This window comes from Ixodes scapularis, unplaced genomic scaffold (assembly GCF_016920785.2).
Source record: "Ixodes scapularis isolate PalLabHiFi unplaced genomic scaffold, ASM1692078v2 PGA_scaffold0__279_contigs__length_252992795, whole genome shotgun sequence".
In the NCBI taxonomy this organism is placed as follows: Eukaryota; Metazoa; Arthropoda; class Arachnida; order Ixodida; family Ixodidae; genus Ixodes; species Ixodes scapularis.
The window spans coordinates 131214056-131358234 of NW_024609835.1; the positions used below are offsets into that span (position 1 = coordinate 131214056).

Genomic DNA, 144179 nt, shown 5'->3' on the forward strand with positions numbered 1-144179 from the left:
ATTGTGAGGATCCCAAATGACTGATGCATATTCGAGTTTTGACCTGATGAACGTATTGTATGCGAGGAGCTTAACACTACTGGGAACGTGTTTGAGCTTTCGCCTTAGGAAACACAGTTTAGCGAAAGCTTTAGAGCAAATATTTGAGATGTATGTAGACCTAATTAAACGATTAGTAATGGTAACACCTAGATATTTATAGCTAGTGACCTCAGGAATGGCAATGTTGTGGAGCTGATACTGAAATGAGCTTATATGTTTTTTTTCGTGTAATTTTTAGAAGCACAGTTTTTTCAATATTCAAGTCCATATCCCAAGCTTCACACCAGTGCTCTATCTCGATAATAGATTCTTGAAGCGCAAGATGGTCGTCAGCAGTGTTAATGTCTTTAAAAACAATACAGTCTTCCGCAAACAATCTCATGGAAACAGACGAAGAAACCACTTCGGTTAGATCATTTATATAAATAAGAAATAGTAACGGTCCCAACACACTTCCTTGGGGCACGCCGGAAGTGACAGATAGAACGTTTGAAACATGCCCGTTAACATCAACGAATTGGGATCGATTTCTTAAGTAGGCACTTATCCAAAGAATAATGTAAGAGGGAAGTCCTATGCGTTCGAGTTTATAAAGCAGTTTGGCATGCGGCACCTTATCGAACGCCTTACAGAAGTCTAAAAAAAGAACATCGCATTGCCCTGAATCATCGAGTATCGCGAGAAATTCATGAACAGACGTAACGAGTTGCGTGACGGTGGACATTCTCTTCCTGAATCCATGCTGCTTAGGCGATAAGATACCCTTTTCAGATAAGAAGCTTTTAATATAACCGGCCACGACGTGTTCCAATAACTTGCAGCAACTACAAGTAATTGAAATCGGCCTATAATTAGACACCAATAACTTATCCCCTTTCTTGTGAATCGGTACAACCCGAGCTCTATTCCAGTCATCTGGCACTACTCCGGTAAGTAAGGAAACTTAAAAAATCTTGGTCAAAAATTCAGCTAATTGCAGTGCATAACGTTTTAAAAAGGCATTGGGTAGACCGTCTGGACCAGAACTCTTTTTTACTTTCAGTTTACGCAACATTGACAAGACACCTTCGACTGAAATTACAGGAACCTCGAGAGAATTTATAGGAGAGGCTGGTGACCCGTTGTCATCTTTTGGAATAAATACACTTTGAAAATATTGGTTAAAATTGTCGCCATTTCCTTACCCTCGGTCACAAGGTTCCCATCCACTTTAATTTTTGTTAACACTTGTTTATTTGATCCCAGATGACGCCAAAATTTCTGTGGGTCGCTTTTAATGAACTCAGGAAGCGTAATACTAAAATAACGTGTTTTTGCTAAATTTACCATAGCCACGAGTTGTTTTTTAAGTTCCTCAAAGTACTCTGATGCAGTGTTATGTTGTCTTCTACGACGCTTTAATTTACGCTTAATCTGAATAATTTCTCGGCTAATCCAGGGGTTTTGACGTTGATTTCGTACTTTCCTCGAAGGGACAAAGTGTTCGACGGAAAACTTTATAGCTTCCTGAAAATCTTTCCACAAGCCCGAAACGCTTTGCTCGGAGTTAATATTTAACTTATCAGGGTAATCGATTATGTCGATATCGTTAGGTCGTTCACAGTCTTTAACATTCACAACAGAACGATTCCGTGTGCTTCCCACGTGTCTAGCAGTCCAACAAAAAGACAACAAACGATGATCAGAGATACCAGGTTCAACACTAAGCACTCCAGTGAGAAACATTTGACTAACAAAAAAAAAAGACCCAAAAGAGCATTTTCACGAGTGTGCTCACAAACAATTTGATCAAGGTTTAAAGCCAGCATAATGTCTAAGATTCTATCACTGCAATTGGACATTCCATAGGCCAGTTGATTCCAATCAATAGTGGACAAATTAAAATCGCCTGTTACAATAACATTTTGTGCATGCTGGGCTAGAAGATGATCGCATAAGTTATCAAGGAACAAGTCGGTCGCATTTGGGGGCCTATAAACAGCACAAAGTGAAACAGTGAAACCCCACAGTGATATATTCAAAAACAAACTTTCATGGTCGTCAATCTGATCAAGTAAGGTTACATTGATATGGGACTTTGCGATAACTGCTACGCCTCCACCGCGCGAACCACGATCACGCCTAAGTAGTTGATAACCCGGTGGAATTATTTCATCGTCACGGATTCCCTCGTGGAGCCAAGTTTCTGTTAAAACAACTAAATGGGGGTCATATGAAAGAAGCAACAGTTCAAGACTATCAGTTTTATTTACAATGCTTCTGGCATTCAATGAAAGCACACGTAACTGTTGCATATATTCGGATAACTTTGACTTCTAGTTGCATATATTCGGATAACTTTGACTTCTATGCTATGTGTCCATTCAATTACTTCTTCATCATTATTTTTTAATTAAGAGTCTTATGAGAGCAGCACAGGTGACTGGACGTTTCTTTCCGACTCGCTGTCCACCGAGGACTCCACATTCTTTTGACGGCGGGATGGACGCCGGATTCGGCATCAGACCTTCTCAGAACTTCTTGAGTAAACCAGGGAAGTCTGAAATTCCTTGGGAGCGATGGATTCCGCTCTTCCAATGTTTCATGGGGGCATGGGGTGCTCACGCACTGCTCTCGAAATGCCGTCACTACCTGCTCCGCCACTGCCTGGGAGTGGAGGGTCAACGGGTCGTCGACAGGCAGCTTTCCTGCAGGGGCGAATTCAGAACTCCGTTTTTTTTTTTTTTGGGGGGGGGGGGGGGGGGGCGGAAAATTTTGTAAGGATTTCCTTCTCCCATTCGACGGAGTGGCTCTACAAGTTCAGAGTACCAGTGTGCCTGCTAGTGTGCTGCGACCTAGCCTATTTTGAACCCTCGTCCTTGAGTACCGAGCCTTCTACCAGCTGGCAGGCCGGTAATCGGGTTTATCTGGGTGGGGGGGGGGGGGTTTGGGGGTCGGGGGGGGGGGGGGTTTGGGGGTCGGGGGTCTGCCCATGTCAAATTGCCCTCCGAGAAGGGGGGGGGGGGCGGCCGCCCCCGTCGCCCCCTCCCCTCCCTTGGATCCGCCCCTGCCTTGCTCCCTCGCTGTCGCTGTGCCGTCGCCAGCAACGACGTCAGCGGCAGCCGCTTCTAGAACTCCGACGAGAGACGTCTATCAATACAGGGTGATACAAGGAGACGCGAGGCTCTTTAAATCGACCGGAAAATTCGGTTTCTTAACCTATCGCGCTACGGCTTTGTGCAGCGTTGCCCACAGATGGTGCATCTTTTTTCTTTTGTAAAATTTGCAAAGAGCGAACTTACCTGAGGAAAAAGTAAAGAAAGAAAAAGGCTTAGCTCCCATGGAAACGCAGCGACGCCACCGGTCTGCAAACAACATGACGCCGTTTCGCACGCGAGACAAGAGATGGTGCAAGCGGTTGCGACGCCAACTGCCGCCAACGAACGAGCAGACGACGCCGAGAGCCGGCCCTTTAGCAGACAAGGAACTGCAGTTCCTTGCTGTTACCGCGCCTGTCTTTTTTGTTTCTGCGACTGTCGCCGCCTGCGGAGCGCTCGCCGCTTTTGATTCGAAAAGATCGTCTGCTAAAAAGGCCTGCTCTCGGCGCCGTGTGCTCGTCCGTTGGTGGCGTTTGTTGCGACATCTCTTGTCTCCCGTGCGAAACGGCGCCGTGTTGTTTGCAGACCGGTGGCGTCGCTGCGTTTCCATAGGAGCTAAGCCTTTTTCTCTCTTTACTTTTTCCTCAGGTAAATTCGCTCTTTGCAAATTTCACACACAAAAAAAGCACCATCTGTGGGCAACGCTGCACAAAGTCGTAGCGCGATGGGTTAAGAAACCGAATTTTCCGGTCGATTTAAAGTGCCTGACGTCTCCTTGTATCACCCGGCATAAGAAGCTGTCGACACCCTCGGCCTCAGCGCACTTCAAAAAGTCGTGCCACGTCTACCTGGAGCGTCACCGGTTCCGCCAGCGTTTTCAATCGGTTCCGCAAGCGTTACACGGACTCAACTGCAGAATAAAGGTAAGAGAAACTAACATCTGCCTTTGCTTTTGTGCATCTATATGACAATGTATTGTTTGCAAGTGGTACCACTAGCAAGTGGTACCACTAGCAAGTGGCACCACTAGCAAGTGGTACGTACCACTTGCTATACTTCGTTTCAGCTTCCGTCCGAGCGCATCCAAAGCTACGTGTGGCCGGAGCCAATCAGACGCCGGCAATAGGTCACGCAATCTCGCCTGCACCTTTGTATCACTCCGCCGCGCCGCTGGTCGTCCGCGCCACCCGCGCTCACCGAGTATTTCGTCTGCTGCGGTATCGTCTGCTACAGGTTTAAAAAATGTCCTTTCACGTTCTGAAATTTAGTCACAGGGGATGTCAGGATGTAGGCTGGCCGCTACCGTCTGTGTCCGAGCTTTTCACCTGTTCGGCATAGTTTCGAGATGCAAGTACAGGTTGCAAGGTGCCCGATTACCCGGCCGTTGATGTTTCCTTGTATTGTCTAGATATACTAGGGCTCGAGGCGCAGTCCTTTCCACCAGCTTCTCGGCGTTCACTGTGATCGGCAGGTAAAGGGGTGCCCTGAGTTCGCCGCGTATCAGTGAATTGGAGTGGCCCGGACGCTTTTCTTGTTTACAACGCATTCGCGGTACGATGCGGCCGGAGTCTCCTGCCGAATTTGAAAGCAGACATTCATCACGACCTCTAGCGCCTGACGCCCAAACGTGCCTTCGCGAAAAGACGTATTGAAGCGACTCGGTGAGGAAAGGAGCGAAGCACATTATTCGGCCATTACGGGAACGAAATCACAGAAAAACTGAGCGCAGCAGCCGTGTGGCCAGCGGATGTACGTGCTTTCACCAAACCACATAGATTTACATATATTAATAAAACCATAAACTTCAGATATTTAATTCCTTTAGTTGCAAATAATTCTCAGCAGTAGATATCTGGAATATTGTGCAATGTTTACACACAAAAGAGGTATTTAGAAAAAAAATTTCTTGCGGACTACTTTGTGGTGCGTATCAATGCTCTTCTCGAAGTTGCGAACCGTCCCTCAGCCTTTGGCTGCGCTCGGACGGAAGCTGAAACGAAGTATAGTGGTGCCTGTTCAATAAACCACTTGCAAGCGGTACCACTTGCAAAAATGTTCACTTGGGAAGTTACAATACCCAAAACAGGCAATCGTTACAGCGCTGACGTTCCACGTTGAATACTATCGTTTTCAGGAGAGTAACGGTCGGTAGAAAACAATGCATTTACTTTATAGTTGAGGGTACATAACGAAGCGCAGCAGGCGTGGAATCGGTAGTCTGGGCGCGGGCCACAGTTTCTAGCTGCGATGACTGATAAGTGAAACGCACCAGCACCACGCTCCCTGCTATCCGCAGCCATCAACCACGCGACGGTCACGTGGAGTGGTCACGTTGGCCCGATAAGTGAGGAGGGTAAGGAGAAAAATGAGAAAGAGGCGAGGCGTCAAGGGAGCATGGCTTGTGGAGGCTACCCGGCCGACGTCATGCCCCCTCCTAACTTTATAATCTCCTTGGCCTTGACATATGTGGGGAGTGCGCCGAATCAAAGACACATTTAATGGAAGGGACGGCAGGGTGCGCTCTGCAGGCCTTTGTTACCCGAGGGTGCTCAACTGAAGCGACCCGTACAGTTGTACCCCCTTGAAGTCGGTAATGATGAACACCAGGTAGGTCATCCGGGGGAGATTGTTGTATTTTGTTGATTTCTTGTGTGTTTGTACAATTGGCTTAGTATAGAAGAAGATGAAGTGTTATTTATGTTTCCAACCGAAATGAACTCTTGCTGGTCTGCGACGAGATGTTTCGGTGCCTCCTTGTTCCTCTCTGTGACGTCACGACTAGGCCTATCTATGGCCAGCGTCAATTTCAATGGTGTGCAAAAAGCACAGTGAAAGCTTGTCGTCACCGCTTCCTAAACCAACGCCGTCAAGGGTGATGATCTCGTGTTCTTATTTCCATTAAGGAAAGTAGAATTGCTCCTACTGAAGGCGTCTTGGCGAGCGCTTGGCTGACCAGTGAAGGGCCGACCAAAGCGACGCTCTTGGTCGCGCACGTCGCCAGTATTACTATGCCGAAAGTAGCTGACTCGTCAAGAAGCGCGTCACAAATTAATCCGATGACAACCGATATCTCCCACCATCGCTTAGCAAATGTGCCTCACTTCTATAAAGAAATGTCATTGTTACTGACTTATCCAGTTGAATTCGCAATACTTTTATCAGTTTTCATTTCTTTAAACAAAAAGTAACTAACGCTATGCTTCGTTTCATACTTGGCGTACAACACTGTCAAATCTGCTGCCATGAGCGTTTCGCTTGATCAAGCGGTTCGTTTGCATGCTAGGCGTGCGCAAAGGAGACGCTGGATAATGTTAAGCGCACGTGTCAAAAGCATTGTACACAAAGTATGAATCACAGCATATTCAGCGGATATTGCTACAAAAAGTGTGAATAATCTAAGGGCTAGAGGCCGGAAACTTAAGTGCGACGTGGCTAAGTCATGCTGTTGCGATCCCGACAATGACCCCGAGAACAATGGTCAGCAGAATCGCCGTTTGCGCTGCGCTTTGCAGCGTACTTTGAACCTTCCACAAAAGTGTTTACTCAGATTCGTTCGCGAAACAATTTATGCTGTTATTTGTAAGAATTTTAAAGCAATAGAAGGTGGTAGCAAGATGCAGGTAATTTGAACTTGTTATAATGTCACTGTTTGGACTGGAAGTGAAATCAGAACGGTCACACAACTATTATTTGCAGAAGATCAAACACAAGCTAAGAAATAAAAAGGTGTGATGATGTTTGTTAGCATGCCATTTGTGACACAGTAAAACACCCAATCAATAATAAACAAATAACGGAAGTATGTATTTTTACCAATTCATAAACAAAAATAACCTACAGGTTGTCAATAAAGCTTTTCAGATTTGATTTAAGAAATCAATAGAAGGTGCACTAATGCGGTCTGTGTAGGTGAGTTGTAAGGTCAGGGAAGACCGTACAACTCACTTACACATAAGAGGTTAATCGTCACAATAAGCCGCTAAGCTAACTACAATTTGTTCATTTACTCTTCAACTATTCAAGATAGAGACATGCTTCCAATGAGGAACACGCCGTGCTTCGTATAAAACCCTAAAATAAGTAAATTTTATAAATGGCTGGGGGCGTGTGGAAAGCACGGTGGTCTGCTATAGTTACCACTCGCGCAACAAACGCAAGACTAAAGGTTATAAGTTTAAAAAGAGTTATATACGTAAAGACAGGTGATGGGACAACACATGTGTTGTCCCGTCCCGTCTTTACGTATATAACTCTTTCTAAACTTACATCATTACTGTAGAAGAGTAGTAAGTTGGGCGAGTTGGTAAACGTTGAACATGGTTAAAATCGCGCACAAAGAGGCGAGGACAAACGAGGAAGGAACACAGAACACAGACAGGCGCGCACTCACAACTCTAGTATATTAAGTGAAGAAGAGAAAGATGAAGCACTATTTTTTACAGGGACAACGTCACCAGGGGGAAACAGATCATCCGCAGTCAAATGATCGCAAGAAGGCAACTTCTTTTTCACTCACAGCAACCGACGGCTGGCTAACGCAGCGATCGCTCAGGCTCAAGATGGTGAACGCCTCGAGCACCTCGCGCGTTTGTTTTTCCTTGAAGCGGCCAATGATTGATGTTTTTTCTAAAGATGGTATGCACATACAGGTTTCGGTGCACTGTAAAACCGGTATGTGCACACCATCTTTAGAAAAAACATCAATCATTGGCCGCTTCAAGGAAAAACAAACGCGCGAGGTGCTCGAGGCGTTCACCATCTTGAGCCTGAGCGATCGCTGCGTTAGCCAGCCGTCGGTTGCTTTGAGTGAAAAAGAAGTTGCCTTCTTGCGATCATTTGACTGCGGATGATCTGTTCCCCCCTGGTGACGTTGTCCCCTGTAAAAAATAGTGCTTCATCTTTCTCTTCTTCACTTAATATACTAGAGTTGTGAGTGCGCGCCTGTCTGTGTTCTGTGTTCCTTCCTCGTTTGTCCTCGTCTCTTTGTGCGCGATTTTAACCATGTTACATCATTACCAACGCGCTCACTAACAAACTAAAGGCTAGAGACAAGACCGGTTTTGAAGCCTCTTACGACGGCGTAGGACCTGCTCCGTAGCAGCGAACCCGGTCCTCCGCCGTCACAACAGGCTTAAAACCGGTCTTGTCTCCTTCGGTCTTGCTTTCGGTAACGATCCGCAAGCTTCTAATTGAAATCATATATTTATTTTCACAAACTAAAAAAGTTAATTAACATATTTGTGTTTGTTGTCTTGCATATTGTGACGACGAGCCCGTCATATTATGTCCCTCTGACCGTTTACATCACCTGCATAAACATTAGTGTACCTTTCACGGCTTTTGAAAAATAAATATGTAGAGCCTAAAAAAATCAACTTAAAAAGTATTTCTAAGTAATATAAAAATTCTCTTAAATTTTGCTAGTGGTCAACAATTAAACAACGAAACAACTTTTTAGATTAATGATCGATGGGGGATACCGAGGAAATAATCTGGCAGCTTGATCACTTTTCATTACCCTATAAAGCAAAAAGCAACTCGCTAGATTTTAAAAAATAAGAGTAGCAAGAAACAAATTCTACAGGTGATGTACGCTTTTATACAATAATAACTATGTAAGTTTGTTAAGTGAAAGGACATCAATTTCTAGGGATGCAAGATGATTAACCAACTCAGGCAGGGTAAATAGATTCCTCGACGTTCAAAGCCAGTACGTGATTGGGGAATATGCAGACCTGTGCCCGTTACTTGAAAAATGTAATGGATTACAATTACAAATCACCCAGCCTCAAATGTAATAAATTACCGTTACAACTTACTTTTGCTGAAAAGTAACGGATGGCTTTACTCGTTACATTACAAATTATTCTCACGTTACTTTTCCCCGTACACTTATAAAAAAAAAAGAAAAATAGAAACAATTTTGATGTTTTCGAAAATGTTCTGCAACACTACATTCTAATTCAACCACCATTGCATTGCAATAGTCCTTTTAAAAATAAAATATTGTATTTCAAAGAAAGAGAGTAGGTTTAATCCGTCCACCTGTAAGCTGACAAGGCACCGAAAGCTGCAACCACACCCGCCATCCCGCTAGCTTACGGCCTCTGGAAATGATCCCTGGAATTGTGCAGACAAGGCTAGCGTTGCGCAGGCTCAGCAGCACTGTCTACCTTCGCTAGGAGATCAAGAAGACAATTCTTGCTCGGCGTAGTCTTCCTAAGGGTTGTTTTTTGCATATTTATATATTCATTAAACTTTTTCTAGTGATTCTAGTAAACGGACATACAAAAAATCGTGTTTTCACTTCGGGTATTCTCCCCTTTCTAATGTTTCCTATTTTATTGAACTTGCAATTTTTATGCTCCTGAATTTCCTGCTCATATCGCTCCAGTTTCTGTATGATGTAAATATAAAAAAAGTAACGATTAATTAAATAATTCCTTACCAATGTTTCTAGCGAAATTACATTACAAATTACTTCCCCAAAAACGTAACGTTGTAAGTACAAAATTACTATAAAAACTGACGGATTACTTTCCAAGACTGGGAATATGCCATGGTTGCATCTGACGAGCTTTTGGACTGAATTCTGCAAACGAATATTGTCAGCTGGGTTTACATGCAAACGTTTCGAATTTACCTTTTTAAACAAACACTGTCTAGCGCGTCCTGTTGTAAAATATACGGAACTAAAAAAAAGCTTTACTGTGTAATGTAGCGTATACATTGAAATCGTATTAGTTAAGACGGAAATAGCGTAACATTGTTTTCTTTTAAATGACAAAGCAAATGTTGAAATAACGGGGCTATTCTTGCGGTGTTTTGTAGTTTGTTTTTGATCCGGAAAATCGAAGATGACGATTTGAAGGCCGCTCCTGGTGCAACCAAAGCACTGGTCAGAGCAAAGAGCTCGTGCCCAGACCGTGCTAGGCGAGGTTAAAATTCTTTGTTATGCTCTGCTAGTAAACACCGGTCTGTGGGAAAAACAAGGTCGATAAAAGTGTTCGATCTTCTGCCCAAGTGCCGAATTACCCAAGCATCAAAGAGAATACCGGCATCCAGACTTGCAGGCGTTACTGAAAAGAAGTAACCGATTACGATTACAATTACTTCACTGTAAAAAGTAACCAATTACAGTTACAAGTGCTACGTAAAAATAATCGAAAAATTACTCTAAAGTAATCGATTACTTCTGGCGTTACTTTTCATTCAACTTTTTTTATTATTACGGTAGCATTGGCCTTGGGGTCTCGCGCTGAGTTGTTCAAAAAAAAAAAAAAAAAGAAAGCCATGACTGTATTTCCTGAGAGCTGAGTGAGTGACGCAAACACACATCCCTTTTCTGAAAAAAAAAAAGAAATAAAATAAAAAAAGCGCTGTTTAAATACATTACTTACAAGAGGCTGGATAATGTCTTTTTTTCATACCCAGACGTAGTCCCCGGTCTACCAAAAAAAAAAGTGAAAGCTGCTTACAACTCCCTGTAACGCCGAATTAAGGCCTGTTCACACATGCAGCGGAGCGCTACAAGCATAGCGCTGACCTCGCGCTAACCGCGTGCTGACGGGAGCGTTCACCAGCTTTGCATCGCACCGTCGAAACTGTTGCTCATGGCACACGATAAGTAGTTGACGGCACGTGAGGAGCGCTACATGAGCGCTTCGCTGCATGTGAGAACCGGCCTTTAGAGCGCAGCTCTTGAGGAGGAGGAGGGAAGGGCACTGGGGGGGGTTAAACTAACCAGGGGGTGGTCACGTGACCTTGTGGGTCACGTGACCCCCAATGCCGATGATGTCATCACTGAGGTCACTGATGACGTCATCATTGACGATCACGATGCGGGTACCGATGACGTCATTAGTGACGTCACTGATGACTTCACCAGTGATGATGACGATGACGATGCGAATGTCGGTGACGTCATCAGTGACGTCGCTGATGACGTCATCAGTGATGATGACGATGCGGATGTCGGTAACGTCATCAGTGATGATGACGATGACGATGCGGATGCCGGTGACGTCATCAGTGATGATGACGATGACGATGCGGATGCCGGTGACGTCATCAGTGACGATGATGATGACGATGTGGATGCCGGTGACGACATCAGTGACGTCACTGATGACGTCATCAGTGATGATGACGATGACGATGCGGATGTCGGTAACGTCATCAGTGATGATGATGACGATACGGATGCCGGTGACGTCATCAGTGATGATGACGATGTGGATGCCGGTGACGTCATCAGTGATGATGACGATGACGATGTGGATGCCGGTGACGTCATCAGTGATGATGACGTCATCAGTGATGATGACGATGACGATGTGGATGCCGGTGACGTCATCAGTGACGATGACGTCATTGGGGGTCACGCGACATCGGCGGGGGTCACGTGACCTCAGGGGAGTCACGTGACTTCGGGGGGTCACGTGACCTCGGGAGGGGGTCACGTGCCCCCCACGAGATCACGTGACCCCGGTGGGGGCTCGCGCGGTGCATTATGGGACATTTCCCATGATGCACCGGGGTCACGTGACCTCGGGGGGTCACGTGCCCCCACGAGGTCACGTGACCCCGGTGGGGGGCTCGCGCGGTGCATTATGGGACATTTCCCATGATGCACCGCGCGGTTACGCCGACGGCGACGCCGACGCCGCTCAAGCCGGAAACGGGCCCCTAAGAGCTGCGCTCTAAAAATAAGTACACAGGAAACAAATTATAGCAACGTTACTAGAACCCCTCAGTTGGGAAACTGCCGTGGAGCCTGCTTTACAAAAGGGGATCCGATCCGTACTCGAGAACCGAGCTAATGGCGATCGCAACGCCGCCATTTCTCCCGCAGCGTCCACTCCGGGAACTGCACGGCTGCACATCGAGTCGGGGCCATCTCGCAGTAGCTATGTAAAGCAGCTTTCATGATTCAACTCCTCGCTAAAAGGTGATGCTGTTATCGTACTTAGTTCGGTCTCGGTGGACGCCAGCGGGCCAGGTTTCATGGGTGAGTTTCTCAACGGAGTGTTCTAGGAACGATGAAGTATAGTAAAGTGGCCTACTAATGCTCAAGATCCCGCGCTCAGTGGATTCGAATATACATACATATATCTATATATATATATATTGACCGGTGACCAGAGCTGAGTGACTCCGGCTTATCTAACACCCCCCCTTTAAAAAAAAAGAACCTGAGAAAAATTGTAATGGGTATCTTTACAATCAATTACAGCAAAAAAGTAATTCAATAACAAGGATCGAAGGGTTGCTAAATTACAGTAAAATTTAATCGATTACAAGTTATCCATTACTTGTAACGCGTTCCGTATCAGTCTGCCGGTAACGTAGGCACACGCACTGCTCAGGCTGGCGTCTGGAGCAGTAAGAGTTAGAAAGCAAAATTCTGAAACAAATGGCACTTTTCAAATGCGTTCCTCAACGACCTATTTTTGTTATCTACTTCGGATATTTTATACAAGGAAGGCAAGCACGTGCAGCACCTGTACCGTCGCTCCCAACATTCTCTTTGGTGCTTCGGTAGTTTAACAAAGTATGGATCTTTGCGATGCCTGAGTAGTCTGATGATGTATGTATATATATGACGTGTGTTCCATGCGGCGTCATTTGCATAAAAAAGTAATCAGAAGCCGTGCTGGGCTGCAAAACAAATATATGCTTAATTTTGTTTTGTGATCTTGACTTGTTATCACAAACACCAAATTCCGGAAATTAACTGGTCATACAGGCGCTCAAAAATAGAACCAAAGTACAGTGCTCGTATGTGGCACGCGGTGACTCCGTGACTGTATAGCACGCACCGTACTCGCAAGGAACCCACCCAGCGTACCCCCAACGCCTTTCTCGAATGACTGAGTTCCAGAGGACAAAGACAGTGAAGGGCTGTCTAATAATGATTAAAATAAAAACGGATATAAAAGAAAACGGGCAACACACTTCTCTTAATAAACGCAACAAAAATTATCCAAGCAGTGTCTGGTACTTTAGGCTGCTCTGGGCGATGGGCGTCCTGGCGACTGCCGCCAGTGGCTGTCGCGGCTTCGGCTCTTGGCGCCTCCAGGTTTTGTTACCGCAGTGCAAACACACCGAAAGCCATCGAATATTTGTTTTTATTTATGATGTTTATCTTTGCTTTTTTTTTACTCGATAAATATTGCTTAGCAGCAAGAAAAGAAACACACGCAAACTCTTTAACCTCTTGCCATAATCAAATATACTCCCATTTTACTTTACGATGCTCCACTATGGACGCTACGAGTTACACGCGCCAATCCATAGTTCGTAACTTGTCACGTGACTTCGGGCTCCTCGAGTCTCATCCCCCAAACGGAAGGGCACGTTACACCTTCCGAGCAATGGATAGTTCCAGTGGCTCGTAGCGTCCTTAATGGTCCATCGTAAAGTGAAACCAAGTGCAGAAGAGTACGCCACCACGTTGACTCGTCGCCACCACGTTGACTCGTCGACGCCAAGTCGTGCTGCCCATAGAAGTGAAACATTTTTGCTTGTTTAAATATTATTCAGCTGGACTCGCGTAATTGCCATTTGTTTAGTCAAAATTGCGCGGCTGACGCTTTCGTCGCTAATATTTAATTGGCTTTGCGCTGCCCCTCGCAAGGAGGCGCGGCTCACATTTTATTACACCCAGGGTGTCGAACCGGAACCGAACCGAACCGAAAACCGGAACCGAACCGGTATTCTTTCCGGAACTGAACCCGAACCCGAACCGCTATATTGTTATCGCGATGAACCCGAACCGGAACTGAACCGGAAAAAAATAACGGTTACCGGCTCATGTCAAAATGGTTCGGCCACGCGCTATTGACAATGAATGTGCTATCAATGCCATTTGTTCTTTAAGTGCCGTCAACTGACACACACCTCGCTTACATATTTTTCTTCTCCACTCAGTCTTAGGAATATAAACGCTGCATCCATGAATCTTGACAAACGCTGCATCCATGAATCTTGACATAGGAACCAGTATTGCGCTGGTCGCGGCTTGCACGGGAAAAAAAAAATTAAAAAGCTGTGCAAAAAAAAAAAAAAAAAAAAAATCGCGTCACGGGATTTCATTTTCCTACAATCTCGTAAATCCTAAATGCTGCTGTGTGCTCATTTCATAACACGTTTCTAGAACGCGCGAGTTCTTGAAGCTTGCTTTCATCGGAATGAGAAAAGAAAAGGCTGTGGAGTTTGATAATAATGCATCCGGTTTCGTATAGGCACTTAGAAGCTAACACATTTGTGAGACAGCGAACTCTTCTATTTTAATATTTATCCTATTACGTCCTTCTGGCGTTGCGTTCGGTGAAGTGTTTTTCATATTCCGTATCTTGTTTAATGAAAACTTCTTTAAGGGTCTAATTTGAGTTACCGAAGGCTAGTTCAAATAAAGAAAGCTGCATTTTCTCCCCACTGTTCCTTCAATCGCTTACACGCCGAGGTGGCGGGATAGTTAGCGAGTTCTACTTGTAAGTAGGTTTGTAAGGAGGTCGCGGATTTTACAGCTACTGCGTCGGACCCAATTAGATGAAGTCCGAATGCGTAAACGTCGGTGAGGTAACCTTTGAGTGCACATAAAGAAACCATTCCTGGTAGAAATCCCTGAGCCTTCCACTACGATGTATCCCGTTTCGTATGTGCTGATTTCAGATGTTTTATTTGTAATTTATTTTGATGTTGCGATTTGTCATTTATAATTTCAGAACCGGTTCGCGAACCGGTTCAGCGCCCCGAACCGGTTCGCGAACCGGTTCGCGAACCGGTTCGCGGATCGAATTAATCGAACCGGAACTGAACCGGAACAAAATAAATTTACCTGAACCTGAACCGTAACCGAACCCGTATTTTTTTCGGTTCGACACACTGATTACACCGAACCGTTTTCCAATGAACCGCTAACCGCCACATGAGGGAACGGTTCCGTTCTGGTTCGAGTTCAAAACTAGGGAGTTTTAACAAACCACTACCACGGCAACTCGATCCACCCTGTTGGTGCGGCCTGCCGATGTTCTTCCGAAAACAAGAGAGCGCGCGTGAGAGGAGAACTTCTCCCATTTTCCGTGGGGGCGCTGCACATCGGTGAGCGGTAGAGTGCCTTCATACACAGGCGCGCTTTTGCTTGAGTGGTGATATCTCAGCCATTTTTCCGCCCAATCGTTTTTTTATGCATATTGAAGTACGCGCAATCCGGTGTCACTCAGCTCGAGCGCGTAGCTATGGCTAATGCATAGACGCCATTTTACCGCCCAAGTCACGCACCGAGTGCGCCAGAGCGTCACGCGCTGGCACATTCGGGGCAACAATGGATGTCTTCACCCTGAGACAGACAGACATGTAGGCACCCTAGTGAGCGGTCTTGTAAGCTGTTTCACCTTATGTTGTACCGCAGGAAAGGCTGCAAGCGCGAGCTCCTTGCTCTGGGGCAGATCTCAGCGGCACAAGCTCTCGTGCAGTAAGGGCAGCTGTCAACGCTATGAGCTCGCGCTTCCAGCCTTCGCTGCGGTACAACATCAGGTGAAACAGCGTATAGAGAAGGCGCCCAACGCGTTCTTGCTCCGCTACCCAGATAAAATATCTGCCTGTCATTCTGTGCTTGGCGAAAATATCGTAGTGTCACTCTGCGCTCGCGTGTGTGGTTTGTGTTGGCATTTTGGAAGCTGCCGGAAATGTAAATGCGCGTTCTAGTTTTGAGTGCCAGACGGCGATGAAATGTGCCAACTCCACTCGTGAAACAGGAAATCCTGCAGTTGATGAAGTACAATGAAGTCTCTTCCGAACTTGAGTTCGCACCGCTGACTTACATGGCTGGCTACTTGGCCTTCGTTTGCGAACAAAAGGTGACCATTTTTATTTGTAGAAATTGTTGTAATTTCAAAGTAACTAGCTGAAACTTTCAACCTAGCAAAGCAATAAAAACTTCTCAGTGAAAGCAAGGAAGGCTAATGTGTAGAACCCGCTAAACTTTGCAGGTGACGTGTCCTGAATGCAAGCGCAACTTAAGGGAAATGCATCACATGACGGAGCATATGAGTTCATGTTTAGCCTTGACCAAGGAGGACTCAGCTATATCCACGACCTGAAGCTGTCTGGCTGTGCAAGCTCGTTTGCACCTTTGTCGAGAGAGCTCTACAGTCGGCAAAGACTCGTGGTTGTGGAAGGATTTGCAAGGTCCTCTGCAGCGCTGTGCTTCCACACCTTATGGACTGCCCACTGATGTGGTGCGTTAACTGCCGAGACGCCTACCACAGCGAAGAGCTCAGCGAGCTCTTTCTCAGAAAACTCTTCAGACCTTTTTTTGTCAAACTGGGCTGGTGACCTAAACAGCCCACTAGAGAATATATTGAGGCTTTCGCGAAAGCCTCTTTCCCGAAAGGTACTCCGCTTGTGAACTATATGACTCTCTTGGTCTGTTTTTTTGTGAACAATGAAGTTTATATTGCTGAAGTTATGCACGCGGAATCCGATTTTATATTGTCCTTCACAGATGAATAAATGGCACAGCTCGCGCGTGGGTTAAAACCGGAAATCATACGGCCTAGCTCTATCCAACTATAACTCCTATATTACAGTGGTAATAGAAACGGGGCAACAGTTACGGTAACAAGAAAACGAGAATTCGCGCATACTGCCAGCAGAATGGAGCTTTAACGCGCAGCCTGCAGCTAAGTGAGCTTTTTGCAGAAAGAATCATGTGCTTTTATTCTACACAAATTTGTCACATCATTCATGCAATCTGGCACTCGTTTCAATTGAGACTTGCGGCTTCACGAAAAAAAAAAAAATCTAAATAGCCACACCGGGCTGGGCCGGGCGTACCGCTCCTCTCTCACTATATTTCGTCTTACCTTAGCATGGAGTAACCGCGAACACGGTGCTAGCGGGAGCGGCTAACCTTTAATGCCTTGACTGGAGCACTCGCTGCACGAGCGCTCATGCAGCCGCCGAGGCTTCCTTCGAAGCAACTATCTCGCGCTTTTAGCACGCGCGGCTAACAAGTACATACTCGATATGCTCCCCCGAAAGGAACTCTATCTCTCACCGATAACGAGCACCACGGATGGCGCTGCGGGGTAAAGTAGAACTATCGCTCTCACCGGCGGAGTGAGACATACGGCAGGCCGCTCCCAAGGGGAGTCCTAATCGAGTGGCCGTGCCACTACCTTGTTCCGCGTAGCGCACAACTGGAGCCTTTGAAGAATGCATTTATGCGCGCGCCAAGAGTGATACCGTGACCGAGGGGTGCGCGATTAAAACCATGCTTCAAAGGCTCTATACTTCGTCTCACCCCAGCATGGACTAAACGCGAAAGCTGTGCTAGCGCGAGCGGCCAGCCTTGACTGCCTTGACAAGAGCACTTGCTGCACGAGCACTCGTGCAGCCGCCGCGGCTTCATTCAAAGCGTCTAGCTCGCGCTGTAAGCACGCGCGGCTAACAATAGTCCATACTAAGGTGAGACGAAGTATAGTAGTGCGTTACGTGAAACACGATAACAGTTTGCTAGAAGTCCTAATTAAATGCTTGATTTAGGTTACGGTTTTGCTCTGGTTCGGTAAAAACAAAAATAACGTTTTTGCTCTGTTTTCCGGTTTGGGTTCGGGTTCGGTTCGAGACCCTGGATAAAACACTTCAGTTTCACTAAACCAATACCATTAGGGAACAAGTGCTTGATGTACCGTAGTAAAAATACATCGCTCGAAGAACGGGACGAGATTTGAATATATACACAAGCCACACTTGCATTGCCACGTTTTGGGCATTCTTGCGATTCAGTACTAATCAACCGGGTGTTCTGTTTTGTGATAGTGATAGCGACAGTCTTTAGTGGACTTAGTTTACAGCGCCACTAGGTGAGCAGGATAACAGGGAAAACCATTGCGCCGGTACGTGACAAGTGCCCCTGGCACCAACCGGGTAGCGTTTGTGCTTGAATTAGTTCAGGGTGAATGAATCGATGCAAGTTATTCTGTACTAAATTGCAGGGCACAATTAGTTTAGTATAAAATGAAAGTTGTCTCCTATTTCCTTAACGAACACGTTTGTTAAAATTAACTCAACTCCACTACCTATGTGACATTCTGCATTAGAAAGGCATCGGTGAATAATAGCTTAAATACCATTTTCGATTGTTCTTTATTGATATGAATAACTCCCCCGCCGTAGGCGCCTATGTGCGCTACGGAAGATAACAAGAACCACCATATTCCGCTATAAAACTGCTTAAGAAACGAAGGGCATGGTAAGTGTAGAGCATGTTATCATAGCTCAGCAGCCAATCAGATACCTGCATTAGTAGGGATAGGAGGGGAAAGAGGAGTACCAAAAAAAAAGAAGGAGAGAACGACGTTTCGACCAAACGGTTTGGTCGAAACGTCGTTCCCCTCCTTTGTCACTTCTCTTTCCCCTCATATTCCTACTAATACAGTATAACAGTGCCCGGTAGAACCCCACATCTTCAGATTGCTGCATTAGCCGATAGGTACAATAAAGAAAGAGTCACGAGGCAAGAAGCGTAAAAATAATATGCCACACCCTGAGTTTCTAAGGTGTCGGGGACCACGACGTGCCAAGGCCCGTTTTAAAATGCCCTTCGACCGAGCTCCTAGCCTTCCTTTAAAATAAAACATATGCGCAAAAATGAGTCAGTTTGCCAGTTAGATTTTTGTAACATTTAATAATGAAATTTATTAAACGTGTTATTTCCAGCTGTAGCGAATGCAGTAGGTCACTTTTTTTGTTTTAATATAGAATACGATGCCCGCAAGTGGCAAATTCAAGCCCTAATATTTCCTTGCTTTCTGCCTCTTCTCAATACGATAATATTCGACGGTTGTCAGTGAGGATAGTTCTAAAAAAAAATCAAGTTGCGTAGCGAAGAGGTCCCTTGCCTGTAGATGTTCACGAAACGGAAAATTACCACAATGGTTACTCGCAAAGGGCACTCGCAAAAATGTACAAAGCATTTTGCTTTGTTTTTACTTCTACGATTGTTGTTTTAATAAACAAAGATTCTCTTACGGTTTATTCACCTCATGCAAAAAAAAAAGTTTGAAAATAACAAAGAATACATTCAAAGGTACTATTGTGTTGCATCTTTTGACCTGTCTTAACTCCAGTTCAAAGCTGACAGGTTGCAAAAAAAAAAAAAAAAAAAAAACGCATTCCCAAGAATACGAATTTTTTTTTTTTTTTTGTGGAATGTTTATAATCGCCAAAAAGTCGAGTTGGGGTTGAAAGAAGGACCATCTGTTGATGATGGTGTGCCTCGCCACATTTTATTTTTGATTTCAAGTTTAGCTTAACAATACAATACTAAGGACAAAAAGAATAAAAATAAAGATGCCAGCATGGCTTTGACAAATTTGTCAAAACTACACAAAAAATAATCGCGGGTATATGAGCGGCTGGACAAAAATTGTTAAAACCTAAAACTTTCTTGGTCTCGGATAGCAACAGAAACCGCGAGTAGCATCTCTCTCATTGGATCTACAAATAGGCGTGCATAGATAGTGGATATAAGGCATCGTACATTTTCCGTTCTACAAAATTCTCAAGAACATGGGCATTTCGATGAAGAATCGATTTCAGAACATCTTCGTGTCCTTGCTGCTTATTCTTGGTAAGTGCGCGAGGAGCAATTTCGATACATTTTGATGCCTATTCTAGGCAAAGGATTTCTCTTCGACAGAAATAAGAGGAGTGGAAGAACTTTAATTTTGGTGGTGTTGGCTGGGTTGGTTCGAAGCGCGATGATTTCTATCTTCCACCTTGCTCATTACAAACACCATCGGGCGCCACCAAAACTCCTCGTCGCTAATAGGAAGTATTCATTGGCGGCCATAACTGTGTGCGCGACTGCTGAGCGCGTACTGACGGTGAGCTTCTACAGTTCTTCTGCAACGTGCGTTCCGCGCCATTAAGATTGCCGGTCTTAACAGCCTATTAATGTGAGTTCGTTCTGTGCATGCGCTCTAAACATCATCCTCAAAAATGCATAAGCTGGCAGTGCGTCAAAACTACAGGCACGAGAGCTTTGAGACGTAGCATTTACGCTTGAAAGGCCCGTTACAGAAAGGAGCTTTCGTAGATCGGGTCCTTACCTCCAAATCTCCTAGCGGAGGTAGACGCTGCTACTGAGCGTTCGCACCACTAGCTTTGTCTGCAGGATTCCGGGAATTTTTTTACAGTCGCCGTTAGCTAGCGAGATGGCAGGTATGCTTGCAGCTTTCGCTGCCTCGTCAGCTTACAGGTGAATGGAGTGCACCTACATTCTTTCTCTCAAATACGATATTTTATTTTTACAAGGACTATGGCAATGCAATGGTGTAAAAATTAGAATGTAGTGTTGCAGAACATTTTTGAAAACATCAAAATTGTTTCAATTGTTTTCTTGATAAATGTACGAAGAAAGTAACGTGAAAGTCATTTGTAACGTAACGAGTAATGCGTTACTTTTCAGCGAAAGTAATTTGTAACGGTCATCCATTACATTTGAGGCTTGGTAATTTGTAACTGTAATCCATTACATTTTTCAAGTAACGGGCAGAAGTCTGTTTAGTATTTACTCATATTAATATATTGAATAGAACCTACAGGCCGAAGCGCCGCTCACAAACAAGTCCTCGTTTGCCCACACCAGGTGGGGGCACTGCGCGCTCGCAGAAACCAAATTGTCGGGAGGGTTGAAGAGTCTGCACGCACGCCGTGCCGACATTAACGCCACTGAAGTGGAGAAACGTCAGAGCCGTATGTCGGTCTATATGAAGGGCCGACAGCACATGAAACGTCAGAACGAATTGGTTAGAGGAGGATCCAATTAGGATATCATGCGCCTATCCTAAATTACTACTGCATGTGAAGTGTGGGCGTGGTGAATACACATAACGATCAAATTGATAGGATGCTGGGGCTGCGAGGATGAAGAATATGAGTTAGTAATGAAGTAGCAAGGCAGGGAAGTAGAGTGTTATTATACTTTATTTATGGTCGACTAACAAGATGGACTGATCCGCGGACGGATCGATCACCTGACGACATGGCCGCGGTTCGTCCGTCTCCCAAGCATATCCACACGAGCGAGACGACGATTAGACGCGAGCGAGGACGGACCGAACCTGTTCGCCTTCCCACAGTGCCGCGGAACTCCAGAATCGCACCGTTGTGTAAGAGAGAAATCGATGTTTGCTACTATGATAAAGAATCATGCGCCGCTGTTACGTGCAGATCGAGACAGAACACCGTGATAGGCTTCGCGCGAACCGCCACTAGCTTTACTAACCCAAGGCATGACAGAGACACTGGCATGGTCCTGCTCGAGAAGGGTTCGGCGTAGAAGCGACGGAGTTCTGGGCACGCGGAGGGGGTTTGGAGATGCCTGCACAGCACTCCGCGCTCGTGCACTATAAACTCAAGCACACCACAGCCACAAGAAAGTTCGTGCTCGGTGAAAGCCTGATAGTACGCGCAAGAATGATTGCGGCGTTCTAGCCAGGTTATGACGGAAGCTTTTTGACACGCATTCGGAGGAGTTGCGGAACCTGCGCCGCGTCAGCCGGACAAAATGTCTGCAGTTTCTTTCACGCGTGGAACCAAGAATCGAGCGACAAAATGAAGCAGCGAATGCACAAAATACAACGTTGGGCCATTTTTGTTTTAACCGTCGGAAAAACAACAATAAAAACTAAAAGAGAACGTTATACCGTTTCCAGACTAAACGTTCTCCAAGTCAACGTCCAACCAAAGTTCCCCTAGTGAAAAGGCGCTAAGTTTTATCAGTCCGCGCGTCCGCGGACGAGGCACAGATCGCAGGAGTCGATGACGTGACGGTCACGTACTACACGGTCTGCGGACGAAAAGTGCAATTAGGTTCGTCGTGTGAATCGGCTATTAGCGAGAGTAATCACAATGTATGTTTTAGAGCGATAGCTTTAAGGAGGTCGTGTCGCGCCGGCCTCGGTGGCGTGCCAAAATAAAATTGCAGTGGCTTAGCTCGGCTATGCCAGGATATACGTAGCGTGAGCTTAGGTTCAGCTGGTTATTCTTAGCTTTCCTGGTTGTCTAGAATTAGCTTGATTATCATGCTTACTGCTGCTTCAATGACACACACACGGTATACGCATTATGTGACACATACAACGAGCCTGGCCCAAGCATATCTGGTGGAAAGACAGCTCTTCAGCATGGGTATCATACAAGATACTGACTGGTCTCTTGCCCTCCCCCGGTGCCATGGTTAAGACCGCGTCTTAATCGTACACCAAACTATGCTGGTCCAATGTCAAAGCTGTGGCCATATTCATCGGATCATCTAAATCGGCGAGATCCGGACAAGCCTCCACGTTAACATCTTCGTGCGCGACGGCTTCCCGATACAGCCTCTCTAAACGTCCGTCGTCAATGTTTATGCCGTAGTGTTTATACAGCGGCGAGTCTCTCAGTACCTCAACCCATGGTCCAAGCACATCGCGAGAAACCATGTTCGACAGCCTTGGCAAACATTCTCCTCTTTAGGTTGACCACAATGCACTTATCATCTTCCAAGCTGCGAGGCAAATACTTTAGCATCTCGTCCGTGTCTACCGGCACGTTCACCACGGGTCCCTTAATGCCAAACAGACAATTTCTCCAGTTCATTAGACGACCAATCTGAACGAAAGGAATCCGTGGCGAAAGTAAACGTTCGGCCACATCGTTTAGAGCCGGTAAACCTGGTGCCATGGGCGGGTAACGATACCCATTGGTAACGCTAAAGAGTGGAATTTTCTGCTTAACGAGAAAGTTCTTGCACGTTGTACAATCCCGCGCCACGGTTTCACCCGACTCAGGCGGTGCCGCTAAACTCAACGTTTCACGCATGGCACTACTTACCTGCGTCAAGTCTTTCATGTGCCACAGTCTTTCACACAGGTCACACACATATCCAAACGGATTGTTTATGAAGTCCGTCTCAAAGGTCCGAGTCGCACTGGTGCATTCGCTAAGTTTAACCGTATAGTCAGTCAATCGGCGAGCCTTGCCGTCAACGACGGCGTCTTGCTGTTGTTGCTGTTTTGATTGTCGGGCACGTCGCTCAGCCTCCTGGCGACGCCGCTTTGCTAGACGTTCCTCCCATTGCTCCGGTGTCTCCGCAGCACGTTCAGCCTTATTCTGTTCGTTCTTCCTGCGCTCAACCGCTAATTGCCAGGCAACTACTTCGGGATCCGATGAGTTAAGCTTCTCCGCTCTTCTGCGCAGCTGAGCAGCAATTTCCCTTTCCTTCTCCATGGCTATACCACACTGGAAAACGCCCCGCTATATGTATACCCCCACTGATACCTCTGCACATGCGCACAAAATGAGAGGCGCTATCAAGCGGCTCCGGTGGAGCGTCAGACATGGCTACTGCGCAACGGAGGCGCACAGCTGGGCGCGCGGCGGCGCCAGTGCGTCTGCCGCGGCTATGGGGTCACTCCTCTGGAATTCGCAGACCGGCGAGGCGCGCGTGGCGGCGGCTCCGGCGCGCCAGCTGTGCGCCGTGTGACGTCACTGCTCCTCGCGCATGCGCAGCACGTTCTCCAGGAGCCACGCGAAACTGCTCAACCTCGGCCAATGTAGTTCACGCTACAAACGCCGGCGTGCCAGAAAAGCCGGTGGCGTCCCTGGAAAGCCGCGAAAATCCTGATTGGTCGAGAGGGTCATGTCGTCACAGTAAAGTGTACTCAACTGTTAAATATAACGCGGGAGCGGTGGCCGGAGAGACTGCATGCGTCATCTACCGGCTCACTCTGGCAGGTTATGCCGGTGCCGGTGTTTTCTGGAGTTACACTCCCAACTCCGAATCAATCACCAATGCGTGACTCGGCGGAAGAAAAAGTCCCCCTTCGATTTTGTTCTTTATTGTTTAAAGAAGGTGACCTTTATCAGAGAAACTGCAAGATCACCGAGATATCGTGGCCCCGCATGGTAAATGCGTAGGTGTGACTAAAATAAAAATAACAAAACAAACAAGTGGAAATTTAAAGCGTGGGTGATAAAGAACGAAACGAGGAGGTTATGCGATAATTGTATCGGGGAATGGCGACGCGACAATCCCAAGAAGAGCCACCTCTTCTGTGCCGCATCATTGATTTAATCGCTATACAGCTCTGGTATCAGTTTCGGCCACCGCTCCCGCGCTATAGTCAACAGTTGAGCATACTGTACTATCGGGGAAAAATGAAATGCGAACAGAGGAGCGCGTGGCTGGCCGTACAGGCTGCGCCGTCTGGAAGTGAGCCTAGGGGCGAGGGTGCATGGCCTACTCAGATGAATTCAAGCCCCTCGCTCTGCGCTTCCCAAACTTCGGCAGTGTGCCTCTCAGTGCGCTGAAAGCTGACACCGCTATCTTTGGCTGCTCGGCGCGTGCGGCAAGGTTCTTCACACCGCACACGCTGAGCCAGCAAAGATAGCCGTGATAGCTTTCAGCGCACTAAGAGGCGCACTGCTGAAGCTCGGGGAGCGCAGAGCGAAGGGCGTATAGAGATCGGAGTAGGCCACGCACCCTCGCCCCTAGGCTCACTTCCAGGCGGCGCAGCCTGTACCGCCAGCCGCGCGCTCCTCTGTTCGCATTTCATTTTTCCCCGATAGTACATGACCTCGCGCGGGATTTTCGAACAACCCACGACGCTCATGTGAAACGCGAAGTCACTCGTGGAAGGAAAGTGATTAAATCATCACAGTAATGTGAATTAAAGGTCGCCACTTTTCTTAAATGATTTCCTGACGGTTGAATCAATCAAGAATTCGAAATAAATCACGCACATAATAAAAAACTTGTCGAGTAAAGACAATTACTGACAAATACACTCACATAGCGCTGTGACAAAACTGACACTCCACTTCCACCCAAGTCGAATCTTGGCATATTCGGCTTTGGACATACTGAGAGGACTTTACTACAGAAGGTATCTACCGCCAAGAAGACAGTCATATTTTAACAGAAAAAAAATTAAATAAAAAAGACTTCCAACACAAAAATAACCAACCAGAGCGTCTCTTACGGTCTATTAGAATAAAAAGCACTTACAAATATAGCGCTGTACAGGGCCTTTCGGGCCGATCGCTGTGGACTCTTGGGAGCTTCCTGACCCAGAGTTCAACACTGTCCAGACTCATTCGATCATGGCAATACGTACATTGCGTAGTATGGACACCCGTCCCCGACGGTCAAGAGGTCCCCTCTTGTCACTCACAGGGAAGAGAAGGCGGTCCGTCGTGTCACGGCCACTCGATCCCCCCTGTTGTCGTGTCTTCGGTCCGTCGAAGCTAGTGGTCACATGTAAAGTAGGCCCAAACAAAGGAAGATCACCGGTGTGTAGGCGCTGCCGGCAGAATATCCATGGTCTTGGTAATCCGTATGTTGAAGATCCCACTTGGTATTAAGACGAAATACGCTGCTGGTCATTGGAAGTCTAGAAAAACTGTTTTTACCGGTTATAGTTGGGGTAGCGTTGATGGCGGAGATGCCGAGCCGCTTCGCCCGATAAAAACAGTCCGCTAAGCAAAAAAATGCAATCAAACAACTGAAGAGCTGACACCACGGTGTCATCATATGCGCATGTTGATCTTGGCATTTTTTTCTGTGGAAAGCAGAGCTATTTCCGCCGAAAACAAAGATGCATAAATTGCGAAGCGTATCTGCCGATTTGCAGTTCGCGGATGCGCGTGCTGGAAATTGAGGAGACCGTTCCGACCGCAGTGAAATCATAACCAATGGTCCTACCCAAGGCCACTTCCGGTAATCGCGCATACACAACGCTCCTCAATCCGGATGGCGACAACTGAAGGTGCAAAACAAAAACAAACAAAAGAACAGGGTTAAAAAGAATTGCAATAAACTAAATTGAGTGCGGTAATGTTAATATTTTTAGGAAACATAATAAGCTAGGTTGTAATGATAAACCAACATGGAAAGACAAAATCGAGCGGTGATCGTTAGCTTTCAAAGTTCACTGCCCTCCGAAGCCATGTTTTTAAACTTCGCCGGTCGCATTGTCGGCGTTGTCGGTATTTACGTTCTGCGAATTTCTCTTTCCTAGTATATTTCCCTTACGGTTGGACCCTCGCTTGGCGTTTTAATGTCACGTGAGTTACCGAATCACGCTATGAATCTTTTCAAAATGAGGCTGCTCAGGCAAAAAGCCAAAAAGCCGGGGACTCACATCGCCGTTCGATATTCCGGGATTTCGCTTCAAGTTCGTTGCTGGTGAGTGCAAACATTTCATAATGTGCTCGTGCTGGTCCTTCGCATCAGGCATGGCACAATCCTCTTTTCTCCAACGCAGCGTATGTGACTCGGTTAATTTATGAGGTGTATGTACGTCGGACGTGACTTCTATAACGGTGGAACGTAATGAATTGCTTGTTCACGCTTAATGATTTCGCAGCCTCCACGTATCGATACTTTCACACCACTTTACTGGAAAAATATAAATATCGTGGCGAATGGCGCGAATCAGGACAGATACAAGGATTTTCTAACCTGTAAAATCATAACAGAGAAATTAACATCATAGTATAACGTAAAAAAACTCGCAACATTATAAAAAGTGAATTTACCAGTTGTTATATATTTGCAAACAGGCTAAGCAAGTTGACTGGGTACATTGAATATAATTCTGAATTGACTAGTCAGATGGATGTACCTCGAAAATAATTAACGGGAAGGCACCTCTAAAAAATGCGTTGCTCAAACTTGCCAGTCTCTTGGACTCACACCTGCCTTCTCTCTCTGCTCAGGGTACCCTGTGGGTATTGCAGCATCTGGCACTTGTCGTTCAGCATGCGTCGAGACCCCCCCCCCCCCCCCCCCCCTCCCTTTAAAGCTCCAGACATAATTTATCTCCGTTTGGCATGTCATGCAGTAAGACCCACAGTACTTCTAATTTAGAAGTATAAGGTGTGTCTCACTTTGTCCATTCACTGTATGCTCTTGCTATCTTGTTCCAGTACCATGGTTCCGCGGAGAATTATAGAGAATACCACGAAGAAGACAGACGTGTGGAGCCAAGCTGCAAGGGCCGGACAGTCGAGACAAGGACCATCAGTAACCAGGGGGATAAAGTGAGGAAACTCAAGAGACAACTCATCATCTGGGCCACAAAAAGAAAATCGGAGACCGTATGCTGGGATATTTGTCTACCTTCATCCTTGGGTGGCATGAGCATTTTCTAGTCATATTCCTACATGAGGTGAATTGTTACTGGAACTAGGTCGACTCATTTTCCTGCAGCTTACAGGACGTTACCAATGCTACGGCACCAGCTAGACAACCGGAACGTTCGGCTGAGGGACGTGACAACATATTGTGGGAGCATACTCCTACAGAGAGCTCTCACAAAACTTGCTTCATTGCTCTGATTAGCTCGAAAGGGCGGCCGCGTTTTTTCTTTTGTAAAATTAGGCTGAAACATATTGTAGCTGTGGTGTGGCCACCGAAATTGACATTGCGGCATAACATTCCTCATGAGGGTTCTGGCATCTATCCTATGATCTCTTATGCAATTAGGAATTTCGCAGCCACAAGTGATTCCTTGACAATAATCTGCAACTCGTCATATGACAAACTGCGTAATAGGTTGGGTAAGTGCAGTAGCGGCAGTTCTGCATATATGGGAAAAAACAGTGGCTGGGAGGGCTCTCTTTCTCTTCACCATCTGTCTCAGGGAGGGCTGTCTTGAAAACCCCTTTCAACTCATTAGTCTGAAAGGAAGTTTCTAAGATACCGCTGACACATACTAATTTCCGGCATCTATGAGACACGTGAGAAGGAAAACCTTATGCAGTTGAAACCTGCGAACCAGGTTGCAAACTGTGGGGACGACTTAGATCAAGTCCTGCTTTGCACTAGTGGTCTCAGCATTTGGCATGCAAGCTGTGGAACAGTTTTGCCGATTGGAACTTCAAGCTCCTGAATAATGGAACTGTTCCCATCAGCACGACAACCACAGCTGGTTGTCGTGCCAGTAGACCTCGTTCTGAAGTCACTGGAAGAAAACAACAATAACCACTCGCTGCCCTCATGTTGTGTCAGCCAGTGGTCAAGAACAAGACTTTTTCTCCCTTGAGCTTGGACAAAGTGTTTTTTATTTAGTTTTCTCAAAACCCGTTGACACGCAATGGCACACATAACCTAGCTCAGAGAACACCCTACCTGTAAGTAGCGTTTTCAGTCTGTGCTAAATCACGAAAATAGCCCTTGCAGAATAAGGTAGTGATGTGAAAAACTAAAGTTTTAGTTCCTCACACCGGAGATTCCCATCCGTTGAAGTTTGGATAGGAGCAGGCTGTGGTCTGCGCTGTTAAAAGCCTTTCTGAAGTCTAACTGGACGATTTCGCACGGAGTTCGGTTGTTGAGGCTGGCGCTGAGTGCATGGGTGAACGCTGCAAGGGCCAATTCGGCATTTGATCTGCCAAGACGGGCGGATCAAATGCACCTCCAAACACAGCTTTATTCTTAACCACATTAGCCTGTAGTTTCTGTTAAAGCAACTGGTTTGTAATCACACTCGTTATGTAAAGCAATGTAGCGTCTGTGCATTTTTTTGCGTGGTTTATGAATAGCTGTTTTAAAATGCCTTTACCGCTACTTTACCTCTACCTGTTTAGACTATGTTTATTGATCTTCGGTTTATATTTTTTTCTGAACATAGCTTGAAGGCTAACATTCAAGCTTGAAGGATAACATTCAAACTGTTTTGTACTACCGTCAAAAGCCGCATCATTGCATGTGCTGTTCGTAACATTTTTGTATCAATTGTACTAGGTAGAGCGAAAATAAACAGTTGCCTGCTTGAAATAATCCTTGTGTGAATAAATTACCTGTGATTGTCGTCCAGTGGTGCGCACGTCACAATAAAGCGAAAACGCAACAGAAGCGGACGCGAGAGGCCGGTAAACAAAAGGCCATGGGGGCCACCATTTTGAAAGCAAAACAATAAAAACAAAATATAAAAAAGTGGTTAGTTACCCCATCCGTGGTGAGAGGGCGCTTTTACGAGTTTAAATAATTGTTCGAGGAACTTTCGCTCGTTTTAAATTATTTGGTTATCAATATAATTTATATTGTGTGCATAATATAATATGAGTTTTGTTCTACAATGTACTTTTATTCACACAAGGCCCTCGATCACGTGGTTTGCGATTACCACAGGCTTATTCTACAGTGGGCGAACTGTGTATGATAAACTGTGGTCCCCACCGTTTCCGAGTCCCTACCTTATCTTGAGGCGTTGGCTCACGCGACCCCACTTTCTGTGCGTGTGTGTGCGTGTATGTGTGTGTGTCTATCTTTAATAACGTGATGACGCTTTCTCCCGTAACCACGTGTAGAGGCAGGTGGGGGAGGGGGCAGGTGGCAGGTAGGGAGGGGGCAGGTGGTGACTTGCTCGGCGGGCGCATCGCTCCCCATGTACTGTCAGCTTAGGAACGAAGGGAGTCCTCCTCGCTCAGGAACGACGAGTCCTCTTCGCTTATAAAGAAGACATTTGGAAGGATTAGTGATAGCGTGTGGGGAATACGGGAAACGAACTGCTTTCCTATCACCCTCTCTAGCTCTTTCAGCGACCTTCGTAAGCAAACCGTTCCGAGGCCGTCGGCGATCCCATCTCCTAAACACTTCCCTCTCTCGAATTCTTCCTTTTGTCTCCGCTGGTATTTGCTATCCGGGTGGCCAAATCCTATGTGGTAGAAATTGCTTAGACATAAATCTAGAGCAAGAGGAAGGGACTGACAGACACGAAGCTCCGAACTCAGCTTGGAGTCGAATGTCAAAATTAAGAAGAGAGAATAATATTTCAAATGTCTCCCAGCTTAAAAAAAGGGCGATACAAATTTTAGGGAAATCGTCGGCAACTTTGGCGTTCCTCAGAGCACCATTGAAGCTAACTATACTCTGTTTCGCCTTGTGTTGTACCGCAGGAAAGGTTACAAGCGCAAACTCCTTGCACTAAGGCACATTTCGGCGGCACAAGCTCTCGTGCACCAAGGGCAGCTGACAACGCTGTGAGCTCGCGCTTCTAGCCTTCGCTGCGGTACAGCATAAGTTGAAACGGAGTATAGCTATCCTTCAAACTAAACAAAACAAAAGAGCATGCGCACAAAACACTTGCATACAAACATGTGCAATGCGCCGCATCGGTAGTCTAAAATACCAACGACATGTGGGCGGTCGCAAGGGTGCAGTATGATAGCCCCACGTGCAGAATCCCTGTGCACGCTTCAGCCGGCATTGTTCCATTTTTAACCTAATATGTTAAGGTGAAACCCCGTGGAGCCATGGTTAGTGTGATTCTGAACCTACAGATGGCGTTGAGGTCGCCTTCCAGGCCTGTGCATCAATGCTAGAAATCGTGTGTGGTGGCGCTTCGATAGAGTGGGGTATTTTTCTATAACCTAATTTGACATCCATGGTCCTTTGCTTGTTTCTTTCTGCCCGAGCTTTCTTCGGAACGCGCACGGCTGCGCCAGTTTTCGTGCAAGGGGGCCAGTGGCTTACACTCCGAGCTCACCGTCTCCAGCAAATCTGGGCAAAACAAAACGAGAAAATCGTCCTGAGCCCAATGGCGAGACACGTGCACAACAAAACCACCGACGCGTTGAAGAATATAAAATTATCTGTACGCCATTATTGGAGATTTCAGAGGTCAATTACACATATTTTAATAGGATAAGATTTATATTGTCACGAATGAAGGTGACGAGAGGACGATCAGTGAACTGAGAAATAAAGGTAACTTGTGCCAAAGAAACAAAAAAAAAAGTAAAGAAAGAGCGTCGAGGCAGCAGAAAAGCAGGCGGCGATTCGGCAGCGTAACAGAGAGCGAGAGCGAGACTGACTCGACAAGCTCGCGGGCAGGTGCTTATCTACAGTGCGTCACTATCTCGAAAGTTCGGCAAATAAGTTTTGAGCGTCGCGCGCTTGGGGCGTGGATGAACTGGCACAGAGCGAAAGATTCGTCCGGTGCAAGAATGAACGCGAATCTTCTAGAAGTCCGTGACCGAGCGATGCTTTCTCGGCTCTGCGGGCGGCAATATGACGGGCCGGTTTTTTTTGTCGTGCATGTGTTTGGCTCTTTGTGGATTTTCAGGAAAACGTGATGACGTGATAGACTTGGGTTTCCGAAATTCTAGCTTGAGGAAATATCTACATAAAAAATTTAAACAAAGGAACTATTTTTTGGGCGTTCAGATGTCCCATTTAGGTAGCTGGGTGTTTATTTTGACAAAAACCACGAGACTGGAAAACACAAAAAATGACACTCAGGTTTCGATGTTTAGTTTGGTAAACTCAAAGTAGGACTGGTGCGGGAGCCGCAGTAAGAAAATGCCGAGGTTAAAAATTAACTCACAGCAATAAATGATAAGAATTAATTTTAATACGAATCCAGTGATAAATGCAATGACTGGCCATGCAAAGATTCTGGGTCTGTGGATAGCTTTTGCACATAGTTATAACAATGTACAGGGTGTCACAAACAAACAAAATATATGTTTTTTTTTTTACCGCAAGAATAAACTAGGCATCGCCAAACGCTCATTCTCCGCCCAAAGGTAGCGCTAGAGGTCACAACCAGATGTCAAAGTTTCATTCTGATCCGATTCCTTACTCAAAAGTTAAAAGTGATTTTCCGAAAGGTTGATGGGTAAATGGCGGCCGATGGAGTTTTCAAATAAATGGGGCTTTATGGCACCAGAAACCGATAACGGGCAAAAATGGGTTCCATTTTTTCATTGAAATTTTCAGAAAATCACTTTTAACTTTTGAATAAGGTGTCCGTTCGGGATGAAACTTTGGCATCTTGTTGTGATCTAGCGCTTCCTTTGGGCGGAGAATGAGCGTTCGGCGATGCGTAGTTTATTCTTCCGGTAAAACATTTTTTTGTGACATCTTGTACCAGTCTTAATTTGGTGATTTATGTGTGCATAAATGAAAAAGATGCAAAAGGGTAGAGTTTAACGTTGTATAAAATATAGTGCAAGCACGCACATGGTACGCTGATTAAGACTGAAACAGCTCTACATTTTACTCTATCGTTGAGCGTATCGAAAATTAAGGGTGCATCTAAAGCTAAAGCTTGCACACATATACTGCTCAGGCCGTTATGTTTGAATGCTCATAGTACTTTATGACCCTCAGATTTGGTGTAAGTTGTCTCCTGATTGCTTACAACAGAAAGACAAAAATATCCTAACTCTGGGTTGATAGAAAAATTCCACCTGCTGACAGCTACCAATCTCGGCGCCAATTATGAGTATTCACTGCATGCCAACGGTCGCGTGTTTAGAACGAGTTTTTCCCACGTGATTTCACACAGTCGCGACAGTTCTTGACAAACAACAATATTTACTCAGGCAAGCGGTCACATAAGAAGCCTGAATATTTTATATTCATTTTGGCGCACGTAACAAGTTGCATAGTTTTTTTGTTATAATTTGCTAAATAGAATATTCCTGAGTTACCTAGGTCTCTAGCATGTAGCACGCAAAAGAGCATGAAATGAATCGCTGTGGGAAACGAGAACAATAATGACAAACAAGTGTGTAATCACGTAAAAACTGAGGGCACTGCAGATATACAGGGGCGTGTGTGTTTGTTTCACCAAATAAATTCCCAGTAAAGTATTTGGTTTTATCGTGCGAGCGAAGTGGAACATACAAGTGCGAGCATACTGCCCTGAACTACTCTTCCAGTGAACAAGCGCACCATCCAAAGCATCGAGCTCGCTTTTCTAGCTTTTGGTGCGCTCAAACATTTGAAGACACAATTATAATGAATTTTATTATATCAATTATTTTTATTAAGCGCGTCTATGTTTTTTTTTTGTCTTTTGCGTTTGCGCGCTATTTTTTTAGTTATATAATATTTTTTTCAGAAGTCCGACCACCATAGTCTGTTTCACCATAAGTAAGAGCCCGATAAAGAAAGATGTAGAAAAAAAAAAAAGAACGCGAACACGCGATTACACATTAAAAATGCAATGCAACGGCGCATTCAAAATTAGTCGTTTCGTTAGAGAGCAACAGTTTCGTAGGGCGACATTGTTACCCGTTGAAGATTATAAAAAGTGCAGTACAACTGCTAGGGGGGGAGGGGGGGGGGGGTGGTCTTTGATGTGCATGCACGACGTTACGATGTAGATGGGCGACTGGACCCAGGGTCCCTGATAAAGCCCCTTGATAAAAGCGTTTTTTTACAAGTACCGCCAACCATTGTTGCGGAAACTCGCGAGGCACGTGCCACGAGCGGGTGCTCCGTCGCCATTCGCTTTCAAGGACCAGTCATTTTAGAGCTGCGCCGCCATTTGCCTCCAAGGGCCGCTCGAGAGACAGGTCTCGTGCACTGGGACATTTGAGGTTACAAGAAAGACCAACGTGAACACATCGAGGGAATAGACCGATCCCACTAAGCGTTCGGAGCATGCGTGACGCCGCCATAACTTTAGTTCACAGGAGGCAAACGGCCGTGCACGCGGGGGCTCGTGCTCCACTCGCGCAGAGCTCCAGCGAGGTCGTCGCACGTGCAGAAAGACTAAACTTCCCTCGATGCATCGCGGCAGCGGTGGCGTAGTCAAACGGGCTGGTGAGATCGGTCTGTTTAGTCCCTACAGGTTCTGCAGCTTGAGCTCCGTGCTTTGAACGGAGCTCGCGCTTGAGCATTTCTCCATGTGCTCTGATCTGCGGTTCCACAACACACTCGGCCAACGATCCCCCACCGCACCTAGTTTAGCTGGTTTAGCTTGCCAGCTAAACCAAATGAGCTACGCTTAACGTATTGGCACTTTTTCCATTGATATTGTTATGGGCGCCGCCATCTTGATGGTTAGTAACAAATCAAACGCAACTGCCGATCGTCGTGATTCAAAAGTGCGACTTCTTCAACGTTAGTTTCGGTGTCAGGAAGCTCACGTAATATTACTTTGCTTTGTCGCGAACTGTTTAAACATTTGTGGATGACAGAAAAGCGTTCCCTGTGACTTCAGATAACTGACAACCATCATTTTAAGCACCGAGATGTGTATGAAGCGTAGCTCATTTAGTGGATCTAGTTTAGCCCGACCGCACAGGCACATAAAGAGAACGAACAGCTTGACCTCGCGCTCTTGGCGCGGCTTCAGTGGCTTCATCAGCCCGTAGCTACAGTCCGTAGCGTTGGCTGCGCTCCGAACAAAGGTAAAACAGAAAAAATGTTCAGATATTAGGGTTTCACAAGCCAAACCAACAAAAATCAATGAACACGCCCACATAAAAAACGGGTTTATTTCGACCAACTGGAGATCATTTGACGTGCAACCGAAGTTTCAGATTGGCCTCCGTCTGATTGCGGGCACCTCGGCCGATATTTAAAACCGACAAATGTGGATTCATGGGCCAGCGCGTTGGCTCAGAGACGCCGAGGCGATTTGATGTTTTGAGTTTTGCTTTAATATGATTGTCACTTAAGAGCCACGATGTGGTTTTTGAAACAAAATATAGTCAAGCATAGTTTGATTGCGAAAATGATTTTTGCATGTGATAAAAACTTTAAAGTGTTTTCTCATACGTGGCGGAACCTGAAATTACAGAATGCATTTCATGCCTCCCATTTCATTTGGATCGCGTTGGGCATGTGTACCGACGCACAGTAGAACGCGCGCAAAAGTAGCTGTGGTGCACCCGCAGCCTCGCGCTTGTTGTTCTGACATCTCTGGCTCGCTCACCGCTCATTCACACTGGAAGCGGATCCGCGTTCGCAAAGCGGTTGCGAACGCGGTTGTATAAAGATCCAGTACAATTGCACGCGCACTCCATCATATCAAGAGCGCGTGCAATTGTACTGGATCTTTACACAACCGCGTTCGAAACCGCTTTGCGAACGCGAATCCGCTTCCGGTGTGAATGAGTGGTCACTGCGGGCATTTAGGCATCTGGCACGCTGACATCTGGCGCTTTTGCTCTCTTTCACGTGGCGTTCCAATCGGCACAGGACGGAAAATACACATCTAGCTGTTTTTGAACACGTGTCGCCATCTGTATTTTATATTAAGAAAATACAATTTGCCGTAACTGAATTGGGAAAGTTTGAGGTCTTATAACATTCTTAACGTGTAATGTACGAATATAGAATTTCTGGAAAATGTAATATCGAAGGATGCTTCATAATTTAATGTCTCGTTATTTTGATTAGTTGACGTGATTCCGTTTTTATAGCGCCATAAGATGTATTTTAAACTTTATTTTTATTTTAAAACATACACTATCTCTACAATTCGTTGCTTACTTTTTTAATTTATTACATCCAACCGAACGCTCACGTAAAATATCGTGGACGATGGGACGTTATAATTCGAGAAATAATTTTTTCAATATTACGGACTGCGGTCTATTAAAAGTTGAATAATTAACTAACTACTGAAAATAATCCTGATATCGAGACATTAAAATATCGTTGAAAAACAGCTCTTTAACTTGACGTTAACTTTATAATTGTAAAATGCATAGAAAGAAAGTTATGAGCCATCAAAACAGCACAAAAACGTCATGCACGGTGGGGTTGCACCTTAAGGCTTTACAAATGACGGCATGATTACTTTACACGCGCTCTCGTGCACACTTACTGTCTCTTAATTAAAAGCAGAATGATCTGCCCGCACGGTGAAAACTAGACCACATGATCTGGGGGCTCGCGTCATGGACTTCTGAAAAAACTGGCCTTTTGAAGGCGGGGCAAAAGTGCGGAGTGTCAGTCGTGGGCATTTGACAAGGGGCTATTGAACTCGGGTGCTTTCGTGCGGGACGCGATCGTACAAGGGGCAACAACTTTCTGTAAAGCGGACTCTTTTGGGGAACTTGGCTGTCCACTGTGATAAGTGTTCGTGTGATCCTTTGATGATAAAACACAGATTCCGGGCAAAGTAGGAACCGAAAACAGAAGAGAAAATTTTCGAGGCGTGGAAAATTAGTGTAAAGAAGGACGACGGTTGCATCAGTGCGTCGTCACTTGTTTCGTTAAATAAGGAATCCCGATTCATGCGGGGTGAGGTATAATGAAGTGTGGATATATGTTCGTGTTCTTCAAAGAAAATGCAGTTACCAATAGCTCTTTGAGTGTGCACTCTGTACTTCTTTGTGCTCATTTATTTTTGCGCTTTTAAGCATAGGCGTTTTGCACGTGATGTCACTCACGGCTAGATTCTAAATCAAATGTAACATTTTCGTGTACTGTCAGCGCCTTGGTGCTATGTTGGAGGCATTGGTCGTCTTATTACGGCTGCAGTAGTGCCGTAGAGTCATAAACCCGTCATTGTATAACCACATTTCAGAATATTTTATTGTCCTAATCGATCGCAAAGAGGCTCTTCACATGACACGAATTGCAGTCCACAAACCCGCAGTACGATGCTTTTCTGTCGAGATCATAGAGTCAGCATAATATTCTAGAGCGGAAGGACCCATATGCATTTGGCCGCGACGGAACGCCGAGGCATTGACGTGGACATCGTCGCCCTAGTTGGCGGTCCCGATGAGCACATATGGCTGGCGACGCCGTAATATGCACAAAGAAGCAGCAAAACTTCACCTATTAGCTTTGTACCTTGTTAGATTTTATTTTTCGCCCGTTGAAAAAATTAAATAAGGTTGACAAACGGTCGAGAAGCTTTAAAGGGGCGGTGCAACGATATTCAATTGCAATGTTTTTCACTTTACACGAGCTTACAGGCACTAGTGGAACTCAAGGATACTCGCACGAAACACCTCTGACCAAGAAACTCCTTTGTTGCGCTGTAATTTTGAGGACAAAACCGAGCGTTTACATTCAATCTCTCCTTCGCAAAACCTGATGACGTAGCTGGGCGGTAGCAGTACCGCCCAGTGACGATATTTGAATGCGGCTCATAGATTGGACCCGAGCATTGCGTAAGCACTCGATTTGGGCTCGTGATAATCGATAGCTCGAGAAGCATTCGGGTAGTGTCCTGTGTCCAATCGCTGCAATGTTGTCAACAACCGACCCATAACAATGTCTACAACTCAGCGCGTCTCCTGTGCCTTGCCAACCCCAGCGCGAGGCTATGATAAACATTGGCGGCATATAATCGGCTCCAGATCACGTGGCCGCTTGTTCTGGCTGCGAGTTGAGGGGGTAAACTCAGCTCGGTTTTAATTAATTTTTTTCTGAGACTTCGATTGCGTGTGGTAAGAAACGAACGGGTATTTCACAGGTCATTAACGTCAGGGATCCGTTCTAAGCGGTATTTGCGCAAAATACAAAAATCGTTGCATCACCCCTTTAAGTTCAGAGGCAAAACGAACACGCCTATATCAGCGCATTCCAACATGCTTCCAATATTAAGCCAGCGGTATTGTCAGAATAACACTGACCATTATATGCCGTTGTGTTTTTACAATGTTGATGAGCCAATGGTACTAACAGGCCACCATTGAACATTATAAGCTCGTGTTTATTCAACGTTGGCAACCCAGTGATATACAGAGAAGCCAACAGTGTCCATTTTATTCCAGTCCCCATCGAATATTGGAATGCCGATGGCACGGACAGGCCAACGTTGACCATTTTATTCCAGTGTTCATACAATGTTAGCAAGCCAAGGGTACTCAAAGGCCAATATTGCCCGGTTTATGCCAGTATTCATCCAATATTCGCGAGCCAATGGAACTGATAAGCCAAATTGCCTATTTTATGCCAGTGTTCATCCAATATTCGCAAGCCAATGGAACAGACAGGCCAACATTGCCCATTTTATGCCAGTGTTCATCCGATATTTGCACGCCAATGGAACTGACAGGCCAACATTGCCCATCTTTTGCCAGTCTTAATCCAGTATTCGCATGAAAAGGGAACTAAAAGGCCATGATTGCCATTTTATGCCAATGTGCTTCCAATACTGGTTGGTCATTGGATAAGCTGGGCCATCACTGAAAATTTTATATAATGGCATAACCAATATTGGGAGAAGGTCGACTAAAGTGGACCATCATTGGACCTTTTTTCGCCAATGCTGTTCCAATATCGGCCGAACGCTGCGTGCTGCCTGGGGGTAAGTAAACGCGCAAGCATTTCTTAGAGTGTTGGTTTCAAGGAGTAAATCTTTCGTCTGAATCTCAGATTGCTTAGCTGAATACTTGAAAATTTTAAATGTGACGAGAACTATCTGCTGAATATTTGTAAACACTTTAGGATACTTGAATGGAGCCATCACACTAAAGAAACATTTGTGAAGAACAGAACATCTTCTTAATATCTCTAAAACCAAAATAATTTAGCAGAATGACTAGTACGTACTAATATTAATATCATAAAACTTATATTTCAACGCGCTGTTTACGAACAAGTGCTCGTTTACTCACATCAGGTGTAGGCACTGCCATTGTGCAGAAATCAGGTTCTCGTGAAGTGAAGCATCTGCCCTAGTGCCGTTCCGACAGAAGCACCACTGCAGCAGCGTGACGTCAGAGACACCTGTTGGTTGATACAGCTGCCGTCGGCGCACACGATTTGAGAACATACGCTTTCGAGAAAGATCCAATTAGGATATTACGCGTCTATTCAAGGTTGTTATTGCATGGTAAGTGTTAATGTGCTGAGTGAACATATTATTTAAATTGGTACGAAACTGTAGCTGCGAGGATGCACAACATAGGGTTTAAAGAAAGAACATAAGACTAATGTGTAGAAATGGCTCTTTAACTCGAGCATTTAGAGTGTAAATTGTTTATTGACTGTTTCTAAAGCTGTTAATAAAAAAAAAAACGCCACTAAGAATTATGCAAGAGTGCCGAGTGAAATTGAATGAATTCTCTGTCATGGATATGATAGCATGAAAAACGGATTCACTACCAATTACGGGGAAAAAGTACCCTTCCACAAATACCGATATAAATATTCCTCTTAGACATATAAAACTATTTTTTTTTACAAATTTTTGGAGATACATATCATATATACTGTACCGGTTCGTAGCTAAAATTAAACATTTATGTTTTTAGGTACAAAGGAAGCAGTCATCAAGTCCTAATATGATATGACATACGATTGACAGCACCCTTTAACCAACCGGAGGATGCCGTGTTACACGCCTAGTCAAAAATGAATACTAAAAAAAGTTTATTTTATCTCTTGCGTTTTAATAAGGCAAGATCAACTCTGTTAAGACTGCTCCTTGCGTTCTTTCCTTTTGATGCACATATCTGTGGGTGTCCATTTTAGCCAAAGCCCTATCAGATTCCGCCTCGACCACCCCGTATCAGATCACATATGATCAACGCAACATTATTTATGTTGCCTTGAGCAGTGTGTAATGGTGAATTCCGCTCGCAGATATCGAGCGCTCCAAAAGCGCTCCATTTGGAGCGCGCATATTCCGCTCGCAGATCTGGCTCGAGCTGGTCATCTTCCTTTCGCAGATCTCTGGCAGCGCCCGCTCCATGGAGCGCCCCAAACCCCGCCGAACTTGCTCTGCGGGATTTCACGGATCTCTCCGGAAATTGGCAGAGCGGCCCACGTGATTTCCGTCTAAATCGGCAGTGCGCATGCGCGCCGCGCGGCGAGGTTGGAGTGGTCGGCGGGTCGGTCGGGCCGTCGAGGTGGATCTGTGCGGGTGGGTCGGTTGTTTACGCGGGATTATGACGGCTCGAACGCTTCTACCTCGCGTAGATCAGGGATGCAAAGCCGGGACTGTGGAGCGTGGTAAATCGTAAGCGCTGACATCTGTGATCGTGAGAGGAAGAACAACAGAAAAGCCGGATGCAGACGCAAGGTTAGGCCTGTTCATTCTGCAGCCTATGATTGTTTACCTTTTTACACTGCATTCCGCCGGCGTTTTCCCGTGAAATAAAGCAAGAAGTGATAGGCAACGACCGCGCAAGTGATGGTTTGTTACCTCTGTGTTTATTTAAGTCGTACCAGAAATCTGAACTCCACCGCTGGCAACCGCTGTCCGTGCCCCGCCGCTTCGAGGCGGCCGAAAGGTATGTGACGGTGCCGAACGCGGACGTATTCGTGATTTGTGACATGGGCGCTGTGGTGCGTATAATTTCGCCCGGCCAGTGTCGCGTGTTATTTCTGCAACTAAGCAGTGACAGTCGTCACTGGTCGTCGGAAAGATCAGTCGGCTGAGGCGTTGGTGGGCTTGGCAAGTTCGAGCAGCGGCCATTTTGAACGGCGGCGGGGGAAGCGGTGGGGAGGGGTATGGGGGAGGTCGCTCCAAAAATGCAAGTTTATCTTCCCCTCGTCGATTCGGAGCGGGTCCCACGGAGCGGAATTTTGCCTCCCTCGCGGATTTTGGGAAGCGCTCCGGATCTACGAGTGGAATTCACCATAAGGCGTTTTGTCACAATCGAATGCGGCACTTTTTGCATGAAATCCAGCTCATGAAAGCATTCTTTTAAAACTGACCTCTTCTGGACAATTAGGCACAGAGAGGAATTTACTGTCACGGGGAATTTACTGTCTCACAGTTGGACAGCCTCTAGGCAGTGCCTTGTCCTTTGACCTTTCCGTAACCGGCCATCTTCGAGCCAGCCGTCCGAGCTCTGCTCCGTGCCTTCTTTGTCTTCTCCCTTGGCTCCCGCAGGCTTTCGTGCAGCCCCCTCGCGACCGCGATCCCAACAAATTTAAAGCATGCTTATATCACTATGAAAATGTCGTGCATTGGGGTCTTTGTTAGAGGCACTAGGGAAACAAAGAAGAATTTTCAGACAAAGTTTATCTTACGGCTATGAGGAATGTTCAGTTCAGTATGCTTGCCATGAAAATTAATTGGGAAATAGGCTAGCGTTTTGCGATGCGATGGTTACTCTGAGGGACTCGACGAGCTTGTTTTTGCAGCTTGTTCAAGAAGACGGCTTGCAAATAGACTAATATATATTGGCATTTTTCTTGATTGAATATTTTCGGTGAAATATATTCAATAAAGATAAGAAGAGGTAAATAATGCCCTCCCGTGTACCATGCGAAAGGGGCACACCGAAGGGGCAATAGGCGAACGAACGCTGTCGCTTTGTATTGTCCAGTGGCGCACAATAGCTATGTCTCCTGAAACACCGCTTATATCCGGCGCTGAGATCAGTGCTCTTTCTCAGTGATATGATACTTTTATATTTCGGGAGGTTTTTCCTCCAGAAATACATCCGGTTTATTCGCACTTCCCGGAAAGCTGCGATAGAATAGGGGCGGTATCAGAAAATCAGCTGTGTCCCAGTAAAGAGATTTCTTTTTAAATTTCGGCAGGTACTCGGCAAAAGAGCGGGCTCGGAAAGATTCCTTCGCCGCTGCTATTTCATTGTAGAACTTCTGAACACGTTCCCGGAAGTCCCCAGTGTCTCCATCGAGCCACGGCCCCAAAAAGCTTCCTCCCAGCTCTTTAAACGCAGAAATCACGAGAGGATTGCCTTGATCGCGGAAAAAGAGAAAACGCTGTACTTTCAGCTTAAGTTGTACGTTTACAAGACCCAAGCCTCCTTTATTCTGGCTTAAAAATAGGTTGTAACGCCTCATATGTTCAAAACACGAGGCCCACATAAACCTTGCGAAAATTCGACGAACCTTCACTACCTCACTTTGGGAGCACGGCAACAGTTGTGCCGCATACCAAACGGTCGGGAAAAAAACAGCGCTACAAATAAATGCGCGATTGAACAAAGAGAGTTCCCTGGCATGCCAGTCAAGCACCTTGCTTCTGAGGCGATTAGTGTCCAAACAACCGCATCGGCCACTCAGTTGCTCTGCGGTCAAGCTACACCCCTAGATAGTTCGGAACGCTCCTCGTCCAGGTGACTCCGAGGAACTGCTCCGGTTCCAAGTCCCTAGTCTCCAAGCCAGGCGCCGACAGATACGTCTGTGCTCATCGCCACACCCGAGACACTGCAAACGTTTGCGATGTGTTGGGTTACAGCGCGCACTTGCGTCCCAGACGAGCACAACACCGTGACGTCGTCCGCGTAGGCGAGCACTTTAAGCGTACACTCTAAGACAAAAAAGGGTGTAGTCGGGTACGTCAGGCGCAGATGCTCCCTTTTCCTGAAAGGTGCATCCTCCGTTACCCAGCCAGTGTACTTGTACAACGACAATGAGCATCCTCCTCGCCCTTAAAAACCTCTAGGTGTATCAGTGCACCGCCGCGCTAGCCACGCGCCCCGATCAGCTTGTGCTTGGATTCCCCTTTTGGGGTCAATTTTGGGTTGGGCAGTTTCTTACGAAGTATGAAGCTGTCCTATTCACTCGGTATTGACAGTAGAGTAGACGCTATGCTTGTTTTAGGCCAATCGGGTGTCCGGGTAGGATCACGTGACTACAGTCTCCAAGCTCGAGATAAGGCAGAGCACGGCACCTGCCTGAAGGCCAAGGCCACGTACAGAATCCACTGAGATATTAAATTTGGGTTGAACTTTCAAGAGGACATAAGTGACAGATCCTCTCGTTGTGTTCATTGTTGGCCTACCCTTGAAGATAAGCCTTTGCGAGGGCAGCGTCGTTTGACCTTGAAGGAGCTGCTATTTTCCTACTCCTTTCTTTTTCTTTCCCTAAGCTGAAAGCGTGGGAGGTGCGCAGTCGCCGGACCAATGAACCAGAGGCTTTTTTATCCCTTGACTCCGCTGTCTGGGCGCGGGTAACGACAGGAGCGTGGTCATGTGGTAAAGGTTTCATGGATGACGTAGTAGCTCTTTCCGATCCCGAAATGTCTGATTTCCGGCCTAGTTTCTTGTGCACTGTGCTGCGACCAGCGGGGCTCCCGTAGATTTTGTCCACGACAACGTATTCGAGTCCTACGTGTGAGTCCTACGCGTGACATGAATTCCTTGAGATTTTTTGAAGAAATCGCTTGTTGCCGATATGGCAACAAGCGATTTATTAAAAAAAAACTCAAGAAATTCATGTGATCCGTTTAGTGATCGGTTCGGGAAATTACTGCTTCTGCCACATCGTGTTGAATCTTCACAGACCCCTTTCTTTTTGTTTTTGTGTTTGTGTGTTTGTTCTGTAGTTCTCTCGTCGACATATATCTCGGATTACATATATTTTAAGTCCGGTTTTTTAATCATAAGTTCGCTGCAACCTACTGCTTTGCAACAATTGACCGTACCGTTCCGGATCCCCTCTAGAATTACGGGGTGTCAACTTCCTAGCAGCCGGGAAAATAATTTCACCGAAATTCTCTTGGCAGTCGCCTGCCATGTGCTGTCTACAATCATCGGACAGCTGCAGGTAGAATACTGACTTTTTTTTTATTTTTCCGGCGTTTTGCGAAAACACGTTTCATGGACACCTTTTCGTTGAAATACGTTTTGAAAACATGGTTCATCGACACTCGTCGCGCGAAATGCACGCTGTCGGGAGATTTCGTCGCACGTGAATCTCTGAGGCGCGTGCTCACTGACCCAGCCCACCCGTTCACGCCGCTTCGTGGCGATAGTCTGCGGCGGCTCATTACAAAAATATTAACCGACCTGTCCAGGGACCAAGAAGTTTCATCTCGTTTTAGGGACTAAGACGTTCCATCTCGGCCCTAAAATCGCCTATCTTGTATGGGCGAGCATTCACGTCACCGTGCTACAGCACAGAGTTGCACACAATGGTTCCTGATGCAGGGGAGGCAGAACAATACGATAATCCGAGTTAGCCGAAGAAACAAATGAACCGCGGCCGGCGAGAACCGTTATCGACGCTCCTGAGGAGCTCATGATTCTCCAACCATAGTGCTCGGAAGCCGGAAGTAGAATCACTCGGCCACCGAACCCCCGCGCAGCTGGCTCCTGAATGGCGAAGCGCAGAACCCCACGTGATCCCACAACGTCACGGGGCAGATCGTAATGCACCAAAGAATAGCGTAGCTGGAGCATGAGACCAGAAAGTGCAAGATGCAAAAATAGATAGCGCGTGCTAGTGCCACTGAATAATCTACGCTTCAAAATGACAACACTTACCCATCTTGTGGCTTAAAATCATGGTTGCCAGCTATCTCAAGGTTTATCTGAAATCACAAAAACGTTTTTTTTTTCCTCCACAAATTTGTAAACAGTTCGTGACAGAGCAAATATATATTACATGAGCTTCATAACACCGAATTTGATGCTGAGGAACTCGCACTTCTTAATTATGACGATCGGCAGTTGCGTCTGCTTTGCCGAATCACCAAGATGACGGCGCCCACAACAATATCGGAAAACAGAGTGCCGATACTCTAAGAGTAGCTCATTTAGTGGCTCTAGCGTGCGCGATACGCCTCATCTCGCGATTACTTCGGTTGGACAAGGAGCTGCTCACAATCTAAGAGCACTAAGTGGTCAAGGCACTACACTCATCTGCGGAAGAAGCAGAGCAGAGGTACTTTACTATACCCTGTTACAGGTTACGAAAAGTAGGAGAAACTCCTCCTGCGAATCACCCCGCTCTTTCCAAATTAGCAGAGCGAATGCCGGAGAGGAGTCGAGTTCCTCCTCGCCTCGCCTCGTCTCCTTTCCTGCGTTTGCTCTGCTAAAGTGAACATGGGATGGGGGAATTAGCGGGAGGAGCTTGTCCTGCTTTTGTAAACATGCAACAGGTTATATAAGATTATCTTTTTATTTTGATTCTGGAACCAGCTGAACTCAGTAAGTTCAGCTGGCTCCACAATATAAATATGTACAATTAACTAGCTCGGCTCCTTTGGATCGGAGGTTATATGAGAATACATTCTACTTCGTTCTTTTACATTAGACAGCTCACCTACGGCGCCAAATGCTCACCGAGTGGCTTGGAAACTTCTCGTCAAGAGTACGTTGTCGCGCTTTCGCGCTGCGCCGAGTGAGAGGGCTACCACCGACCGACGGGGATTTTGGGTTTTCCAAGACAACAGAGATGGCTTTCTTAGCTGCCTTGACGCGTTCATGCGACGTTAAAAGGCGGCAGCCAACCTTTCCAATTCAACGGAGAATATCCCGAGGCTGTGCGCGTCCAGCCGTTCTGCTTACGCAAAATATGACGACGCGAAGGCTATTATCTTTTCAAAGAGTAAGATGTATTCTCTAGTAAAGTGTTTGCAGAATCCGTGGAAACTTAGGTAGCACACTGCGCTCCTCAATGAACTAAAAATTGTCTTGATCATTCCGATAAAGCAGTTAAGATTAGGGATGTCGCGAACCACCCCAAGTTCGATTTCGAAAGGTTTCGATATTTGCGAAGCGTACTGAGCTTCGATTTCGAAAAATTTCGATATTTTCGTACCGACCGAGGTTCGAATTCGAAAAAATTCGCAACTTTCGATCACAGTGGAGTTTCGAATTCGAAAAGTTCGAAGCTTTCTCGGTTTCTAGAATTTCGGATTCGAATATTTCGAATATTTTTTTACTTCAGGTTCGATAAATTCGAAGATTTCGAAATTCTTTGGAAATAAAATTCGGAAACTTCGAACGCTTCGAATTTTTATAGACATGAAGTTCGAACAATTCGAAGATTTCGAATTTCTTTCTGCATAAAATCGAAAAGTTCGAAAGTTTCGATTCTCTTTTAACGCTAAATTCGAAAAAAAAAAACTTCGAAGATTTTGAATTCTTTTCTAGTCCAAGTTTTCAAAGTTGGAAGTCCGGTTTTCAAGTTCCTCCACAGTTTGTTTCAAACAACGTTTTCACGACGCACTGGTTTTCACAAAATCAAGTTTAGAAAAGTTAGGGTGTGATATCTAGATTCTTCGAAGTTGGTCAGGCAATTAAATGAGACGACGAGTGTCTCGGATGTGCTGGAATATTTGCCAGTGCAGAGTGACGTGTGACCATGGATCAGTAATTGTGACCGCCAGCTCGGGGTGGGGGAGGGGTCTTTAACCTGCATCACGCAGTAGTGATCACACGAACACACTGTTTTACGAGACTCATCCAGTTCGAAATGGCCAGGGTCGAGCAGAAGGTTGAGGCTCAGAAAAACCTTGAAGCGACCTGGCAAACTACCTCGCCACCCCTTGCGCGCTGGTAGTAACCTGATCGAACGCCGCCCGAGTGACGCTGGCATATAGTAAGTTAAGTTTGTAATTATCCTGGAGGTTTATTTTCTGGACGGAGGAATCGCCTCGCAAAAAGCCGACACAACTCGAGGTCGAGGAGCGTTCTACCATACAAGTGGCGTCGGAAGAGGAAAAACGGGGTGTAAGCGTCACATGCTTAATGGTTCGGAAGTTCAAAGCTATGTCTTTTCGACCTAAATACCTGTGCCAATAGTAAAAAAAAAAAAAAAAAAAAAAAAAAAAAAAAAAAAAAAAAATGCGGGGATAAAAAGATGGAAAAAAAAAAAACTATAAAGAATTCGCCGGAAGTGTTGTATTCTTGCGTATTCAGAGGTTCAGAACTTCGAAACAAGTTTCTTTTACCAAATTGTGTACAGGCTAAAAGAAACACGTCCCAGGATCGTGAAGCGAAAAAAAAGAGAAAAGGTTTCTTTTAATGACGTGCTGAACTTGAACACTATTAGAAATCTTCTCCCATGAGTTAATTTATTCCTTAACGTGAAAAAACAGTAAATACATTATTTTGTATTCTGCAGATGGCAATGATATGTACTGTCTGTGGTGTTAATTTAAATGTGATACCTCAAACAACTTAGACGAAAATAAATATCAAATTTAGGGCATAATTGCATGCAGATACATGTTTGGACATTTCTTCGAAATTCACGTTGAATAACAATAATCACATCTTAAGACGGCACTTACCTAGGCTATACATAGATCATTCTTGAAAAAGTATAACATCTCTACCACAGCTTCGGCTACAGCGCGCTTCAAATCTGGCACAAACGATAATCGTCAAAAACCCGTCGTCCTTCCTCGCCCCTTCGGAAATTTATTTCTTTAAAACTAAGCATGCCAGAACATTGAAACAAACGCCATTGTCTTTCGTAAGGAACGCAGCACCGCGTGTAAAAGTTCGAGAAAAAAAAACAAACTGCGAATGTACCTCACTACTTGAATTCAAATGAAACCGTCCGCTGGTCTTTCGAAGTTCGACGAACGTCGAACTTTTACCCTAAAAGTTCGAAGTTCGTCGATATTCTGACTTTTCAAGATTCGAAAGTTCGAAACTTTTCGAATCCTCTTGATAAATAAGTTCGAAAGTTCAAAATTCATCGAATTTTTTGGTCAGTCAAGTTCGGAAGTTCGACAAGCATCGAAATTTGGAGCGCGATAAGTTTGAAAGTTCGATAAAGATCGAATTTTTAGCGTAATAAGTTCGACGGTTTCGAAAAGCGTCGAACTTCTTAGCTCAACAAGTTCGAAAATTCGACTTCCGTCGAATTTTACGATGCAGACAATTCGAAAAATCGAAATCTTTCGAACCTTTCGAACCGCTTGATTCGATCATCGAAACTTCGATTCGAAAAAAGTTCGCGGCATCCCTAGTTAAGATTAAGGGTGCGTTGTGTGTTTAAAATCTTCCAAAGTTCCCGGTAACCCAGCATAACTAACCATAACACACGCATCCCAAGCAGCACGTTGTGAATGGGCCATCGCTGGCAAGTGTACTATGGCCAACCAGATTTTCGATGGCCCAAGCTTGGCCAAAGTGCTCGGCAATAGCAGTGTTTTCGTCCTCGTCTGGTGACTTGCCATTCACTTTATGCCAGTCGCTGGCCATTCACTGTAGGCCAGTGACTGGCCATTCACTTTAGGCCAGTGACTGGCTATTCACTTTAGGCCAGTGACTGGCCATTCACCTTTGTCCAGTGGCTGGCCATTCACTTTAGGCCAGAGAATGGCCATTCAGCTTTGGCCAGTCACTTTCGGCCAGCCACTGGCCATTCACGTTTGGCCAGCCACTAGCCATTGACTTCCGGCCACTCACTGGCCAAAAGTGGCTGTAGTTATACACTTAATACATAATTTATCACAGACTGCCAGAAAATTTGGGTGTTCCTCAGAAGACTGTCAAGAGTTTCGGGAGGTCAAGTTTGAGAACTCAACCCCAGAAACTTTTACATAGTAATGACACGCGAAGCTGCTGCAAGTCTGCTCAATATTTATTGAACCTTTTTGAGTACCAAGTCTTACGACGCTGGTTGCGACCACCATTCCAGTCGTCGTGGGTTCAGGGATGGTATGTTGTCCCACCATTAAGATCCCCCGGTAGTGCAGCAGTAAAAAAATAAAATAAAAAGAAGTAACTTTAGGTGAAGGGACAGTGCAACAATGGAGAGTTTTAGTAGATCGTTCCGATACCTCCGATAGCCCCGATAACGATACTATGCATGCGCAAGGGAGGCGGTGCCGGAGTATCGGGTATCGTTATCGGAGTCATGGGAGCGATCTACTAAAACTCTCTACTCTTCAGTTACAATATTTTTCAGTTTACACAAGCTTACTGGCACTAATGGGAAAGAGAAGCCTTGAGTACACAGTAAAAGTTTTTACACATTTAAGGGTGTAAATCAGTTTGTCCCCGGGCTAACACCCTTATGGCGTTCAGGCAAGCACCCTTCATAAAGGGTGCTTGCTAACACCCTTGGTAAAGGGTGCTTGGCATGAAATGGGCACCCGCTGGGGTGGCCCAGTGGATGCTGGGCCACTCCAGCCAATCTGTCGCCGGGAGAGTATCATGCGACGTTTTGGTTATGTGGAGTACAAGGTCACATGACGCTCTCCCGACGCTGGATTGGCTGGTAGCGCCCGCCGCGCTCGGACGAAGGGTGAAATGAAGTATAGACCCCAGTGAACATTTCATTGGAATATGTCCAATACACATAACAGAACTTGTAAATTGTACAAAAATCATATATGGTATTGCATATTCTTATATTATTATTACATGATTTACAGCTTATCATGTTTACTGAACACATTTACACTTTTTTCACTAAGAGGGATTGCCACATCACCACATACGAGGCATGTGATAAAGAAATAATGAGTAGCACTAAACACAGCTCACTCATGAAGTAATACAAAAGAGCTCCTTGCAGGCCGCATCATAACCCCGTGGGCAATTGGGAAGTGCTACGGCACCCCCCTTTCTCGAACTCTAAGTGAGCAAGCAGTGGCCCCAAGCATCGCACTGCACGGCTGAACCATTGTGAACATCATGGTCTGCCACAAACGAAGCATGTAAAGCTTTCCTGTTTGGAGATCAAGTGACATGTTTTGTTTGTCTCAGGGGATTGCAGGCAACCCACGCTTCGCTTATCACTTGTCTCCTACGCGCATCTGGCTCAACTCACAAATCGCGCATTGTACCAAACGGTCCAAGAAGACGGAAAGGAAGGACTCCCCTCATTCTCGGACCCTCGTTCGTGCAACCGGAAACAGCCATTCTCCCCCTCGAAGATTAGCCCGTCGCTTAAAACTCGAACAAAAGTTGCTTTCCCCATCCCGTTGAGCCCTAAGCTAACAGTGTTGTGGAAGCTACGTGCTCCTTGGGCCAGCCCACGTGGGCCAGCCACAACCTCGTCACGCCACGGGTACTTCGAACGGCTCGGTTGTAACGCGCTGACGCTATTGACACCACCACAACGCTGCCAGCGCCACCAAGGGCAAAGCTGATAACCACGCCTGCCTTGCTACTTCACGAACGCGGGGAATCTTTTCTTTCTGCTTTTGTTTGCGCCGGATATCCCCTGACGCATCGCGCTCTCCGTTCGCTTCTCTTCGAGCGCTTGCTGGAGTGCACCGACTGGAACGCAAAATATAGCCAGCCGTTCAAAATACAAACGTGCGATTATCATTTACGGTTATTATCCCTCATACTTGATTCCCTTCCAAACGAAACTTGAATATTTCGATTTTTGTTTCCGTACCCCTTTAAAGAACGCAACTGTCATGATGATTTAATGAATGATGATGATGAAACAATTTTGACTAAAGAGAGTGACCACAAGGGTATACTGAAAGAATCACTAACAATGATGAAACCTAGAAATATATTAGTGCCTTCCCTGTGTTTTGCCATTGAGTGGAAGAAGCTTCTTGGCCAATATTTTTGTTAGAAACAGGTGTGATGCGTCCGTCTGTTTTTTTTTTTTTAATCTTGATGTTGTGCAATTTTTTATTTCCTAGGTTGAAAGCTCAAGGCATTCCCTGTTGTTTGTTCAACCACATTTACCCAAATGTTAGTAGGTTGCTTTTTTATGTTTACTGTCCTTGGGTATGTCAGGGGTTGTGAACAGTAAAACGTTGTAAGGCCCAGGAAGGAATTCCCTTTGTAAAGTGGTGGCAAGCAGAAGAGGAATTGTAAAAACTGACTCCATGTCTTCTCCTGCGTTTTCTTTTTTGGGTCGCCTATTCATTTTTTGCCCATTAATACTCAGCTGTGTTTGATACTTCTCTGCGTTTGTGTTATCCTTCAGAGAACCCGTCTTTAATAAATTATGTGTTTAGCCTGTTTAGCTAGCTTGCACCCTCCTTTGTGTTTTCGACCATTAATAAATGACTGTACGATTCAACTGCAAGCACAGTGTTAATGCATAGTAATAAATAGCAGCATACTTTTATTGACTAGTGGTGATGATTGGTCTAGTTAGTAGCCAATTATTGAAAAGAAATCATGAAGAATATGGGAACAGAGGATCTGAACACAACACAGCGCTGTGTTGATCTCCTCCTTCTTGTCCGTGCCATTCACATTCCATGTTTTTAATAACACATTTATTAATAATTTTCTGCTTGGTATCATCTGTATAGGGGTTCAATGGAACGACCCATCTGCTATTGCATTAACTTTAGGGCAGCTCCCCCTTCCTCATGGTGCCATCGCTCAGGAAGTGCAAGGCGGGTGTCACTCTCACTCTTGTGGTTCAGTTCCCCAGGTTCCCATAGGTTTCAAGCTGCTAGCCAAACTGAGTCAGGCCTTCCAGCCCTGCAGGAAATGTCAATTCCACTCTTTTAGACGTAGACACCCACATTTTGCGTGTACGTGAAAGAAGCTCTAACAGAGAGGAAACAAAATGATTGGCCTTTTTTTAATGCATCCTTTTCTATCGCTGAGAACAAACGTTACACGCTATTGTACATTCAGTGGTGCGGCTGAATTTAGGAAGATCACTTTTTTTCATATAACTTTTATATAAAGAAAAAACTCAATATAATGGGTCGGACATAAATGGTTGCTATGAACTGCCCTATACATTTACACATTACCTGATATCATCAAAAGAGTAGAGTAGCGTAGGGCTGCACTGCACCAATTACGTCTTTGCAACCAATTAATAGTTGGCATTTATTTGTTTATTACTATTGGCTATTATTCTTTGACAGAAAGAATAACCGGGCGAGTTGGTACGGTGGTAGTCTTTGAACTCCATCAAATATTCAGGTTTGACATTAGTTAAAGGGGCCCTCCGGATCGTTATGCGATGATCTATTTATGGCGGTAACTCAATCTACAGGTCCTAAGGATCCTAAAAATCATAAAATTACGGTCATGCGCGGCGGATTTCTCTACTACAATTGCTATCAAAGTCCACGGCACGCCCCCCTTTCTGAGATGAGCCCGGAAAACGGGAGGTGCATCTCTTTACGCGTCAGCCAATAGCAGGCGAAGGATTCCGGCGTCACTGCGCGTCACCAACGCGGCCGACCGCCGACCCGCGGAGGAATCTCTTGAACACGCGCGGACCGTCGTCAAGGGGCCCGGACTTTGTGCTCGGCAGTCGTCGTTCGTCGCACCGCACCGTCGCGCTGCTACTGCAATACGCAGTCGCATTCCACAGATGACAAGGAAAAGTTTGACTCGTTGACGTGGAAGGATCGCAAAGCTGGCTTCGGAGTCGGGATCCACGGAAAGGAGGGACATGTGTCCCGCAAACGCACGCCTGCAGACGCCCCGGGAAGCAGACGAGCCGACGCGCCGACGCATCGCCCACTAGCAACAAGCTTGCGGGGAGAAAACATAGTTCGCTGGTATTGGAGCGATAATTGCGGACTATGTTTCCCGCACCACAATCAGTTTACGTTTTTCTCAAACTCTAATTTACAACAAGCTTAAAAAGTGTTGCAATAATAACGTTCGCAATCACCGCGAGATGCAGCATTTCCATTGGTCAAGTTTTAGCGACGGGCAGGGAATGGGGGATCGTTTTCCAAGAGAAAATAGTCCCGATATATTTCTTCTGCCACCTGCTTAATAAACGGTTTTGTAATCTAAAACTTTGTATACATATTAACTTGCACCTACTATGCAATATAACAACATAAACAGACGATCACAGGAAGCTCCGGAGAGCCCCTTTAATTTTTTCCGCCTTTTTTCATGTTTTTGTTTTTTCTAGCTGCTCTGATTTTTGTAAGGGCTTTCGCCACTACTAAAAAACGTGACATCTAAACTCCTTTTGTTTTTTTGCATCACACAATCGTAAACTTAAAAAGTGTGCCGGTTCGGTAAACGCGAAGAGACCTAATTTCCGAGGGTGAAACCTCTAAAAACAACGGACAAGTAAAAAAAAAAAAAACAACACAGGGCGTTGTTTGTCCGTTGTTTTTAGCGCTTTTACCCTCGGAATAATGACGAAGCGACCGCGCGTCTCTACGTACAGGCATTAGCTTATGCAAAAAATCATGCTGCATGCTCGCTCTTCTAACGTTTTTCTCGCTCCCGCTTTATGAAACAAATCGGTGGCGAGCGGCTGTTAGGACAAGATGTCAGAACTAGCATGACCTGTGATTAACACTTTGGGACGGCGACTGAATGCTTGAACTGCCGTCAGACGGCACTTGAACGCTCCGCACAAGCGTCGTCGGACGAGCGCCGCACAACGGCGCAAAGAACATGCTCAAGGTTCCGCCGCGCGGGAATCTTTCTCACACTGCGGAGCGAGCCACAGGTTTTGAAGAAGATACGCCCTTTTCAAATAACGAAATAACACAGGGCAGAAGCATAGTTAGAATCAAGGATAGCTTAGCAAGCACACGGTACACGACAAAGTTTGAAACAGCAGCCCACTTCGCAGAAACAAAAGAAAGTTGCTAACCGGCGTTCGCACGAGTCGTGCATGGGCGGATCTGAACTTACGGGCGTTGCCAAGACGCAGCGTCTCCCAGCTCTCAGTCATCGATTGTTATTCTTGAACACGGTATTCGTAAGGAAGACATTTAAAATATCCACTAAGACGGCTAAAACGTAAAAAGAAGGAGATTTCCGAAGCTTGTGGAATTTCAACGACCATTCAAACCATAGAGATCATATACTAAATCTAGAGGAAAAGGTCCGCCATTTTCCCATACATTCTGGCTGCCGCAAGCGGCGCACCATGCAGGCAGACCCTCTGGGTCCCAAACACGGTTACATTATCAGAGCAGTTTCGTGAACTTCAACAATCCACGAACTTACCGGTGGAAAGATACTCGCGTTCTTTTCGAAGGTTTCTTTTTGCATAGCGCGCAGATGTACGGCCTCGCGTTAACGCTAAACTAAACCATATACCCGGCTTCGCTGGTGGGGCGCGGCTGGGCGCGGTTGAGGAATACGAAACTGCGCAACCACCAGATTTCCGAGATTTCGACAGAAGGGAAGTTAATGCAGCGTAATGACTTTATTGCTTTTTATAAGCGTGAGAATAGCTCAGAATTTAGTTTACAACGTTAAATTATCACTGTTTATATTGCTGAGAGTTTTCACTCTCCGTGTTTACCATGGCAACGTTGCTTTCTTTCTCTCGTGTTCTGTCGCTCTCTTTTGCGATCGTTCACTCGGGACCCAGGATGTCGGCGCACGGGATTTGCCACTCCTCCTCACCCACCTTTACCCCCCTGATTCAAACGAGCCCAACGGAAGCTGATTGCGATAGCGATGGTCTTGCGCAGTCTTCAAGAGTCTCTTTTCCTTTTTATTTATTGCTATTTTTTTTAGAACTATACTAAGCAAAATAAATTATATTAGTAACAATAAGAATTTCACTAAAATAATAATGTAAAACATTACAAAAAGTGAGTAAATCTTAGGTTTTATTTAAACTTTAGGTTTTTCTTTTTTGTGTAAACCGAAACCGAAACTAACTCAAGCAACGCTTCCTTCGTCGTAATTATTTGCGTGTGCGTGTGTGCAGGCGCGTGCGTGTGTTTGTGCGCACGCGTGCGGATGCGTCCACGTGCATGCGCGTGTGCGTTTCCGGTTGTGCGTGCGTGTGCGTCTGCGCGCGGGCGTGGGTTTGCGCGTGTGCATGCGTGTGTACGTGCGTGCGCACGTGTATGTGTGCGACTGCGAGCGCGCGTGTATGTGTGCGACTGCGAGCGCGCGTGTATGTGTGCGACTGCGAGCGCGCAAGCGTCTGTTTGTTCGTTCTAATGCACTGCGCCCGCAAGAACAATTGGATGTCCCTGGACACTGTTAACACACTAACTTATTGATTATTATTATTATTATTGTTGTTGTTGTTGTTGTTATTGAAACATAGCCCGGAGACTTTAGACACAGGGCCCTAAACTTTTCTATAGCTGGCTGTAGCTGTATCTATAAATTTTTAAGGCCGACCATGCGAAGCTACAGGGGGTGATAGCCTCCCATTGAATTTCCCATAGACGACCATAGGCCATTTTTATGGGATGTCTCGGCCTGGTTTATTATGGGATTTGCCTCGTTATGTGTGTGAGTTTTTGTGCATGTCACCATATTCTCAAATGAATATTTTACTCGGGTTGACATGGTCATGAGACAGGTTCTAGCAGCATGTCATGAATATTTGTCAAACATTTTCACAATATTTTGATTTCATGTTGCCAGATATAAACTCGAGACTAACTGATTTTCTTACTGTACACTTCCATCAATCAATATTTGTAAAAAATGCTAGTATAGAGCATTTCACCCTACTTTCCGATTTCTGAGCATGGAGTGATTTGTAAGAAAATTAAATATGAACTCATATATAAAATTTTGTTTTCAAACATAAAAATTGTATGCAAAAGAGGCACTTAATTATCAGCTATTTGCATGAATTACAACTGACATTATAAGAAACTAGACTGCTAACAACTGTTGCTTTTCAAGCAGAAATCTTACCTGTACATTATGTACAGAGCCATATATAAGCTTTCCAAAACCATTTCACATTATTTATTTAGCACCCTCTTCTACACCCTTCTCACATTCTTCACTAAATGTAGGGTGTAACACGAAACAGCACCTTTTTCGGTAAAATTATGAGGTTGTATTCCTAGTTTTAGGTTGTTAAAAAGGTGTAGCCGAGGGTGTAAGTTGCTACAACGCCCATTTTACACCCTTAAAGGTGTAAAAACTTTTACTGTGTAGTACGGCCGAGCATCACTGGCGTCAATCACCACGATACCGTCAATAGCGTCACGGCGTTGCCCACCACCCGCCAACAATCACGTTGTTAACAACAAAACCAGCGTTCTGCACATCTAGGTCGAGATGTTCATTTTCTTTTTCTTTTACGTGTGGCTCGATTTATAACATTTCCGTTGCGGTTTTAACCGAAGCTTTTAGCTTTCCTTGGCTCAGGAAATCAGTATCCTAGCACCTATATGAAACATTACTGAGACTAGCTTAAGTTTAATCAATATATGAGAGACGTCTTGTTTAGGCTCTTCCAAAACACAAAGTCTGAAATATCCAATCTTATCCGATTCAAGCACAAGCTGATCGGGGTGCCTGGCTAGCGTGGCGGTTTACTAAGCTGAGTGCATTGATACATCTATAGGTTTTTAAGGTAGAGAAGGGGGCTTATGGTCGGTATACAGGTACACTGGCTGGGTAACGGGGGTGCGTCTTCCAGGGAAGGGGAGCATCTGCGCCCGATGCACCCGACTACAACTTTTTTTTCTTCGAGTGCAGTTGGGAAGTAAATATGTGGAGCGGTAACCGAAAAATCGCGGATGTGGCATTCGCACTAAGAGTGCCGCGCGGCGACAGAGCGGTATAGTTAACGCGAAGATGACGTCGGTGCTTCTTTCGTATTTTATTTTCATAGAACAACGACGGGCACAATATTTTCCCACTTCTAGTATAATGTTCCAAATGAACATATCACACGACAGTGCTAGTTAAGACAATAGCCTTTCAAGTCTAACGAAAAAAAACTGAATAAAACGGTGATCGTTTGCTTGCGCTAACAGTGTTCGCGCGATGCACGCACTAATATTCTCCCAACCACTCGCTCGTGATGCTTCTCTCGCTGCCCGTCGTTATAACAAAGTTTCGTCAACGCGATGAAAGTTTAGATTATGGGTGTCCCTGCGGCGAAACTGAAAATCAGCACTTTTGGCAGAACACTTGTCGGCCATGTTTATGTCCACGGCGGCCAAGCTGAGAATCAGCACTTCTGGCCAAACACTCGCCGGCCGTGTTTATGTTTCCGGCGGCCAAGGTGGAAATCAGTACAGGTGGCCAAACACTTGCCGGCCGTGTTTATGTCTCCGGCGGCCAAGCTGAAAATCAGCACTGCTTGCCAAACACTCGCCGGCCGTGTTTATGTTTCCGGCGGCCAAGCTGAAAACCAGCACTACTGGCCAAACACTTGCCGGGCGTGTTTATGTCTCCGGCGGCCAAGCTGAAAATCAGCACTTGTGGCCAAACACTTGCCGGGCGTGTCTATGTCCCCGGCGGCCAAGCTCGAAATCACCACTGCTGGCCAAACACTTGCCGACCGTGTTTACGTCCCCGGCGGCCAAGCTGAAAATCACCACTGCTGGCCGAACACTTGCCGGCCGTGTTTATGTCTCCGGCGTCCAAGCTGAAAATGAGCACTTCTGGCCAGGCGCTTGCCGGCAGTGTTTATGTCTCCGGCGGACAAGCTAAAAACAGCTAGTTTGTGGCCGGACCCTTGCCGGCCTTGTTTATGCCTCCGGTGGCCAAGCACTTAAAGTGGCCAAGCTGTCCAGACACTGGCCAACCGTCGGCCGATCAAAATTCACTTTCTGGTGCTGCTTGGGATAGTTCATGCACCACATGAATCGTGCTCCTCGGGCTTATCAAAATTATGAATACAAGTTAAAATTTTTTTTACCTTTTTATTAAATTTGTTGGTGGAAACTCCTGATGATTTTTCTATTTCCTGATCACTATCCCGCAAGGAGAAGACGCCCCAGCTGACACGGTGTCTAATGTTTTTATTAGTAACCGGCAATAGCCCAAGGTTTGGGCTGCCCATGCAGGACTTATTTTCTTCCTAACTAAAAAAGCTTACACCAATACTAGTGACCCAAAAAGAGGACGTGCGACATCAGCTCATATTATGACAGGTGCTTTAAATTACTTTCCCAACATACACCTCTGCATTAATGCTCCACGAATATGAGAAATAGCCCCTATTTATTTGGGCATACGAAATGCGAGTCATGAGGCCCACGTCTGGTCCGGGTGACTAATTTTGGCAAAGAACGAATACCGAATGGGAGTACAGCAGGACGCCTACTTTGTGCTTGAGCGTTTTTGAGCTCAAATCTGTGTGGGATTAATTTAGTAAGTTGTAGTCGATGAACACACTTACCAGGTACCACAATACTGTAACCGTATACAAGAGCCGCGCGATAGTGTTTGCGAGTTATTTTTTCTTGTATCTCTCCGGTACTGTATACATGTAAACAGTTCTTTTTCACGGGCTAGATTGTGTATTTGAACTGCACTCGTGACAAATGCACAGTTCTATTTTAATATCGTAATCTATAGCCATCAGTGTGTACGGGGGACATATGTTTATTCGCGACTCCAACTAACTATAGGTGGTGCCACTCATTTTCTAAAATGGCGGGTTTAGTGAGGGTCGGAGATGCGTGCCGCTGTTGAGCCTGTCTAGTGTGCTGGCTTCACTGAGCAACACAATTTATTTCTGGTAATACGAGGAAGTTAGGGTGTTATGAGCGCAGGTCACCTCTTTTACCCTGAAAACAAGAACGGTGTTTAGCGTAATATTTACGCAAGGATGCGCGTTTTAATTCTGGAGCGAAACCGAAACTAACCTCTATTTTGGAATTATTTTTCTCGATATAGGCCTTAGTTTAGGATCCTTTCATAACTCAAGATGTGTCTCACAACGTAATTATTTAGTTGAAGAGGTTGTTTGCGGAAATTCAATTTGTGACATACATGTTCGATTCAGGTTGATATTTGTAGCTGTAGTTGTTGAAAAATCAGTGCTGATATTTGTGCGTTCTCGCTGCCTTTTCTCGCTCAGATAATTGTCATGGGGAATAATGAACAGCGGGTCTTTTAATGGGTTTTTGGGTATTTAAATACTTAATTGGTTTAACATTATTCCCAGCACAAAAATAAGAGCATAATTTCAATTTTTACAATATCACCACAAAACTTTTAAACGCTGTTCTCACTGGAACAACCCAAAGACGGAATCCGAGTCAGACAGCTGAAGTGTGTGTGTGTGTTGCGTGACGCATATTACATCCAGTGTTTGACTGTTTGTCTATCTTAATAAGGACATAAGAGTTTTTCATATGATAAAAATAAAATAAAATTATACCTTTCTGGGAAGACTATTATGGTTAAATGGCGTATTATCGTGATCTTGCGTTAAGTGCCGCGATTTGAATTAATAATAATAATATTAAAATTACGATATTTTAATACGTAATTTCTCAAGCTCTAATATAATTTGTTGCTTATGATCTAATTTCAAACGCGCGATCAAGTGTGACAATTAAAGGTGTTCTAATTATCATCACTGGTGCCATTTGCAGCATTTTAATTACCAAGTATCATATAAAAATAGTCTAAAATCAATGAAACCATTCTAGCTAATTTGAGAAATACATGTAAAATTACATTAATTGTGGAAGTATATTTTGATATCAACGTCGCGACTTTTGAGAATCGGCAAAACGTTCAAAATCGCCGCCAATATCCCGTCAAACCAAATGCCCCCCCCCCCCCCCCCCCCAAAAAAAAAAAGAAAAAAAAAAGAAAAAATTATTAATCTTTTTATAACATTAAGTTACTTTCACTTTTTACGCTGCGTCCTTTTGCCAATCTCAGCCTTTCCAATTCGAAGGAACTCCTACTTGCTTGCACGTACCTGCTCACTGCAGCACTTTTCGTTGGCGTTGGAAGCCGGTGAAACAGTTGTAAGTTTTAGTATTGCATATACGAGCGAACGCAAGCACTGTGTTTGCGTTAGCCTTGCGTGTTCCACACTCCGCGTGCGCGGAGCCCAAAATTACGGTCTTGGATGGCGCACGGCGATGAGGCACACGCACAACGCGGTGCAAGCAACTCTAACGCAAACGCACACCGCTTGTGTTTGTTTCTATGCGCAATGCTAAAACTCTCTAGTAAGGTACACTCCCATACCGGCTGCAGCACTGCGTTGGTACAGTGTAGAGTGTTGTTTGCGTTCGGAAATGACATTTCGCGAGCCATGATCGCGCGCAGTTCCGCCGTGCCCGCTGAGCAGGAGAATCGGGGGACCCTCACTAGACCGCTTCCCGTTTCCAACGCGGGAGGGCGAGCAACGAGCTGGAGACGCGAATAAAGAAAATCACGGAAAACAAAGAAAAACGTTTTTCTTTTACAGCACTGGTAGCCATAGAGCAAGTGTTTGCCGGCAGTTGCATCATAAGCCAGCACAAATTCAACAAGGACACTGTAAGTATAGCGAAACTAAGGGATTACTTATGTGAAAATAATAACGAACCCCTTTAGTCTAAAATGGGTATTTTACAATGCATTAATTCTAATGATGATGGTTGTAGTAAATTGTATTTTCACTTAATATAATATGTAGTCAATTTGCACAATGTCCACACAAAGATTACGAATAAGTAGGGCTTGAATCATGATGAACTTCCTGTCTCATTTTGCATGTTATATGTTTGTAAGAAATAAAAGCACATGCTATTACTCACCTTCTCTAGCCAAACAGAAACCTAATATTTAGAAGACAATTCATCTATAATAAATGTTGTTGTCGTTCAAGTGTGTATAAATGTAAACTTCTAGATTCAATTTGAATCCCTTTTTGAACTCTTTGAACTTGAATTACATATCGATCTAGACAGGTAAACATAAACATATGTTTCGCATAATCAATCCTGCCTATGACTAGCATTCTTCCTACTTGTTTCAGATATCAGTAAATACAGTATGCAAAGTAAGCTGCTACGGAATAATTTTTTATGCGGGTTCAACTTCAATGTGCATTGTAAGTCAGCTAAACCTTCATTATTCCGAGTCATGGACATCCTCTTTTTGTGTTGTGCATGCTGCAGAATTATATTTCTTTTTGGATTTTATCGATGACATTGTTTTAATGCTTAGACAGAAGGCTAAAAGCACAAATAAATTTTGTTATTAACCTTGCTGCTCAAGAGAAACGTAGAGTTAAAATATTTAATTGGTTGCAATAGAAAGCTTCTTAACTTCTTCAGAATTCACTGTCGTTCGTCATCCTGCTTGCTTTTTTAAAAGTTCTATAATAAAAAGTATATCAGAAGCAATAGTGCAATGGCTTGCTGTTTATATCAGTCAACTGTAAAATTATTTTTTTTGCTTCATATAATAAATTAAACGCCTTTATAATATTTTTCTTTAATAGTGCAAATCCAGTAAATTTTATGGTAATAACCTATAACCTATATATGCCCATCCCTATATTTCATGTGTAGTTTTAAAATTATCACAATTGACACCCGATTGTGAAAACCGCTGTGGTAGCTCGTTTAATTTGGTTTATATCAGTTCCTTGAGCTTACTAAACTGTTTGATCAACCTTTGACATATGAAGTTTTTTTCGATAGCCATTTTGTGTTTTTGGTTATAAAATAAGAAGACATGTCTCAACCTTTAGCACGCTCATGCAGCTCAATAATGACAATCCTTGGATACTGGTGGGAAAGCATTGATCTTTTTCACAACATTTTACACCAAGTAGCATGGTGTAAAATCTGCCCTTAAAGGCTGGAACACCCGATGCGAAAAAAAAAATGGACTGAGAATCGGACGGAAATCGGAACATTCGAAAACCGTTGTAGAATATCCTGTCGGGCCCGGGTTGTTGTTGCTGCTTCCTCGAGGAGGAAGAGCCTCCGTATGAGCCTGTTTATTTCGCGCCCGTCAGGGAGCACCACCTTGCAAGCTCGTGCGACGTCCCACAAGCTTGCACCCCGTGAGATGTCGTAATCTCGGCCGGGAAAGAGAGCCGAAACCAGAGATGGCAGTAATGACATTACTGTTATAGAATTGCAGTAATGAAATTACTTTTCGCAGTACTGAGTAATGTAATGAATTACTTCTCTAGGCTTGTGATTTAGTAATGTAAAGAATTACTTTCAGGCAGTAATTTCGAGAAAATTACTCATTACTTTTGAAATTACTTTTGTTCTAAATTAAAAAGTTCGCTTGCAAGCTTTAAAAAAATAGAAAAAAAATATTTTGTATGGTGAAATGTTATCAAAAAGCATCAGAGGAAATAAGCGAAGGCCACCTGAGCGCAAAGTCTTCCACAAAGAGCTGGACAGACGCGCAAACGAGGGATGGAAAGGCGGAGGAGAAAAGCTTACGTGTAGACATCGCTGGAAGGCAACGGCTTACGAACTTTAGGCACAACAGATTCACGGCGTCGCGTCATCACGACGATACTGTACTTCGTTCATCCCTAAGCAGACAGTGCAGTGGGAGCTGCAAGTTAACTAGAACCAGTCGAACGCCTTCTTTTAATCACCTGTCCCTTTCTCTGCGCGTGGGTATGAACGACCGCGTGGTTACGTGGTGAACGATAGACGTATGGCTGCTCCAACAAACACTTAGATTCCACCATTCATCCCTAAGCTGACAGTGCGTCAGCTTAGGGATGAACGGCTCATAGGCTACAAGGTGACGGGCAATTTAAAACCTAAGAGGAGAGAACAAACGTATCTCCAGCCTTGTTCTTTCGTCAAGCAAGGCCAAACCGTAAAGCTTCGACCATTGTGAACAACAAACGACCGGAATATATCGTTAATTCCAAATGCCTTGTCAAGGCCCCAGAGCGTTTCGTGCGTCCAGGAGCAAAGCAGGTGCCGCTCACGCTATGCCTCGCGGCCTTCCTTTGGGAAGTTTGTTTGGGAGTAAGCCTACGAGCAGATACCGGCCGCCGTTTGTTGGGAAAGTAGACAATTTAGGAAATTCGCGCCATTCCTCAACTGGCGAGGCTTCTGCTTCGCAATTACCTAGCCCTTTTGTGTGACAATGAGCAAAAACTTGGGCTCTCCGGGTGCTTGTAAAAAATGCTCCTTGAAAAGAATGAGAATAGAATTAGATTGCATCCGGAGGCGGAAGGGGAACGTTTTACGTGAAGATTTCTTGTAAGAACGAGCTGCCACTGCCCAAATTAACAAGGTGACACGGACTACAATTTTTAAGTCAGGAAGACGGAAACATATCACCCTTTTAGTAAAGACCTTCGCCGCTAAATAAACAGCGAAACCGGTGAGCCGACTGTCTTTCTTCGTCACATCTAAAGATGCTGTTCATCATGTTTAACACTTCTGTCGTGTGCGCCAGCCAAACGACTGTCCAGCATGGTTAACTTTGAAGCACATAAGGTTGTTGCGGTGCGAACAGGAAGATCTAAGCTTTGGTACATAGAGACAAACTCTTTGACGTCACATCGCTGCTTTGGCACTCCTGTCGGAGCTGCTCACGCGCAGCGCCTCGCTTCTCCCGGATCTGGTTTCTGGACTTACGCAGTGCCCACACCCTGTGTGCGAAATGAGGGCTTGTTTGTAAACACAGTGTTGGTGTATACGGTAAATAAAATGAGCAAAAATTACTGCCTCAAGGTATTGAAATGTAATGTTAAAGTAATTTCATTACTTTTGGAAAGTAATTGTAATATAATGTCAATACCTTTAGTCTGTGGCAATTTGTAATGTAATTTAATCACATTTTTCAGTTTTCAGGAAAGTAATTAGAAATGTAATTTAATTACTTTTTGAAAGTTATTTCGCCATCTCCGGCCCGAAACCCGACCTAGTTTCCCCAGCATGAGTCATCGCCGTTCACGATGACGATGCCGTCAAACTTTTTTCTGGGTCCAGAATTTTGCGGTCCTTGATGAGCTGAACGAAGATGCAGAATATTGTCACGGGTGGTGACGAAAAAAAAAAACAATAAATAAACAGGAAGAAATAAACGTTTAATGTGGCGAACTTGTGCCAAAAATAAAATGGTACAAACGATAATAACAGAGCGTCGCGGGCGTCGAAGTCGGCGTAGCAGCAGAGTCGAACGCTGGGGCGAAACTGACTGTGGCTCGCCACGCGGAGCCCCTTATCTACACGTGAGCTTCTGGAATAATCGGCGTAGAATGTTCGACGCGTAGAACCCCCATTAGGACCTCGAACAAGCAACACAATTCTCGAATTTACCGGAAAACTAAATTGCAGGATTAACAAAAGATGCGTCGCTCCCAGAAATCGAACCCTGGCTTTTTGCGAGCCAGGGACGACAGCCGTTAGGCCACGGGCGCGCTGCCTACTTGGCCAGCTGCGCGCGCGGCAATACATTTATGTTTCCATCTGCGCTAGAAGGGCTGGAGTGTGGTTTGGGCGTATCTTGGCTTGTTTTTGAGGGCTGGACTCCGTAGAAGACGGGCTGCGCTCCTCTAGTTGATGTGCTAATGCTGTGAGGCGCCTGCGTGCGGGAAAGTGTCAAAGCGTTAGGGGTCGGCGTTCTGAAAGATGTTATTCGGGAGTGGTTATGGGTCTGCTGGGTTATTCTTGCTTGAGCAATGTGCCCACCGATGAGGGTCAGTTAGACGGCTTATCTCTGCGACTCTGCTTGCGGCAAAAGCTGCCACCATGAAGAATCCTCATTGACCCAGTGCCGCGCGATTTACGAGTCTGTCTAAAGGAATATTTGGGATTTCCTAAAGCTGGATGTTTTAAATATGTTGTTGAATATGGTGGCTCCTAACTCTATTCGTGGCAAGGTTGCTGTTTCTATGGGGGCCAATTTGCGTTTGCTGATTAACAATCTTGTTGAAATCGTGCAATTTGTGTTCGTTGAGCGCACGTACATCGCAGTGCCATAGGCTTGTGTGCTTGCGTCACTAAATACGTTGACCTCAACTTTAGTGGGTAATAGACCATATGCAAAGGGAAGCGCCATTTAGTTTATTCATGATAAATTATCAAATTTCCTTCATATTGGAGGGTTCCCGTACCAATAATTTCACCCGAGAGACAATGGTACCGGCAAAATGTGAGTCGTAGAACTAAAATATTATAACCTGCTGCAAGTCCAGTACAAACCATTCACAGACAGTCTTTGATAAATACCATTAAGTGACCTGAATGGCCCAGTTTATTGCTTGAGGGACAAGTCTTGCGACCTCGTTGCTGACAAGTACACAAAGTAATATACAAAATCGCACACGCAAATAAACATACATTGAAAAGCAACCAGCTTATTCTGCATGGAAAGAAACACAAATGCGTTGATAATATATTTACACTCAAATATAGTGTTCAGAGACAATGCTGGAGTTGCGAAAAAAACAAATGTGGACTTTGCAAGGCAACAATTTCGCTTGGCAAGCTGTTCCACTCTTTTATCGTTCGTGGGAGGAAAAAGTTACGAAACAAATAAGACTGACGTATACTAACGAACGTTTTGGTCATGATCTAATCTGCGCGATACATAAAATGACTCAAACACGTAACGTGATCTTTAAAGTTTAGATAAGCCATAGAAGATACTGTACAAAAATATTTAGGCGCAAATACTTACGCCTAACAGCAAGCGAGTTCCCTTGTAAATATTTTTTTTATTGCGGAGACACTGCTACGAAAGTTGTTATTATTTGTCACAAATCTTGCAGCACGGTTTTGAATTCTTTCAATTTTATGAATGAGGCACTGTTGAAATGAATCCCATACAACGCAAGCATACTCGAGAATGGGCTTCACACATGAGAAAAAGAGTCTGTTTGAGGGATGGTGGAGCGCGCGAGAAGTTTCTCCTTAGAAAACCCAGCGTTTTACTAGCTATCCCTGTTATGTAGTTCACATCTGAAAGCCATCTCAAATCATCAGAAAAAAGTACAACCAGATATTTACCTTCTTTCTTAACGAGTAAAGTTCCTCCGTGTAAAGTGTACGTTAACTGGAGAACGTTGCGTTTTTTTTTGTAAACCTTACATGACAACACTTCAAGATGCTCAAAGTCATTTTCCATCTTGAACACCACAAAACACATTCTGTCTAAATTGTTTTGAAGAGCCGATACATCAGAGTCTGACTTAATTTGGCGGTATAAAATGCAGTCGTCAGCGTACAGTCTTATCAGTGAGGCAATTCCTTGCGTTATGTCACTTACAAAAATTAAAAAGAGGAATGGCCCAAGCACGGAGCCCTGTGGTACTCCGGATGTTACATCAACTGGTGAAGACTCTACCCTATTTGCAACTACACATTGTTTACGATCGCTCAAATAGTTAGCAATCCAATAGTACGCGTTCCTATCAATATCTAGACTCCTAAGATTTTCTAAAATAAAGCAGTGCGGAATCGTATCAAAGGCTTTTCGGAAGTGAAAAAAAGGCGTTTCACGGGTGTGGCTAGAACGTGGTTGACATTTAGACAATAATATAGGAGCTAGAATTTTGTTGCAGTATCCCCTTATTATACCTAGGTAAAAACCGAATATTTTACAATGTTACTTTTAATCTGAGCTGATTAAGTGATCCGGTGTGATAAATTCCTGAAAATTTCATGGCTACGAGGCGACGTATTTTTCACAGCAAATATTGACATTCTATGGCAAAAATATACATATATTTAAATCTTTTAACAAATGCCTCAGATAATAAGATAAATATTGAGCTGCGCAAACAGGTAAAATCCGTAGCTGTAATTCCTAATATCTTTACATGTAAATCTTACAGGCCTTTCTGGACGCTTCCTCTTTGTTAAATTCTTCTGCGGCGTAGGAAAAAAAAACGTAAACATTTTTTGACTAACGAGCGCGAAAAGTTTTTTGGGAACTGAGGTTTTCTTTGAATGCAACCTCTTACTTGGTTTGTAAAAAAAAAAAAAATATTTCTTGAGATGTTAGTAAACTCAGCAGACAGAAATTACAATGAAAATTAACATTTTTGTACAAGACTACATAATTTAATTTGAATGCAAATTAATATTTTGTATCATTTTTTTTTAGCTGAAGCATAAAGGCATTGGCTATGTTTTTACGATCCTAACTGGAGTTTGTGACAATGGAGAGTGCCGGAAAACGAACGAAAGTGAAATATATAAACGAGAACTTGAATATCCATTGTATGACACCTATAACCGTAAGTTCTATCTGACAATAGATCATTTTACGTACAGCTGATATTACAATTTACTATGTTTGGCTAAGTTTGAAGTAAAGTGTTTTTGATAGTAATTCCCGATTCCCGAGCTCCGGCATGTTTAAGAAACTATGTGGTTTAAAATTTACTGGCAAATACCAATGTTTATGTGTCTGCTCTTTGTCACTGCAAAACATTTCTATGATACTACCTTAAACTATAACGTTCAAAAACGATCTTATTCTAATCTTGGCACTCCCTAGATATACAAAATAAATGTGTCCTGGAACAAAACCTGTAGCGGAATATATTATCTAAATAAAATAAGCCAAATTAATCAAAAACTACTCTATTTTTTTGTCTCACAAATTTTATTTCCGATAGAGGACAGATCAAGCTTTTTTTAATTATAGTGCAATTCACATATAACGATACCACTTATAACAGTGTACCGCTTATAGCGATCAGTTTCTAGAGTTTCTATACCAGACAAAACGATTATCGGTTTTTGACGAAGCAGTATTTTTTTTGGATTATTTAGCTTTATATCGAAGCCGTGTGCTGTGCACAAGAACAGTGTCATAAAGGGAGATAGACTATATATAAAAAGAATAGGAAGAGACAGCGGAAAAGCCAGTTGAGCAGAGCGGTAGAAGGCGACCTTAAGAAGGTCAGGGTAGACGCCGTCTTTATCCCTAGAACTTGGAGAGGTTCTCACCGACATGGATCCCCATTCTTCCTAACAACGGGCAGAGACGGAAATATGGTGGACGGCCGTGAGTGGTGCAGACGACAGCTAGTTGAGTCACCTACCTTGAACTCTAGATATACACGGACTATGACAGTCACTCTTGTTTCATGTAAATAGCTTTTCCTCTTCATTTATATAAATCACTTTCTAAAATTTTCTGCGTTTTCTTGTCCTTTCTTTAATTTATACTAATTGTAAATGTAAAAAAATGGTTCATTTCGGAAAGTCGATGAAATTGAAAGGACCCTTTACAACATATAAAATACGCAGGTGTTGTGGCGGCTAGAGGCGTCACAATTAGTGGAAATGGTGGGATATTTAAAAAAATTTTGACATTCATAAGTGGCTGAATAACCGTCCCTCTTTTGAACCTTGATAAAATGAACCGAGTAACCTTAAACCATAAAAGCGGTGGTGGACAAGCGATAGCAGGATCCCTAAATGCAACGTTGTTGGTATTGGGGGGAATGGTGCCCATATTTTCCGGAGATGGAAACGGAACCTCTCTGAACGATTTTATTTTAGTGCTCGAACCGGTCGCACAGATAAGTGGCGGGAGCGACGCGCAGAACATCCGAATTGCCAAGTTCAAAATGTCAGGAAGGGCCTATAAGTTTCGCGTGGCACGAAGAGAGGATGAAGTCCGTCGTACCATTTACGAACTTTAAACAGTTGCTCTTTGAACGATTCGATAGCGAGTCACGAAGCGCTCGACTTGAAAAGTTTATATGGCTTTGTCAAGAAGCAGATGAGGATGTCAGGGCCTTTACGACTCGTGTGCAACGATTGGGGCAGCAAACTCTGGCTTTTTGCGATGGTGAACGAGCCAAGCAGAAGGAGGACGCTGCCAAAGAATCGTTGAAGAAAAAATGCTCACACGATATGTGCACGGACTAAGAGATCCAGTGAGAAGTTTTGTTCTCTCAAGTTATCCTAAAATCTTTGAGGAAGCTGTCAGCGTAGCACATGAAGAGGAGAGGAATGACCAACAGGTTACATCAAACCAGGTGGTACGAACAGTGGTTGCAATTGACTCTGAATTTAAAGAAGTCCGAAGTCTCGTTGAGCGAATTAAAACAATGCTTCTGGAAGGAACGGCAACTCGTGAGAATAGGGACCATGGTACTTCAATTTATACCGAGGAGAGTTACTCTCCCAGGTGTTTCAGTTGTGGGCAACTAGGCCACATTGCGCGAAATCGCCAGGTATTTATTTTTCGATGAAATAGAAACACGGGAAAAGGACTGGGTAAAAAAAATATGGCCAGGGCGCGGGAAGATATTAGGAAAACTAGAAGGGCCCTTTCTGTACGACATATCGAGAAGAAAGCCGATACAAAAGAGGATGTAGTTAGGTTATGTGGTGAGAGCAGTCCAAATGTCCAGTGCCAAGTTGAAACTACAGTGACCAAATTTATTGTCGATACTGAATCTAAGGTAACGCTCATGAAAGGGTCTGTGTTACGAAATCCTAATAGAGATGTTCCTTTTGACGTTTAAGTAGCGCAGGCCCGCCGGACTTTAATGGAATTACGGGAAACCATTGAAAACATCGGGTCGTTTTGAGATTCCTTTTTTTTTTAACATCCCTGTCTAGCACGGGCGGATGATGTGATGTGTTCAGTTGTTGAAATATTCGGCCAAGATGTTGTGCGAAAGCATGGCATTGATATTCCTGAATATGAAGGTAATCTTAGAATAAAGGGGCAAAGCGTCCCCATTCTTAACTGGAAAAAAGAAGACGGTCACCACGCATTATCTGATGCACCACCAACAGAAAGTGTACGTTGTAGTGTATTTCTTACAAAAATAATGTGTAACACTACCGATGTCGGAAGCAATGGCTTTTGCCAGAGTGAATCATTTGATGCCGACTTCAAGAAAGTGTGTTGCAAAGATGCGTGAAATAGACACACACGGACTGTTGGGAGCAGATGTGGCAGTTCGTAATTTGTATCAACAATGAGGGCGAGGTGCCGGTGAGGATGGTCAACCTGGCATTACGGAAACTTGGTGTACCCAAGAATCAGCTAGTTACAGACATCATAAGTATTGTGGATGGAGGGGCAACTAGAAATCCCGTTTTGCATTGCGACGATCATGCAGAAACTAAAGATTGGTATCCTTCTGAGCACTTCGATCTTCACCACTTGCAAGTAGAAGAAAAAACGTCGGTCCTAGATCGTCTTGCAAAGTAAAAGTGCGCGTTCGCCATAAATCAGCTAGACCTTGGACGTTGCGACGGGATAAGGCACCGTGTACTAACATTAGCGGATCCACCTGTATACAAAAAGAGCCTACATAATTCCCCATGCGAAGCGAGAAGATATGAAGCGTCAGGTCAAAGGAATGCTGGGGAAGGTCATAACTGAGCATTCCAGATCCCCGAGGGGAGCCCCTGCTTTGTTGGTAGGGAAGGATGATGGGTCATTCTGGTTGTTTATCGACTACAGATAATTTGAACAAAATGACTCGAGTTGATCCTTACCTATTGTCCTATATGGAGGAAAAGCTCGCTCTTTTGGCACTACTTTTTATGTCGTAATTTGGCCACCGGTTGCCGGCAAATAGAGATGGAACTAGGTGACAAAGAGAACACATCGGTTAACACACAAAGTGGGCAGTATCAGTGGAGAAGTATGCCAATGGGGTTGGTTAATAACTCTGCCATTTTTCAGCGTACACTGGATGCATCTTTGGCCCGAATTCTTGCGAAGACATGCTACGTCTATCTAGATGATATTATCATCTTCTTCCAGAGTTTGGACCAGTATCTTAAAGATATTGAGACTGTCCTGAGGCGACAGAAAGCGACAGGACTGAAATTGTTACCCTCAAAATGTCAATTTCCTATACGAGATTTGAAATATTTCAGGCACTTTTTGTCAGAGGAAGAATTTCGGCTAGATCCAGAAAAGACGCACTGTGTTAATGAATTTCCTGGAACGACGACAGTCAAAGAAAAATGCCAATTTCTTGGTCTCATTGTATATTGCAGACATCACATACCTGATTTTTTCGAAAACGCCAAATCGTTGACATCGCTTACTTCAAAGAAGGGCACACTCAGTTCGAGTATAGAATCTGAAGCGGCATTTGATGTTCGTATGAACTGACACAGGCTTCTCTGTTGAGGTTCCCGGACTTTACGAAGCCATGAATTTTGATAACGTGCGCTTCATCGAATGCACTGGTAGCTGTGTTCGCTCGAGAGTTTGAGCGAAACGAGCACCCTTTTGCATATGCCAGCAGGAAAGTTGATTATTGCCCACGATAAATAAATAAGCAGCAACAGAACAAGAATGTTGGGGGGTAGTCTGGACAGTCAGGCATTTCAGGTATTACTTGGACGGAAGAAAGGTCAATGTGATTAACTACTGTCGTGCACTCAAATTGCTGATGAACGCCCATGACCCCGATTCACGTTTAGCACGTTAGAACCCTGCTAGTGCAAGAAAACAACTTTAAAGTTGAACATCGGGCGGGGAAAATGAATCAGGACGCTAACGAATTCAGCAGAGCTGTAGACAGGAAGTTATTCCTTATGAACGATAGTGATTTCAATCGTTTTATTTGGGCACAGAGAGATGATAGAAAGTTAATCATGTTCATCACCAAATTCAAAAAGCAACCTGATAAGACATCCATGTGCTATGTATCGACTCTCAAGGCCTTCTTTGTCAAAGAGAACGCACTGGGTTGAAGCAAGACCGCCTTGTGAAGAACTGAATTGTTGTCTCCGAATGGCTTAAGAAAAACTTGAAACAAATATATCATGATACACTTTAATTTGGATACTGAGAGACAGGCAAAAGAATTTAAAAGAAAAGTACTTTTCAATGTGTGTGTGTGTACGCGTCATAAATTGAAACACAATCAAAGGCGAGCACCTCTGCAAGCATTCGAAGAGGTTGCACAACCATTTCAAAGGGCAGAAACGGATATCGTAGGGCCGTGTTCAATTCCGGCGGAAGGAAACTGCTATGTTCTGATGTTTGTAAATCATCTTACCAAATACACAGACGTTGTCGCAATGCAAGACAAAAAAGCCGAAACTGTCACTAAACATTTTGTAGAACTTGTAATCTTGACGGATCAAGGCGCTAATTTTACATCGAGATTGTTCCGGGATGTATGCCATCTGCTAAAAACATGGAAGCTCCGAACAATAGAATTTCATTCACAGTGCAACGGAGCAGTAAAGCGACTTAGTCAGACCTTGGTCTCAGTGCTATCCCACTATGTGCGTGCGGACCAGAAATACTGGGATCAATGGATTTTATATTGCATATTTGCAAATGACACAGCCAAACATAAAACTACAGATGAGACGGAAGTGACCCTGATTTACCAGATCTCTTACTTGAGCCACCACCCGTCAATTACGATACACCTCAGAATTACAGTCAAGAATTACGTCACTGACTTACAATGGCTCATGAAACAGCACGAGAGAGACTAGCAAGTCAGCTGGGCATAGAAAAGATCTCTACGATCGAAAATCCCAAAGACCAATTTACAAAGTAGACGATCTCCTGTACATTAAAGTAAGGGCCGTTACACGAGGAATGTCAAAGAAGCTGTTTACTAAGTGGGAAGGCCCTTTCAACGTGATTGAAAAATTATTTGATGTTATGTATCGTGTCAAGAATGCCCGCACTGGGATGCGGAAAGTGTTTCATGTGAACAGAATGAGAAGAATGTCGGCAGGAAAAACGCAAATCCTGAAGTTAGCGGACAACCTCTACAAATGCTCTCAAGACGAGGGATATCCTTCCTCGCTCAAAACGCCCCATTTTGCTCCATGAGAACCTGCCGAAAACCAAGAGCCAACTGTCGGGTACCTAGATAAGAAGCTGATTGCACCGGGGTTTTCAGAAGAGTTCGAGCTGACTCGAAGAATGGCTACCAGTGTGCAGCAAACTATGCCCTCAGTATCTTCAGTTGAGTTGAACGCGGGAAGGAGCTGCCAATGGCGACCCCAAAATATTCTGGAATGTCCCATTCTTTAGCCCTCCGCAGTCATGGACCAGTGTAAACAGAGTTCACTTTACGATGCGAGATATTTATCCGCAAGTGTTTTAGGGTGCTTTTTAATGAAACATGCTTATATGGTGTTGAGTTTCCAGTGTGAAAGTTGGTTTCCTACTGAACCTAACCAAATATTTAGGTGGTTAACTGAAAGGACATGAAAAATTGTTTTTTCTGGAACAGTAAAGACAATTTTACAAGTTTTCTAGAATGGACATTTTCTTTATTGAGCGTGTGTGACGAAGCCGGAATTTATGTGATTGTTTAAGTTTCCATCTAAGCTGTGTGTTGTGCGCGATAACAAAGTCACTAAGAGAAGAAAGACAAAAAGCAATAAAGAAAAAATAGGCAGCGAAAAGGACGGTTGAGCAGAGCGGTAGAAGACAACCTTCAGGAGGTCAGGAAAGATGCCGTCAAGTGCAAAGTGAAACGTGGCCAAGGACGCACATAGCGGGATGAAGTTAGGGACGTTTTGTGCTTATAATCAAAATGCTATACTGTAAAAGATACTCGTGTGGTCAGCAGTGTTCATTTAGTAAACTAACCTAAGCGGTAAAAAATTAGTGTACACCAAATTTTCGAACTAAAATTAAAAAAAGCTTTAATGTGTCGTGTACGGGTCTAAAATATTACGCAGTGTAGCTGAATACCTGGAGCGTATGTGCTCTGTCAGGATTACAAGTTTGAAAAAAAAAACGAATGAAAGAGGCACGAAGCAGGCCCACTCCCTCTCAAGATAAGCACTGTTGCCAAACACCAAAAATTTCAAAGGGTCTTTCGTGCTGCATCATGACAAAACATGTATACACCCACTCAACAAAAAGTGCGTCATCTTCCGTTCTACCACACGCGAGCTTTGAACCAGTTGACTGATCTTCTCAGTTCCCCAACCTGATTGAGCCGATCTGCAACAACTTGGCAACCTTATTGCGAAATGAGTGGAGCTCAAGGACATTAACTTCTACCAGGTTGTTAATTGTAAACCATATTAAAACTCTGGTTAATGACAATGCAGGAGAATATATTGTAACGCTACTGTACAATACAAACACCAGTCAAACCAGCGACTTTACTTTGATAAAGCTTAAAGATGTGTTACTGCAAGCAATCCCAAACCTTGTCGCAACCAGGTCGATGATCGATGTAGATATGTAGTCAAAGTATGGAGTCCGCCAGAAGTGTCCGCGTGGTGAACCGTGGCGCACCGCCGCTGCTTCCAAAATCGTTTCCCAATTCAAGGAACTCGCGGGACTGTCAATGGTCCTGGACGACGTCCGCCTTGCTCATCAGAATAACCTCGAACTCTAACGCGCTGGGAAGTTCAGGCATCATCGTACATATCTGACCAGTCAAGCAGAAGGACGACTTAAGGAATGAAGCTTTCAGACAAGGGGCATAAACTGTTGCCATCACATCTTGTACCGAACGACAAATTCAGACTACGCAGCTCATAGTTTAACATGTACAGAGACAAAGGACTTGCAATGCCCACTGGTTGCCAGTACCAAGAAAGTTTATACAATGCGATACCGTTTCGCATGATCGGTCTTGAAGGCTTCCGTCCTTCATCCACCCAATACGATGTCGTCCTCAATCATGTCAAAATGAGTTCACTTCTAAAAGACCTCGCCATCTTGGGGGACGGAGGGAAAAAAGCGGTAAAAGATCTACGTGGCTACGATGCAGCAAGGGGAACCTGTGAAAGCAGGTGTTTGGAGAGTGGCGTCTCCACGAACCCCGAGCCCCTAAGGGGGCGCCTGCACCTTAGGTGCTAGGTGCTTGGTGAGTAGCGTCACCACGGACCCCAGCCACGTGGGCCACCATACCCGCACGCAGGGGGCACGTACTTTAGTAGGTTCTTGGTGAGTGGCGTCACTACGAACCCCGAGCCATGTGGGTTCGCCCACCCACGTCTGGCTGTGGGTGGCTTAACCCGTGTCGGGGGAAAAGGGGACCGTGGTGGTTGAGCTAAACCCGGGGTATGGTTGGACCTTCGGGGCCCTCCGGGCGAGGCAATACACCGCTTCGGCCCCTGCTTCTCGTAGATGGGTGTCCTGGCTTGGCCCGACCAGGATGATTCAGTCAGTCGCCTCTTCTACCCTCTTCTTCCTTCTTTCACTTTCCCTTCCACCTCTTTCTCTTTTATTCTACACTCTCTTCCTTTCTTTTTCACCTTGTTAGGCGACAAGGGTCAACCTTGAGCGGAAACAGGTCTTGTCCCTGCAACCACACTAGGGTATAGTGCCCGGGCAGCACTGGTAGAGTAATTGTGTCAGCCAAGCCTTTCTTGCTATGGCACATTACCTACCCCTTGTTGGGCTCCGTGGTGGGCGGTGCACCCGGGCACTGAACTTCCTTTCCCATCTATATGGGTTCCAAAACTAAACCAAAGGACTCGCACCCAAGCTCTACCAACATTTCTTTCCAAGGACAACGTAAACGACCATTTTACAAGATTTTTTGTTCTTCACTCCGACGACGCATCCAAACCACTTTCAAAACTGTCTCCGTTCCTTGTTGCCAAAGTGATTCAAGGCACGCTAGAAGCGAAGTATGAAGCAAAAAAGCTCTTCTCGGGCGACCTTCTTGTGGAGGCTTACGAGAAATACCTAGCTACCGCCTTGGCGAATCTCCAAATGATCCAAGACTTCAAAGTGACAGTGTCAGCTCTTCGAACACTGAACACCATCCGCGGCGTGATCCCGGAAGACGATTCGATAGACAGTACCGTGGAAGAAATTGTAGAAGATCTGCAATCCTAAGGAGTTGTAGCTGCAAAGCGCATCACAATCCGACGAGATGGTGAGGAACGACCCACCAAACATGTCGCTTTGACCTTCAAGAGGCACACTTTGCCTCCCTCTATTAAGGCAGGCTACAATAACTGCAAGGTGCGACCTTACGTCCCAAATCCGCTCCGCTGCTTTCGGTGCCAGCGTTACGGTCACAGATCGCGCACTTGCCGCAGTCGTGAGTCATGCGCCAGGTGTGGTGTCAGGGACCATACCGCTGATGGCTGTAAAGCTGATAACAAATGTGCCAATTGCAGTGGCAACCGTCCTGCCTACTCCAGATCTTGTGAACAGTTCAAGAAGGAAAAAGAAATTCTTGCACGTAAAGTTAAAGAGGATATAACCTACCAAGATGCAAAGCGTCGCCTTTCCGCTTTCCAGAGGAGCTATTTTGCCGAGGCGGTGTTCAGCGGGGGACCTGCATCGTCCAAGGTATCAGTGGTAACCCAGGTGTCCTTTGGGAACCCTGGGAAGTCACTCCAGTCCTCTACGCCCAGGTTGAAGCGCTCTCTCCCTGGGCATCCCATCTCGGCTGCAAAGGCAGCCGTGGCACCCAGTTTTTCCAAAGACTCGAGTGCCGCAGAGGCAGTGGAGGTGACTCCATTGCCCACTCCTCGCAGGTCCTCTTCGGAAGAGAGCGAGCGAGCCCCTCGCTCCTCCTCTCAAAAGAGGACTTCCTTACCCAAAAAGCCTTCAGCTTCGGGGGGAAGCACACCAGCTGATTCCCGGAGTCAGAATGGGCAGGCAATGCCTGTCCCTGGTTCAAGGACTTCCTCTGGTGAGGAGCGGCACCCTCGCCAGAACTCGCTGGAGAGGGCCTCTTCATCCAAAGCGCAGCACCGGGCTGCCCCTTCAGGACCTCAGGGGCAGGAAATGAGGGACTTGGGCAACATCACGCCCAGTTTCCCCGCTTCTCTTCAGTAAGGGGCGGTCGTGGACGGGGTTTTCCACTCCGTGCTGCGGACCTACCCAAAACTCCGGGAAAAGTCTTGTCTGAGGAAGTAGAGGCGATGGACGAGGCTACTGATCAGCTTACTCCTGTGTCTGACCATGAAGACATGGAGTGGCAAACTCAAAACCGTAAATCTAAAGGGAAGAAACCTGTGACTGCTCCCAAATAAATTAGATCAATTTACCTCTTTAATTGTGAGCATTAATTTTCTTTTCCTCTTTCACTTTTTATTAATTTATTCCTATGCTTTTTTACCTAAATGACGAACTTGCATTTTATGCAATGGAACTGTCGAAGTGTCTTACCCAAGATCGACGATGTTAATTATTTCATGGATGAGCTTCGGCCTATTCCCCTCTCTTTACAAGAAACTCATATCCAAACACATTATACACAGATTTTGCGATGTCATCAAGTGTTCCGCAAAAATCGTCTGAACTCCAGTTCTGGTGGCGTAGCAGTGGTCGTGCAGAGTGGGGTTGCCTGCTCGGAGGTTCCTCTTTGCACACGGCTTGAGGCTGTAGGGGTACGCCTTCTTTTAGACCGCCTCATAACAATTGTGTCCATTTATTTGCCACCAAACGTTCCATTGCAGCTTCACGAACTCCAGGGGCTTGTAGCACAACTTCCTCAACCCTTTTTAATTTTAGGTGATTTTAATGCCCATCACCCCATGTGGGGCAGTACTCGCCTCGACTCTCGAGGCCGAGTAATTGAGCGGTTTTTATTATCATATAACTTGTGTATTTTTAACGGGAGAGAACCTACTTTTTTAGTTCTGCTCACAGCTCATTTACATCTATTGACCTTTCTATTACTTCACCTTCATTACTTTCATGCTTTTCATGGAAGGTTTTTAATAATCCTTTTGGGAGCGATCACTTCCCTATTGTTTTAGAGCGTAGTGTCTCTCTTCCGACTCTTTTAACGCGAATGACCCGGTGGAAACTGGACAAGGCAAATTGGTCCATTTTTCAATTGGAGGCACTGATTGACTCTTCAATAATCTCAAACATGAACTCAGATGAAGCAACACTGTATGTAACAGAGGTTATAACAAGTGCTGCCACAGGGAGTATTCCTCAAACGTCCGGTCGTCTTCCTAAGAGATGCAAGCCATGGTAAAATGATCACTGCAAAACAACACGAAAGTCCCAGAACAAAGCTTGGTGCATCTTTTGTAGATATCCAATTTCTAGGAACTTACTTGAGTTTAGGAAAAAAAGAGCTAAAGCTCGCTGGACAAGACGCCAGGCGAAGGGAGCTCCTGGAGAAAGTACTTGACGTCCTTGGGTAGTTTTGTACCTGTAAAAGAAGCGTGGGATCGGCTTAGAAAGGTTAGAGGTGACTACTTACCCTTCACAATTCCCCTCTTCCCTGCATCACCTTCAACGTCTCTGAAAGATCAAGCGAATGTTTTTGGGGAACATTTTCAAGACATTTCTAGTTTACGCAACTGCAGTAAAGCCTTTAAAAAGTTCAGTTCTACAGCAAAAAAACAGCCAATCATTCTGTCTGGTGCTCGTGACTCTCCGTACAACATGCCTTTTACACTCTCTGAGCTCGAAGTGGCTCTCAGTGTAACGAAAAAGTCTGCTCCTGGACCAGACAATATTCATTATGAGTTGCTAAGGCAGCTGTCAACTGATTTTCTAGGCAGTTTGCTGACCTTTTAAAACTCATTGTGGCACTGCTCTGCGTTCCCCGAGATTTGGAAAAGAGCTCATCTAATCGCTCTTCTGAAGCCTGGCAAAGATTCTCCTCAACCGACTAGCTACCGACCCATTGCGCTCACAAGCTGCTTGGGAAAACTTATGAAAGAATGACTAACCGACGTCTCGTTCATTTCTTGGAGAATGAGAATGTGCTTGACATTAATCAACGTGGTTTTTGAGGTGGACGTTTCACCCTAGACCACTTAGTCCGCCTTGAAACCCCTATTCGTGAGGCATTTGTACACCGCCAGGTTTTTCTCTCTGTGTTCTTTGATCTGCAAAAGGCGTACGATACAACGTGGCGCTATGGGACCCTGCGGGATCTGTATGCTTACGGTGTTCGGGGTCGCATGTTGCGATGTATACAAAGCTTCTTAAATGGACGTACTTTTGAAGGCCGTCTGGGCTCCACCTTATCGGTTGTGTTTTCTCCAGAAAGTGGTGTCCCTCATGGAGGTGTGCTTAGTGTCACACTTTTTGCAGTTAAAATCAATAGCCTGGCTAAGGTAATATCACCGACAGTATCTTAATCTTTGTATGTGGATGATGTGCAAATTTCAGTTTCTTCTTGCAATCTGCATAGTTGTGAACGTCAACTGCAACTGACAATTAACAGGATGGGCAAGTGGGCAGCCGAAAATGGGTTTCGTTTCTCCCACGACCAAACCGCATGTGTTCTTTTTTCGCAGCGTCGAGGGTTGTCACCAGATCCTACCTTGCATCTGAATAACCTTACCATTACTGTAAATGAGGCGCAGAAGTTTCTAGGCGTGATATTCGACAAAAAGCTCACGTTCGTACCCCACTTGAAAGAACTAAAACAAAAATGCCTACGATCTTCCAATATTCTTAAGGTGCTGTCGCACACAACTTGGGGGTCTGACAGACGATGCCTGCTGCGAATTTATAACTTTATAGAGCGGTCCCGGTTCGATTATGGTGCACCGGTATATTCGTCGGCATGACCATCTGCTTTGAAGATGTAAGACCCAATCCATCACCTGGGGCTGCGTCTAGCCACGGGTGCTTTTCGCACGTCACCCGTGCAGAGTTTGTATGCTGAAACTCATCAGATGTCCCTTGAGCGACGCAGACAATATCCTAGTCTCTGCTATGCCTACAAAGTTTATAGTGATCCACACCACCCTTCATTCTCCGCTATGCAGACCTCTGCATCATTGCACCTTTTGGAGAACAAGCCCAGTAATGTTCGGCCCTTGAGCCTTCGCGCTGAGAGCATGGCAAGGTCGCTGCACCTTTCCTTTGACAAGCCTCTTTTGTTGAGACAGGTCTATAGGGTTGCTCCTTGGGACTTGGTGCCAATCTCTTGCGATTGGTCACTTTCAAAGTACAGCAAAAAGGTTGTTCCTCCTGTTGTTCTCTTGCGGGAGTTCGCAGAGCTAGAGCAGAAATATAGTGACTCTCTCCACTTTTACACTGATGGCTCGAAAACATCGACTTGCGTAGGCTGTGCAGTTTATTCTCTTGCTTTCAGTGAAGTTAGGCAACTCAACCTTCTAGAAACTATCTTCACTGCTGAATTGTATGGTATCGTGATGGCTCTTGAATATATTCTAGAAAATAACATTAACAAAGCAGTTCTCTTTGTTGAATCCCAAAGTATTCTCTTAGCTATTTCATCTTTAGCAGATAGCAAGAATGCTCTTGTGCAAAAATTTCGTTTTCAGATAAAGAAAGCTTTCCATCCAGGACAATTTATAAAACTCTGCTGGGTGCCCAGTCATGTGGGCATTCCCGGTAACGAGAATGCAGACCACCTTGCACTTTCTGCAAAAAAACTACACGGAAACGTCTTTTGGCTTTCCACACCAAGACCTCAAGCCAACCTTAAACAAGTCAATTATTAAGTTATGGCAGTTGGATTGGGACACGCAGATCGACAACAAACTGCATGTTATTAAGCCCAACTCAGAAGTATGGGAGAGTTCTTCCCATGAGGACCACCGTTCGGAAGTCTCTATGTGCCGCCTGAGAATTTGTCATTCTCGATTGACTCACCTGCACTTGCTCTGCGGTGAAGATGTAAAGCTCTGTGAAAAGTGTAGGAAAATGTTAACTGTCCTTCACATCCTGTGGAATGTCAAATCCGCGGCCAACACGGCAGTTCACTCGACGCCCTAACGAACAGCGCCCGCCGACAAGGAAGACCGAGGTTTGGTGCACATGGGATCACAGGCCGCTCTGCTACCACTGTAGCGAAGCAGGGCACGTGTACCGACAGTGCCCTTACCACCAAATGGGACTTCGCGGCTTCTCACTTGATGCTTCCCGCCCGCGCTACGACCAGCGACTACCCGAAATCGAGGACTACCTCAACCAACCGGCTGGTGCTTCAGCTGATCGACGCCAGTCTAGGTCTCCGTCACTGAGACGTTACGAGTATTCAGGACGCCGCTCCTCCCCTGACGCTCCAAGGTCACGGTCACCAAGCCCATGCAGGGGAAACTAAGGGTGGCGACTTCGGGAGGTGAAGTTGCCCGCCGCCAAATCCAAGAAAACCCTCCAACGACGCAAGGCGCACAAAAGGACGACATGGAGACACCGTACAGGCACGTTAAACTAACTACCTCCGACCTCCCCCAGGTTATAGACGGATACAAAGTGACTGCACTGGTCGACACGGGCGCCAATTATTCCGTGTTAAATGGGGCTCTTGCCATTCGACTGAAGAAAATTATGACTGTCTGGGATGGGCCACAAATCCGCAGGGCTGGAGGTCATTTAATTACACCAGTCGGCAGGTGCACAGCAACTATGCAGATACGAGGAATTATGTTCCTCGACAGTTTTTGTCGTTCTCAGGGAGTGTTAAAAAAAGTAATACTCGGAATGGACTTTCACGGAGAGAACGGCGCAATCATAGACCTACGTAGGCAAATTATTACATTCTCCACTGCGCGATCCGTTGAAGAGGAGAAATCAACACTACGGCGTTCTCCACTCCAAGTAACGGATGACCACGTTTGTCTCCCGCCATGTAGCAGCATGCTCGTGACCGTCAGAACCGATGAGACCGCCTCTTCAGGAATCGCCGAGGCGAACTCTTCTCTTCCGCTGGAACGGGGAATCTGCATAGCCAAGGGTGTCGTTCAACTTCACGACGGACAAATTGAGTTATTACTTACGAGCTTTCGCTCTGAGCACCAGCATATTTCCCGTCAAACTACCATAGCCTATCTTGAGGACGTCGCTGATGTCAGCGGGTCCTTCTCACGAGAACCTTCATTCCCAGGCAACGTAATGACAACCTTCACAAAAACATTTGACGTTAACCATGAACTTCCAGAAAAAGAAAAGGAACATCTACTGGATGTTGTACATAAGTATAATGAGTGTTTTTCATCGTTATCAAAGGTGCGCCGGACGACTGTCGCCATACATAAAATCAACACGGATGAAGATAATAACGCCGAAACGACAGCCACCGTACAAGGTCTCGCATAAGGAACGAAAAACGATACGGCGACAAATCAAAGAAATCCTATATGACGACGTCATACAGCCATCAAAAAGTCCCTGGGCATCACCTGTAGTGCTTGTGAGAAAAAAAGATGGTACTCTACGATTTTGCGTAGACTACCGTAAGCTAAACACGGTCACCAAGAAGGACGTATACTCGCTGCCCCGCATAGATGATACTCTGGACAGGATTCGTAATGCGAAGCACTTTTGATCGATGGATCTCGAAACAGGCTATTGGCATATCGAAGTTGATGAAAGAGACCGAGAGAAGACCGCTTTCGTTACACCCGATGGCCTTTATGAGTTTAAGTTCCTTCCGTTTGGACTGTGCTCGGCGCCGGCCACATTCCAGCGGATGATGAACAGTGTTCTTGCTAACCTTAATTGACAAACATGCCTTGTGTACTTGGACGCTGTCGTAGTGTTTTCCACGAGCTTTAAAGAGCACGTGAATCGGCTAGAAGCTGCACTGCAAGCCATAAAGAGCGCTGGCCTCACACATAAGCCGGAAAAGTGCCACTTCGCATTCAAAGAGCTCAAATTTCCCGGCCACGTTGGGAGCGCAGAAGGCGTTCTGCACGACCCTGAGAAAACTTCTGCCGTCGCATTCTTCCCTCCTCCCGCCGACAAGAGGACCGTACGACAGTTTCTGGGACTATGCGCCTATTATAGACGCTTTGTGAAGCAATTTTCAAAAATCGCCGAACAACTCATTCGACTCTCGCGTGACAATGTCCCGCTTACATGAACAGGAGTAGCAGTGTGCTTTTGAAGAGCTTGAAAGTCGCCTGCAGTCGGCACCACTTCTCGCACACTTTGACGAGCTCGCAGAGACCGAGATCCTCACTGATGCTAGCAACGTTGGCCTCGGAGCCATTTTAGTCCACTGGCAAGATGGAGTCGAACGGGTGATTGCGTATGCCAGCCGCTCACTGTTCAAAGCAGAGACTATCTATTCGACCACGGAAAAAGAGTGTCTCGCAATCATTTGGGCCGCCATAAAGTTTCGGCCCTACCTTTGTGGGAGGCCTTTCAAAGCAGTCACATACCACCATTCTCTATGCTGGTTGGCCACCCTTACAGATCCTTCCGGGCGTCTCGCGCGCTGGAGCCTGAGACTTCAGGAGTTTGAAATCACCGTCATGCACAACTCGGGGCGAAAACACACCGACGCGGACTGTCTCTCTCGTGCTGCTGCTGACCCTGCTCAGCGAACCGATGAAGTAGACGACGCCTTTCTCGGAGTTATTGACACTGCGATCAAGGCCCAGCAGCAACGAACAGACCCCGAGCTTCGTGCTTTTACTGAGCACCTAGAAGTCCGTGATACGCCTGTACCAACCGCATTTTTTCGAAGTCAGGGTTCATTCTGCTTAAAAGACGATGTTCTGTACAAGAAATATTTCCAACCAATCACGGCCTCATACGTTCTTGTAATTCCGACTGCCCTTAGCGACGAAATTCTTTATGACAGCCACGACGAACCAACGTCGGGACACCTTGGTTTTGTTCGCACACTCGCGAGAGTCCGTAGGAAGTACCACTGGTCCCCGAATGTACGCGGCTGTAGACCATTACGTATGGACATGCCGCCACTGCCAGCGCCATAAGAAGCCGCCTGTGAGGCCCGCCGGCCTTCTTCAACCGATTGACCCGCCATCAGCACCATTTGAACAAAATGCAATGGACTTCTTGAGCCCTTTTTCAAGCTCGTCTTCAGGCAACCAGTGAATCATCGTTGCGACGGACTACCTGACGCGGTACGCCGAGACACGGGCACTCCCCCAAGGAACCGGATTATAGGTGGCAAAGTTTTTTGTCGACACCGTCGTATTGCGTCGTGACGCTACAAAAGTGGTTATAAGAAGATCGCGGTACTACATTAACAGCTCAGTTCACGCAAGACATCATGAGGCTGTCAGAAAACTCACAGAAAAACTACAGCATGTCACCCGCAAACTAACGGCATTACAGAGCGCCTCAAGACAATCGCCGATATGCTGTGCATGTACGTGGACGTCGAACACAAGACATTGGATGAGATTCTTTCCTACATCACTTTCGCGTATAATACGGCCCCTCAGGAAACAACGGGTTTCACGCCAGTTCGACTAGTTTACGGACGCGAGGCGACGACTACGCTGGACGCCATGCTGCCTAACTTCCCGGACATGATAGATGCCGACGCAGACATCTTCGCGCAACGTGCAGAAGAAGCGCGTCAACTGGCGAGAGTACGAATCCGCCGACAGCAACTCGTCGACCCCCGCCGCTACAACCTGCGCCGCCTGGACGTCCGATTTCGACTGGGGGATCAAGTATGGGCTTGGACACCTATCTGACGTCGAGGGCTTAGTGAAAAGCTTCTGCGAAAGTATTTCGGCTCGTACAAGGCTCTTCGTCGCCTGAGTGACCTCACATACGAAGTCATTCCGGATGCTGGACATCGTTCCTTCCAACACTCCGCACGTTCAGAGGTCGTCCACATTGTCCGGCTAAAGCCATACAACGTCAGAGAATAGAAACTTCTCACACCGTATTTATTTTTGGTTAAGCATCGGGACGACGCTTCATTGAAAGGAGAGGGCAGTGCCACACGCCAGACGCACGGGCGGATGGCACGAGCTATCACATTAGGGTAAGCGCGTTACATCGGGCAGTACTACACGCCAGACGCACGGGTCGATGGCACGAGCGTCTGGCGAGTAGTACTGCCGGATGTAACGCGCTTATCCTAATGTGACAGCTCGTGCCATCGGCCCGTACGTCTGGCGTGCGGCACTGCCCTCTCCTTTCGATGAAGCATCGTCCCGATGCTTAATCAAAAATACATGCGGTGTGAGAAGTGTCTATTCTCTGACGTAGTATGGCTTTAGCCGGACCACATGGAACGCTCACAGCTCAAAGCGCACAGTCACGCGATGGCGCCATCGCGGAACTGTGAGCTTCATTTTTTTGGGACATTTATTTTCATCGACGCTTCTGGGGCTTGACACTGAAGTGAAGAAGTTGAAGTTCTTGTTGATCCACGGGGCTGGACTTTTTTGGTGTTGTACATAAAGTCGTGACAATATCTTGTAAGCTTGAGCTCGTGGCTTCAGATATTCTAGTGATTAAGAAGTTTGGACAAATTAAGAAAATAAGACGGAGCAGACTAATGATCTCAAGGCAATTAGATTAATTATAAAAACACTATTTCTCTAGTGTTTCAACCGTGTTAATAAAGGTACCTCACACTAAATTCTGCAGGGATGAAAATATTTGTATTACTCAGTTCACCAAACATGAAAAATTCTTCAATATACCTTGGCAGAGGTAGCCATAGGAATTTTATGTTCATTTAATAAACGATGCAGAGCAACAGGATTTCGTTCTAAACAGTATGAAAATATACGCTTTATGCTCGGGAATAACTTTATGTGGCCACACTCTCATATTTATAGGAGCGCGTGTTCCCACTGTCGATTCAACCTCTGCACGCACACTTCTTTGTTTAGAAATATCACAGAAAGTTGTTTCCGAGTATAGCAGTTCTGTTTCAACGTCCATTTGTGTGATGTTTTTAACAACTTCATAGCTCAAGACAAGGTACCATGGCCGTTCGAATGCCAGTTCATAAATGTCCAGGATAAACAAGATAATGTAAGTAAATTGGGTTCATAATGACAACACCATTTATTGCAGCACTACATCCTAAATGGTAGGCCGTATGTTTTTAAAGAAAGCTCCAAACATAGTGTTTAAAAACAAATTTCAATATTGTAATATATAGGAGTGAATTGATATTTTATCTTAGAATTTATAGAACAAGTCACAGCCATTTTATGAATTTTGTGGCCTACTTCCGGCCTGTGTATAATTTCGAAGTGTATAAGAATTTGTCCTTTACCGAAACGCAAAACATTTGAGTCAATGCAATACGTTTTTATGTAATAACGACGTCTAGTACATTTCAACAGAAAAGTCTTGCAGTACTAGCCATATAGCTAGAGTTGTTGAACGTTACATGAGCTTTCGACACATTTTCGTCATGACCCCATTAAAGTCAAGCTGACTCGAAACAAGAAGAAATAATTTCGAAAACTAATGTAGGCGCGCACCAACACGCTTATGCTTTGAGTGTCGGAGAAGGTCCCAGACAAGATGATCTCTGTTGCCGGTTATAAATAAGGGTTTAATTAAAAAAATATCCCTTATAATGTAGGGTATGTCATATGTTTTAATAAAATTCAATTTGCAGAAGGTTATTTTTTAAAGAACAATGAGCACTGGTTCAAATTATACAGCACATGGCGTTCGCGCAGGAACGCCAGACTGCGCGATTATCAGACGACGTTCTTATTCACTCTGATTAAATAGAGACAGTGGGTAAAGAAAAATGCAGCCAGCCTTTGCTTCTACCTACTATCCTTCCAATCAGAGCACCTTGTGCTTAAGTTTGGGTAGAAGCGTCGAAGGACAGGGACAAAGTGAAGAAGGTAACAAGAACACGGAGCGTTACCTTCTTCACTTTGTCCCTATCCTCCTGCGCTTCTCTCCAGTCATAAAGCGGGATACGTCAGTGTGTTTTTTTCTGCTACCCAAAAAACACACACCCCCTTTCTCAAAAAATAATTTTAAAAAAACTCCTTGATCATACAGTTATTGAAATTCGTTCACTCCCCCTACACGACGTGTATGATCGTTTTGCAGCTAAAACAAAGAAAAATAAAGTATTTAACCATGCTTTATTTTCGCAAAATATTTGTGGCGTATAAATTCGCATAGCGGCCACCCTTAGCCAGTGGTCGTTTAAAAGTGTATTGCTTCAAGCAGAGCAAAAAAATGTTTACTATATCTTGCTAAAATGCTGTAAAAAACACCTGCTTTGGTGGAAAAAGCTTATGAAATTAGAAGTTTTCAAATATATTTTTGTACACAGTCCCATCGGATATGCAACTTTATATCAAAACGTTAACAGCATAAGTCGTAGAGCTGTTACTGTTACCACTTTTTAAAAAAAGGAATGCGTTTCACTCACATGCACAACAAAAAGAGCAATGCAATGTAAAACAGCAAGACACGTTCCCAATAAAAACAAAGAAACACAGAAAACGACACAGCTAGTGGAAATAAGCGATGACCAATTTTTTTACTTCCACTCACAAAAAATGAAGTCACTGAAGTTTCTGGTGGCACCGGCTTAGGAAGAAATATTGGTGTTCAGTCATGAACCTGTCTAAACAAAATGCAAAAAGAACATCAACAACAACAAGCACACAAGATACACCGATACCCTGTTCGCGCTAACTGTGTCGCGCAGTGCATGTCTTTTATTACAGTAAAAAAAATGTATTGGAGGATAGCGATCCGTAAGATATAGAAATATAAAAAATAAAGTATTTTCGCGGGTTACATGGGGTTTTAAGAGGCATGATTGGTTGACATTTTGGCCTAAATCAGGCCTTCCTTAAGACTGGTTATACGAACTCTAGCCTTTGGACTTATCCCCAAAGTGCCCTTGCCGATGACGAGGATGTTAAGTTTAGTTTCGATAAGGACTTTCACACTGAATTGACTTATCGAACTAAATCGATTATCATAGTGTTTGAACATTGCACGTGCTCTTGATAGCATTATGCCGAACAACATTTTGACCAAAACATAGTTAAAAACGCATATAAGCATAATTACCCAGCATCTTGCGTGAAGATTGCAAAATGGGTCACCATAAAAAGAATTAACCTTTTTGACATGGACAATGACTCCCAGTGCTTCCTTCTAGGAAGCAAAGGGAATCATTGTCTCTCGCAACGCGGAAACATGAATCAAAAGTTGATACATTAAAACAAAAATACAAACTTAACTCCTCTGCAATTACGACACAAAACTCCGTTCAGCGCTAAACTGAGATGACGTTGGAAGCAATAGGTTCGCGGGCCAATGAGTCGCCTGACTTTTCTCCAGACCTAAAATTAACTTGTCCAGCGAGTATGCAACCTCCACCGCGCTGCCAGTTTAGCTGTGAACTCAGTATATCTGCAGTCATCACATTCCAAAAATCCTGAACATAGCAATACTTCAGCAATAACGCGAACGTAAAAATTGAAACTTGAAGTTAAAAGCTACCCTCTACAGACGGGTGATGCACAGTACGTGTTTTATTTGCGGTTTAGTGATTTGGAAAAAGTGCGTTTCTTAAGTGGTCGACTATATTTTAGGAATTCAATTTGGCCTTATTTCTTATTTGTTTGAAACTACTCAGGTTACATGTGGAGTGAAATTTCGGGGCGCAGTTATTTTTATGTATGTTTTTCACTTGAATGTGTTGATATATTTGCAGGTCTTTCTTTCCACTGCGTGTTCTGTGACTTGTAAGGATGACGTGGTCAAAATGCGCAGGGATGGAACGCCATGTATAGTAAGTGAAGCCTTTGTCCACAATTTTTTTTTGAACATTAGAGTCAGATACTTCTTTAACTCTAACCACTAACAGTGTGAGAAACTTGAAGCGTTGCAAAACCCGGGCACCGTACCGATCCGCAACCAAATAAATTGCTGTTTCAGCCGATAAGAGAGCCGTAGAGCGAATCACAAAGAAATGAGCTGAAACCAAATTCAATGTGCTGTCTGTAGAGTCCGCCGGTGTATAGACCTTTCAATAAAACGCGCCTAGGCCGCCGCCATGTTGCTGACGCTGATGCGACTGGTGCGACTATCGCGCCCCCTATCAGTTAAAAATTTTCTGTTACTGTCTTAGACTGTGAAAACCCGCTCAGCGCGATTTTGTACCTATGTTTTGCCGTTTTGCATTCGACGTTTTTTGGCCCCTCTTGAAAGTTTCCACTTAATTTTTGTTATGCGTGCTGCGTATCGTTTCTGTGTTATCTTACACCGTGAGAAAAGAGCTAAAAAGGGCGTGCCATTTAGGATATTCTGCTGAACATTCACGGGAAACGAAGGAGAGGAAGGAGATCAAACGGGCTTCGACGCGATTTCGCGAACAATGACAATTAATCTCCTGTTCTCCCAGAGATAATCCGTGCAGAGTCCTCTCCAAAAATAGGGTGGGAAACGGGTCAGTCGCGTTCGTTCCTTGGCCTTGGTGCTGTTGTGGAAAAAAGAAGCTCTCCCCAAAAAGTGCCCCACAACGAAGTCAGCTTGCAATTGCATTCCGACTGATCGTCATATATGACAGTCGTCGACTGTGACTGTGTTGCTTGAGATCTTTCTCAAATAAATTCGTTTCAGATAACGCTGCGTCGTGTGGTACGTACAATACACTGTTAGCAAAAATAACACGCCCAGACGTGTAAACCGTTGTCCCATAGCGGACACGTCGAAACGTGTTCGTTTTACACGGAGCCATCTGTGTTTTTCGTCTACACATGAGGTGCTGTGTAAAGTTAACACGCTACACCGTGTTTGCCTTCCGAGAAGCACGGTTCAACGTGTTCCTTATGAAACATGGCGGCCAGCAGCCGAGAACAGGCGAGGGACGAGCCCAGCCAGCCGCGCCTTTCAGCCGAACTGAAAGCATACAGGACGCGTTCGTTCCCGTTCGATGTCTTTTATGCACAGTAAACGGTCTCCGAGCGGCGGACGTAGCTACGTGCAAAGGTACCTACGTGCATCGTCGGCGGTCGGTGGCGTCGGCAGCTACAACAAAACCGCTAGACAAAAAAAAGAAAAAAGAATATTGAACTTACATGGATAAATAGCTCAAGTAAACTCTTGTAATCGGGCGGTAACTTGCGCCACCTAGTGCGATTTCTAGCAACCAATGAAAAAAAAAGCAGGAGTCGGTTAATACGCTGGGAACTATCACGAGTAGACTGCTACTCTACATACATCACAGACAACACGAGCACCACGTAGGACACAGCAGCGACACATACACAAACACAACACCGGCACTACGCCCGACACTTCCTACTAACAACAGACTCTCCCCGCGGCGTATATATGCTTGACATGTACGGGTGAGCTCTTTGGTCGCTGACCGTTACCGATTTATAGAAGAAGACACAAAACACGGCACAATGGACAGCCGTATGTAAGAACTGTTTGCATTTAAAACGTATGGAGGCAAAATCTCTAAAATTAGTCCTTTGCGAAAAACAACGATGTACTAACAATAAATCTTAAACCGGCCATGAAAAAGTTCAAATTTTTGTTATTTTCATGCTCGACCAGTGTTATGAGCAGTCCGACTCGCTTGAATCAGATAGAAAAACAAATGATTGGGATTTTATCAGTACGTATTCAATAATCAATGGAAATTATACTTGCGCAAGGCATTTTTTATATATATTATTGTGAAGGACATCCGCCCAACACTTCACTTCCGCTAGTTGTAGTACGCGTACGGGAGCAGACGCCTTCACTTTTGGGGCGTTTTGATGCAGATTGTTGTCGTATGTCGTGTTGGTGTCGAGCGAAGCGGTGAGGCTTGGGAGTTTGTGACCGGTGCTATTCGTGATCATTAATGTGGCGCTGATGCGTTTTTTTTTTGTTTTTTTTTTAATATTTCCATATAGCCACATTGAAAATTCACGAGCCCGTGGCACTGCATTATGCTAAAATCGCGAGCTCCTTCTCTGTTGACGTCGTTTTTCTGGTAGCACTCGTGGATACTGCAAGCGTTTAAACAGTGCACAGTCTCGCCTACATCCGCGGTGACGTACTCGACCTGTTGAAACATATTGCTTGCGTCATTTTGGAGTACGCAAGGCAATTATCTCGCTGCTCTGGTTTCGGTTATAAAAGCAAGGCAAAACGCTCGTAGTTCCCGCCCTCAGTACACGTTGGACATCTTCCACACTTTGACACTGGATAACTGGATGAACGAGGATTTACATTTACTTCAGAGGTCACACTCGCCGCTTCCTCACCGTCGAGCAGCAGGATCAGCTGGCGACAAGCCGCGTATGAAAGGCTCGAACATCAACAGCCCAAGTGCACTCGGGGCCGATGCGGGCGACGCGGGTTTCTGTCAACCGCTAGCCCAGCACAGACCGTGACCGTTCCAACTCTTCGTTATGACGCGGTGTTGCAGAAAGCAGCGTATAATACCACTACACGGACCACCGAAGCGAACGCACTGGTATCGTAAATCTTGGCTTGTGATTGCGCCTAATTTTGTAAATAATCTTATTCTTTTTTCTGGAGACGCAAACGAAGGGCATAACAAAATCGTTTGCATATTCCGCATACCTCGCAAAAGCATCAGTCACCTTGCGAGAAGCGCAAAACACGGTGTCCGCACCGTCCTGACTTCCCAGTCTTTTACCTGCTTTAGAGCAGTTTGTACCTGTTAGTAGGTATGTCTACTGAAACTGCAACTTGAAACTTGGGGCAGTGCCAGAGGGAAAAGAGACAAATTCGGGCCTCTTCCCAATGTAAAGAAAAACCACTATGTTCTCTACGTAAAAAATTGGACTCAGTTCATGCATCTGTGGGCAGGTAGAAAATCTTGCCCTAGTTTATTCACACCGCATAATGAGCGCAACAAACTCACACAAGTCACACGAGATTTACAGGAAAACATCGGTGGTGACTTAAGTTTCCCTGAAATTCTGTATAACCGGTCGTTTGCGGGACCGAATCATCTACTCGAGCGGTGTGCGTCGCTGTGCGAACACGTCGCTGTGCAAATGCAGTCTAACGACACAAAGCATAGAAACGGCAGATTTAGGGAAACTATCCGAAGTCCCTTGTTCAATTAAAACGACGTAATTTTGTTGAAAACGTCTGCAGCATTTTACTCACGGTATGCGTCGGGAATCTTCCACATTTTGAAACGGAACGAAGGAAGGTTTACTTTTAAGATCGCTCGCTGCGTCCTCCCCGACCAGCTGGACCGGATCAGCTGGCGACGACGGGGCTAAACCCGCCAAACGCAACCCCACAACAACCAATATGAGCTCCGCGTTAGTGCGGGTTTCTACCTACAAGCACCGCACCACACACCACGAACGTTTCGGCCCTTTCTCGCATCGCCGTGTTGCCCCAAACAGAACGAGATCGCCGAAGAACGCAGCGCTGTCGTGAACCTTGGCTTGTGGTTGCGCACTCGTGGACCCTGTGACTCCCCTCGCTTTCAAAGCACACACGACGAATGGTACTTTCCGTCTTCCGGGAACATCACAGGGGCACTTCTCCGGTCACGTCTTCACTATGTGCTCGCAAACTGCGAAGCTCTATGCGAAGCTTCTCGCGTCCCGTCAAACCAAAACAATAGCGGCTGCCAGAAATTTCTCCGGTCAAACAAAAAGAACGAAAGCCAACCGGCTCTTGCTTCCACCGTACATCGACGTTGCGCTTGCGCCATGGCCAGATCGGCCAGATCGCTTGCAGTTGAAGCAGTTGAAGCGGTTGAAGCAGTTGAAGGTTGAAGCAAAAACGAAACCAACTGCAATGTCACGTGTTCACATCGAAGACACGCTTTTTATACCCATTTTAACTGTTTTGAACGAATAATTGGACCCATGACTTTATTTGTGGTGTGTAAGAAACTATTATCAAGAGCCCTAAACTAAATGCAAACATGGGCGACATGAGGGAAGCCGCATTGCCATCGACCAGAAAATGGCGGCGAGCCACGGTACGCGCGGGTTTCGCCAACGTCCTGCGACATGGCGTAATTGCTTTTGGTGCATATCTGTTTCCGAGACATGTTTCTTTCCGCGGCATTTGTCTCGACGGTCCTTTCTAAGTGTGTCCCCAAGCATTCCGGTGCTTCGATAGCCGGCAATGCCGCGGTCGTCGCCGGAGGCGATGCGTGTTATCGAGGTCGGCTACACGGTTATGCGTGTATGACCGAACCAAAACACGTTTTTTACAACCTCGCATGATATCTGAACGTATTATCCGTTACTCATCGTGTAAATTTATGGTAATTTGTGTAAATAGCGTGTTTTTCACCCCAAATATTCACCAAATACACGGCACTTGCTAACAGTGTATATTGTTCGAATATTAAAACTTTCTAAATTGTATGACCGTGTCTTGTCCATCGGTAAACACGTTAATTGTGAGCGCGAAAAATGCATGCCTTTCGGCTATCTTCTGCTGCAATTTATTTTCGACAGCTAAGCGCTTTGTCATTCGATACGCGGCTATTCGGGCGGCGCGTCAATACTTATTGTAGAAAAAAAAGAAGAAAAAAAAAACAAAAAAAAAACACGACAACTAGATTTTGTCCGGTTACCATTTTTGTTCGGTGCGCGCGCTACAAACCGAATGCGACTGGAATAGTCGCATTAGTTTTGTAGCGCGCGTACCGAACAAAAATGGTAGCCGGACAAAATCTCACCAGACAAAGCTCACCGGACAGGAGCTCACCGCACAAAAGCTCACCGGACAAAAGCTCACCCGTTTTTTCACAGACCCGGACAAAAGCTTACCTTATTCTTTTCCGTACCCCGTGCGAAACGCGGGCTGGGATAAAGTGCGGACGTGATGCACATTGCACCATTTTTATGAGAACTGCCATCCCATCCCATGCGAAGGTGTCGACAGATAAGCCATAATAGGCAGAGAAGCAACGATTTGGGACCAAAATAGAGGGTGACTGAAACTGAGTGAAACTGATAAAATCAAGCTTGTTTGACTCAAGGTCTTCCGGAGCACCCTTGTGTCACGCCCATGAAACTTCGTGAACCGAAGTTTTTAAACCCGAAGAGTGACCGAAGAAGCGAAGGCACCCTTTGTCGATCTCGCTTTTTCATTGTGCTTATGTCACGCTAAACACGCACATAAAGGTTAGGCACAAGGTCTCCTCATTACTAATGCATGGGTTTTCTTGGGGTTCCGGTTAATATTTGAAGTGAATGGCTAGGAAAATTAAATTCATTTTGTGAGCGTCGTAAATGTAAATAAAATCAAGGACTATCTCTGGGTGTTCTGAAAAGGAATCCGAGGCAAAACGGTAACATACAAACCATCGAGTTGCGAGGTTTTAAACATATTTTCAAGGAACGGGAGCGTGGCCTTTTGGAGAGATGACGAATTTAGAAAGCTGTGCGGGATTTTGGATAGGCTCGCGTTTCTTCCACCACAGCTTGTGCCCGAAGGACCAACCTACGTCAGGGAAAGGTCTACCGGTGACATCAGCGACCTGCTGGACTACTTTGATTGCACGTATGTCAACGGATTCTTCCGTTATGCTTTTGATCCTTCTGCGACGGCGCCCAGGCCGAATTTTTCCCTTTTCCTTGACTCTGTGCCGACGACGACCGGAGTTTCCCCTGGAACGGTGGAATATGTGCGACGCCACTCTTCAAGATAAAGGCCGGATATGCACATGCAAAGGATGGAATATCGGTTTCCAGAACTTTGTCGTCCACCCCCATCCAAAAGTCTGAATGTTGATTGAAGGCACACAGGAAAATCAGGCGTTCGTTGCCACGGCATTGACACAAGCCCGCAGGGGTGAACTCCCAGAAAAGCGGCTGCGAAAAACCACTCTGCGCCTGCAGAATCGTGTGAAAAATATTTTCAAGGGATTACGGGTACACCCAGATCTACCAAGACTGCTGGAGCTAGTGAAGGACTGCATCCATTTCTAACCAATCGATAAATAAACTTGCTTCTGCCCTAAACAACAAATCATGCGCCTGTCAGATTTAATCTATCGTTACATTTTAGTATCGTACGCATGCACCTAAGCTGTCCGCACACCTGTTAAGAACAACATGAAATTTTCTCCTGGTGAGCTTTTGCCCGGGTCTGTGAAAAAATGGGTGAGCTTTTGTCCGGTGAGCTTTTGTCCGGTAAGTTTCTGTCCAGTGAGCTTTTGTCCGGTAAGCTTTTGTCCGGTTGCCATTTTTAATGGGTACGTTTGGCACACACAAAAATATTTCAGCATCATTACTTCAAGAAGTATTTGAAAATATACATTATTTGTAAAGAAAAACAAGCATCTGAGCATTTTTATTTGTTGAAGTTTTCTCAGACTGGCATAAATATACTATTGCGTGGTGCACGCTAAAGAACCCAGGCTTTACCGGTTGTACTGCACTGGGTAAAGTTCTCACGTACAGCTGATTGACAAGTCGCCCACTGAGGCGACTAACTTCCTACTGTCTAGACACAAATAATTCGGGAGTTCTAAACAAATTTGCTTGAGGTGGGTTGCAAAAAAGGAATAGATTCAATACAAAAAAAAAAATTAACTGTTTTTAAGACATTTGCTGTTTCTGACCTGGAGAGGAGCAAAGGAAACGAAATAGCGTAATAACCTTAGGAGATACCACCGCGCGTTATTCATTATTTATATATTGCTAGAATAGTATAAACACAAATTGATCGTGTTGGGAAAGGGAATTAGAAATCAATCCCGAGAGTAATTTCGCCCACCCTTTTTTGTCGCTCCAGGTGGGAGCTTGCCCGAATTGAAGGTCAAGTTCCTCTTAATAGGGTTCTTGCTCGAGACCAAGATGCAACGCTACACCCAGCTCGAAAAGCTTGCCGCGGTGTAGTTTGTCGGCTCATTGGAGATTTTAAATGGACAGTTGCGCCGTAATTAACTGTTCCTGCCGTAAAAGTCGATCACAAAATAAAACTGCGGTCAGAAATATCTTTTCTTTTTTTGTTAGAATTCCAGTAATCATTGAACCAGTACAAGGCTACACTCGAACAATCGGTTCGCCGGCGTCATGAATGCCTCCGAGGAATACGCAGGCACGATCTCGACAGAAAAGATTTTCATCCCAACCAATGGTTTGTGGACTCCGAGTCGTGTCCCAAAAAGGAATCTCTTTGCGATTGACTAGGAGAAGTAACGCAGACGAAATTAGTTGTGCGACAGTCCCAGTATTCATCAGTGCAGCCAGTCAAAAAGTTAAAGGAACGGCTACAGTGCAGACAAGTTTCGCACAATATCTCTCAATCATTTCACGTATTGGTAGAGGCACTAATGGTTTTGTCAGTCACCGCAAATGATCAACAAACGACCTATTTTTGCTGTCTGACGGCACTTTCGCGAGGTGTTCGAGTGCCGAGCCATGGCACTCCCCGCGCGCATTCAAGTGCCGTCAAAGGATGTTAAACACAAGTCACGCTTATTCTGACCTGTGTTCTATCGGCTGCTCGCAACGAATTTGTTCCATCATCAAACCCGAGCGAGGCAAACGCCAAGGCTCTACTGCACTACTGCTGCCTCAATAAGACGACGAATGCCTTGAACATGGCGCCAAGGCACCGATGGCAGATGACAATGTTGGTTTCGATTTAGACGCTAGCCTAAAGTGACGTCAGGTGCAAGAAGCCTATAAGGCCGTTTCTGATAATGACGCCTGTTGGGTTTTGGCAACAAAGGACGGGTTCCTGGGGACGATGGCATAATTCGAGTTGTTTCGCGTCATTAAATGCGGATGAAGCTGCCAAAGCTTTTTTACAACTTTGCTATCACGAGTCGAGTATAGCATTAGTAGAAATTTCATGGGACTATTGTACCCGACGTCATTTCCGGACACGCTACGAAGTTGCGTGTTCCAAAACTACGAAATCCAACGTCAAAGAGCCGTCTCTGGCCTTTCCGATGATACCTTGCACAATTTTGTTTTTATCCACATGCACGTAAACTATTTTTTGTTAGCGTCGTCTTTGGTGCTGGTCAGAAGCAAACATACGGCTCAGTCGACGACAGAACTAAGAAAAGTATAATCGGGACGCATATGGGGGGCGCTTAAACCAAAGCTTGCTTTGTTTTATTCCTCTCCGGAGCTCCTTGGCGGCGTTTACCGGGGCCATTTTGTTCTCCAACGATACGGCTTCTTGAGTGCTGGCTCGTCTGAAGTCCGAGTAGAGGCCGGCATATATAAAATTGATTACCAGCCGATGCTCCCTTATGCCCACCCCCCCCCCCCCCCCCCCCCAAACACACACACACACTTTTGTTGGCGCAGTCGATCGCGGCACGAAAAACCCTCAAGCGATCTGGACAGCTTTGCTTCCGCGCATAAAGAGACATTGCGGTTATAGGACGAAAGCCATAGGGTTAATATAATAATATAGAGGGAAAGGTCCCATTCACTGCGGCCACTTTGGAACGGCGGGGCATAGATGCGAACATCGGAGGTCCCATGGGTGGCCCCGATGGGCCGAGATCACTGGCGACGCTTTAAGATACACAATGAAGCAGGAAAACACCACTTGCAAGATCAGTGCCTGTTATTTATCTAGCACACCCGGCGTCGCGGGTTACAAAAAAAAAAAAAAAAGAAATGAAATTGACAAGCGTCCGAACAACTTCAAGCCAACGCTGCGAAATAATCACGCCCAAGCTATCGTCTCCTTTTAATGCGTGAGCATTAGAACGCTCGTCTCGACGAAAGCCGGCCGGTGCCAGTGAGTGTGTCAGCGCCATGCATGATGTCGCGAGACGAGAGGGGGTATCGTGTTTAGAGATGGGGTGACTCAGCACGGCGCGCCTAAGTGCGGAGCGTATGTCAGCGCTTCGGACCAGTAGGAGCGTCGCACAGCTAGCGCGGAGCCAGAAAGAACAATGCACGTCGACGTGGTGGCGTATTTGTAAACGGTAGGCGATACGCGGCATGGCAACGCCGCTCGCCCCGGATTGAATCCTTCTCAAGGTGGACGCCCTGCTGTCACGCAGAGCAACGGGTGGTTGAGGCGCCGGCCGGCCATGGGCGCGTTGCGCGTGGGTCCTGCAACACGTATCAACCCGCCCTCCCCCCCCCCCCCCCCCCCCCCTTCCTGTTAACGCCGCTTCGCGGCAACAGCCTGCGGCGCGAAGCGACGCGAAACAGGGGTGGTGGGGGGGGGGGGGGGGGGGAGGTAGGTGAAATCGCGCTTATTGCCGGCCGGCGCAGCCTCCGCACGTTGCTATGTGTGACAATACAGAGTCCTCGTCAAGGAGCAGAGAGGGTGCGGGTCCCGCAGTGAGGGGTACTATTACCACTTCCGCGCACAATATACGTAGACGACGTCACCATCTGGACGACAAGCGGCACAGTCGATCCTGAAACAGAATCCGCACAGGAGGGCCCTGGACTTCGTCCATGGGTTTCTTGCAGAGCGAGGAGTAATCCCCTCCCCAGAGAAGCCGCAGTACGGTGTGTTTGACAACACCATCGCTAGCCGTGACGCGACGCCCTGCATCGATTTCAGGTTCCCGTGCAAAACCATCGAGGACAAAAACGTGCGGCGAGCCTCCGTCAGCAAAATGTTGCAGCTCATCCGCCGCACTATACTGTCAAGAATTGGGGCGATATCTCAAGCACCCTCCGTATGTTGGTCCGCAGCCTGATCCAAGCCAAGGTTTTTATGGGGCCCAGTATGTGGGCATCATTAGGGGGGGGGGGGGGGGGGGGCTTGAGGCCCTAGAGGTCCTGAATCGAAGGGCTATGCGCGTCGTCAGAAGCCTCCCGAACTTCACTCCGATGTCCAGCTGCAGGCCCATACGGCCCTCAACACCGTTGAGGACTTTCTGCACGGGGCGCGCCTTGCAATGTACCGCCAGCTATCGCGCACCAGACCGGTGCGCGCCATTCTCTGGCTACTAAAGCTGCACCCGACAGAAGAGGTCTATCTATCCGCCACGCCGTCACCTCCCTGGGCCGGTTTTCTCGAAGCGATGGTAAACTCATTTTGGTAAACCACGGTGCCTAGGAAGGAAAAAGTACCTAGGTACTATAATAAATGGCTGGATATAGGACAGCAATGATTATTTTTGATTGGGCAGTAAGATGCGCCATCTATCCGTGAAACAAGCCAGTCATTTTGTTTATCCTCTTTTTCCGCTGGTTCCGCTGGTTGTTATCGATCTAGTATGGTATTTTAAGTCAAAATATGGTAATGTTGTACTTGAAGACCAATTTATTTGCTTCAGATGGTACGAAGAAATTTTAGCTACTATGCTAGAGTTGGCCGACGAATATTCGAATATGTAAGAAACATTTCCTTCAATACGTTTCGCCATAAACAACGGATAACTTTCCCGTGTGCCTTCCAGTCTGGCAACGCCGGTGCTGTAGTCTCGTTTTTCTTCCTTGCGACGCTCGTTTCTGCGATTCCTTCTGATTTAAACTGTTTGCCCCCTTTTCTTTTTGTCGAACCGATCCACCGGTGACGAGGAGCTAAGCTTCTTGTCACCGTTGAATTGCTGGCCACCGGGGATATGTAGAAACCTCGATGCTGCCGGCATACTGTCGGCGCACTGCGAACAAAAAAAAAACAGTAAAATATCCCAGCTGTTCAGCCGGAACGAAGACTTCATCGAGGATAACCCCCTTTCTTCGCAAAGTAATCGCTGGCTCACGAGTTGGCGTGCATAGTGTGACAAATTAAACGTGTTAGTATAAATATATTCCAACAATTGTTCGCAAAACATTTTTTGCTCACCATAAAAACACTTGCAATGGCTTATGTACCGTCATATGACTTGGATCCCTGACTGCTGAAGGGTGGTGCGTTCGCGGAATGCTGCCGTCGGTTGTTTAGTAGTTCCTCTGAACTACCGCTTGGCTTGACGTGCTAATAGGTTGATGGTGCGTCATTAATATAACAGCCGGATCGAAATGAATATTCAGCAGAACCAAGAGGAACTATTAGCCCTCATTAAGCGACGTCGCGGCCATTTTGCTTGTAGGCACTGCTCCTCCCTCGGCGCCCCAGCTCACCCAGTCACGTGACCTAGAATTCCCTCTCCTAGGGACAATGGTTAACTTTAACCCACGGTTCGCGTTCGAGAAAACGGGCCCTGGAGTCTGTCGAACCTTGCCCCCCCAGACCAATGCCGTCCCGAGCCGGCGGCGGCTATCCCGGCCGACGCCGGTCTTGAGCGGTTACACATGCGCGCGCTGCTGACGACGACGGCTTCGAGGTTAGTTGCTGCTACTGCGACGCGGCGACGGATACTGAGTCTGGTATTATTTCCCCGCTGACCGCTGCATGTCCCCTGGGTCAGCCTCCAGTGTCCGGCTCCCGCAGGGTTTCTACTCCCTTGAGGCCGAACTCGGTGCGATCCTGCTCGGAGCAGAGCTGGAGCTCCGCGACACCACCACTGAAGGGCTCCCAATCATCTGAAATCCTCATCCACTACGACTCGGCAGGAACGGTCGAGGCGTGTCACTCGTCGGCACCCCCTCGCTCCCCGACAGTAACCTCCCCCGTGCGGCCGTCGCGGGGCTCGTAGTTGTCCTGGTGCCTGTTGCAAGCATAAAAGTCGTCTGGGTTCCGGGCCACAGGGGTGTCCGGAGCAACGAGACGGCGCACTGGCTGGCAAGAGCGTCCTTCACTCCAAAAAAAGTCCGTGCGTCTGCTTTCCTCGGAATTAACAAGATCGCGAAAAGACGCGGACCAGACAAAGAAGTGACACGGACGTAGTGCTGACTTACAACTGAGTTTATTGAACGCAAAATCGCAATATATATTTGCGGTGTCACGAAGAAAAGAGAAGAAAGCATTCAGCCCATGTGATACATCACCAATAAAATTAAAACAGTTAGGAAAAAAAAAATATATATATATAAAATTAAAAAAAAATGCGCCATGACACAGCCGTACAGAGTACGTGCTAAAGAACGAGCAAGTCAGGGAACCAAAAAATTTTAAAAAATTCATCTCTTTGCCTGATAGGGCCACAGAAGGACTGCTTACACATGCTGCATCCAACCTCGCTATCTCAACAGCCTCTAGAATTTCCCGAATAAGCTGGTCCCTATGACGCTTAAGAACCTCACACCGTTGGAACTCGGGTAGGCCAGCACAGTCGCAGCAATGAATGCCCAGATGACCAGACACGGTTCTGGAGACACTGTAAGCGTGCTCTCTTATCCTGTCATTGAGACAACGGCCCGTCTGGCCAACGTAACGCTTGCCACACGTCAGAGGGAGAGAATAAATCACCCCCTCAGAACACGAGACGAAGCGATCTCGATGCCTCGTACTGCAAGCCGTGGCCGCCCTCGGAGAAGCGTTAACAGCTCTGCGCAACCTGGACAACTTCTCCGGAGCAGATAATAAAACGTCGACGTCACACCTTCCCGCAATGCGTTTTAGGTTGTGGGACAAGCCGTGTATGTAGAGAATGACCACAAACTTTCTTCTTTCCCTTCCCTTTCTGTTGTTGGCCTCTTCTTCACTTGTCACAGGCCAGCTCTTGACAAGAGCAGGCCTATGACAAGTGCTACCGCTGTGGCTCAGACCAAAGGGTCTGAGCCACAGCGGTCGCAGGTTGCGTCCTCGGGCGGCCTCAGCCGTGGCGGGCTAGGCGATGCGGCGTCCATGCCCAGCCGGTAATGATTCGGCGGAGCCAGATCTCAGCTGCCCGGGGGTACCCCGGAGTATGCATACCTCGCACTCGGGCAGTCGGGTGGACAAGCGCCACCTGGACTTGGTGCGGGTGTGCGGTGGCGGCGTGGGGTCCGGGTACCAGACCAGGTCCGAGCCGGAGGGGGGGGGGGGGGAGGGGGGGGAATTCGAGGGGCGCAGCAGCGGCTGACCAGCCGGAGGAGGTAGACAACACTCTAAAAAAAAGCCCGTGAGTCTGCTTTCCCGCACAGCACTCGGAGCGCAAATTACCGCAACTGACAGAGGAAGCTAGGCGAATGACGATGCCGAAACATATGTTAAGACCAAGACACGCAGTCTGAGTTGTGACATTAAGCAATGCAAGCGTGACGTTTTGCATTGCTTAATGTCACAACTCAGACTGCGTTTTTTGGTCTAAACATATGTTTTGGCATCGTCATTCGCTCAGCTGCCTCCGTAAGTTGCGGTGATTGGCCCTCCGAGTGTTTTGCGGGAAAGCAAACGCTAAAGTTGAGACTTGGCGAGTTGGTACATACTTCGGAATTAACGACAGCGCGAAAAAACGAGGACCAGACAAAGAAGTTACACGGACATAGCGCTGACTTACAACTGAGTTTATTGAACGCAAAATCGCAATATATATTTGCGGTGTCACGAACAAAAGAGAAGCAAGAATTCAGCCCATGTGATGCATCACCAATAAAAATAAAACAATTAGAAACAAATACATATATAAAATAAAAAAATGCGCCGTGACACAGCCGCACAGAGTACGTGCTAAAAACGAGCAAGTCAGGCAACCAAAAATAAAAAAAAAAATGCATCTCTTTGCCTGATAGGGCCACAGAAGGACTGCTTACACATGCTGTACCCAACCTCGCTATCTCAACAGCCTCTAGAATTTCCCGAGTAAGCTTAAGAACCTCACACCGTTGGAAATCGGGTAGTCAACCACAGTCGCGGCAATGAATGAACAGATGACCAGACACGGTTGTTGAGACACTGTAAGCGTGCTCTCTTAACCTGTCATTGAGACAGAGGCCCGTCTGGTCAACGTAGCGCTTGCCACACGTCAGAGGGCGAGAATAAATCATCCCCCCCCCCAGAACACGAGACGAAGCGATCTCGATGCCTCGTACTGCAAGCCGTGGCCGCCCTCGGAGAAGGGTTAACAGCTCTGCGAAACCTGGACAACTTGTCCCGAGCAGAGAATAAAACGTCGACGTCACACCTGCCCGCAATGTTTTTTAGGGTGTGGGACGAGCCGTGTATGTAGGGAATGACCACAAACTTTCTTATTTCCCCTCCCTTTCTGTTGTTGGCCTCTTCTTCACTTGTCATACGCCTGCTCTATGACAAGAGCAGGCCTATGGTGTTGAAGCCGGCCCTGCAGACCACCGCCACGGACACCACCACCGGCCAATCATCTCGGCCCCTCGTAACTCTACGACACCTCTGGGAGTGCCACCGAGACGGAAAGAGAGGGAGGAGGCACTCCCCTATCTGGTCGCGGTAAGGCCTAACTCGCTGGAAGCCTGGACAAGACCGGCTGACACTGATGACGCGAGAACGCGGACCTTCGATGCGCACCTGGCGTATCTGAATATGGCCGGTCTAGTCGTTCTCATGTAGTACTTCAAATCTTTGACCGTTCTCCTCCTCCACAACCCGCTCCCCTACCCCTTTTCAGCAGGCACGCAGCCCGCTGAGTCGTACTCATAACTGTAATCTTACTAATTTCATAAGGATGTTTCAAACAACAACCAATACGGCGCGAGCAGCGTTGCCATGCCGCGTATTGCCTACGTTTACAAATGCGCGGCGCGGCGGAATGCCCTTCTGAGTGCGGGCGAGCTGAGTTGCCATGGTGCCGTTGCCGAGAGAACTGATGCTCACGCATTTCGTTCAGATAAGACTCATTGGTCGTCAAAAAACGTTTTCTTTAAACTTTTCTGTCGCGCATTTTTTTTTTCTTTTTTTTTTTTCTTTTTCTCGGGACCGCCGATGTCATCGCTCACGGTTTGTCGCTTTCTGCTTCTGTCTTTACCCTCCTGATGTAAACAATCGAATGCCACCGGCATGAGATTTCGAGCCGGAAGCAGCGTTGCATCATGATCTCGTGCAAGTGCCCCATGAGGCCACTCGAACAACAAGAGTGGTAGTGCGAATGAGCTAATAACGCACCACAGGTAATTGGGCTTGGTGAATAAAAATGTCGAAACCAATGTCTGTCATACATTTTTTGAGCATTGCGGATTTCGCGATTCTGGAAACTTTCAACTTGATTGTCCACGACTCATCTGATTGTTACATTTTATATTGTGCTTAACGAGCGTTCATTATATTGTACTTGAATGCATTATCACTCAATGACATATCTCTTCTCAGTTATCAACAATCGAAACAGAGGAATATTATGCGAATATCACTGTTGGAAAATGTCAGAACGGCCGCTGTGTGTCCGACGGAAGGGATTACGGAATTCAAGTTGAAAAAGAACTAGTCAAATCGCGTTACGAAGAAAGTGAGTATATGCCATGCAAAAAGAAGCAGTGATGTTTCTTTTCAATATACTTGCGGTTATTATCCGAAGTTATCGTCGATCAGCAGAACCATACACTTAAAAGAAGCCAATATCCACTGCAAACGTTTGCTTGAGCAAGTTAGGCGAATATAGAGCTAAAAACACCAATACTTGTACGTACTATCGCGGCGAATGTATGGGCTGAAATGGTTCTTGACGCTCTTTTGGTATACCTGCCAGGTTCTGAGAGAGTTGTGAACCTAACTAGAAACGGAATGCGAAGTTGAAGTTTCATATTAGTTCTATTTTATAATTTTAAGAAAATTGAGTTCGTGGGAAGCGCAGACAAAGAAGGAGTCCGAATTAAATGTTTCAGCTCATATTTCCTCGAGAGTAAAAAAGTGTGCATTAAGTCTTCGATGAGTGATTTAAACCTTTTATATCATTGGGTTTATCACGAAATATAAATTTTTTAACTGATATTTTACACTTCATAGCTTAGTCTAAACGGCTCAGCAGTTGAAAAGTGTACAACCATTTTATGGTGAATTAGACCAGATCGGCAAAGTACCACTTTCGATAAATATTTTGATACTATTAGTAAAGTGACATGCAATATTGAAGCCAAGGTTTGCAGTGGCCATATTTCATTTTATGTTAGATATTTTCACTGTATGAGAAGACGTTTCATGAATACGAATCTCTTTTTTTTTTCTATTGCAGCCTATGAAGATTACAGAAAGAAGCAAAACTCCAACTGAGGCTCGCCCTAAATAACATGGAATTACCCAAATGCACTCACGCAGATGTCATATCTCAAACTGCAAAAAAAAAAAAAAAAGCAAAGCGGGGTTTGTTTGCATTTTAAACACATGAATATCTTGCCACAAATGAAAAAAAAATAAAACAGCAGATTATTGGAAAAATAAACATAAACGCCTAATAAAGAAAACTTGTCTCTTCAGTTACAGCAAGGACAGTACCGCGAATCTTAGGTCGGCGACGGGAGGGTGACTCATTCTATGCTTGACAGTCCGAGGCTTTTATTTCTTATCGTTAGAGGGTTCCGGGATGTGATCTCTGTGACTCCTTCGAACTTTTTCTGGGTGATGCGATGACTCCCAGAAAAATTTCGAAGGAGTCACGTTTGCTCGTATCGCGACCGGCCGTTATCACGGCCGGTCGCGATACAAGCAAACGTGTGGGTGACGCTGGCACGCAGCTAGATTAACCTTATGCAAATTCGACAGACACGGCAGCATATAAACCAAATTTATTGGGAAAAACTTGCAGTTTCGTTTTGATCGTTTGACCGAACTGTCATATTGCCGCGCGCTTACGTAACTAAGTCGGCAGCGCGCTTGGCTAGAGTTCAATTTCCGGCACTACGTTCGAGAAGGTTGAAGAACCGTCTACAGTGGCGTCACAAGGGGGAGCGGGGGGGCGGGGGGGCCGGACCGCCCTGGGTGAAGGGCTCAGGGGGGTGTTGCGGCGGGCCACAAGAGCCGGGGGGGGGGGGGGGGGGGGGGGGGGGGGAGGGGAGGTCGCGGCGGCCTGTCGCCTTGAGTGCCGCTGACCCTCGTGACGCCACTGACCGTCTAGCTTGTTCCCTTTAAAATATATTGTTCAACAACGATCGAGGAAGAACATCCTAGGCTCCCAGGAAAGGCTTAAAAGTAGCTGCACTGCGCCGTTAAAATGAGTCTCCCCCCCGTTCTCGATAATGCTGTTACGTCGCCATCGAAGCCTGCGACGCTAGCCTTCATTTTATTTAAGGCACAAGTTCGCCACATGAAACGTCTAGTTTCCTTCTGTCATTTGTCGCCTCATAAATTGTCATTCGTCACATTTTGGTTGAGGTGCGGGATACAACCCATGCAGAGTACCCCTACGAGGTCCCGCAATGCCCGCTCTTGAGCGAAAGGATATTTTTTGAGGAGGAAGCCGGTGAACGAGCAAGCTCCGCACTCAAGGAAAGCCCCCGGAGCTTGGTCTGCTGCCAGCAAAAAGCAGGATTAAACTATTGACGAGACCAGCCAGGAGCACTCAGTCGCTCCTGTTCTCGACCGCTCCATCCGATGTCTTCATGCCTGTCACCCCAAGCAATCCGACGCCATTTCATGGTGAGGCTCACAGAAATGTATAGGACTAGCTTCAGCATTATGAGCGCATAGCCCATCATAGCGGATGGACTACGGAACAGCGTCTCAAATATCTCTACCTCTCCTACCCAGCATTCCCGGACACGATCTCCTTGCGGACTCTCTTGGCTATTCTCATCAAAACGCAGTAAAATGATAATTTCAGCCAAACTACTGCAGAAATCCTTAAGTTGCCTGGGATATTTATAAAGGGCACAAATACACTCTTATTTAAAACCTACTTGAACCTCAGGATTGTATACTTTTTATTCCTAGGTCCGATATAATATTGTTGCAATGGGTCCTAATGGGGTATCCACACGAAGGAGAAATCCGCCCCTTTCCTTCGCGGAGGGCGCATCACGTGAGACATACGTCATCCCTTTTTGACGCCTCGCGGCGCCGTTCTCCTCCGTGGCGGAGGTGCGGAGGCTTCGTTCCACCAGCACGAAAGCCCCGCAGGTGCACGCGGCAGAGCCGAGGGCGGAGTTTCACGGGTTGTTGACGTCACGACGTCAGTCCGCGGAGTTCTCCTTCGTGTGGATCCCCCTTAAGGGCCACTTTGACAAAACTTTAAATTTCTTACCACTGAAATGAAGGCTCATACAGTTCCTGAGGAGTATAATAGCTGCCGACTCATAGCAGACACCGCAGTTAAAATTTCGGTATTTTAATTAATACTTTTTATTCCTCAAGACTTTCAAATTCGGCCCGCTTTTGGCTAATGTAAAGTTAGCACTCCGGCGTGCACCAAGAAGCTTGAGGCCAAGCTACCTTTACGTAGGCTTATCGAAAAAGATTTGTACGATGGGTTTGTGACAGCTTATTGATTAAGAATGTGGGGGTTATAATATGGCTATATAATAATTAGATGTTTACAATCGAAATTTGTGGCCTGGATTTCAAATATAAGCAATTGATATGTAAGGTCAGAAACACTTGCATTGTATATATTTTTCTTTGAATTTGCCTGTGTACGTAAAGTTTTATTTCGGTTACAGACAGAAACTGAACAAAATTCTTTCAGGCGTGTATACCTAGAAATAACTAGAAATATAACTAAAACAGCGCGCCAATGGCCGTTCGATTGTGTGTCTTTTTATCTATCTTATTTTATTTATACATATATACACGTATAAATAAAGAACACAAAGACAACGACGTTAAGAGGATGACACACCGGGCGACGGCGGTGCCTCAATCTGAGCCCTGGTTCCTTGGGAGCGGCAGCTTCTACTTTAACTGGGCTAACTCCTTGGACCCTGATGCTTCGACCCCAGTGGACCCCAGCGAGCAACAGCGCCATCATGTTCCTGGGGCTCCTTCATGCACCGATCAAACGGCATGCCAGATCCCCATGGCTCGCTGCTGACCCGTTCAACCCACCTCCACGAAATCTGGATTTCTGCGAATCGGACTGCCATCCTCCCCAATACCAACAATTGATGTCGTCGTCATCATGCATGTATATACTCATCACATTATCATGTTCACTATACGCGGCACCGCGGGCCTCCATGGTACGGGCTGCTGCCTTTCCGGGGTGAGGCGGCTCTCCGGAGCCAAATAAATAACGACTAAAAACTAAGGACTAAAGAGAAAATGCTCATGCTGACCAACAACCGGTAACGCCTTAAAAGAAAGAACATTAGTGTTTCCTCGTTTAGAGGATACAAATTCCAAAACTGCACCATACACTCTTAGAAAAAGGGGTCAGTATAGTCCTCCCTAAAGGGAGGAACGCTCTTGACACATATGTTCCTTCAGAAAGGGAGAAACTTTCGTCCCTTAAGCAGGGGAGGAAAAGTTCCTCCGTCGACTGCATCTCATTATGGCGGCCACGAATCGAGCAAATCGAGCTTGGTAAGGCTTAACGAGAACACTAAGTCTATTGCACGAAGCGAGAGGAGCAGGAAATAAAAACGTAACACGAGCTTCCCGCGAACTGTATTTATTTCCGAAGTTTCTTTACCCCTGCAGGTAAAGAAACTTTCGTTTCGAAAGCATGCAGTCACTCAGTCTTCTCATCGTCAGCACTGCGATGTTCAACGGAGACGACCGGCACTCAGTTCGCGCACTTTATGTCCTAACTTTGCTATTCCTCGAGCCACAATTCCTTCGTCAACCGTTGCGTCAACCGCACATCACGGAGGAGTGAAAATCATTCGCCCGCAAAACCAAAAGCCGCTCTCAAAAAAAAGCAAATCCAAAGCAATCTCTTGGCTTATCTCAGCACGGTAACACGAAATTATGGCGTAGCCGCGTAGCGTAAAAGGATGTTAAATCGCTTGCCACCAGATGGCAGGGTCAAGCAGAGTAATCGCACGTAGCTAGGCTAGGTGGCGCTAGGTACCGCCCAATTCATGTTTTACAAAAAAATATTTTTATTTCCTTACGCCACAATTGCGTTTGCTTTTCTTCGGAATCTCTAACACATGTAGACACGTTGCGCACACTACAAACATCAGGTCAACATATATTGAACGCATACACAGGCATCGCAAATACAAACATCAATACAACAGCACACTACCCCGATCATTACTACCGAGCCCTGCGTTTCCGTCTTTTATAGTGGTCGTTTTGAACGTACGGAATTTTTCGGTGACTCCCTAAACAAAAAAAATATTCCGAACATGTTAATTTTTTTCCAGCAATATCATACATCTGAGGCTATTTTTAATGGATCAGGGGATGAATCTCTTACTAAAAAGAAGACGCTCGATCATGCCATAATTATTTGAAAGCCAATAAATCGAGCCGCTCCAATGTGGTTCCAAGCCATGAGTTTGTTTTCCCGCATGGCCCTTCGTAGCCAGTATTTATATTGTAGTGTTCGTTTTTCTATTTGTGCTGTTCGCGCAAAGCTGCAATTGCCGTCTTGCATTAATCTCTGTAGAACGGATATTCACTCAGCTGGAAGTGATGCTTCACGGGAACAGAAATCGCTTTTCGATCAACTTGAATGCAGTCAAAGCCGCGACTTGCGACAACTGTTAAGTGTAGGGAGCTGCGCCGTTGCGAGCTCGAAAACTTCTAGCGCTCATCCCAGCGCGCCACTTAGAGGGCAGTTTCTACAGGAACCGTAATATATTTAAACAGTAAAATAAAGGATAGCGTTTTTTGTTGTTTTTTTTCGATTTTGCATGTCTTTTTTTTATGCTAAACTTCCATTATAAATATACGTACTTTCCGTCATACTTTCGTAGTGTTGTCTTTTCCCCAGAGCGCAATCGCTCTCGGGGACCGACAGTCACATTGGCCACTGTACGATAGGAGCTTACCGTTCAGACCAGCGTTCCAACATGACTATCCACACGTCGATCGACTGCACCTAATCCCTCAAGTGGTTTTAAACTCTTTAATGTAAAGCGGAATGTCATCCTGCGACACCCCGGCCCCTCCGATAACGGCCCGACCAGCGGCATCAATGCCCGACAGTTTACGTCATCTCATCTTGTTGTTACACCACTGATACGCGAACACACGGTCACATCGGCGATAATTCCAGTCTTCTGTTCACAACCCACAACACTGCCATCACGATGTCGCTGACACGAAGAAATACAGAACCACGTTGACGATGTTGCTGACACGCAGAAGAATCACATTGAACGCCGTTTGGCACTCGGCACGGGACAACGAAACCGAACTCAGCACGGAAGGCACCCAGGCAGCCGGCAGGAAAACCTGCCTTCCTTGGACGCAGTTCCCGCGATTTCCATAACGTCGAAAATGTCGAAACAGTTCCTCGTGGTTTCGCTGCTGTAGTTCCGCGTGTGTCCCGCAAATTGGAGACGGCTGTCTTACCCAGTGTATGTAGCGCTGCTGGCACTGCTCCGGAACTTCGCTGTTTCTAGCGGCTTCGTTAGCTCGTTTGATAAAATTAGTGGTAAAAACGTCAATGCAACCGAAATGTTCTGCACGTTTGGACTAGAAGACGGAATTACAGGCGGCCTTCGCTGCCGCTGAAGCTCAATCAACTCAACATTAATTTATTAAACGTGCGCGATGTGCTCGAAAAACGAAACCGAAAGAAGATGGGTCGGGAGGGCGAAAGCTTTCTCCGGTCTGCCTGGAGGAGGAAAACGTCTCGGAGAATAATAAGGACTTTAATTTTCCTTTCATCGGCCTGGGTTTGTTTATGTGTGTTTTGGTAAACAAAAATAAAAAAAAAACTTTACAAAAAAAACACACACAAAAAAAAAAAAAACTTTTCTGGGGATCGAACCGTTGACTACGTGGTCAGTAGCGCGATGTTCTACCCCTGCGCCAACTGAACAAGGAGGAACTGGCCCTCCTCCTTTCATCTGAACTGCCGTTCCTCCCTTCTCTGGGCAACTTGTCCGCAACAAGGAGGACCAGTCGCTTTTGCTACCTTTCTCCTCTCTTTTTTCTTAGAGTGTACTAGCGGCGCACATCACTGAAATAACATGCGCAATACAGAAAATAACAGATTGTCTCTTGAACGCAAAACGGCAAAATACACATAATTGGGGCGATTTTTTGTTTCTAAAAGTCAAGTTCAGAAATCTAAACTAAACTAATGTTTACCGAAACTCGGGGTATATCGTGTGCATCGTTTTGAAAAAGTATCAAACGAAAACTCCACGCAACACATTTGACGTTGTTTTACACCTTGAGACACTGGCTTGCACTGGCGCACCGACCGCCCGCGCAGCATAGCGCGTAGTCGTGAAATGTCTGCCACTGATGATGATGGTAGCTTATTCGCCAGAAAAAAAAAAAAAAAGAAGACTGCGCTGACTTCCCCTCCGTCAGGGCACTTCGGCGTTCCAAGGAAGCTTTGAACATGCCGCCAGACTGGCGAAACTTGCTTTCGACGAGTTGTGCCTTTTGTCTGCGACACTGCGCTTTCGTAAAATTTTCTACGTGTTCACAACGGCAAGTCTCAACGGTACACAGAGTCTTAAAAAACTTCACCGGCGAATGACGACGAACGAGTAGAAAACGTGTTTACAGCACGCTGAAAAACCGCAGCAAAACGCTGGCAAAACCCCAAATCGTATGTCAGCCAGGTTGCGTCCGGTGGCTTCCCTTGCGGGAGCGGGAAACGCGATTCAGCAATCGTCACTGAGATCAGTGGGCGGCACCTTCCTCCCCCCCCCCCCCCCCCCCTCCTGGTGTTACACGGCCGTTTCGCTTGCAGTTTATGGGCATATTTATGTGTTTATTTATTGTACCCTCAGGGCCCAAGGGCATTACAGAGGGGAGTGGGTTACAAAAGGAAAATCACTAAAAAACAACATGACAACCTAAGAATAGAAACACGAACATAAGAAACTTTAACTTAGAAAATTGATTAAACAACGCGTAAACATAATGGGATCTGTTACAGACAAAACTTACGATAGAAGGTGGTTCCACGTGATTGTTGTTTTGGGGATGAGTGAATTATAAAAAGTAGTGGTTTTGTAAACAGGTAGACCGATTTTGTGTTGGTGATCGACGCGTGGCGAGACATATGAGGGAGGAGTTAGTTATTTTTGATGCAAGAAAGAATTGTAATGATACATTTTAGGAAACAGACAAAGACGGAATAACTCACGACGTGAAGAAAGGTTAGGTAGGTTTAAAAGCGTTTTTATGGATGTTACGCTTGCACTACGGTGATAGCCTGTAAGATTGTAGCGAACAGATCTATTTTGAATAGCTTCGGCTGCTGTTGTATGTCAGGACTGGGATCCCATATAGAGGAGGCGTATTCCAATTTGGAGCGGACAAGGGTTTTGTAAGGTAGTACTTTAGAGATACAGGGACACATGGAAAATTACGTTTGAGGAAACCAAGCATTCGGTTAGCATTTTTAGTTACGTAGCGAATATGAGGCTCCCAAGACAGGTTCGATGAAATATGGATCCCCAAGTACTTATACGATGATACACCTTCCAACAAAACACTGTTCAGATAGTAGAAAGACGAGTGCGAGTTAAGTCGAGAAACAGTCATTACTTTACATTTGTTAGTGCTGAGCTGCATGCTCCATTTGTTACACCAATTAGAAACACACTCAAGGACGGACTGAAGGATAGCAACATCAGAGGTGTTAGTTATTTCACGGTAAAGAACGCAATCATCTGCAAATAAGCTAATAGAGGACGAAACGCAGGAAGGTAAGTCGTTGATAAAAATAAGAACGAGCAGGGGACCTAACACTGAGCCTTGAGGGACGCCTGATGTCACGGGAGCTGGACAACAGAAATTGAGATCGGTTATTAAGGAAAGCACGAATTCATGAAAGTACGTCCTGATCAATGTTAAGTTTGCTAAGCTTATGGAGTAGTAAATTACGTGACACCTTATCGAAACCTTTACCAAAATCAAGGAAAATAAAATCCACCTGGGAACCACGATCAAGAATAAGGTGAAGGTCATGAGTGAAGGTGAGTAGCTGAGTTTCACACAAAATGATTTACGGAAGCCATGTTGTGTAGGAGCAAAGGAGGAATTGGATTCTAGGTGTTGAACGAGATGAGAAAAAATAATATGCTCAAGAATTTTACACGGAATGCTCGTTATGGAAATGGGACGGTATTTGAGGGGAGAATGATGATCACCAGTTTTATGCACGGGCACCACTTTACCCACCTTCTAATCGTCAGGTAAACAGCCTAGAGTAAGTGATTGCTCAAATAATTCAGACAGCAATATCGAAGAATACTCTTTCGTGCTTAGCAAAAATTCAGAATTAATTCCGTCAACTCCCGCGGAGCAGGATATTTTTAATTGTTCAATTATCTTTAGAATTCCACTTGTTTGAATTAAGATGGGATACAGGGGCAGAAAAGCGCGTCGTTGAAGTTGAGGTAAAGTTAAAGAAATACAGTTCGAAAACCATTCAACAAAAGTAGAATTTAAATAATTTGCACAGTCATCGGTAGAAACAGGTTCACCTGATAAACTAAACAGAGACAGTGTTGTGTTTTTATTGCCGTTAATCGCATCCCAGAACTGTTTGGCGTTGTTCGTTAGTAGTGATGGCAGGGTGATAGAAAAATAAACTGACTTTGCCTACGCGACTGCACCTCTGTAAGCACTGGCAGCCTCGTGATACTCGAGCCATTTAATCTCGGAATTTGTTAACTTTGCTGCATAAAATTTGCGCTTCTTTTGATTAGAAAGTCTTTTTACGGTGCTATTGAACCAAGGGGAATTCGAAACAATTGGGATGTTACGTAGCGGTATATGTTTATTGGTTAGGAGCTCAACCTGGGCGTCTTAAACAATGTCCAATTTAATTCTAAAGAACGGTCAGAAAAGTGGTATAAGTAATTGTTAAGAAAAAGGCCAAGGGCACCGTTAATATAGTCAAAGTCACATCTACCATAGTCTCGTATTTTTTGAAGAGTTTGCTGTGCTGTTTGGCCTGGCAAATCGAATGAGAAATGCAGTAGCGAATGGTCGCTGAGCCGGCATGAAAGTAAGAGAAGAAATAAGTTCAGGTGAAATTGACAAATTGAGATCTAATAGGTTTGCAGTTGTAGCAGTGATTTTCGTAGGAAGAGACACCGGCTGCCGAACAACTGAAATCATTATATAACTTTATGAAATCTTTCGCCTCTGATGAGAAAGGGTTAGAGAAAATTTGCGGGTGATATCATTTTATTTGAGGATAATTGAAATCACCAAGAAGGAGTATAGAAGATGAAGGAAAGTGCATTATCATTGAGTTCAAAACATCATGAGGATTCAAAACAAAAGAAGGATTAGCTGATGGCGGATGATCACACACGGCTGAGATAACTTTTTGGAAATTCAAACACAAGCAACAACCAAACTATTTCTAAATCACTATTCAAACACACACAGAAAGAATCAATATGATCGGCAACTGCCAATAAAACACCACATCCATTTCGTGCACCCCTATCACAACGGTATACATTAAAACGCTTACCACAACTAAATAATTCACAATTCCGAACATTCGATGACAGCCACGTTTCGGTTAAAGCTACTACGTCTGCGCTACAAGAATCAGTAACTGGACACAATTCATCACGATGACGTAAAATACTCCTTATATTGCTAAAAAGTGCTGATACATTTTCGGAAATAGGAATAGCCCCCACGCCACTCGCCACACGTTATGGTGAAGAAGACGTTTGATCTGTGTTACGAAGCATGTTAACGTTATCTCCTTCGCGCCTATCAGATGAGGGCGTTTGATGCAATTTAAGGGGAGGCCTGTTGACGTTATCACCTTCACTCCTATCAGGACCAGCACCGAGATCAAACACTTCGTCAGACACTGAGTTATACCATATAACACTTCTTTTTAATAAACAGTTTATTGTAGCGTAGTTGAAACACCATTGTCAGAGGCTTTTCCAAACTCAGTTAGTTTATTCCTAGCTTGGCGGGTTGGTGGCGAGAAATCTTCACAGATATAGATGTCACTACCTTTGAAGCCAAAACGAAACCAACTGCAATGTCACGTGTTCAAATCGAGGGCACGCTTTTTATATCCATTTTAAGTGCTTGGAACGAGTAATTAGTCCCATAAATTTATTTGTGGTGTGTAAAAAACTATTAGCAGGACCCCTAAAAGAAATACAAACTTGGGCGACATGAGGGAAGCCGCATGGCCATCGACCAGAATCAATGGCAGCGGGGCAAGAAGCACGGTGAGCTCGAGTCCCGCGTAATTGCTTTTTGTGCATATCTGTCTCCGAGACATGTTTATTTCCGCGGCATTCGTCTCCACGGTTTTTTCTAGGTTTGTCCCCAAGCAATCCGGTGCTTCGATAGCCGGCAATGCTGCGGTCGTCGCCAGGGATGATGCGTGTTTTCGAGGTCGGCTACACAGTTATGCGTGTATGACCGAACCAAAACACGTTTTTTATAACCTTGCATGATTTTTGAACGAATTATTCATTACCCAATGTGTAAATTTATGGTGATTTGCGTAAATAGCGTGTTTTTAACCTCACATATTCAACAAATACACGGGACTTGCTAACAGTGTACGGAAAAGAAAGCTACCACACGTACTCAAAACGCCTTCCACAATAGGGTGACCACCTTCCTGCTTGTGAAATGCGGGGCACGCTGACCTGGGGGGTGGGGGGGGGGGGGGGGGAGTGTCATCGCAACTGCGGCATCTAAGAAGGATACTTGAGAGGAAATGTATTACCACGCACACCATGAAATCTGGCAGAAAGCATATTATACACCTGCACACTGTATTGCGGCCATTAAGCTCAAATACTTTTCACACCCAGTGATGTATATTTTTGTTTTAGTGACAAGTAAGTTATTAAATGTGTCTAAGTTGAAAACACCTGAATTGACTCTAACAGAGATGAATGCACCAAAAGTAAAGAATAAACAGTAAACCTTTTTTCGGCTTATTGTTTTCTGTCGATATACTTTTACCAACATACCCTTACCGAAATTTAGAGCCCCATGTTTCCATTAAAACTTGCATTTGGGCGAGTTGGTTCATACTGAATTAAAAGGTTAAAGGCGCGAACAAAACGAGGACAATAAAGACACAAAGACGACAAGACAGGCGCTAACTCTTCCCTAAAAAAATTCTACATCAATCGTTTCGCATTGGCACAGACTGATTTGAAAATAATTAGAATAATTTATATTTCATATTTCGGATAGCAATTTTTTCTTGCAGTACATTCCAAACAGGGGGAGGGGCACAACGGCACATGCGCGTCGTTCTCCTGTAAGAGCGACGGTCGCTTCCCGCGATGCTAGGATAGCGTACCATCGTAATTCACACGATACCCAGCGGCCTCCAGGATTCCCCGCACCCCGTTGTTCGGCAGTGCCATGAGATAAATTGTGAATTTTACGACAGCGTGAAATGCGGGACATTTTGAACATTTTTGGTGTATCTTGCGGGACGCGGGACACAAGCCGTCAATGCGGGACAGTCCCGCGAGTCGCGGGACGGGTGGTCACCCTATTCCACAAGCCAGATGACAAAGATTGTAATGCACAAAAGGCGATTATTGGAAGGGTCTATACGACAAATAGTTACATTCGTCTGCCCCAGTGGGGTGCGTATGCCTGCAAACATACTTCTCTGAACTGCCTTCGGAGTCCCAATCAATGAGAAATCATGGCTTCCCGATCGAAAGAGGAACAAATTCATGTACTTATGGTTTGCAAAATATACGATCTTATATTTTGATATAAGGAGTGAGTAAGGCGTGTATTAGTTGGGATGTGATCTGATGTAGTCATATATTTACGGGACACATCCATTAAGTTTGTTTCTCTAGGTTATACAATGAGGTATACGTTTGGTATCGCGTTCTTATGGTCACGCAGTCTTATTGGAAATGAGGCATTCGCCTGTCAAGAGAATGGCGGGATTCCTTTTCCCCTTCATTGACTAATGGTGATATCCATTCGTCGTTCTGGAGCAGTTGCCTAACTCCGCTGGATTTTCGCTCAGCAGATGCGCCTCCGACTCCACCGAGAGATGTGCCCTCCTCCGAGAGCCGTCGGTGGAGAGATGAATGCCTCTCTCCAGGGAAGCACATGCTCTCACAGCTTCTGTTTGACATAAACAACTGTTATAGCGCATGTAATTAAAAAATGAACGGCGTAAGATGATCGGAATGTCAGCAGAACTGCCGCCGGTCATATTTTTTTATGCCTGAAGGAATAAGAAAACTGCCGTCGAGCAGATAAAAATTCTGTTATACCCCCAGGTCTTCGGAAATTCAAAAAATCACAAAGCAGGCAAAAAAAAAAAAAAAATAGACAGTGTTGACTAATATTTATTATTCCGATCAGAGCAATTGCAGGATCATATATTGCAGTTTTTATACAATCCCAGGACGGCTATGTTCGACAGATATTTCGTTTGTCCTAAAAAGAAACGGAAGTGACGAAAGTGACGATATCGCGTCTGATTGGCTAGAGGCTCAAATGACGAAAGAGGAAACTATCATCATTTGAGCCTCTAACCAATCAGACGCGATATCGTCACTTCCGTCACTTCCGTTTCCTTTCAGGAAAAACGAAACAATTGTCGGACCTAGCCCCCCAGGTCGGTCTTATATAATACTCTGGAAGAAACATTTTTAAGTTCAGTCGGCGGTAATCAACTATAAATAGGCTTTGTGAAAACAAACTCTGTAATAAGCTGGAAAATAAAGCACACACCATAAAAACATGAACGACTTCGTCTTTCTTGGTTCGGCCTAGGTGCTTTACCTGCGAGTGGGTTAACCTAATAAGAGTGCAAAAAAAAAAAAAATACTTCTCGTGTTTTTCTTTTTTCAATCAACGTCACTGGCGCAAGCCGTCCCGTACTGATCCTTACACTGTGCTAGACGCGGGCACCTTATATAGAAACAATACATACGATGTAATGTAAACAAAATGAACATGGCGGAATATTTCTGCAGTGTGGGTCCCGTCATGGGTAAACGAGGCAGGAAGTAACGTGCGGGATGCCAGTTGTGTTCCGGACGAATCGCTGATTTCGGTGGAACATGTTTATATGGAATCCGAGGCAGATCTGAAGGCGGCGCTACTCCACAACGACAAATGGAAGTCATACGTGTTGGTTTCGATCACCCAATAGGTGACCAGCGTTTGGCAGGAGCCGCAAAGCAATATGGGTATTCTCACATCCGGTTCGAAGCTAGCAGCCGACGCAGCACCATGGCTGCTATTGAATCGTGTGTGGGTGTTGGATGCGATCAATTCGAGCCACCTCTTTCTGCTGCTGGGTGAGTTACGAATATGTAAGCGTCTGAAGTTATTTCTACGGATATATTAAATAAAAATCGGTACGCAGACGCATCGAGAACGGCCACGAAAGTGCGCAGCGATTGCGGCCGGCGGCAGGTTGCACTCGCGCCGCGCTTTCCGGATCGTCAGAAAAACTCAGGCTAGGTTAGCTATTTTGTTTTACTTTTGAGCCAGCGTTTTTTACTGGGTCTTGTTTATTTTTGATGGCTACGTTAGATCACATCGTTGATTGAAATAGGTGCGAATAGACGCCGTGGGACGCGGGTAGCTGAAATGCCCGATCGGGCTTTGGCGTACTTTTTTCGCGCGATCGAAACGCCACTTCCGTGCAAAACTTCACTTTGATGACATTGGATTACGCGAGAACCATAGATTTTAAACATTCTCGTGTTTTTCGTACTTCAACTAAGTTCCCTCCCATCCCCGCCGCACGTTTTTCTCAATAATGTCAAGTAAGAAAGCATGCATAAACGTGCACCGAGCAGGGTCGTACGACCGCTTTATTATCCGTCAAAATGTAAGTGCTGCCTGTTTGCTTTTTGCTTATTTATGTTATAGCAAGCTGACCAGGTTTTTTGTTTGTTTATATTTTTTCACGCCACCCGTTCACGCGGCCACAGACGGCGGCGGCTCATTGCAAAAAAGGCTAATCTGAGCTTTCGATATAACGAAGTATCAATAAAACGGTCTGTCAGCAAGACGTCGTGAGGTGAATTGATTGCCTGCAAGATCGCAGGCAATCTGATGTCTGCTGAAATCGCATCCCGTGTTCTCGCGGATAGCTTGTACGACAAGCAGTGCACTCTCCTTGCGGATTAATTGATATTTCTTTCTGGGTGCCAAGGGACTCTGTTAGAAATCGTTATTTTGCGCGGCCCCACCTGAAGAAAAAGAGAACACGTGGTGCTGATCTGTAATAAAATGGGCAGCGCATAAGGAACACCGACGTTTTGCTGCCACAGGTCACCTCTTTCCGTCACGCGCCTAAAAAGCTGTGTAACAATTTTAACGTTGAAAGAATTAGCATGTTCTAATTTTTACATTGTTTATTTTGTCACAAAAGACAGAGAACACATGTCTTTCCTTCGAAATGTTGCGATTCCGCCGCGTAATCGCGAGGCAAAAATTAGACTATTTCCCGACCTGCAGCAGCGAGCGGCGGCCATGAGAACCACGCGGCGGGACGTCAATGGGGTACGTAAAAAGATAGCAAGTTATGCAAATACGTGTCCGATAAAAGGTAATTTTTTTTTTATAAATCTTGTCGTTCCAACATAAATATAAAGCGTCAAAAACCTGCTATCATCGACAAAACTTTTATTGCACGGAGTTTTAGTGGCGCCATCTATCCGAGGTCAACAAAACCGTCAGTTCTATCTGCTTCCGCGAACAGAGCCAGAAGCCGGGAGGGGACGGGAGCAGAGCAGGACGGGAACGTCCAGACCCGGACGTTTGGCACTTTCCTCCTTTCACCACATTGGTCGCGCTGCGCAAGCACGTGGTCACGTGGTCGCGAACGGGTGAGTCCTCGGTGCTTATGGTGGCTCTAGAGAGAGAAGTTCACCGGAACCCCGCGCGTCCCCCTTTCACGTCACAGCGAACGTGACTCGGAAGATGGCGAGAGTTGAGAGGTGCCGAAAACCTTAATCTTCGTATTTTTAGCATAAAAACTAAAACATGCAAGCAAGAGTGGTTTTTTCTTTTTTTTTTTTTTTTTTTTTTTTTGTGCTTTACTTTAGAAAAGTCTAGACACGTGCTCCCAAATTATTGAAGCATACAGCACGGTTGCCGCTCTCGATGCAGCTGAACAAACCACAACCGACACCCGGACGACCCGAAAGCGTGAGCCTCGTTTCGAATGACGAAACTTCCCGCTGAAACGCCGGTAAACTATTGGCAGACGCGTGTTCCAGAAAAGGTCATCCCGGCGCGCCAAAACGAGGATCTGAAACTTGGCTACAGCGAGGTCAGTAATTAAGATTTCGAGTGCACCAGAGGGCCGTCTGCATGCCGGCGTTATTAATAGAAGTCTTGATTGGTCGAGATAATTTCTGATGCGTTTATTTTTATTTTTGTTTATGATATAGGTGAGAAGCGGACATGGTTCAAGCCCCGAGGAGGGCGCCTCAGGTGGCGAAACATAACATTTTCAGCGGTAGGTTCTTTTCCGCCGCAGCACTCAAATTAAGTTCGCTCAAGTTTTGCGCCACGGATAAAGCTTTTGGAGTTTGTAGAACCTTAAATCCCGTCGTAATAATGACCGACACACTAGGCGTGCGCAATAGACCCCGTAAGTGTGACGTCAGTCCTCCAAACAAACCGTTGTTAAGTGGGGGCGCACCTGAGAGCCCCATAGAGAATGCATGAGATTTTTTGCCATCTTAAAAAAATTGTAACATAATAACGACTGCGCGGATCTTCTTGCGAAATCCAGCTTTAAAAGCATTGAGGCGTTATCGAGACATTAAATGAAACAAATGTTTTATTATAAATTTATATTCTTAAAAAAAAATGTAAATGGTAAACATCGGCCAATTGGGCACTCTTGCGTTCGGAGCGAATTTACGAAATTCTCTAAATGCAAACAGATAAAGTATTTCATTGAATGTCTTCTAAATTTATTATGGAGTCGAATAATATCAAAATCCTTCATGTAACTCGATCTGTTCCGTAACTACAGCGAATTAAAAGAATCATAATGTCGGTGCTTGTCTTTTTTTTTCTTTTTTTTTTTTTTAATGGGAAGCTGCAGAGCTTTTTGAGAAAAAAAAAAGAGTTAGAAGTGAATTCTAATGTATTTTTACCCCGTGAACCCGAATGCCCGAAACATTTGCTGCGCAAGTATCATTAAACGCGAGAAAACGCGAACGACAGTCGCTGTACGTGACGTCATCGATGGATCTTTAGGCTGACCAAGGCTAGGGAGGCGGAGCTTCAGCACTATTTTGAAACTGCTCTTATGGCTTTCCGGCGCGTCGCATTGAAACATAACTGTTACATCTGTTATTCTAAAGGACAAATGGAACGCAATTCAAGTGTTTTTTCTGAAATGCAGAAGTGCCCCATCTTTCCTTTAATCTATCTTTTCCCTCGTGAGGTGGCGCTCGCTGTCCACGAAGTCGTCCGATTGTAGTTCGCGCTCGGCACCGTGCAAGGTGTTCTTCCGCGCCGCCGCCGTATCCTGTTTCATTCTGCACGCCGGGACATCAGTGTGCGAGTCTCACTTTCCTGGTTCTTTGGTGGATAGGTCTCCGTGCGGTGTTGGTTCAACGCAACTGCGCTTGGTCCTGTCTCGTCTTCCTCGTGTCCTCGTTTTTTTGTGCGCTTCACTAGTTAAACATATACCAATTAGCCCACCTATCCATTTTACTGCGCTTCGCGTTTGGTGCGCCGAATTTTAGCGCTCAGAAGTGTTCTGTTTGCATCTGTTGTCATGGGTCGAAAGTAGAACACTGCACGGGCCAAAAGTTCTAGGCCCAGCCCGACCCGGCCCGGAAGAGACACGGACCGGGCCCGGGCCAAGCCCGAGCCCGACAAAACATTTCAACATAAAAACTTTAGTGCACTAAATTTACTACTCGTGGAGCAAGTACAAAGCTAGCGGTTGCGTTAAAGGGATGCTACAACGAAATTTCGGCGCTCATTTTTTTTTGGCTTATATGTGTTCAAAGGAGAAGCATCACATTGAACATACACATATCCTGTTAAAAGAGTCACGAAAAGGAATTTTAAAACGAATTAAACGATTAGCAAAGAGCACCTGGTGGATGTCACCAACGCCTCCCTTTTAATGCCCGTCTAGGAACCTTGACAGCTAGTGACAGAGGTTGTCTCGCCTCCGGCCACGACGAGAGAAGAGGGGCAGGAGGAACTCCCCTCTTCCCGAGAATGCCTTTTGTGCGTCGCAGAAGTCGCTATTGTCCCCTTACAAGATTACAGGAGATTAACCCGTCACTCAAAATTCGTACAAAAGCAGCCGCTTCGGTGGCTGGAACGACCTAGGGTGCCTACATGTTCCCGCCGCTCCGCTGTTTAGGGTGGCGACAACGTTTGTGATACCTGTTGCCGACAAACCAGTGTTGCCTACCTCGTTACCATGGCAGCCTCCGCTGTTTCTTCGACCATTTTGTCACACTCGCCGGTCGTGCGCTCGCGCTACTCCGCTAATCCTCGTTAGGGCTATGGAGCGCCCACCGCTCTCGTTCCGACGGCGAGGTTTCGGCGTGCGATGCCGGTCGGTTGCGTTCCATTTTGTCGAGGGGACTCACGTTTCGATAAACGCAACGCATACTTCCTGCTCGCAACTTCAAAGTATGAAACACCCGAATAAAGAGAGCGACAGCCACGACGACCGCCATCCCGCTGGGCCTCCGACTCGTCCGCCTCCTCTTATGAACGGAAACGGAAGTGGCCTCACAGTGTTGCCGGTGTGTCGAAACTACGAAAACTCAACGTTGTGTACGTTTAGCCAAATAAGAAGTGGGTCAAAATGGCGGTGGGAGAGGATCTGGGAAAGGGTAACAAGAAGTTGGCGCCACCCTAAAGCGGAGCGGAAACATGTAGGCACCCTAGAACGACCAGGCCATCCTCTCGACGTCAGCCTCGCCGTAGCTTTGCTCGTCTTGAGACGACCTACGTCACTATTGCGTTGGATGTCACGTGGTCTCCGCTGGGCCTTCTCCGAGCGCTTGCCAGAGTGGGCCGTTTGTAACGAAAAATGCAGCCACCAGGCTCAAAATACAAACGTGCGATTGTCATTTACGAATATTGTGGATCATATTCAACCTATTTTTGAACACGACGGGAATATTTCAAGATTTGTTGAACTATGCCTTTAAGGCGCCCGCGCGATTTTTTTTTCTCTTATCTATCCCCAGCCTTGTACCTGCTCCACGAGTGGTAACTTTAGTGCAATACTACGCTTCTCACGCGCTGAAACTCTTTCTGAAAATGACTGATTTAGTGGTTTTCAATGACGCTGAGCAAGTTTCTAATTGGAATCATATGTCGATTTTCATTAATTAAAAAGGTAATTAACGAATTTTAATTAATTAACCGACTGATTGTTACAATTATTCCCCTATAATATGTCCCCCTGGCCGCATAACTCAGCTCAACAAGTGGTATAAAGGCCTGTTCACACATACAGCGGAGCGCTAAGTTAGCGCTACGTGAGCGCTCCACGGAGCGCTCATGTGGCACTTCCGGCGCGTGGCTTAGTTCTAATATAGCGCGCGATTAGCGCTTATGTAGCGCCTTGTTAGCGCTTCTTGTACCGCGGTTACTACTGCCGATTAGCGCGTGCACTGCGGTTCCGATTTCTGTGGTTGGGTGCGTCAGCAGCACTATGGCGGACATGTGGGACGCTGAAATAGAAACGCGACAAATGCTCGTACATACGCAAATAGTACAATGTGTGTACACGGCTTATCGCCCAAAAAAGCCTTTTGTGCGCGAAATCTTTCGCCACCAAGATACCGACGGGTACCCGGCGAACCTTGTTCCTGGGCTAAGGGACCTAGACACAGAGCTCTTTTGAAGGCGACTTTTTTTTAACTGTGTGTCTTTGAAACCAGGGTCACGCATATCGAATAGGAAGCGATGTGGCCGTACCCAATCAATTAGTCGCTCAGAGTCCATGACTCTGGATCGCCTGCCCGACCCTTTGCTTGAAGAGCGGCTCTTTTACTTTCCCTTCTTTCAATGCCAAAGGAAAAACAACAACAAAAGAATCGCCGTGCACGCGCTCTTCCGCAGAAGCAAGCACGGCACAAGGAGCGTGAGAGCGCTAACGAAGCGCTACTGAAGCGCAAACCGAGCGCTACTTTACGCGCTAGGAAGTGCCACATGAGCGCTCCTTCGAGCGCTCACGTAGCGCTAACTTAGCCATCCGCTGCATGTGTGAACCGGCCTTAAGTGTAACTTTCAGGGCTTTTTTTAAACAAATCTGTTAAGCTTAAAAAGAAAACACCCTGTATATATATATATAAATGACCTAAAGGTATCTACGCGCGACACACGTTCATAACTTTGGTACGGCGTCGATTCTTGATCGGTTTCCAAGCGTGCGAAGGCACAAAGATGTAGCACTCGGCGTGCCAAGGAAGCTTTGATCACGCCACGATACCGGCGACACTTGCTTTTGACGAGTCGTACCTTTAGATTGGTACGTCTTCACGGACACTGCACTCGCAAAACACATCCACACGGCGTCGATTTTTGGTCGGTATCCAAGCGTGCGAAGGCAGAGAGACACGGCACTTGGGCGAGGTGCCCGAAATCTGACGGACCCGTATTGCTGAAAAGACGCCGCGTAACCGAGCTTACGGTTGCACGTCAAAAGATCGCCAGGTTGTCGAAATTAATCCAGTCTTCCGCTGAAGCGTACCAAATTCCCGCCGTTGGTTTGGGATGTAAAACCCTCAAATTTGACTTTTGGTGATCTATGGGTTCGGGGTGGCTTTAGGCCCTTGGTTAACCTTTGTGGCGATGGCTTCACCACGCATCGTCGTCGAGTGCGAAGAGCTGCGCTATTGGGCTGGAGTAAACTATAGGGGGCACTTTATCGAGCTTGTTGTCTACACAGTCCGGTGTTTACTGACACAGCATAACAAAGAAATTGAACCTCACCTAGTGCGGTCTGGGCACGAGCGCTTCGCTTTGACCAGTCCCTTGGTAGCACGAGGAGCGGCCTTCAAATTGTCATTTTCTATTTCTCTTATCCAAAACAACTTGAAAATTCGGTTTGTTTTCCCCACAGCTGGAGTGTTCCTCTAGAGGCGAGGCTGTTCGATCTCCTCTCCAATCACTCGCGCACCTTGAACGCTTATCAAGCGATACGAATGCACTCTACACTACTTTATAACTGCCAGATAAACTGTAGAAAGGTGTGCCGACCAGCATCTCAGGTATACAAGCACGCACAGCGTCTGCGAGAAGACAAATTGCGCAAGCATGCAGCTGCACCCGTTTCTCCCCGAGCGGCACGCGCAGGGCAGTTTAAAGCTGTGGCATAGCATCCAATATACTGATAAAGCCTGGCAGAGCGCCACGGGAAGCGGCCGCCGAAATGGAAAAGGTGGAGCGGCAGACAACGGGTGAGAGGAGAGCCACGTGACTGGCTCCCCGCTGCGGCAAGACGCCGAAACGCAGCGTCTTGCCGCTGCTGCGAGACGCTACGGCGTGACGCGAGGGCCGAAAGTGTGTTTCGGGTCCTCGCCGCTGACGTCCAGATTCCCCGAGAAACGGCTCCTTGATGCTCTATGCTACCAGGTTCTCGCGCTCCAAATTTGCTACCGGGCACTCTATGACTCCGTCGTCGAACTGCCAGGCTTTGTTAATATAGAGGAGGCTATGGCTCTGGGCATAACTTCACTATGGTGGTAGGTGTACCGAACGCTGCGCATTCTTGGGTAGTTCCACGTGCCGTCACTTCATGACGAAAAAGTGGCGCTGTAGTCAGGATACCGGTGCATTTCTGCTCGAAGGGGCGTGGCGTGCAGTGCGCACGACACGAGAGCGCCTCGTACTCCGCCTGCTCATGCAGCACACACTTCTACGAGTGGTGCCATTGTGCGCCGCCCGATGGCACCAGGCGCAGGGTACCGGTGCCACCAGCGTCATGAACAAGTGGCATGGTACCGAATTTCTGTTCGGCACATTTTTTTTTTTGTTCTTGCGTTTAGTCATGCGTTTGGGTCAAATGCTTGACGTATTCCAATTCACTGGATAACAATACAGTAGAATTTAAAAAAAGTTTATAAAGTCAAATTTGAGAGTTTTACGTGCCAATCCTACGACGGGCATCTGGCACGCCCCAGCGGAGGACTGAGAATTAATTTCGACCACCTGGGGATCTCTTAAAAGTTAATGAACACTAGAGGTTCAGCTGGGCTTTTTCAAACAAAGTGCTGAATATCCTGATTTATCTAAGCACCGCCATCGTTTGATCGAGCCGCGAACGGTTCTATGGGATGCAGGCAACGCGTCGCCATTTTTTTGGCTCATGGCGCATCCCACATCTGGACGCGCACTCTCTTATTAGTCTGCTGTGGCTGCCGGTGACGTGCCGCCGTTGGCGAGCACGCTCCCACTGGTCTATTGTAGATGCCAGCGTCACGCTGCGGCGACGAACTAGATTGGTGGCGACGCTCCGCCATTTTTTGTTTAAATACGTCCCAGCATGCACCATTTTGGCGGTACTTGTTTATAAACCCCAAATTCATCTAGCACTTTGGTTACAAATAGACTTATCTCAATAATGCCTGATTGACATTGACGGTTGAACCGCGTTCGCGTTTCACGCGCATTTGGATTATGAAAACGAACGGATCCGCATAGCGGTTGCGATTCGAACACCATGCAGCGTGAATGCAGCATAAGCGTTCCAGGCATGCGTCACGCCGCCATAACTGAATAGTTCATATGAGGCAGGCTCCAGTGCGCGACACACTTCGTGCCCACCTCGTTCTCTACACGCACACACCCTCAGCGAGGTTGTCGGGCGTGCAGAAACACTACAGATCCCACGATGCATAGCGGCAGCAATGGCGTAATGAAACTGGCTGTGAGATCGGTCTATTGAAGCTTAGAGCAACCAGTCGAAAATTGACTTCCGGCAATGCATTTTTCCATGCGTTTGATTATTATAGTAAATATTACAAATAATTATAACGTATAGTAAATATTTCAGAACATTTCTCAATTACGCAAATGAAAATATTGGAGAGCTGGAGCATTTTTCTGTCAAATTTATGTCATGAAACATAGTCATAAAACAGCCTCATATATTCATTTATGTGCACTGTCGGGCACTATTAGTGCGAGCACGGCGTCGGCGCTTTTTTCTACGGGGATATGCGTACCAAGCGAACGAAAGTCATTTGGAAAATCAAGAGAGACGGCAAGAACTACACAGTAACACTGGATCAGTAACTCCCTGTGCAGGTATAGACGATCAGAATAAAGTGAAGACCAAGTTAATATGGTTCAATTTGCTATCATTAGGCATTGCATTATTCTCTCTGATCGTTCATGTACGAAGCGTTCAAAACATAATCGGCAAGCTCAAAATATTTAAAAATAAGAAGAAGCCAGAAAACTGGTGCCCGATAAAAGCTGCCCGGCGCAGGAAATAATAAAAAGAAACGCCTTTGATAGCCCGGGGACTTTATTTTTACGTTTTGAATGCGTTTAACCGCTCGTAAAGATGCACTACACGGGTCCATTTTTGCATATGTGACCGGAATGGTATATTAGCAATATATAAGCGTCACCAGAATGATGGCTAACCTTGAACGCCCTCTACAGTCCTTTCGATTGTTATTTTTCTCATATTTGTCGCTCGTGTTTACACACATTTTGTGGAACACAGGTTTGGACCTAAAATATAGCGAAGTTTAACACCACTCACCGATGAAGAAACATTCTGTAACTAAACGAATTACGCTTCTAGAAGGCTAATAAAGGCACTATCGGGGAAAAATGAAATGCGAACAGAGGAGCCCGTGACTCGCGGTACAGGCTGCGCCGCCTGGAAGTGCGCGTAGGGGCGAGGCTGTGTGGCCTAGTCCCATGTGCATACGCCCCTCGCTCAGCGCTTCCCAAGCTTCGGTATTGCGCCTCTCGGTGCGCTGATAGCTATCACCGCTTAATCATCGCTAGAACCACTAAATGAGCTGCGCTTAGAGTATCGGCACTCCGTCCACCGATATTGTTGTGGGCGCCTCCATTTTGGATCGTATGCAGAGCAGACGCAACTGCCGATCGTCATGATTCAAAAGTGCGACTTCCTCAGCATTAGATTCGGTGTTACGAAGGTCATGTAATATTGCTTTGCTCTGTTGCCAACTGTTTACACATTTGTGGAGGACGGAAAAGCGCTTCCTGTGATTTCAGATAAAGCTTCAGATAACTGGCAACCATGATTTTGAAACACAATATGACTAAGTGTCCTTACTCTGAAGCGTAGCTGATTAATGACACTAATCATCGCTATCTTTGTTCGCTCGACGTGTGCGGCGCGAGAAACTCGCCGCTAGTAGCAGCTAGAGCGCGCGCTGGCTTCCTCGCGCCTCGCGCTTCCCAAGCTTCGGTGCAATGCAGAAGCTTGGGGAGCGCCGAGCGAGGGACGTATACACATGGGAGTAGGCCACACTAGTGCCACTATATAAGCTTTAGTGGCTCTAGGCCACACGGCCTCGCCCCTAGGCGCACTTTCAGGCGGTGCAGTCTGTACCGCGAGCCACGTGCTCCTCTGTTCGCATTTCATTTTTCCCCAATAGTACATACTATTCAGTACAGCCCAAATAGCAGAAGTTATCCATGTTGTTTTCCGTCAAAGAGATGAAATGCACGCGCGTTTTCCTATAGTAATGCACAGGAGTACCGCAAAAGTAGGCTGCTTGCTGTCTGCTTCAATTTGGATCCCGGAAGTCGGATAGACACTAGCGCCAGTTTAACATTTAGCGTACATTATAATAACACTGTGGTAAAATTTATCTCTAGGCTAGCAAGTTATTTTTGCCTCCGAGAACCTATTCAGCTTCCTGTTATCACCAGTCTAAATTTAGAAGAGTACAAAGAGACACAATTTCAACAATGCCAGTATACGTATACGCTTTGCAGCAGCTGTGCTTGAACGCCGCCTTTCACTGACCTTTAATTTTAACGTGAAATGCCTTTGATTTCGATGCTCCGGATTTCGTGAAGCTGGACTTCGTGAAGCCGTGGCCTATAACGTTATATCACTTCAGTTTCCCCGCTTGGGTTACAGGGAAAGTTGACATCACATGATCTCAACAGCAATTCAGTTTCCCCGCTTAATTTAGCCGAAAAAAAATGTCATCAAACGACGTCGTGTGACGCGACCTATACAGAAATTCAGTTTTCGCGCTAAATTTAGTATAAGAATTGACGTCACGTGACTTATACATAAATTTAGTTTCCCCACTAGATTTTGCGGAAAAATGGACGTCACATGACCTACACACAAATTCAGTTTGCCGGGAAAATGGACCTTTTCCAAGAAGCGTTCTGCGCACGCGCGAGCGCCCGATGCCAAGCGGCGGAAGTCGGCACAAAAAATCGAGGAAATTCGGAAGGAAGCTGTGGGTCAGTGACTAGAACACGTAATTGCCGCATATATATAATTGTGTTACACAATAAAAATAAAGTGAATGGAAAGAAAAACACGACGTTTAGGTGGACGCCACGGATGCCCCTCTTTCAAGTCGCGTTGGGCACGCGCCGCAGCTCAGAGATCGAAGAAACTGGTAGCGTAGCTCCCATTATCGATTGGTAGCACAGCGTCACTTCCTCAATTTTTAGTTCGTGCAGCCACCGCCTGGTGCCGTCGGTATGTGGAAAAGGTCCATTGGCGTCCCGTGACCTCGACAATAATTCAGTTCCCGCTGAATTTTGCGCGAAAATTGATGTCACATGACTTCGTGTCGCATGACCTATAAACAAGTACAGTTTCCCCGCTAAGTTTAGCGTGGAAATTGGCGTCACGTGGCCTGATGTCGCGTGACGCTAGAACTCTTCATGTATGCAACAGATCTGCCAAGCAATTTGCCATCTAATATTTGTTTCCTCTTATTTTGTTTACATCCCCTCATCATTATTATAGCAGGCCTCGTTATTGCCGTTTGAAATTCTATTGTGTTCTTTCTAGCTTTGGCCTTTGCGAAGACTCGTCAAGGCCCATTTCAGTAGGTCAGTATCTCGGTAACACAAAAGAAGGTCAGCAATGTCCGCTGTAATCTGGCGATGTGCAAGGCGTCTATATGAAATTTCTTTGCGATATGCATAAAGGCTGGTTCCCACAGCCTGGTTTTCTGATATTGCGTTACGTTACCAAAGCTCACGTCGGCATGGAGATAGGAAGAAGAGGCGGCGACGTGTCGGCTCAAGGCAGCCAAGCGAGAAAGTCCCAAGCGAAGCCGATCGAATGTGGAGGCCGGGGTCAATGGGAAGACACCCAAGGCTGCCCAAGCGTGTCATTTCCGTCCAATAGCGTCTTTTGCTTTTCTTCGTTTTTGGTTATCGTTGGGGGCGACTCACTACCAACCGGAAATCTCCCTCGGCTTCACCTCTGGTGGTGTCATGTTGCCTTCAGAAGCTTCCTATCTTTATTGTTTAAAGGGGAAACGAAACGATTTTTCTGCTTTCGCTAAATGCTACTCAGAATCACCCCATATCGTAAATAACCGAATAAACTTGTCTTCGTTCTTTTGTAAGCCATGGCAGTTGGCAAATAAATTTGAGAAATATGAGCAACACTCCCCCCCCCCCCCCCCCCCCCCCCCGCCACTCGAAGCCAGAATAAGCGGCCATGGTGCCTGGTGCTTATTTTATGCACCCAACGCTAATCACAGCCACGCGCTGGGGTCCGCAAGGTAGAAAACGCATGCTGAGCTCCAGGCATTGTTAGAGTTCGGCAATTCTCATCACTGCAGTGGTTGGACACGAGCCACTACCCGAGTGTCCGCCGAGGCATTGACGGTTACGAGCCAAGTCGAGTGCTCACGCAGTTGTCGTGTCCAATCCATGAGCCGCGCTCGACTGTCGTCAGACGGGTGGCAAGACTGAAAAAAAATGTTTCCTCTTACCCTCACAATTTCACTGCGACCAACAAACTTCGGAATCAGTGATGGCCCGTGCGAGTATGCTTGGGCCAGACAGAGGCCAGTACGCCTCAGTAAGTTCATGAAAATTCCAACCCCTTATCGTTTCACGACCCCCTTAAAAGCTAGTTCACCGAGCACCGTTTTTTCCAGAAGTTATTTACGGTACGTATAAGTCAACGGAACATTGGAGACTCCGATATCATGTGCAAGTTTACCTCCTTGAACTGGTAGCCACGTTTAATATGAAACAAACATGTCTCGCTGGCTTGTGGCGTAAGCGCATGCAAGCTTTCGTAACGTAACGTAGGTTAACGAAACGGGACAGTGGGAACCAGCCTTTACGCTGAGAGTCATCGTCACATCTGTGCTTCATATTTAGCGTAGCTAACAAAAGGGGACAGTGGGAACCAGCCTTTACGCTCAGAGTCATCGTCACATCTGTGCTTCATATTTAGCGTAGCTACCAGCTCAAATAGATAACTTGGCACGCGGCAGTAACTTCGTTCGATTTACCTGCACCTCTTGCATTAGTGCAGAAGAATGTAGGGCGGTGCACTTAAATACCGGAAGTACACTGTTCTACACTCTTCTTCACCGGTGCAAGAGGAGCAGGCAAATCGAACGAAGCTATATAAGCCGATCTGATTAAGGTGGATTCCACCGTTATTTATTTGTACCCTTTTCCTCATAAATGGCGCAGAATTTTTGCGGAACAAACAAGTTGCATGTTCGCAGCTGCGCATGCAGGTCGGGCGCTCGAGGTGGGCTCGGGCCACGGGCTGTTCGCCGCCGATCTCGAGCTAGATCTTCTTCGGCCTGCGTCCGCCGCTGCAGGAAGCGGTCAACAGGCGGCGCGAGATACGAGCCAGTACATTCGTAGATTACAGTGGCTAACAAAACGTAGAATAAGCTCTGATTTCCAAATGAATTCGAAATTCCATCCACGTTCGAAAATTATCGAGAGCACAGGTGCAGCGTTGCGGCCGTTTGGACCACCACACTTGGCACGCAAACGTTGTTTTGCAAGAAAAAAAAAAAAGGTTATTTTTAGAGATTACTTTAAGGCTAGAAAACAAAAAAGAAATAAAGTGGCAGTTTTGCACTTCCTATGTCCTCTATCGGCCTGCTCTTCGTCTGAATACTGGCTTGCAAACCCGCTCCCAGGATGTGTGGAGTAAAGCCCATCTATCGTGGGAAAAGCGGCGCCAATCATTTTTGTGGAAATGCTGGAGACACGTGCCGCGCGCCACTTCTGGGAAGAACTAGAGCTACTAAATGAGCTGCGCTTAAAGTATCGACACTCTGTTCACCGACATTGTTGTGGGCGCCAACATTTTGGTGCTTGTGCAGAGCAGACGCAACTGCCGATCGTCAGGATTCAAAAGTGCGACTTCCTCAGCATTAGATTCGGTGTTAGGAAGCTCATATAATATTTCTTTGCTGTGTCGCGAACTGTTTAAACATTTGTGGAGGACGGAAAAGCGTTTCCTGTGATTTCAGATAAATCTTCAGATAACTGGCAATTATGATTTTATGCCACAATATGAACAAGTATCGTTATCTGAAGCGTAGCTGATTTAGTAGCGCTATATACAGAAGAACATGGCGTCTAAAATCTAGCTCAGCGCTGCGCCGTTCCGCCATAATCTTCCCTAGTGCCACTAAAAAAGCTATGCTTCAGGGTAAAGACACTTGTCCATATTGTGACTAAAAATCATGGCTGCCAGTTATCTAAAAAAATATCTGAAATCACGGGAAACGCTTTTACGTCCTCCACAGATGTTTAAATGCTTCGCGACAGAGGAAAGGAATATTACATAAGCTACCTAACACAGAATCAAATGCCGAGGAAGTCGCACTTTTGAATCATGACGATCGGCAGATGGCGGCGCCCACAGCAGTATTGGGGAACAGGGTGCAGACCCTAAGCATAGCTCAGAGGTTCACACTTCTGCGCGTCCAGTCAAAAGCAACAAGAAGCAACCGTTTCCCACACGTGAACTGTACCAAGGAGTTCTCTGTCCAAGCAAGTGGCGCGGCTCTAGTACTCATCCACAATCGCGCGCCAAGTGCACAGCAGCTGACAAGATTGGCGACGGGTATGGCGAGAAAGGACACTTTCACTCCCATACACAAAGCCATGTCGCACTCGAGTTATCCTCGTAAATTCCATAAGTTGAAGGCGCTGCCGGCCAGTGCAGACTAAATTCATATGATGAAATTCACGCTTACAAGTACCGGCAACCAGGCACGTAGCCAAGATTTTGTTTCGAATTAGGGGGGGGGGGGGGGTGGGCGGGGCACCTTATGACAAAATGCTGTCTGAGGGGGAGGGGGAGATGAGGTCCCAGCAAAATAGAAGATTTCGAAGTCATGGGACCTCCCCCCCCTCCCCCCTCTGGCTGCGTGCCTGCCGCCAACCCTTAATTGTTGTGGAAACGCGAAAGACACGTGCGAGGAGCGGGTGCTCCGCTGCCTTTCGCTTCCAAGGGCCGCTCATTTAAGTGCTGGTCCGTCATTTGCTTCCAAGGGCCGCTTGAAACACGGGCCTCGTGCACTGGCTCATTTGACGCCACTTGCAAGTCAAACGCAAGCACATCGAAGGGCTTTAGTATAGGCAGATAAAGAGGAATCGGGGTGGCCAAGTGCAATAAAGAAAAGAAAAAGGATCGGTGGCCGGGTGTGCTAAAGCACATTAGATCGGAGCACGTGAAACGAAAGCTCGCGCTGTATAACACAGGTACAGTGACCCAGGGATTCCTGGGTTCAATCCCCACCCCTGCCCATTTCGATCTAAATGAGCATCGTACCGGCGTGCGGTCGTGTATCACTACAGCGTGGTGCACGTTAAAGACCCCAGGCTAGCGGTTGTACTGCACTGGCTAAATTTCTCACCTACAACTGGGAGACAAGTCGCCCGTTGAGGCAGACTATGTTCTAGGCTGTATAAACATAGACAGACCCCAATTTGTTTCCGGGCAGGTTAGAGCCCCTTCATGTTTCAAAAGTAGCGCAATGTTCGTCGATGCACGAGGCGCGTACAACGTGTAGCCCTTGGGAAGATCATGGCGGCAAAGCCCAGCACTTTGCTAGATTTCAGACGCCATGAATTTCCCAGAAGGGGCGCGCGGCACGTGCCTCGAGCATTTCTACAACTATGGCTGTATACCAAATCTTACCCAAATGGATCCGTGTTACTTTGGCGGGTCGTGTCACGTGACAACATAGATTGAAAAACGCTGGACGCTGATAGGTTTTAGAACGCCAAGGTACAAAACACTTACCCTGGAGTAGGATGAAGTAAACTTTGGAACACGGCCAATGAATGGCGCCACTTTTCCCAGGATATAGGGGCTTTAAGGCAGGTAAGGTAGCAGCGCTTCATTCCACCGTGACATAGTAAGATCACTGTTGAAAGAGGTGTTCATAACGGACAATAGCATAGTGAACTCCCGAGGTTACTTATGAAGACACGAAAGTTATTTAGAGGTGATTCGATTTTGCCTAAAAATTAGAAAGGCGATAAAAAAAAAAAAACAAAAAAAAAAAAAAACCTACGCCTCACCTTAGGTAGAAACGTATTTTCTACCTATTGAATGGCCCGTCGGTTTTCTTAGTAATCCGCAAAACTGGAAGTGTTAAATTTACAAAAAAATTGTTTCAGGCGCTAAAACGCTAACGTCAAAATTCAACTTGCATCTCAGTTTAAGCACATGTTTGTTAGTTAAGAAAATATATTGTAATTGTTCAAAATGATGGAAATCATGCTTCTTTTTCGTTTTTTATATCGACTAGCCACCAAACAAGGTCTACAGAGAATGAAAATATCTGAACTAGTGTTTCATAAAATAAATGTTGTTCGCAACTACAATTTTACCCTTCAAATTTGCAACTCATTCAACTATTTTTTTTTTAATTTCCAAATACATATTAGTAGCTAGGTACCTTCATGTGCGCTTTGCTTAGGGTGGAGACATCTGGCCATTTTGTCCCACACATTTATTTTTATCTTTTTGTTCAGAAGCGCGTGAAAGAGCGTGTCCCGGCACGCGTTTGTGGCGGTGACTGTGCTATTTTACCCATGAGCGTGTGCTGTCGCTCGGCATCGGGTACTACAAAGGGTGGCCTCACCATAAGCAGAAGGACATCGAGGCACCCTACATATTAGGATATTTCTGTTCAACCCTGCACGACCTTAGGATGCTTACGAGCAACATTGGTAGCGTATGCAAGCGTTTGACCACGCGCGCTAACATAGCACATACAAAAAAATAGAATCAACAAAAGTTTTGCCTTCAGAGCCTTATCAGGCCTTTCGCTAGGAGTCTCCTTATGACTATTTACACTTTTTTTGCAACGTTCAAAAAGAGCCGACCAACGGACCATCAATTGTAATTCTGTTGTGTCTATGTTTATACAGCGGTAAGTTATTCAGCTCTGAGGGCATCTTGTGTCTTCGTTGGAGAGGAAAGACAGTGCAGTATACCGCTGCTTGTCTGACGACTTTAACGTGCATCACGCAATAGTGATACATGACAGCACGCCGGTACGATGCTCATTCAGATTGAAACGGGAAGAGGCGGTGGATTGAATCCACGATCAGCGAGCTTTACAGCGTGAGGTTTCGCTACACGTGCTACCGATCCTCGAGCAACGAGACATCGCAGTCGAATTCGAGCTCGAGAGAAAAACAACAGCAACAACATCAAGAAAATATCCGGTTTGAGGCATTTAGTACGGAGTAGCCATCTTGTTTAACAACTTGGAAATAAAATTAACAGGGTGATTTTATTTACACAAATACGCAAATACCACACTATTATGTTTTATCCTCATGGTCTTAAAATTAAGATTAGAGGCACGCCTAGTGCGTACGGCCAAGCGTTTTGTAACGTTTGTCTTCTAAATAACTGTATTTTCAAAAATGCCTCAGACGCGCTAAAAACAGTCAAACGGTCATATTTCTGGATTTTATTGAAAATCTCCAGCGCTCCCAAAGAAATCGTTAAGGGCCGTACAACATTCATTACGTTATCATAAGTAACCTCCAAAAGAATGAATACTATCGTGCATTCCTGAAACTCAGGTGCGTCTAGCGAAATTTGCCCATTGAGTGACGAGCGGTTGAATCCCACTTAAAGGGGCCATGAAACAAATTTTGGGCTGGAATAAAGGATTTTAAATTGGCACTTTACTAATCGCATATCGTTTATTTGGCCAAAAGGAAGAGGGTAGAAAGTTAAAAGCCAGCTTTTCGGTACGAACATTTGAAAACATAGCGGACTATTTTGTTCCTTCTTTTCTTCGAAAGCTCTCAGCCTTTTCACTATGATACATCCGCGGTTCCCAAAGCGCGTCAGCGGTGCCAACCTGACGTCAGCCGAGCCCAGCTCACGCATTGGACACGAGAATGCCTCACTCGGACGTATGCACTCGTCAACAATAAATCCGTCGAGGAATATTCGGATTGGCGTTCGTGACCAATGAGTGCCCTGACGGAACTTATCGTCACTGGCGAATGACAAGTTCTAGGGTGTGCATAAACAGCACGGTGGAAGCTAGGAATCATCGCACCGGTGCCGAAGAATGTCACGACGACGTGATTCCACAATTCGCATTTGAGTTGAGGGTTAAAGCTAAGGAAGAAGAAGTAGGAAAATTGTTTCATGACCCCTTTAAGCGTTCGGTGGCGGCGTGAGGCAGACGGCTGTGCACAAGAGGTCTTTTGGTGTCTCGTGCTCTACACGCGCAGAGGTCTAACAAGGTTGTCGCGCGCGCAAAAAGACTAAAGTTCCCTCGATGCACCGCGGCAGTGGTGGCGTAGTCAATCTGGCCCATGAGATTGGTCTATTGGAGACACGAATAATTATAGTATTCATACGTAACGTAAGAAAACGTAAGAAAAAGGTGCTGCGTGGGCTGGTTCGCAGATTTTCGACAGTTGCATTCACAACAGCCGAAACGACTGAAACGACCAAAACACAGAAACAACCGTAGCTCATGAATCACGATTCTTTCGTGAAGCTGCCACTTGCGTCGCTTGCTAGGGTATGTACGGCGAACACTTGTCCCGGTGGCTTGATCGTTTTTTTTTATTTCGGTTGCTGCGACGCAACCGAAAGAGATGTGTGAGCCAGACCTAAAGGCTAAGGCGTAGAGATGTTGAAATAACATCTGCCCATAATGTCGTGCGCCGCAACTTTTGACCTTTCATGACAATTGTGTAGCTTAACAATACAGTATCTTCGACAAGGCCAACAGAAATGACGCCGCAGGTATAGCTTTCGGAAAGGCGTTGAAAATAAACAAAACCAAAATATTGGTGCCGAACTAGAAACGTCCAGCACTGAAGTATTCTGAGGTCTTTGGATAAGACCGGTAACCGCCAGGAGCCTTATGTTGGGTTGCCTCCTGTTGGTCAGCACGTAGCCGTTCATATATAGTGCATTTAAGGCGTCACGTACATCTGCTGTTCTACAAAGTTTTAACACAACATGGACATATTGACAAAAAATCGATTTTATGACATCTTTATGCCCTTGGCGCTTATTTTTGGTAAGTACACGAGGAGAGTTTCTGACAAATTTTGATGCGTATACTATGTTTCATGGCGTAGATCTTCCTTGGAATCTGATTTTTCTCAAGTGAATATTGTAATCATCTCATTGAAACCGACATTATATCTGCTAAATATTTATGAAAAATTGTTACACAGCGGCGAAACTTGAATGAAGTCATCACGCTGAAGAAAGTTTCGTCGGGGTCATCATATCTTCGTAATCCCTACGAGAAACAGAAACAACAGTGAAGCGTCTGCGCATGCGCATGGCCTACAGCAGCGCCACCGCAGCTGCGTGCCGTCAATTATAGCAAGTTCGTTTCACACGCACTGGCAGCATTCGAGTTCTCTCCCAGAATGCATCGCACTCGCAGTGTGTCGCACCGAGAACTGGACTCAAACGAACTCGACAATGGACTGAGTGCAGAAGACTGATGCTGCCGCCATTTATGTTGTAGAAAAGCTACTGACCTCAAAACAAAACTAGCGCCTTTCTTTTCGGAGGGATGGGTGGGAATGCGAGAGTGCACTGGCTGTCAATGTTTATCTATAAACGTTGGTCGCTGCAACCCGTAGTTTATTTGTGCGATGACTTCAAGCAACTCGGCTGTCGTAAAGATATTTACAGACGGCGTAAATTTCCGCAACCAGCTGCCTACTAAGCAGGTGGTTGCGATCTTTCAATTCTTATAACAGTTTACACTGAAGAAAACTGATGATCCTGCCCGAGCAGAAGATTGATCTGTTTGAGCATGATATTATGCATGAAGCACTAAAAGGGTACGGCTTAAAACTAGTGTGTTGGAATACCGATTCAGCAAAACGTTTCGTGGGACTTTCGATTTCTATCGTCCTTACAGGTGGATCAGATATTAGCCTAGTTGAGGGTGTCGAGAACTAGAGCTTTCTCAAAGTACGACGGGTAAAGACAGCTGACGTGGTAAACATTAAACATGGTGATGTTGCCCAAGGCTCGGGTAAAGACACTATTTTAGCTTTCTCTGATGCTTGTTGGGCAGTCACAGGTTTCTGCTGGGGAGTTTTGTCGGCAATTGTTAAAATTTTCACCCGCACACGGATGGTGATAAACATCTTGGGGGCCGCTGATGCGTTTGTTCTGAGCGTGTCATTACGCACTGGTATATTTCAGCGTCTGTACGGCAACTGAGCGACTAAAAACTTGCAAATAAAGCATGGGTTGTCATTTGCTTCCTTCGTGAAATATCAGACGCTCACAATTCAAGCTCGCGTTTGATTCCGTTGCCCGAAGGACACGATTTTTATCAGAAAATCAATTTTTTTCATTTCGGTTCCGCTGTACGAATGAAACATCGTAGCAGACAAACCCTCGTCATCTCCACCGTTCCTTGCCGAAGCGAGGCATGGCGGGATTGCACCTTGGCGCACGTTCGATTTTCTCGGTGAAGCGAGTGCATGCACGCGTGGGGTGTCGGTGCTGAAACAAACTCAGAGATTGCAACCACTCGTGGAGCGACGGCCTAAACGAACCCGCTCCACGCTGCGAGTGGGCACGCGTGGGCACGAGTGCCGTGAAACGAACTGGCTATTAGTGTGCTTGTGTACGCGCCTCGTCTGCCGATGGCACACAAAACGTAAGAACATATCCGTTCGAGTAATATCCAATTAAGATGTTATGCTCCTCTCCTGAGGATGTTGTAAAAACATAATGCGGTAAACAAGTCGTCTACTTCTTGCGCAGAGGTTTCGGTGACGTCATAATGACGCCGAGTTCCGATTGGCTTTGATTGGAAGGTAAGTAGGTAGACGTCAATGCTAGATGCCTTGACGTTTACCCAATATCGCTTTCAATGAGCTAATTAGAGCTTGGCGTGCTGACATCATCGTAACTCCTGTGCAAGAAGCAGATGAACTTGCGATCTGCATTAAATTGGTAGAGAGCTGCTTTTGCGAAGATGGAGAATATGTGTTAGTAATGATGAGCAAGAAGGTTTGAGTGCAATCATATTTTTTTTAGCTGGAATATTCTGTCTAAAACATTTATCGTTACTAAGAACAACTGGAGTGTTGATCATGACGTAGAAAACCCGAGACTGTGGTAAAAACAGGAAAACTTTGTCGAAGAAGAAAGACAGGGGAAACAAACGTCTCAAACTCAGTTACTGCGTTTATTTTCTCAATGTCTTATATACCCACAACCTAACCACCGACCGCCGACGACTCAAGGTCAACCTTTGTTATCTATACAATCCTACCCACACTGGTCTTCACCTCAACCGTAAACGGTGACCCCAATCGCAAATTGAAAGCTTAGGACTGGAGTGTGTGTTCAGATAAGGAGAGCCAAAGGGGTGTCATGTCTATATTTCATGTTTAGTTTAATTTTTATGCGAGATAGCAAAACAGGTCCACACAGCGGGACAGACCTTACTTTCGCAAGACATTTCCTTGTTCTCGTGGGAAAAGATGGCGTCTGAGAGGGGATGGAACTAGAAATTTTCCGATTGCGCGCTGATGCAATTTTGAGTGCTACATGAATAAGAATGACAACTTTCAACGCCGTAATTTTTTCATATGTAAAGCACGCACGCTTGTCTTACAGACTTGATTAAATTTATTGCATTTAAGTTTATATTTAAAAGAGAAATGAATGGTAAACGTTGCTTCTGGTGCAACTTTTTTGTATTGAGGCATTGTTTTGTATTTTTATAACACACTCAAATCAAGTTTAGGCATTTCGAGTGCACAAACGACGAATACAGTGTTCGTGCTTTTGTCTAGGAGAAATCGCCTTTTTTTTTAATAGTCAGTTCTTTGAACAACCAATCGGTAGGCTTAGTTACTTTTATGAAAATAATTACGCAATATAAAGAAGTTATTTTTACAGCGCTATCGTTCCCAAAGGTAGTGTTTGCCGCTCACTGCAAAATAGGGGGGCTCACATTCAGGAAGGGCCAAGTACATATTGTGCAACTAATTTGATTTGTGTAAAAAAAAATATTGGCAGCATGATGTGAATGTACTGACTGATTTATTTTAATGTTGTTTGCTGGTTCTATTTGCATATTCACATGAAGTCTCTGCATATGAAGGACGTCACCTAGAAAGAACCTTTTTGCCCACTGGCAATAATGCATATTTTAGTATTAATATATTTTCTTACTCACCTTTCGAGACGGCATGCCAGCATGCGGCGTTGAGTTGAGCTCAAAGCGTCCACGTTGCCATAGCCCGTGACCCGGGCTCTGAGTAGGGCAGTCGGCGAGAAGGTCGGCGAAATAATCGACCATCGCTATCATCCAACGCCGCGTTTGACCTTGGCGCTGGCGAATGGATGTACGGCGATAGCCAATCGTGGCGGTCGGAGCTCTCGCCAAGTTTCTCGCCGAGTGTCCAACTTAGACCTCCGCTCCGACACACACCATTTATTGAATACTGAGCCCCTCACCTGGAAAAGCCTGTTGCTTCTCTCATTTATGATGTAACGACGTAATATTAGTGACGAGAAAAACATGTCGCCTGCCATCAGACGTCATCAGAACTTGGCGTTGGAACGGGGTCCTTGTTCACGCCTACTACGGTGTTAAACCAAGAACCCACAGCGATCAACTAGAAGAGTCACAATTTGAACGACAGCCATGAAACAGCATATGCTGTGGTTTCCTTGACTTCTCGACGTAGTTAGAATATAAGTAAATAGAAATGTGGCCCGTAGGGACGGTACTTCTGTTTAAAGAGGAATTCCAAATATATTTATGCCTACATTGATTGGTTCGAGAAGTCCCTCGTTGCAAATGGCATAAACATAAAAAAAAGTTAGCTACGTTTTAACAGTTATCGGAGGTCGAATGTACAACTCATAAAAATATTACGCTGGAAGATGAACCAACAGTGTCGGTCAGATCATGAATTGCTGGAAAACGTAATTTCGAACCTCAAGAGTTTGGTCAATTTGCAATTTGAGAGTTTGTTTTATAAGAGCGCTTAGCGAGAGATTTGTGGCAGGCTTGTCACAACAAGAAACTCAGGAGGCGTTGTTTGTGATTCCCGCAAAATAAAACTAAGTTTCATTGCCGCTTTTAATCTTGTACGTGAAGAGAAAGTAGTGCAAACCAAATGGCGGATATGGTTCATGAAGCAAAAATCGTAAGTGCTATTAAGCGAAATGCGGCGCCGGTAAAGAACATGGGAGACTGGGACCGAAATTCTTACAGTGCGGGCGAGAAGGGGCATACTGAACATAATAATAAACCCTGGGATTAGAGTGGAATACACTAAAGCAAGTAAGGGAGACAGAGAATGTGTCCCACACTTTACAGTACACATTTTGTTATTGTTGAAATGAGCATGATTCCTTGACTGCCATTTTAAAAAGTAGTGATGGGAGCATCTGAGGGCAATCTGTCACAGCTAATATAAAAGAAAAAACAAAACAAAAAAAACAGAGGGCCACGTTTAAGTTTTTGAAGATTAAAAATGACGATGAGGTGGACGCATAGTGTCTGTGTACACTTAAAATATTTATTGGGATTTATAGGTGGAGTTAACATGAAAAGAGCTTCTCTGTTCTGGTTCAATAATTCCGGAGCGGCTGTTTCCATCCGCCCAAAAAACGAGACGTTTTCGCTAGACACAGTACGTCTTCGAAAGACCCCATGACATAGTTCGTGACTACTAAACACAGGTTCTCATCATCAAAAAAAAAAAAAAAAGGAAAGCCCTTTAATGTTTTTTAAAGCAGCTCTTATCCTTTGCCCCTCAAGAAATCGCTGATAGCATAGTTGCGAAAGGTTCAAATAATGGAATTGTATACTTTAGTTCAGCGCGTTAGTGATAAAGTGAACGGAATCTTCCGTCGTGTGTTTTAAAGCGACTTGGCCACTTTTTTTTTTTCTTTTTTTTGTAATAGCGAAAACGGAGGTGAAAGCCTTTGGCTATGCCCGGGGCTATAATGTGACCATCATTTCTATTCTCACTATAAATAACTTTTATTTTCCACACTCGCTAGATATATTGAGCACATTGGTTGATGCAAACAGTCCTGCACTTTCGACATACATGTCTGTTATGTTCATTGTGTTTCGTTCTCACTTCCTTTTGTTCTGTGTGTTGTCCTATCTTTTGATATTCATGTTCAGGTTTACAAAGCGCTGATTGGCCTTAGGGAAGGAAGAGAGGGGATCGGACCGGTAGCGTACGAGCTTGGGTCAAGACAAGAGAAGGTTTTTTTTTGTTTTTTTGTTTTTGCTTATAGATAGATAGGTGTTCAGCCCCGCCTTGCGGATAAAATCCAAAAGAGAGGTCATGACAGCTCGACGTTTGTTGGGAGGACCCTTAGGATGAGTCCATTCCTCTAGGCTGGGGAAATCTGGTGGTACGTGCTTCCGTCTGATATCTCCCAACTCTGGACAAGCCCAAAGGATGTGATACTGGCCGACACGAGTGACGGGATCGTTAGAGAAGTTGGAGTGGGATGCTGTGGGTCGCGTAGACCAACGTGCCATGCGCACCGGTGTGCATGCTGTGTTTGTAACGATCCTCCGGAGCAGCACTGTGTTTCCCCTGTCCATCCCACTCGGGAGCGCATCTACATAGGGAGTCAAGGCCGCCCTCACGGTCTGTCTTGAGGTTTCTTTGGCTAGTTGCTTCGCCTCCTCGGGATCGTAGTCTGGTTCATCGCCATCTTCACCGAGCGCCGGCGCGAGCGAGTACCTGTGACCTTGTAAGTGACTCTGCACACTCTTCGGCTCGCGGGGGATATCTAGCTGCGCGCTAGCCTTAGAGAGAGCTTGTTCATTGCATTGTATGCCCGCGTGGACGGGTATCGAGGACACTTTCATAGTTGTGTCGTCAACAAGTACTTGAGACGCCATCCACCGGATCGTCTTAACCCTCTTGTTCGGTGATTGACGGTTGCGGCACTCCGTGAGGGCTGCAGCAGAGCCTGTAAAAATGTGGAGGTGTTTGGTTCGGACCCCCTCTCCTACGATGACGCGTAGCGCAAGTTGTATGGCTCCAAGTTTTCCCCCCTGAACCGATGTGCCGCCGGGCAATGTCTCCGCCATAGAAAGTTCTAGGCGGGAAATTACGACCGATACTGAGCAAGCCGACGTGGGGGAGGACTCGAGTCTTTCAGTACACTGCAAGTCTATCACTGGTGTCCGTCCAAACAAGGCATGCTTGCTTGTCAGGACGGCTGGGTCCGGCTCCCCTTGATACCGGTCGGTCGTTCACGATGCAGGTGTCGTCACTCCAGGGAGGATGGATATCTGAAAGTGAGGGAAGGGCTCGGTTGTCAGAGACTACCGTTTCGAGGATAAGACATCCGGGGGCTCAATACTGAAGTCGCTGTAGCTGAGCACGGGCTTGCTCTTCTACGGTTTCCTGGACCATGCTGAGCCTTGCGTGTGCCTTGAGTTTGCTCAGCGGGGTGCAACGGGGAAGGCCGTTGATAACGCACGCCGCGTTGTTGTTGATGACTTCCAGTTTCTTCCGCTGTGCCTTGGTGAGTCTGTAGTGGAGGGCACCATAGCAAATCCTGGATACAATGAGAGCTTTCACCATTCGGCGAGCCACCTCTTCATCAAGACCACCTCTAGTACCACAAAGCCTTCTTATGACTTTGAGGGCCGCCTTGCATAGCTGGGTGATCGGTGTCAGCCAGGTCTTGGGGGTGCCGTTTTCGTGGAAATTAAGTCCTAGAATTCATACCGAATTCGCCGAATTGATTTGGCGGCCGTCAAGGGTCATGTGAAAACAACAGCTGACGTCTGCATCTCTTTCCCTTCTGTGGGCTACGACGACGTAGGATCGTCTTCGCCGGCGAGGCGGTTAAACCTACGATTTGAAGGTGACTTGCCACGACGTCGAGACCAGGCTGAAGGGTCCGTTGTCGTTGAATGCCACCCCGTACTGTCCAGAGTGAATTGTCGACTCCGTATATAGTGTAGCGGAGATTGGAAACCTGTTGGAGTCGACTAGTGAGGAGCGCCATTGCCAAATTAAAAAGGAGTTGGAAAAAAACAGAGCCCTGTGGGACTGCCCCTTCGTTTGGCTGGGGCGCTCCAAGGTGTTTGCCAATCCGGACCGCGAAGGTGCGGCCCTGAAGAAACGACTTGATGAAGTTAAGGGCGTGGCCTGCTTCGCCGAGTGCTTGTGCTCCTTCGATGACTGCCCAATCTGGGACGTTGTCGAAGGCTTTCTTCATGTCGATCGCGATGACTGTTCTGACGTTTAATTTTTGTGGAATGGGCTTCGGAATGGATATCTCGGGTGAGTAGGAGGAGACTTTCCTGCGTCCCCATGCCAGTCCGAAAACCTGTCTGGGCCGGATCAAAGGCTCCTTTCTGTTCCAAATGTCAGGAAAGGCGGCCAAGTAGCATTCTTTCTCCTAGCTTGCAGGCGCATGAGGTAAGGGAGATAGGGCGGAAGTTAGCTATGTTGTTCTGCTCTTTGCCGGGCTTGGGAATCGGGATAACCGTGGAAAGTTTCCATTGATCTGGGATGTTGCCGGAGTGCCACACCTGGTTTATGTTTTCGAGGAGCGTGGTCTTTGCGGCTTCGGGAATGTTTCGGAGCATTGTGGTGGTGATTCCGTCTGGTCCTGAAGCGCTGTTAGGTTTCCCGCGATGCAGTGCTTCCTCCATTTCCCCCATTGTGAAAGGTAGATTCATGGGGTGTGTTTCGTTGATGATGACCCGTTCATATGGGTCTTCTGCCGTAAGTAGGTAGTTGGTCTCTGTTGGTTGTAGGAAGAGCGTGTCTCTAGCCTCTTGGGCCAATGTTTCCACAGCCTTGTTTGTTGTGAGTGCGAGCCTGAGTGTCGCCGTGCGATCCCTCTTTCTCTGGCCCAGCATAGGTCTACTGACGGACCATAGCTTCCGAATTGATGTCTTTTCTTAGAGCGAGGCACTAAAGTGCAGTCACCTTTTCCGGTTAAGCTGCTCCGCATACTTGCGAGCTGCTATGATGGCGCGGGTGACCTCCCTCAGAGCTCTCGCATTTTTCTAGCCTCTTCTGTAGCGTTGTAGCGCTCTCAGCCGCCGGGCCCAGAGGTTTAACAGATGAAGATCTGGAATGCGGTAGTGGAGCTTTATTGTGGTCGCAGCTGCGATGGCTTCCTTGATGGCGTCGCAGAGAGTGCATGCCTTGCTGTTTTCGAGTTGGTTCCGGTAGAGGTCCCAGTTTACCACTCTTACGAGCCGCTTCCCAGGTTCGAAAGCCGCCGGACCGGTGAGTGCCAGGCCTATCCTGGCACTCACCGGTCCG

At 45.8% G+C, this 144179-nt stretch overlaps 2 protein-coding genes across 2 annotated transcripts in view; both read left to right on the plus strand.

Annotated features, from left to right (window-relative positions):
- The first annotated feature begins 19700 nt into the window (after positions 1–19700).
- Positions 19701–103613, plus strand: LOC120841137. The gene is made up of 8 exons (XM_040211968.1): positions 19701–19761; positions 59590–59660; positions 60142–60216; positions 66213–66345; positions 84646–84710; positions 87391–87468; positions 102717–102852; positions 103576–103613. The coding sequence occupies exons 1-8, from the start codon at positions 19701–19703 to the stop codon at positions 103611–103613; spliced, it is 657 nt and encodes a 218-aa protein (XP_040067902.1).
- Positions 103614–135867: 32254 nt separating this feature from the next.
- Positions 135868–144179, plus strand: part of LOC120841136 — an 86401-nt gene continuing 78089 nt past the window's right edge. The window contains exon 1 of the mRNA XM_040211964.2: positions 135868–135928. Within this exon, the coding sequence (XP_040067898.2) occupies positions 135868–135928 (61 nt within the window). The remainder of the gene's footprint in view (positions 135929–144179) is intronic.

What these genes read in the sequence shown, in the direction of transcription:
- LOC120841137 (XM_040211968.1), top strand. Translation starts at nt 19,701, where the DNA reads ATGGGCATTTCGATGAAGAATCGATTTCAGAACATCTTCGTGTCCTTG. An exon ending in ACAAATTCAACAAGGACACT is followed by an intron (nt 59,661 to 60,141) that starts GTAAGTATAGCG and finishes TACTTGTTTCAG; the next exon opens with ATATCAGTAAATACAGTATG. An exon ending in TCCAGGATAAACAAGATAAT is followed by an intron (nt 84,711 to 87,390) that starts GTAAGTAAATTG and finishes ATATATTTGCAG; the next exon opens with GTCTTTCTTTCCACTGCGTG.